The sequence below is a fragment of the Tachypleus tridentatus genome, chromosome 3, assembly GCF_004210375.1.
Source record: "Tachypleus tridentatus isolate NWPU-2018 chromosome 3, ASM421037v1, whole genome shotgun sequence".
NCBI classification, from domain to species: Eukaryota; Metazoa; Arthropoda; class Merostomata; order Xiphosura; family Limulidae; genus Tachypleus; species Tachypleus tridentatus.
The window spans coordinates 97751221-97876428 of record NC_134827.1 but is presented as its reverse complement, the minus strand read 5'-3'; the positions used below and the strand labels follow the sequence as shown (position 1 = coordinate 97876428).

General features: G+C 33.4%; 6 protein-coding genes and 1 long non-coding RNA gene across 9 annotated transcripts in view; 4 read left to right on the top strand and 3 right to left on the bottom strand.

Annotated features, from left to right (window-relative positions):
* The first annotated feature begins 23627 nt into the window (after positions 1-23627).
* On the top strand, positions 23628-30670 carry LOC143247552 (cytochrome P450 3A41-like). Of its 3 annotated transcripts, XM_076495827.1 has the most exons (7): positions 26957-27033; positions 28235-28278; positions 28408-28517; positions 29302-29410; positions 29617-29705; positions 30238-30369; positions 30500-30670. In XM_076495827.1, the coding sequence occupies exons 3-7, from the start codon at positions 28450-28452 to the stop codon at positions 30555-30557; spliced, it is 456 nt and encodes a 151-aa protein (XP_076351942.1). In that variant the 5' UTR covers positions 26957-27033; positions 28235-28278; positions 28408-28449; the 3' UTR covers positions 30558-30670. The 3 variants fall into 3 exon arrangements, 2 of the variants coding, with proteins under 2 accessions (XP_076351943.1, XP_076351942.1); XR_013026608.1 differs by lacking the exons at positions 28235-28278; positions 29617-29705; positions 30238-30369; positions 30500-30670 and adding exons at positions 23628-23744; positions 25499-25595; positions 26282-26334 and having other exon boundaries at positions 26937-27033; positions 29302-29402; XM_076495828.1 differs by lacking the exons at positions 29302-29410; positions 29617-29705; positions 30238-30369; positions 30500-30670 and adding exons at positions 23628-23744; positions 25499-25595; positions 26282-26334 and having other exon boundaries at positions 26937-27033; positions 28408-28501.
* A 6974-nt stretch (positions 30671-37644) lies between these two features.
* Positions 37645-53049, top strand: LOC143247542 (cytochrome P450 3A14-like). Its single transcript, XM_076495814.1, has 14 exons — positions 37645-37799; positions 40700-40796; positions 41845-41897; positions 42575-42671; positions 43049-43177; positions 44299-44536; positions 47948-48090; positions 48665-48797; positions 50540-50624; positions 51289-51397; positions 51596-51684; positions 52090-52230; positions 52383-52548; positions 52778-53049. Exons 1-14 carry the CDS (start codon positions 37747-37749, stop codon positions 52853-52855), a joined length of 1611 nt encoding a protein of 536 aa, XP_076351929.1. The 5' UTR covers positions 37645-37746; the 3' UTR covers positions 52856-53049.
* Positions 53050-65796: 12747 nt separating this feature from the next.
* LOC143246142 (uncharacterized) lies at positions 65797-68356 on the bottom strand. Its single transcript, XR_013025816.1, has 3 exons — positions 68196-68356; positions 67631-67727; positions 65797-66423 (listed from the first exon to the last, which is right to left on the bottom strand). It is a non-coding gene; the product is annotated as an uncharacterized LOC143246142 (long non-coding RNA).
* Positions 68357-79660: 11304 nt separating this feature from the next.
* On the bottom strand, positions 79661-96010 carry LOC143247541 (cytochrome P450 3A11-like). The gene is made up of 14 exons (XM_076495813.1): positions 95861-96010; positions 94205-94301; positions 93483-93535; positions 92784-92880; positions 91154-91282; positions 88756-88993; positions 87569-87711; positions 86540-86672; positions 82354-82438; positions 81448-81556; positions 81153-81241; positions 80480-80620; positions 80163-80328; positions 79661-79931 (listed from the first exon to the last, which is right to left on the bottom strand). The coding sequence occupies exons 1-14, from the start codon at positions 95911-95913 to the stop codon at positions 79854-79856; spliced, it is 1611 nt and encodes a 536-aa protein (XP_076351928.1). The 5' UTR covers positions 95914-96010; the 3' UTR covers positions 79661-79853.
* Positions 96011-104741: 8731 nt separating this feature from the next.
* LOC143245923 (FMRFamide receptor-like) lies at positions 104742-109017 on the bottom strand. Its single transcript, XM_076492176.1, has 2 exons — positions 108303-109017; positions 104742-104995 (listed from the first exon to the last, which is right to left on the bottom strand). Exons 1-2 carry the CDS (start codon positions 109015-109017, stop codon positions 104742-104744), a joined length of 969 nt encoding a protein of 322 aa, XP_076348291.1.
* LOC143245922 (cytochrome P450 3A19-like) lies at positions 109016-111819 on the top strand. Its single transcript, XM_076492175.1, has 4 exons — positions 109016-109026; positions 110873-111007; positions 111160-111325; positions 111555-111819. The coding sequence occupies exons 1-4, from the start codon at positions 109016-109018 to the stop codon at positions 111630-111632; spliced, it is 390 nt and encodes a 129-aa protein (XP_076348290.1). The 3' UTR covers positions 111633-111819.
* An 11509-nt stretch (positions 111820-123328) lies between these two features.
* The window catches only part of LOC143247545 (cytochrome P450 3A11-like), a 16161-nt gene continuing 14281 nt past the window's right edge, over positions 123329-125208 (top strand). The window contains exons 1-2 of the mRNA XM_076495817.1: positions 123329-123408; positions 124919-125015. Of these exons, the coding sequence (XP_076351932.1) occupies positions 123356-123408; positions 124919-125015 (150 nt within the window). The 5' untranslated portion in view covers positions 123329-123355. The remainder of the gene's footprint in view (positions 123409-124918; positions 125016-125208) is intronic.

The window sequence follows — 125208 nt, the reverse complement described above, 5'->3', positions numbered from 1 at the left end:
AAACAATGGAGAGAATAAGGAGAAATACCTGGAGCACCAAAATAATATAAAAACAGATGTTTAAAAAAACAAAATATTCGTGCATAGAAACTTAGTATGTAACAAAAGTAAACAGACAAGACAAGAGAGAAAGGTCGCAGATTATGTGAATGAGAAAAATATTAATAGAAAAATTAAACAAAGAGAGAGAGAGAAAACCAAGAAAGAGGAATTTGGGTTTAAAAGAGAACGTAGTTCTTAAATAATAATTAAAAATAATGAATATAATTAAAGATCAGTCAAACTATTGTAGATGTGTGGAAGGATTATAATGATATGAATAAATATTGCTGTATTAAAAAGTAGCCTAACAGTTGGCGGTGTGTGGTGATGACTAGCTGTATTCCTCCAAGTCTTAAACTGCTAAATTAGGGACGGCTAACGCAAATAACACTCGTTTAGCTTTGCGCAAAATTGAAAAACCGGACAAACAAACAATATTTGGGCAGGGTCCCAGAAAGTGTTCCTTTCAAGATCAAATGACACCAAAATAAAAGAAACAAATATTTTTATTTCTTACATTTGAAGTTTATATGTCACGTCCTGCTGTGTTATAGCCTATAGAGAGCATAATTATTCTCTTGGTTCATGGTACGTGCATGTTTTACTGACGTCATGACAGTACGAATAGAAAGGTTAAGGGAGCCCTGGAAAGGTTGATGAGCTTCCAGATGAAAAATGCTTGTACACAGCCACCTGTTTTCAGAAACATAACGTGATTAGCCCCAACCAGATAAGTCGAATTAAAACAAGGTAAATGTATGGAAACCTAAAATTCAATGTGTGTAACCGTTTCTTTTAAATTGCACGGTAAAATCGACTAGAAATGTGTAATTTCGTTTGAAATAAAAGTTGGGTTAAAATGTGATGTTAATAACCTTTATGGTTAGTTCCAACGAGCTACTATCAATAGAAGTGACTTTAGTTATTCACACAGAATTGAGCAACTACGTTGGTTTCAAATAACTTAATAATTCTTCAGTACATCTACCTTACAATATCTTTAGAACTTGTAAGAGCAGCTGACGTCGTCATATTTAAAGTCATGAAATGTTCGGTCCTTAATTTACCCATCCTATGTCATATTACAAATATACCTATATTGTTTAAAATAATCCATTGAAAGAATAAATTTTAAGCAAAGACCTTTCTAGAATTTTTTATTTAAGGATCATAAGAGACAAATAACTAGTGTAGAAAAAGTAAATATTTCATATTAACTGGAGTCATAACAAAGCGTAAATGATTGAGGTCTCACTGTATACATGACTTGTGACCAATTATCTTGTTCAAAGTTGGTGACGTCATAAAAATTGACAACACGATTATGAGCACTTTTAAAACGACTTTTAATTATAATGTTACAGAAGTGTAGGCTTTTAAGTAAACCAGTTTTAATCAATTGTATTTATTTCGAAACGCACGTCAATGTGTATAGCTGAAAACAGGTCTTATCTATACAAATTAAAATATATTCTCGGATACGAAGATAACATCATAAAACTAGATGTACTTCCTCATGGTTACTTAGGAACAGCGTTCCTTTTAAGGTTAAATAAAACCAAAATCAAGAGTAACAAATATGTTTATGTCTTACTTTTAAGTTATTAAGCTATTTCATGCTGGGTTTTTTTAGCTTACAGAATGCATAATTCTTCTCTGACGTCACAAAAGTATGAATAACAATGCTGATGTGCTTTATAAATATTGATAAACTTCCAGATAAATATTGTTTCCACACAGCCAGCTGTTGCCACAAACAGAACGTGATGATCCCCAATGAGGTAAGTCGAATTAAAACAAAGTAAATGTAGGGAAACTTACAATTCAATATGCTTAAAAGTCTCTTTAAAATTGTACCACAAAATACACTAGAAATGTATAATTTAGTTGAAATAAAAGTTGAAATGTGAATTTTCTGGTTAGTTCCAACGTGTTATTACCTAACCTATGACTTTACTTATTCAGACACTATTAAGCAGCTATATATTTATTATTCAGTATATCTACATTACAAAACATTTAGAACTTGTAAGAACAATGTGTCCATGCCATAGGATTTTTTACCTGAGGGCTATGAGAGACAAAAGACTGGAGTAAAAAAATTAAAAGATTCATATTAACTGAAGTCACAAGGATTATAAAAATAAGATTGAAGAAAGCATACTGGCAAAATTGAATATTTACAATAAATTAAGTGTAGAAAGACATAATCATGCAAAGAAAGATAATAGCAACAACATGATTAACGAGCAATACATTTAAATCAGGAAATAAAACATCTGGACAGTAAAGATAAAATCAGACACATTTATTTTTTGCAGCTACTTAAGAATTAACCTAAAATATCGGTTATTTTGAAATATTCCATAGGAGAACCTATTTAATAAACGTGTGTTACCACTACTGCTCTACTGCCGATAATGGGAAGAGAACATATCAGACGCTTGAAATGTTCATATTATGAAAAAACAAACAAGTTATTCATAAAGTTCTCCCTTTAAAAAACGATCGATTTTAATAATATTAAACACTTTCCAAGTTGAGAACCCTAACTTATCAAGCATTATTAGCTGTCTTATCCAATAGGTTTGAAGTCACAAACTTCAAGGAATTATTCAAAGAAATGTCCACGAACAAAGCGAGGAGGAAATAGTCCTAATCCAAGGTGTCTGAAATATTTGAAATGCTCGACCAATTATTGTACCTCGTGAAGAAGAGGTCTGATATTTACATATGTAGTATTTATAATAAGTTAAACAATTTACAAAATGAAGTGTTGTAAATAGAATCGAATCAAAATGCATATCTATTTTCCACGTCAAGTATTAAGAGTAGATAAAGTACAAAAGTTCTAGCGTTACAAAGATCACATCAACATTATTCACTTTATTTTAGTTGTATAATAACATTTCTCTTTAACAATACATAAACTAACAACCACACTTTCATTCAATTCCTGATTAATGTCATATTCCCTTTATGAATGGCATCTAGCTACCAGACTAGAAAATATGTTTGGGATGTCTGAACGTTGAAAATAGTTCTAGTTCCGGCTAGAGAGAGTTCTTTGATTCTGATGGAAGTTTGACTGAATTACAAACACAGTGAAAGTGCTGCCTTTTCTCCATACATCTCGCATGAATCGAAGTTTTCTTCACTTTGGACTATTTTTACTAATTTGTTTCAATAATGAATTTAAGGACTTTTTTCATGATCGGATTCATCTGAAGTAACAATGACCATGTGGCCATTTTAAAATGTTTCCACAAAACAAAGACTAAAGTAAGTATATTATATGGATATTTCAGAACAAACAGACGTATACGTATCCAAGTTTATCTGTGTCAATGGCTAAATTGCATAATCCATAAGATTCTTTAAAATACGCTCAAACCAGAGTCACTAACCATGAAACTTTTGCTTTTAGAAATAAGAGCAAATCTTATTTACCAAGACAATATTTTCTTTTCTAAATAATTTAAAGTATAATTTGATAAACTTATGACGATATGATCGGGAAATAGTGAAAATCGTTTATTTATTTCTTTTTCTCATAAACTTGAGAATTGATTATTTTTTATGTTATTCATATTTTTAACAAATCATTGTTATTATTATTTCTTGTAATTTCATTAATTGAGAAAAAAATTAAACACGATTTTTGTATTATTTCAGGTTTAGTTTCAAAACAGGTGTTCAAAACTTATAAATGTTAATCTTAGTACATTGCACTTATTCCAAAATATGTAAACTCAGTGTAAGTGTGTTAAACATAAAAATAACAAGAAAAATTCAAGACTTCATTGTGTTTCGTTTATGACCAAGTAGAATTTCGAATCGTCCTTAAACTTATCCTCAGAATAATAAACTACATCGTGTTTTCAGCTAAAATAAGTAAATCAAATCCCTCCAACGTCACTACGTGAGTAAATAATATTAATGTTTTAGGACACATATAGAATATACTACAAGAATACTGGTAGATAAACTGGCAGAATTTAACAAGGTTTGCGAAAGTGTCGACTATTCTTGAGCATGTTTGTTTGTTTTTGAATTTCGCACAAAGCTACTCGATAGCTATCTGTGCTAGCCGTCCCTAATTTAGCAGTGTAAGACTAGAGGGAAGGCAGCTAGTCATAACCACCCACCGCCAACTCTTGGGCTACTCTTTTACCAACGAATAGTGGGATTGACCGTCACATAATACACCCCCACGGTTGGGAGGGCGAGCATGTTTAGCGCGACGCGGGCGCGAACCCGCGACCCTCGGATTACGAGTCGCACGCCTTACGCGCTCGGCCATTCCTTCTTGAGCATGTAATATAAACATATTTATATTTATTTAGTTATATTAAAATAATCTGCTGGCCAATATCTTAAGGCCAATGAACATAAAGACAAAAATATGCATTTTGCGTTGTTATACTAAACCACTTATTTGAGTAAAGTTTCGAAAGATGAAAATAAGAAAAGGGAAAATAAATATAAAAAAACGTTTTTTATATTTGATAAGGAAAATGTGAACACTATGAAATTAGCCTGAATACTAGCTGGTCAAAGGTTTGAGACAATACCAAAATGAAGTCCTTAACAGGGTAAGAAATGCCCAGCAAGATGTCTTAGTATTGATTTTCACGGTCGTCATTGCGAATCACTGCAAATGTTCGCTGTGGCATAGTCGATATAAGCGTTTGCAGAAGGCTGGCTGGAAGGTTATTCCAAGTGGTGAAGATGGTTTCACGAAGATCATGCAATGTTTGGAATTGACGTCCATTTCTATAGACTTCCCTTGCCATCCACTCCCAAACATTTTCAATGGGTTTCAGTTCCGGCAAAAACGATGGATGGTCCAAAAGAATCATATTATTTGCCATAAAAAGTCCTTTTTCCTGCGGGCATTGTGGATTGCAGCGTTGTCCTGCTGAAAGATCCAGTCATTTCCACACAAGCGAGGGCCTTCAGTCAATAAGGATGCTCTCTCCAACATGCCAAAGGTGCCAGCAGCTGTTTGACGCCCCTGTATAACATGAAGCTCCATTGTTCCATGGAAAAAGAAAGCCCTCCAGATCATGATGGAACCTCCTCCACTGTGTCGTGTAGAAAATGTGTCCGATGGGATATTCTTATCGTACCAGTAACGTTGGAAACCATCTGGACCATCCATGTTAATTTTTTTCTCATCAGAGAACAAAACCTTCTTCCACTTTTGTACGTCCCATGTTTGGTGCTTCTTAGCAAAGTTTAACAGAGCTGTTTCGTGGTATGGCCTATGAAAACGTTTACGGTTTTTAAAGCTTTTCTTTCGTAGATGCCGTCTTCTTGTTCTTGAGCTGCATTCTGCGTCCGTAAAGGCCTTTATCTGGTTCGACGATAGGCTGGTGTCTTGCCGGACAACTCGTCGAAACCTCCTTCAATGCCGGCGAAATATTCTTGGGCCGACCACATGCAATTCTCGTTCCGTATCCCTCAGGGTCTTTTCAGAAATTTGCAACAGCAGTTTTACAACCCTAATCTCACCAGCGACAGCACGTTGATAGAGACCTTTCTTTTGCAGCTCTAAAATTCTGCCACGTTCAAACTCTATCAACTTTTTAGCCTTTGCCATGTTTTTACCCTATGTAACACAGGAGATGTTGACAACGCTAATGCTTGAACACAAATGACTAAATTTCGTTACATGTCTACCAATTAACGCTTCGTTTCAGTATGGTCTTAAACTTTTGACAGCTGGTATTAAGGCTAATTTCATAATGTTTACATTTTCCATATTAAATGCTAAATTTTTATTTATTTTTATTTTCCCTTTTCTTATTTTCATCTTTCAAAGCTCTACTCAAATAAGTGGTTGAGTCTAACAACGTAAAATGCATATTTATTCTTTATGTTCATTGGCCTTTAGATTGTGGCCAGCACTTTATATATGTAAATGTATATACAGTCATTTCAACTGACTTAGATAGTAGTTTGGAATCTATTTTAATTTAAATTTCTCTAATTCTCTTAAATTTTCCTTTCTATAGAATTTGAATTTTAGTTTGTTTAAAATAGTATCGTATAATAAAAGGAGCTATTGTAGGGGTCAGATTATTGAAATTTTTTAGAATTTTTCTTTTCTTAGATCAGGCAACGTGTTTTCTTAACAGTGAAAATGCAAACCTTCAAATTTAAAGAAAACGAAAGTTACAAATGCGTTCATCCTCAATGTTCAGAACTCTGTTACTGTAAACGTAAACATAAGTTCTATTGTTGTTAGTAAGGATAAAAATGATAAAGTCTAGTCACTAATCAGTAAGCAATGTGACAAAATGTATCGAAACCTATATTTAGAAAAATACCAATATCTTAAAGATTCACTTGAAAACAATAACGTACATCTACTACTGAAGAATCCAACAATGAAATACATAAAGAATTTCAGAAGGAACAAGAAATTGTGTAGAAGTTATTATTCCAATCACATCAAAGGTTCCACAAGTATGCATTCTGTATGTTTTAGTTTTCTTTCTCATATAAATAATATTATATTAATTAAAATGATAAATTACTTCAATACTCTATCACGAGCTGGCCAATGTGCACGTGTCACGACGTTTTAGAGATTTCATATTTAATTAGACCATTCTATTGTAAATGAAACATTAGAATTTCGATGCACAAATTCCACATTATTACAAGATTAGGAATCAAAGGATACATTTAGAGAATCACCAAGTCTTTAGAAAAACTAAAAGTAACGTATCACATCTACTATTTAAAGTATACACATGATAAAAATAAAGGACTGCAATGTTTAAGTTATTTCTAAATAACAATATGCCATCTTAGATATATCTAACAATTATTGATTTGTTTATTAAGTCGTTCTTCTGTGTAAGTTATCTGCAATTTTATAAAAAAAACCAAATATTTAATGTTATCTACAATAAATAGGAAGAACTGTTCTTCAAACAAGTGAAAATTTTCTATTTAATATACAGCTCAATTATCCATTTGATAGAGTAAAGGATAAATCATAAAAAATATTTTAAAAAATTGTTTTACTTCCTAATTCTAACAATAATATTGTAAATAAAGCACTTTGGAGAAATCTGACACAGTCAGAAACTTCAGTATGACATACGTGTAGTCATTGTATGTAGTTTTCTCAGGAATAGATGAAAACCATATTTTACACATCCAATTTACATCAAAGATTTCAGACAGCATGTTATAACTGATATTACTTTGTTACAATACATAGTTAAACTTGAAGTAAACAAAAAAATTGGACATGAAAGTAAACACTGGTGACAGTGAACTCCAATGTTATGTTTCTCCACTCATATATGTTTAATATATGCTGCATACTTTTCTTTGCACTGATCGATACAGATGTTAAAAGATTTAACTGAAACGGTTTTCTGATAGAACCTTTAAATAATATCGTTTTTTAAATATTGTCTAAAGTAATCATTGAGAAATTATTATGTTTCTGAAATAAAAAGTGGCTTATATCCTTCTTTAATTATTAACAACGTTATTATTCTGATCTTTTACTAGATACAAATTTGTATAATATAATCTAAATAGGTAACCGATATATAGTCAAAAAAGTTGAATTTATCATTTCTATTTATGATAATCGATAATTTCTTTTATTAAAAGTAATTGTTCTTTTGTACACGACCTGGCAGTACATTTTACGTGATGAATTGAGGGTCTTTTTTTACATACGAATAAAATATTTACAGTTAGACTTTAATGAACGAAATAAAAAACTTACATTTCTTTGTATTAAATACCCCGATTCTTTTAATAATTGGTGGCTTTGTGAAATAGAAATTTGTGTGTGAATTTATCAAACTCTACTTTCTTATTTTATAGCAAACCTTATCTCAATAACGTTCCTTTTCTTTAGTGGATCCGAGTTTGGTAGCTGTGTGAACATGTGTGGTACCATAATTCACGGCCTAGAATTCGTATTGTGTCCTCCCTATTAATTGTCAACGACCTGGGTCAGTGATACATATGTCTGATTGTATGAAGAAAGCGTGAGTTCTATAAGTGTCCTCTTAACGTTGGTCCATTGCTCAGGGGTACATGCATCATCTAGGAGGAACGAGTCCATCTTCAATTGTCTCCATGTTAATCTGAAAATAGAATTAAAATATTCATTTTAATTCTTAGTGGTATTTTTGCAGGTATAAAAAACATCAAGACAGGTTTGGTTAGAAATACAAATTTTAATGCTTTTTATATCTGTCAATAGGTGGCAATCAAATTAGTTGCGCTATCTTTGGTAAATTAAAATGTTGTGGCTGGAATTTAATTTTTCAAAACCATTGTTATTGTAAGATGTGGCGCAAGATGCAAATAAAATCAATGTAAATGTTCGGTCCAAAATAATGTGATAATCATGTGTTATTTGTGTTTCTAGTTAAAGCTGGAGTATCACATATATTAGTTTGTAAGCAGTGTATTTCATTTTAATAGGTGGACTATCGTGGGTAGTTAAGGTTGAGAATAGAAAACCTGACCTTGTTTAACACAGTGAAAGTTACAATCTTTATTATTAGATACAGCTGACTAGTTCAAGAACACAAGTTATGATAACCAGGGTTTTTATCTAATATACACATACTATGCACATACTATGTGCATCAAAACAAATTAACGTGTGTAATCCTCAAATAATTGGTTTACTTTATAATAAAAATGCATTGAGTAACTTTCAAATAAAAATACTTTGTTAACTTTAATATAAAAATACGGTGGGTAATTTTCAAATCAAAATATACTTAGGTTAACTTTAAACCTTATTTCGCTTACTTTGTGTTTACGTATAAATATTTTAGTTGTAAATGATTTATAGATGTAGTTTTTGCTATCAAAAACTATAGTCTTATGATAAAAAAACCAACAAAATGCTGTTAAGCTTCATAGGAAAGAAGTAGAATTAAGTTAATAAAATCCTAAATGTCACTCTATTCGTTAAATGTATTTTCACCACCCAGGGAGAACCATTTCATGTACTCAGATTGGGTTCTTGTTTTATTATTAACCAGTTCTCTTATATGTAATCGCCAGGTGGGTTAAGGCGTTCGACTCGTAATCTGAGAGTCGCGGGTTCGAATCCCCGTCGCGCCAAACATGCTCGCCCTGTCAGCCGTGGGGGCGTCATAATGTGGCGGTCAATTCCACTATTGGTTGGTAAAAGAGTATCCCAAGAGTTGGTGGGCGGTGATTACTAATTGCTTTCTCTTTAGTCTTACACTGCTAAAGTAGGGACGGCTAGCGTAGATAGCCCTCGTGCAGCTTTGCGCGAAATTCAAACAACACTTTAAAATCTCTAGGTGTTATTCCAAGTAATTAAGTGTATGAAATTTACTAGTATAGTTTTGTAGTTTATTAACGTAGAGTTTTGAAATCTGATATTGTACTGTTCGCCAGTATCAGTTGTGTCTTGTTATGTTAAGAGACTAAAATGTTTCTATGAAAAACCACATAACACAATTTGAAATGAAGAACACATCATTTTGTGTTTAGTACCCAACTTTTTGTGTTGTGTTAATAAGGTTAATACACTGTAGACAGGCCCCAACTTTTTGTGTTGTGTTAATAAGGTTAATACACTGTAGACAGGCTACACAGAAAAGTGTTAACTATTTGATTTATTATGTGAAAGAAAAAATGCTGTAATTTCACTGCATTATTTACAGAGTTTATTAATAAAGAACAATATAATATTAATAGGTTAATAATAATGGGTGCTTGGTGTGGTCTTCTGGTTTAAGCGCCCTGCTCGTAATATGTGCAGATGGATCGTATGTTCGAAACCTGTCACCAAATGTACTTGATCTTTATAACTTGGAGTCGTTACAACGTGATGTATAGTTATATCAAACTAACACATTGTAAATCTAGACACACAACATTTCCGGGTTTTAAGTTTGTTGTCTTTAAAATTGAAGTATTTTAAACGCTAGTAACAAAGTAACATTTCATTTTTGTAAATGTTCACAGTGTAGAATACTTGTTTGAAACAACCTCTTAACATCAGCATTTCAATTCTACCTGTACTTTATATAAACTATAGAACTTATATATTTTATTAACAGGTTCTCAACTATCTATACAATTTAAATCATTTTTACCTTTAACATATTTCAATGCCTTATCGCAGTTAGCAAATTTTTCACGATTCTCGTAAAAAAACAAACAAACAGAAAGATGTTTGGTAAAGAATATGAAACCCACAGTTTAAACATATATCACTGTTAAACAGCAATAAGTAAACAAATAACGCAAATTTTTGCTCTTTAATTGTCATTTCTAAGCAAAAATCCCATCTACTTTTTTGTAGAGTATTTACATAAATACTTGAGTGAAGAAACCAACTTATTCCCTGATTACCTTTCTGAAACTTAAAATTTACCCACGTTTTATACGCAGTATTACGAAAGAGTAAATAATCGCATTACAAACAAAATTGAGAATATCAAACCTGTGATTCCGGTGTATTACAAATCAACCAACTATTCGTAACATCATTCAATTTATTTTACTTGTATTATTACACTTCAAGTTAACAACACAGAAACTCACTTTCAGTCAGAAATTATTATTCACAAGAATAGAGTTAATAATATCGATGTGTTTATATCAGCTGATAACTTTGTGTAATTAAGACACTGTTATTGATATGAATATTTCATTTCACAAGAGGCCACCACTAGACAGGCACTACTTTCACGTGAATGCCATGTACTGGACCAATGGTTAGGAACTTAACGTTATATTGTATATCTCCCTGAAAGACAAGAACAAGTTTCAATGACTAACAAATAAAAATATCTCTGAAAACTGATCAGAAATAATGTATATTGTTTATACTTATTTTATATTAATTTATACAGTTGTGATTTTATCTTAATTTTCTCTTTTCATCATTTGTAAGAAAAATTATAATTTACATATAACTATGTTTGTGAATATACTTGTGCTTTTCACTCGAGAATATTTTAAACGTGAAACTTACGATTTCCGTCTTCTCAGAAGGAACTATCTTGTATGCGCGCAGGAATCTGGCCAAAACTAGTTTCACTTCCAATTGAGCCATTCTCATGCCAACACAGTTTCGCGGTCCAGATTCAAACGTTTGATAGGCCATAGGGTGGATATCCTTCTTATTTTCGGGCAGAAACCTGCAAATCATGACATTATAACACTTAAATTTCAAATTATACATGCTCTTAGATCTTGACGTGTGATCCTACGTAACTCGGTTGTAATTTCTTTAGTGGACTGGTACAATATTTACTTTTGAGACAGAAGTTGGCAGAAAAACTATGGCGTTAATTTTTTGTTAGATATAATTATATATATGAATAATTAAAGATTAGTAAAACTATTGTAGATATGTGAAGGGGTTAGAATGATATGACTGAATAATATCATAATGTGTTGATATACATGTGTAGATATTGTTTTGCCCTTTCAGTAAGATGTCTGGTTTGTTGATGGCAGTTTTATACATTGTATTTTTATATGTATATATATTTTCATTTTTTGTTTTATTTTTATTATTTTATTTATTTATTTATTTTTCTGTTTAAAATATATATTGATCGGGGAGAGATGTTTAGGACTAGCTTCATAATGTATGAGGTTCCTGTTTAGTTCGCATAGCATTTTATTTGTCATCCAATTTTCATCGATGTACGTTATTGTATTATGTAGGAGTGTATCTGGTATGGTCGGTTTGTTTGTTTGTTTCGGAATTTCGCACAAAGCTACTCGAAGGATATCTCTGCTAGCCGTCCCTAATTTAGCAGTGTAAGACTAAATGGAAGACAGGTAGTCATCATCACCTATCGCCAACTCTTGGGCTTCTCTTTTACCAACGACTAGTGGGATTGACCGTCACATATAACGCTCCCACGGCTGACAGGGCAAGCATGTTTGGCGCGACCAGGATGAGTATGGTCGTTATGTTAGAATATTTGTGTGTAAATTGATATGATGTTGCTCTAGGAACTCTATATGTTGTTGTGAAGAGTGTGTTTTGTATTGTTTGTAGTTTGGTTTTCGTTACTTACAATATCCATGTTGTAATGGCAAAATTGAAGTGTGTTTGTTTTGAATTTCTGCGCTAGCCGTCCCTAATTTAGCATTGTAAGACGAGAGGGAAGGCAGCTAGTCATCACCACCCACAGCCAACTTTTGGGTTACTCTTTAACCAATGAATAATGGGATTGTCCGCCACTTTTAACGCCGCCACGGCTGAAAGGGCGAGTACTTTTGGTGCATCGGAGATTCGAGCTCGTAACCCTCAGATTACGACTCGAGATCCCTAACCACCTGGTCATTCCCGACCATTCAAGTATGGAAATCCATTATGACATGAAGAAAGATAGTAGTAATAAGTAATGAACTTAAATTAAAAAATAAAACATTTCTTGTGAAGTCGTTGGTGTTATTTGATGAATTAAATTTCTAATAGTGCCTGTGGTAAAAGGGTTATAATGTTATTTACAACGACAGAAACTCCACTTGGTACGTCTAGAATCATTTCTAATACATCCAACTATCAATCTATACTAATGTATACTATGTATACTATATATACATAGGAATGTAACCTCACGAAACGAGACTTACTTCAGCAGGGCCAGGCTTGGCCAGGAGGTTAAGGCGCTCGACCCGTAATCTGACGGTCGCGGGCTCAAATCCCTGTCGCACCAAACATGCTCGCCCTTTTAGGCATGGGGAGCTATATAGTGATGGTCAGTCCCACTATTCGTTGGTAAAAGAGTAGCCTAACAGTTGGCGGTGTGTGGTGATAACTACCTACCTTCCCTATAATTTTATACTGCTGAATTAGGAATGGCTAGCGCAGATAGCCTTCGTGTAGCTTTTCGCAAAACTCAAAACAAAGAAACAACTTTACTGCGCGGATTCGAGTCTCCGCTTCACCAAACATGCGCGTTCTTTCAGCCATGGGTGTTATAAAGTTACGGTCAATCTTAATAGTCATTGGTAAAATAGTAGCCCAAGCGCTGGTTGTGGGCAGTGACGAGTCGCTACCTTCCTCTAGTCTTTTATTGTTAAATTAGATTTACATGAAAGTCAACACCCAAATCTTCTTTTGTCTGACCTTTCCTGGTCCAGACATTGGATGGAATCCCACTGAAGATGACCTCTTTCATAAAGAAGGTTGACCCATGCAGAATCAATATAAATACGTACAATGTTAGTTCAGAAAGCACTTCATGTCAATAACAACTTTATAAATAACATCAGCGTCATGGAAATTATTATATTATTTATAATTATTTTAATGAGTAATCCCATGATCTTAGAGATCTGTACAAAGTTTTCAAATATATTTTCAGACATGTATTTTATAGTCTTGAACCTTCAGTAACACATTTCCATATATTGGTAAAACAATTATAGAGTATTTACATCTAAAAACGTTTCTTAACCTGAAGATGATCGAGGAAGGTCGGAACACTGTTCTCTTCTTATCAATAAAAGTGTTAATATCCATACCAGCTGTTCTGATATACAAACTTTCTTTCATTCTTATATTTACATGCATGTATACATGAGAAGTATTATTATCAAATATATTTTCAAAAAAATATTTTTTTCCAGAAATTGCCCTTCTTTTGCCCCGATTGTTTTTACTACAAAATTAGAAAGCTATTTTGTATATATATACGAGGGCTGTTCAAAAAATACGCGGACTGTTTGAATTGCGCGGCTCCAGTTGGTTCCAGGGGAATCCGCTTGGTGTGCTAGGTTCGCACAGATCAGCTGATTACGACGCCATTTCCCGATTGCAGATATCTTCTATGTGTATTAGCTACGCGGTTTTAAGTGAAGTGCGATTTTTTCGTTTGGCGGTTTTGAGAATGAATGACCTGAAGGAGCAACGACTTGCTGTGAAATTTTGTGTTAAACTTGGAAAATCTGCGACTGAAACTTTTGCTATGCTTAACATGGCTTACGGTAATGTTGCTATGAAGCGTACGGCATATTTCAAGTGGCATGAACGTTTTAAGGATGGTCGACAGTCCATTGAAGATGATGAGCGTCCTGGACGTCCTTCCACCTCAACTGACGACCCACACGTCGACAAAATCAACACCCTGGTGCGGACAAATCGACGTCTGACTGTCAGGGAGCTTGCTGAAGAGTGTGGGATGTCAGTTGGATCTTGTTACGAGATTTTGACCGAAAAATTGAAGATGCACCGCGTTGCTACGAAATTCAGCCCTCAGAACTCGTGCATTTTTGGCCAAACACTCGATCACTGTTCTTTCCCCTACTCACCTGACCTTGCTCCTTGCGATTTTTCTTTGTTCCACAAACTCAAAAGACCCTTGAAAGGAAGAAGATTTGAGACGATTCCCGAGATTAAGGCAAATGCGACGAAGGAGCTGGAGGACATTACAAAAGAAGCGTACCAGGACTGTTTCAACAAGTGGAAACACCGTTGGGAAAAATGTGTGCGTTGGGGAGGAGAGTACTTTGAAGGGGTCCCAGACCTGTAACTTCTAAATAAAGTACATTTTGTTTTATGACGTCAGTTTGCGTATTTTTTGAACAGACCTCGTATACGTATATACGTTTAAGCGTCTCAGTTTGTTATTCTACCGGGTGAACTTATATAAAATTTCCATTTTATATAAATATTGTTGTGACGGTATTTACGATATTTTAGTTTTAAATGTTTTTTTTTTGTTTTGGAATTTCGCACAAAGCTACTCGAGGGCTATCTGTGCTAGCCATCCCTAATTTAGCAGTGTAAGACTAGAGGGAAGGCAGCTAGTCATCACCACTCACCGCCAACTCTTGGGCTACTATTTTACCAACGAATAGTGGGATTGACCATCACATTATATACCCCCACAGTTGGGAGGGTGAGCATGTTTATCGCGACGCGGGCGCGAACCCGCGCCCCTCGGATTACGAGTCGCACGCCTTACGCGCTTGGCCATGCCAGTAGTGTTAAATAATCCTTATTGTTGTTTTTCTGAGAGGATTCACGATGTATGCAAGCGTTAAAACCATTTTTATTGTTGTTGTGACAGAATTTATGATATATTTGAAAGTTGAAATAATCCTTTTTGTTGTTGTTATGTAATATTTAAAAACACCATAATAATTTTATTTATTTTTCACGAGTATATACTATTCTCAGTAAACATTATTTATGTAATTCAAAAATAATATCTGATACACGTTTCTTAAAACCGCACAACACGAATACTTCTAGTAGTATGTTGGTTGATCCAGATTCGGTTTTAAGGTTCCCTGTACTATGTTAATCATATATAGTCCTGAATACATAGGACTTTTCACTCTTAGCCTTTTACCTGTGTAAAGATTTTACTTTGTAAATAAAACTATGATTGTAAGTCCATTGAAAAAGTTATTACAATATTTCTTTGATTGTTTGTTTGTTTTTGTTAAGTTCAAAATTTCACGAGGAGCTATCTTAGCTCTGGTCACCGCAAGATTAAAACCTCAATTTACACATTATAAAGCGTCATATATGTATACCTCTGAGTGTAAAAATGTTATATAGACTTCAATTCTAATTCTAGATCTGTTTGTTTGTTTCTTATGAATTTCGTGCAAAACTTCCCGAGGTCTATCAGCGTTAGCCATCCCTAAAAGGAAGGCAGTTAGTTATCACCACTCGCTCTTGGGCTACTCTTTAACCAACGAATAGTGGGACTAACCGTCCCATTATAATGCAACCACGGCTGAAAGTGCAAGCATGTTTGGTGCGACGGCGATTCGAACCCGCGACCTTCGAATCGAACACCATAACAACCTGGCGATGCCGTGCCGTGTTATATGTGAGAGAAACTCATATAAAATAGATATTTATATCTGGTAAACTTGTAAGTACAATTTATTAGACAATACTAATATTATTTATGGGTGTAAGCTGCATAAGGGTCACACTTTAATAATTCAATATTTTACAACCTACACTGTGCCTTAAGAGATATATGGAAAGTACAGTGTACCATAATTTCTAACTAAGACATATTAGTTCCATTGCTTTGCCACATTTCGCATTATATTAATCCAATTAAATATTTCGTACTGTATGTGAAATAGCACTTAGGAAAACATCTGGCTGTTATTATGTTATTTCTTTCGCTTTTAATAAGTTACGAAAATTCAAGTTTTTGCTAAAGATCCATCAACAAACACACGAGGGCAGAAAAAGAAAAAAAGACCAGTTACCAAGGCACTAAATCTGAACGAACAGTGGATATTCTCAACCATATGAAGTACAAAGATTTGCACTCTTTCCTAAAGAGGGCACCACATATCAGAAATTTGAATTTAATAATTTTTTATATTATTTGGTAGCCTGGCATGTCAAGGTGGTTAAGGCACTTGACTAGTATTCCAAGAGTCGCATTTTCAAATCCCTGTCACACCAAACATGCTCACCATTTTAGACGTGAAGGCGTGATAATGTGACGGTCATTCCCACTATTCGCTGGTAAAAAGAGTAGCCCAAGAGTTGGCGGTGGGTGGTGTTGACTAGCTACCTTTTCTCTAGCCTTACACTGCTAAATTAGGGAGGGCTAGCGCAGATAGCCATTGTGTAGCTTTTTGCAAAATTCAAACCAAACCAAACTACTAGAATGTTCTTTTTATTGCTGCTCTCAAACGCCCTATTTACTCACCTATGGTTTTCACTTTCATGGTTCCATAGATGCAGTGACAAGGACCACAATAATAATAAAGTGTTATAGATCGTTGAGGTGCAATATATACAGAAACTTAACACTCATCAGGATATGTTAGTTTCAATACTGGATGTATTTGAACAATTGAAACCATTTGGTTTAATATTTAATATAAAACTTAGTTTACGTTATTTTTGTTCAAAATGTTTAGCCTACTACTATTCATACCATCAGTTTCCCCCGAGAAAGATGGTGACAGAATATCCATTCTACTCACCTTATTCTACTGTTTCTGTAAAGTCTAGAATGTTAGTTCCACTAAAAACTTCTTTCTTACAACACATCAAAACTTTGTTAGCTTCCATGGACAAACAGGAGGATCAACTAACATACACCTCAATCTTCTTCGTGGTACCAGTAATGACTTCTAGGATGACAAACTGTCGGAAATACAATCATTCAGCCAGTAATGACACTTTGAGTCTCTATCCATTGAATATATTGAAAAGAAGACCGTCATCAGAGTGGAGCTGTGTCCAGATGACAAGCGATTTGGGACAAGCAATAACATCACAAGCTTTTCCACATCAAGGTTAAAATAGAGGATTGACCAGCTCGAATACGCAGAGATAATGGACAGAAAGTTCTTGTAGCAAGGATCCGGAACGGCTACAGTTTTATTACACATAATTTGATCTAGCACGTGAGTAACCAGCCAATATGTGAACAAGTTAACACTCAAGTCACTATCATTTTACTTTAGTGTTCTTCGGAAGCAATCATTTCTAAGACACCTTTAAATTCATGTTGTGTCATGGACATTGGGAATTACCGTGAGAAATGATGACACCGTTCAAACTGACAATGTTTTTTGGTTATTTGCAGGCGATAAACCTTTTGAATATTTTTTAACTCAAATTCGTAAGTTCCTTCTTTTGTCCGTTTATTTAATTAGCTATTTTAACACTGTATGAAAATCACTTAAAATGTCTAGGGGTGAGATTCCCAAAAAAGGATTTCCGATAATCTCCTACATATATATATATATATATTTCTACTCTGAATAATACTGAAAACGAAAGATTTATCTAAAACACAAATTTATCTCTTGCTTATTTCAAATCTGTAACGGTGTGATTTAAAACAATCTAAATTAAAACAATATAAAACTACACCTTTGCTCCATTTCCACAAGAAAAGTTACTTGGAGTGTTGTTGTTAAGTTTTGAATTTGGTTTGGAAAAGTTTTTAACCTCATTGTACTCGTCTTCAATCGATTTTAATCAAAACTGTAAATTTCAGTATCTCTAAATACTTCATAATATATACACTTGAACAGAAAACAATGAATTTTTGAGAGATCAGTAGCTCTTATCAAATCTTGTTCACAGTTGCACTAGTAAAGTACGACAACAGCTGTATCGTAAACACCCAAATCACATGAGCTCTCCTAAAGTACGATAACGTATGGATAGTTTAGTCGTAAACAATTTTTTTATTTTAATGAAGAACAGGAAATTATCTTCATGACGATATAGAGTAAAACTTTTGCAATATCCAGAAAAGAAATCCAATAGTAAACTGGGATTTAGCTAACCAGCATGTTAATATTAACACGGTGCCGCTACGAAAATTGTATCTTTTTCTAATAGAGGGCACCACATAAGATATTTTAAACTGCTTTTAAATTTTTATTGCTCAAGTTTCGCTCAGCTTGTGCGTGCTTCATTAGATGTAATTATTCTAGTGCAAAGCCACATTGAGCTATCCATCACAGGAAATCGAACCCTGAATCTAAGGGTAAAGTTACTACCGTGCTTCACCACGAATGACACAAGTTTTAGAAGGAATAAACACTGGTGAACGTACCGGCCTTCACATCTTGCTGAGCCATGCCACTAGTGGTGCACATTATAAATACCTTATCCTTTTACCATATATGGTACCATATCGTGATGCAACTGGTTCATCGTGTGAGTGGTAATAAATCCATTAAGAACGAAGTATTCACTAAATGGAGGGGTGGTGGGCTTTAATATTCATCGAACTTCAGTCACATTACGTTGGTCCAGCATGGCTAGGTGGTTAAGGCACTCGACTCGTAATTCGTGAGACACGGGTTCGAATCTCCCGTCACACCAAGTGTGCTCGTCCTTTCAGCCGTGGGGTCGTTATTACGTGAGGGAGAGTTAATCTCACTATTCGTTGGTAAAAAGGTAGCTCAAGAGTTGGCAATGGGTGGTAATGAGTTGCTACCTTCTCTCTTGTCTTACACAACTGAATTAGGGGCGGTTAGCACAGATAGCCCCTCGAGTAGCTTTGTGCAAAATTAAAAAAACATACAAACAAACAAACTACAAGGAAGTGATGCAGCTTCTACCAAAAGTTAAATAACGAGAGTAGAATGAATTACCAATAATACGTGTGTCAGATAGCCCTCGTGTAAGTTTGTGCAAAATACAAACGAGCAAACAGACACCTGATTCTCGTAAAAGTAAACTGATATTACTTGATGACGAGAAACCCACTTGAAATAAAAATGTATCTCAGAGTGGCTTATCAATAAAAGTGTAAATACCCATACCAGCCGTTCTGAGATACATGAACTGATATTAGTTTACAACGATGTATGAAATCAAACTTGTACGAAATGGCCAATAACAGAAATGATTAATTTTTGACTATGAAAATTTTCTACTCGTGGAAAAAAAAAAACAGTGTTGAGGTTTATTAGAATAGGCGTAGCTATTCCAACTGTTAAAAAAAGAGAAGGATTACAAAGAGCATTTTAACAAAGTGATTTTAATACCCTGGCGGTGCCGGAAGAAACCAAAAACAACACGAAAATGTTGTGCGATAAAATGATGGTCTGGTGAACTTCGAATAGTTAAGTAAGATCTTGATAAATAGAAAATATATCACACTTATTACTTTCACTGTCACACTTATAGATAAACAGTTCTGAAGAGATAGGCTAATATTTAGATACACAATAAAGAGAGTGAAGATGCATATTACTTTCCCAGTATGTAACTAAAGGCTGCCTGGAAGGGTCAACTGTTTTATACACTGGTACCACTGGACAGTGGAGTGTTGTCTAGCATTTTAGCCTTATTTATCTGAAACAGGTAAACATTAGAAAGTATGAGGGAAGGTATACTTGAAAGAAGGTGATTTAGAGTAAACTACTGAAAATAAATCACCACATGAAACTTGCTTTCCTTGATCGAAAATCTCTTTGAAAAATATATCTTTGCATAATACAAGTGTATTGTTAACATGAACAAGAGTTTAGTTAAAGTAGCGTGATGCCGTAACTGTAGACCAGAGTTACGACCGATGTTCTCGAACAGTAATGAAATAGACGCATGACACATTCCTCTCTAAGCCACGAGGTTTTGCACTCTATTATTTTAGTGCAACTGACAGAGAACGGAAGTTGTTATCACTAGTAACACATGAATACTGCGACATTTACACTTAACGTTTGTCGATAACTGAGGACATTCAATGCTAATAATCACGACACGTAAGAGGTAAGCAAATATTTAGCATGACCTACATACTGATACAATTGCTGTGGGTAGTCGTGTTTTTATATCATCGCTATAACAATGTTTCGTTTTTGAATTTCGCGCAAAGCTATCTGCGCTAGCCGGTTCTAATTTAGCAGTGTAAGACTAGTAACTTTTGGGCTACTCTTTTACCAACGAATAGTGGAATTAACTGTCACATTAAACGTCTCCACGCCTGAAAGGGCAAGCATGTTTGGCGCGACTGGAATTCGAACCCGCGACCCTCAGATGACGAGTCGAACTACTTAACCCACCTGGCCATGCCGGGCCCATTAAGTAGGAATGGCGGGATTTCTTTTGACTACTTGCCCGTCCTCTAGTGTTGTAGAACAGCATTAATAATGACAAGGTGTAAATAGCCTGAGTGGAGATTTTCGCAAAAGTTTGAAACAAAAGATTAATCATGTAACTGATAATTGCACCATGCTACAAAGAACAGATTTCTGTCAGTATGAAACTGTTTCTGAAAACGTTGACGATGCTGATTCTAGAAATCAAGTTGGAAAGTATCGATCACCCCTAGTTTTCTAGTTCTGATAGATTTATTCAAAATGTTATTATATGCTGTATAAATAACTTTTTTCTTTGATAACTTTATCTATTCCTTTAAAATTGCACTTAAGAATGTCCAAAAGCCATACATAACAATAATACCATTTTATAATTCAATTGACATAATAAGATAAGATACTGAAAATACATTCAGGTTGTGTTCAAAATTGTCGTCATAGTGTTATTTTTTGTTATAACATGGCTGCTTGACTTGTTGTGCCGTTTGTATATGTTTTCAGTTTCAAGCTGCAAGAATCAACAATAATCTCCCCTCATCGCAGGACTCCATTATCCTTGATATCCATTGTAGAAATATCTTAGTGGAAGCGCTCATCATGCTCATCACTTACTGCACATATATCGTTTAGTTCATTTGTTTATTTGCAGTTAAGCACAGAGCTTTACAATGGACTATCTATGCTCTGCCAACTAAGCATACTGAAACCTACTTTCCAGCAGGCAAAGGCAAACCAGACAAAAGTAAACCAAAACAAAAGTTGATAAATCCCATTGGTGTAAATAGTAGCCAATACGTTTCCCACATTGGTTTGATAGAGACAAGCCACGAATCAGATCCTTTAGTTCTACTTGTGTGATCAGATGAAACAGCTTGTGTTGAGGTACCACGAGAATAGAATTAGTGGGTGAAGAGAATGAAGATGGTTCATTGTCTCCTTCACAGGATAATGTTTCTGTTTCCAACTTCACTGATGGATGTGGCACTGGAAGACCATCCTCATGAAGTTATGGTTTCATTTAAGATGTAATATCTGGATGCTTAGTGTACTGATTTGTTTTGTGTGAATATCCAGAAACGTTAGACATAAAAAAAATAAGAGTTAATTAAATGATCTTTGGAATAACGCCATATCATGGAAACTGCAAATGGCATATTTGATTTTTTATTATTATTACTTAGCCAATGTGTCAAGCCAGATGGTCAAACTCTAAAACCCACACGTGGATTTCAATGTATGTCTCGGTTACCAATTTTAAACCTAATGAAACTGTAATAAGTTTTCCACAAATGTAGTAGAAACTGTATATATGGTTTTTGTACATTCATACTTTACTTAAACTGAAAGTAGCCAGAATTTTAAATACTTTTAACAAAAATAACAAGAATTCGTGTTTACAAAACTAGAGTTTATAAGATGTTAATAACAGAGTTTTACCGAAGTTTAATATACCGCGGGTATATAATCTAACATAAGTCACGGTCCTAATGCCTTCAGTATGTGCATATCCTTTTGTTACAAGTTCTATGATTACAGCATTAATTAGTAATTTTTAATTAAAACCGAAACATAATTCACAACTCTAATGTCTTCATCATGTTCATATCCATTTGCTACAGTACATAAATGACTACTTGAAGATGTAATATTTCATGAAAGGTGCCATTAATTTTGTTTTTTATAGAAACAATTTGATAAATAACTAAGTCTAACGTTTCAGAAAACAATGTGCATTTCCTCTTATCATTCGTGTCTACTTGTGCTTTCTTGGTCTGTGATAACGCTGTCCTCGAACTCTGGCCTATCACCAGAATATTACTCATGTATTATAAGGAATCACTTCTCATCGGGTCGAATGTTGTAATCAAACACCCTTTACTGATTTCTTGCTTTAAACCGTCTTTATCATAAGATAGCTCTTGTAAATGTACTAATAATGCTAAGTGAAAATTTTGTATGCTTGAGGGTAACTATTTATACGGCCAATGGTAGTGTATTTTTTGGAGCGTACGTCTACTATACAGTGTTATTCTTTTATAAATATATATACACATTTGCACACACACACACGTACATACGTACATCCACACAAACAGAGAAACTGAGGACTTTATGATAAAACAATTTTAAAGCACCATCATCACATCATTATAATCCATGCCACCATCTCCTATCATGTTGTATCTGATAACCATACATCTTGTATATTCTCTTGAACAGAGTTATGTGTTAATGTCTTTTTTTCAGCATAACGCTAAGTTCAGTGATTAATACATTTAAACCAAACAAAAAAAAAATATTTTGTGCAACCTAGTTTCAATAGCAAAAAGGTTCCGTTGTATGGTTGTCATGCTCAAAACACGCTACACCTTCCTGTAGACTTTCCATAACACAGCTCGCGTGACATGACATACTACCAATTCTTAATCTATTCATTGTACAGACGGAGTAACAATAACATAAACATACATAAAGACGAAAGACTAACCCACGAAGTGTATCACTATCCATTAGAAGAGAAGTATATGTCATATTAAAATATGATGGAAAATATTATTTAAAAAATACAATTGAAATAAAATAAATGTTGTAATTTATTGGGCAAAACAAAGAAATAAGAAAACAAAGCTCCTTCACGTGGAAAGAAAATAATATACTTCAAATTGTAGTCAGATGGTAAATATAGTGAAGTGGAGATAAAAGTGGAAAATGTCGACAAGATATGATTATAGTTATGAAGAATAAAAAGGAATTTGCATTATTTAATATACATAAAACCAACCAATCAAAACCAGAATAAAAACAAATGATAAGCTAAACCTAGTGGCGTTTTCAATAGTTATGTACTGAATACGCTCGAGAAGTGCAAATTGATGTATATACACATATATAATACGTGCATATTAGGGATGAAAGATAAAAGAAATTAGATTAGTAAGCTATAAAATTATCATAAACTAGTTAAGGTCATTCGTACTAACAGATTCCTACCGCTAGGTGCCGTAATTAAATGTTACAAAAGATGGTAAAGAAGCTAAACCTAATCTCATTTGCTTAAGTCTGAAGTGAAAAGCAAACATGCTTTGGCTGGTCCTTACAGTTGTATTGTTATTAACAGTTACGTGGTTCAGGTAGGTGATTGTTTTCAAAGACAGTTGTTTAATACAGTTTTGTTTGAAGTCATGTAGATGAAATCACTAAGAAATCAGCAACCTAATTATTACTATGAAACAAGAATGATTTTCATGCTTGTTTTAAGTAAAGGAAATTGGGTAATCTGTTAATTTCGTCCATCTCGGATGGATGCTCGGATTTTAGAGTTTCATGTTGCTTGATCTATCGTTGTCCTAACAGATGACAGTAACAATAACCTTACAGTAAGCAAAATAAGACGAGATTGGTAGATCCATATACCAATGAAGAGACCTTGTTTTTGTAGGTTAAACAGGTGTCATGTATATTTGAGAAACTTTTAAAATATTTTAAAAGCCCTGGTTATCTAACTGTAAGTATAGTACTTGTTCTTAATATTAGTATTTGAAGAGCTTTAATTTCGTAATTTTACGACGCTTAATATAGTCTGAATTGTCAAATCTGAAAAGTTCCAATACATATTCCAAATCTTCTATTTAAATTTTTGAATTTCTTTAACAGAAGTAACAAAACATATTTCAAGTCTTATAATTGACTGTTTAAATTTCATAACTACAAGTAACAAAATATATTATAAATTTTATATTTGTTGCTTCGTAATTTTATAACTACGACAAACAAACCGTATTTGACAGTTTCTGATTTTATAATTAAAAACAACCAGAATGTATTTCTAATGTTATAACTGACGAGTTGTGCTTTTATAACATCTAGGAACAAGTAAAACGTTCCGAGCCAAAAACAAATAATCAATTTAAATATAGATTTCAAAAGACCTTGAATATAGAGGTTTGAAAAGTGTTGGGTGATATATGTAAATAAAATGTATACATTACACGAGCAAGAAGCGCTTCTCGATTTGGTCGTTGAAGCTGACGAATCCCAATTGGATAATACAGTGTGCAACTAAAGTATGAAGACACGTACTAAGTTCAAAGTAACAAAGTCACCAGTATGTATAAAAAAATGAAACAGGTCACCTATTAGACAAAAACCCTACAATAATTATAGATTTAATTAAAACAATGTGGAATATTTATATAAATGTTCCTAATTTAAGCCTATAACCTTTGAAAGTGTAATATATTATAGAACTGTTTGTGTGAATCAGTGTTTCCACACAAAAGTATATGTAAGTTACATATAAACATTACCTGGAATAAGTTTGGTTTACTCTGGTCCTCGTGTATCATATATAAATACATATAACAGAAGTGTGCATCAATATAAATGGTCAATGAAACTGACCCTCCCGGAACTTTATACCCAGCAAGAAAGAAAGCGATAATGAAAATAATTATTTACGTCTAGATAACAATATTAACATACATATTTTTAAATATGCAAAGTGAGGATATAGCTTACTTAAGAGGGTAAAAACACTTGGTTTCAGAGAACAAACAATAACAATACGATTAGTTAACAACAAGAGCTAGAAATATTCTAACCAAATAAGGTTTAACTATTACTTTTTCAATACGAAGACGGCCTGGCGTGATTTCATACCTTCATTCTGGAAGCTCTGCTTCCAACATTCCTTCTACCCATATGAGATACAATCTTTTTAAGACTTTTTAAAATGTTTTACACTGTGAATCTCACTACCAATAAATTGTTAACAAATACCTTTCAGTGGATTGTTTCAAATGTGAATGTCTGTACTATTTCTTTGATTTCTTATTTTATTAAACGAGAGAGAACATGTTACCAGTTCTGTCTTGTTTCTTTCCAGGTGGCGACAGAAGAAGTTATCTTTCTTTCAAAACCTTGGCATCCCAGGACCAAAACCAAACTTCATCTTTGGAAGCCTGAGAGAGTTTCAAACCAAGGTTTCGAGAAGTTTATTTGGACTCTAATATTTAAAAAAATGGAAAACTTGCAGATTATAACCATTTTAAAGTGTAAATAAATTAAAACATTCGATATAACTGCATTATCATATCAGATTCACAATCTATTAAAAACCTTTGAAGTCAATGTTCCTGAAATTTCAACTAATTTTCAATGTGCGATAGATAAGAAATTTAAACAGCAAAATTTAAAATTTTAGTTAAAGTTGTTTAAGTTGAGATACATTTGTTTTATGATATTTCTACTCATGATAAAATGCTACATGACTGAACTTACAGAATTGACTGAAGAATCTAGGGAATGAAATTTGTAGAAAAACAAACATTAGTAAGAGATATAAAAAATAAATATATCCATGAATATAACGAAGTCATTATGAAGAATAACGTTATAATGGATCAACTTATTATGCTTAACGTTAAAACGTATTCTTAAATATCTATTGTAAATATCTTATTGATGAAAATCAGTAGAAGTAGTCAATAAAATTGAAAGTTTTCAACGTAATAGGCTTAAGTTGAAACGAGGCTTAGGTTGAAACGAGGTTTAAGTAATTCTCACAAGTAAATTGAAAAGGCAATCAAAATTTATCATAAATGGTTTTGATGGATTACAGTGTTTAGTTTTATAAATAATTAATGGACGTTTTGTTCTATTCTTAAAGGGTGCCATTAAATGTCGAGAAGAATGGATAAAAAAATATGGCAACATTTGTGGGTAAGTTTCTCTCATAGATTGTTGTATATGGTAATACATATATTTGTACAATTGAATTTTGATATTTTTGCCACCTGTTAAACGAAAGTTTAAATTTTTCACTTTGCTGCTTCTAGAATATACAAAAATAGAAATATTAAATATGGTTTTTATTTTATCTCTAGAACGATAATTATTGCTTCTTTCTTTCAAACTTACAAACGAACAATTGCAAACAGAAATTTAGATATTTTAATTGATATAGTTATAAGTTTTTATTCTTAGAAATTGAATAAACGTAAAGTAAAAAAAATATTATTTTATTATTAAATTAACAAAGTAATTATGTTCATCATATTTAGCATTAGATCATTCTAGATAGATAAAATCTTATTTATTAAACTATAATCCTCCTATATCTGCTTGTAAGATTTTTCTTCAATACTCGACCAATAAGATATCGTTTTATATAAATATATTTCAAGTAAAGATCGTCATCGTAAACACACCAATATTAAACGTTTTTACACAATTGGTTTAAAAGTGGAATCTACAGTACAAAATGATTAAAAGGTGTGGCTGTGTTAACTATTTTGAAGATTAATTTATGATTTATTTTCTAGATTCTATTACGGACGTTTATCAATCATTATCGTAGCGGATTTGGACCTCTTGAAACAAATACAAATTAAAGATTTCCACAAATTTACGGGAAGACCGGTAAGAAAGAAAAACATCTAAAAAGAAATTTGAAAACAATAAGTTTAATTAGTAAAACAATGTCATAAAAAATTTTAAACAAGTAAAATGATTAAGGTGGATAACTTACATAAGGAAGTAATATATTCAAATTACACTTTTACTCCAAAAGGTTTGGAATAAATACGTATTTTAATTGATACTTGAACAGTAGCACTGAAATAACTAAAATTATAACTTTCTATAACTACTTTCCAACATACTTGCAGTAACGTGTAGTTATGCATTTCTTTAGGAATATTTACGCAGGTGTTCTGCCATCTCAAGCAATGAAACAAATACTTGTACAAGTTGGTACGAGTTGGAGTCCTCTCACTTGAATATGTTATTTGTAATAGGTTGGGGCATAACGAACCCATGGATTATGAAATAGCATCTTTGGTTTCTTTGTATGGTGTGAAAATTCAATATAAAATAACTATGTTTTTACCTTATGTAGACATTTGAAAAACATTTCAAACAGTGACTTTTGTGAAATAAGATTTTGTTTCTCTAGTCTCTTATTTATGCTTATTTTTCCTTTCGTATACATTTTCCTTCACTTTAATTTACAAAGGCTTACAATCACAATATGTTTTCTTTTTTCCTATAAAAGATATAAATGTACATTTGTGGTATATTGTTCCACATATTCTACATGATTTCTCCCCATTACAAATACACAATTTAGTTAATTTTGTTTGATCAACTTTTAACCTTTTCAGTCTTAGCATTAGCATTTACAACCTAAAAAAAAACTCATATCTCGACTTTCTTGAAGAAAAGCCATGATTATGAATATTCCATCTACCTGTTTACTAGAATATTTTGTTCACCATATTTTTTGTGTGCACGGATCATTGTCGAATGGGATGTTCTACAGAGGGAAGAGAGTATTAGGGAATAATGTGTATACAGTAAAAGTGCCATCAACATTGTGTAGAACCCCAACACTGTTGGTTAAACTGCAGCATCAAACTTGAAGTGACCTTTAACCATACTTCATTATAGATGTAATTTGTTTCTGATACCTTTCTGCTCTCTACATGTACACAAACTGTTGTTTGTATTAGCTAAACATTTGAAACTTCGATTTATTAACAAATATCACATGTTTACATCTTTACTTATTCCACTGATCGTGAACCAATACTCTTTTAAACATTTTGTTTTGTTTCCTTAGTCTTAGCAGCGGTTCTCGAGCAGTAACAAGTCCATCCAGACCAGGTAATTTCAAATTGTATTTCACCTGTATTTAATTATTGTCACTGTTTAAATGTATAACAAAAAGATACAGAACTAGTCAAATCTCTATTTGGTTACGTTGTATACACGTTTGTCCATTTATTTGACCAGAAACTTCGAAGGAAGGGAAGAAACAGATGAAGTTTATTACAAATGTGGAAATTAAAGCAAATTCTATCCTTTTCTTATTGGCTGGGAAAGTCTCATGTCCACGTGCTGTAGTAAGTACAATATTTATATAAACTTACTGTACTTACACTATATAGTATTTGTGTGGTTAACTACATTATAAAGGAAGCAGTTGAAGTGATGTCTTTTGTTTCTGTATGTGAACAATTTCTTTCAGCTATTCATGTATTGAATATTTGTTTAATTATGGCATACCACAGTTAACAATATTAACATTCTCACATATTGCGCGATGAAGTTCACACATCAACTGTGAAAACAAGTATTAATTAAAGGAAACATTATTATGGATTGATTTCTGTTACTCAAGTGTCTTAGTTATTTCATTGTGCTCTGAAATGATTGGCTGATGGAAAGTGAAAACCAGTTTGTTTGTTTTCCTACTTTCTGTCTGTATGTGTGGAAGGATGAGGAAACATATTGCTATTTAAGTTTTAACAAAATTATCTGTTTTTATGTCTTCTTTAAGGTTATGATTCTACAGTGACTACATGTCATATATATACGATCCTTTTGTTTGATTAATAACTGTATGAAATTAAACTCATTCAATTTACATACTAGTGTTTACCAGTCTTCTGTTGGTATTTTTCATATTTTATAAATCGTACACAAACTGTACTTACTCGTTTCTAGAATATTTTTGTATTAAATTAAATTATTACATTAAATGTTTTATTAAAACATAGAAAGATGTCATGAAGGTATTAGATATTATTATTGTTGGAATATTCAAAATGTTCATGCTGCTTTTCTACTTATTACATAATTATCATAGATAGAGAAACAGTATATCAGTCTTGTTTATTTGAACAGTTATGAAACAACAAGTACAGCCCTTGGCTTCACAACCTATATATTGGTGAACCCACAAGATGCCCAGGAAAAGATTCGTGAAGAAATGAACGATTTCTTAGGACAAGATGTAAGACCTGAGTTTTCTTTGTATCTTAAATATAAACTAGAATTCTGGACTAAAATCTTCAATAATTTCAGTTTTAAAACCTTTTCAATAGATTGTTACTCTCAGGTGTTTGAGAAAGTTTATACTAAATTTATTGTAAATATATTTTCATCCGATTTCTAATCAAAACATTAAATATTTATTTTCATTCTTAATAATCTTTATAGGGTGTCTTAGATTACAACACAGTAAACAAACTTCGATATTTAGACCAAGTTTTCTCGGAATCTCTGCGGGTGTATCCGCCAGTTATCACGTGAGTTTGTTCTTCTTTCAATTCAAAATGGCGCCTTTTACCAAAATCAACATCTTCGATGTAAACTACACAAATCACTCACTCCCAAACACTGGTTTGTTTATAAATAACTTAATTTACTTGACACCGAAATTAACATACTCTTTGAGTAGAAGAAACTGCCGTTTACAGCAGAGAATATAAACAATAAAAGAAAACATTAAATCTCCACCACACAGGTTCTCTTATCTTTGATGAGAAAGAAAAGACATATGGAACAATGATATATAATCATTTGATTTTTGTGAAATTAACTTTTTCTGTAAACAGAGGCAAAAATTACATATTTCATCAATTTGTAAGACCTTCACGTGAATTAAAGATGTCATAATTATTTATCAATGCTTTTACCAGGGAAAACATGTGAGAATTTCCTCGATTCAATTTGAAAGAGATGCTATTTTATTGGATAGTGGTAATTATCTTCCACTACCTCCTGACGATGCTAAACGAGCAATGAGACAAGAAATACATGTATTTTTATTTTTTATAGGTTTGTAAACAGATTTTCTGACCAGCTAGATGATTTCAAAATTCCCAAAGACACTACCATACAGGTGCCTGTTTGGCATTTCCATCACGATCCAAAGATCTGGTCTGAGCCATACGAGTTTAAGCCTGAGAGGTAAACACTAAATAGCTAATACATACTTATAACTTTGTGTTATTTTTACAGATTTATTAATATTTTTCTTCGAAAATATTTCTTTTAATTTGGAGAAATAACGATGAACATTTTTAATTTGAAACGTAAGTGCCACCACATGGCCTATCAACCGTTTGGATCTGGGCCACGAAACTGTGTTGGCATGAGAATGGCGCAATTGGAAGCTAAATTTGCTTTGGCCAGAATCTTACGCGCATACAAGATAGTTCTTTCTGAAAAGACGGAAATCGTAAGTTTCATGTTTAAAATATTTTGGAATGAAAAAACCAGTTTATTCACAAACATAGTTATATGAAAATTATAATTTTCTTGCAAATAATGCAATAAGTACATAAAGATAAATCACAAAGTAAATACTAAAAAAGTTTCATGTTTAAAATATTTTGGAATGAAAAACACCAGTTTATTCACAAACATAGTTATATGAAAATTATAATTTTCTGCAAATAATGCAATAAGTACATAAAGATAAATCACAAAGTAAATACTAAGTTATGTATAAAATATTTTGCATGAAAACACCATCAGATTTAAACATGTTATATGAAAATTATAATTTTCCTACAAATAATGCAATTAGTCATAAAGATAAATCACAAAGTAAATACTAAGTTATGTATAAAAATAGGCATTATCTCTCATCAGATTTAAACTGTGTAGCAGAGATATTTTTATTTGTTAGTCATTGGTCCAGTACATGGTGTTCATGTGAAAGTAGTTCCTGTAGTGGTGGCCTCTAGTGGAAAGAAATATTCATTTAAATAAACGTTATTTAATTACCAACATAAATACATTAGTTAAAATTGATTTTATTAACTCTGTTCTTGTAGATTATAGTTTGAATCATAATATGTTTGTTAAGTTCTGTATTCTTAAACACAAGTGTAATTACAGAACCAAAATAAACTGGAAGATCTTACGAACTGTTCTTGTTATCAATTCATGTTCGTATATTTTTAATACACTGTACACATAGGTTTGAAAAAGTCAGAATTGTTTTTACAGTTTTTTGTAGCAAACCACACTGGGCTATCTGCTTTGTTCACCGAATGGAATCGAACTCCTGATTTTAGTGTTATAAATACGAAAACTTACTGCTGTCCCAACAGCATTGGTTATAATGCGATTATTTACACCTTCATGTTGCTGTGTATGAAATGTAGGTAGTATTTAAACGTTTCTGAAAGGTATTCAGTAAATACGTTGACGTTTACTCATAATTCATAAATAAACGTTGTGAGTTAGTTGAGATTGTGAGGAATTACAGGATGTTTTGTTTAGAAATGTCAATTAAAGTGCAGAAAGTTTTCCATTTGCTATACGACTGTTTCTTGAGTTTGTGGATTGTGTTGTTTTATATTTTCACGTGAAGTTTAATACGTGTGTTTTTATGAACAGACGATGTTTTTCAATAACGAGCCTGCTGAACAAATAACTTCCATGATCCCTGTATAACCAAGTAGTTAAGACGCTCGACTCGTAATCCGAGGGTCGCGGGTTCTAATCCCCATCACATCAAACATGCTAGCCCTTTCAACCGTGAGGGCGTTATAACGTGATTGTCAATCTCACTATTCGTTGCTAAATAAATAGTCTAAGATTGGGCGGTGATGACCAGCTGCCTTCCCTCTAGTCTTACACTGCTAAGTTAGAGACGGATAGAGCAGATAATCCTCGGGTAGCTTTGCGCGAAATTCAAAACAAACCAAAACTTCCATGATGTTTAAAACACAGCTTTCAATAGTGGCAAAATCGGAGTCATCAGTGGATGTATCTAGAAATATTTTGTTTATTTTAATTTTGAATTTTAACTAATCTGTTTAAGTGATGTTGTCAAGTTATTTGCCTGCCAGGAAGTAGTTTTATGAGAAATGCTAAAGAAAATGAGAATCGGGTGGCCTCCTATGTTTTGATGAAATTTGAAGTCGATAGTTGATACATGAAGCAGTTACTATTTATAGCTTAGTCTGATGTATCTTGTGAGCAGTTAGGACGTGTTGTTGAGGTGTTCTCTTTGATGAGATAATTAATCTCTCAAATGTCCACTACTTGTGTTTGTTGACGTACAGTTAAGATGTGTGCATATGGCTGAGTAGATCAAAGCCCAAACGTTTATCTTCTTATGACCCAAGTGTGTTCTCCTTCTTCTTCATAAAATATTGTCCAACACTACTAGTTTGAGAGTTTAATAATTTTGGTAAGAACAAAATAGAATATATTTGTTTCTCATGGACTGACACTTTATGTGCACCGTCCACAATCCTCAAAATGTCACCTAACACCATCTTCCCTCACCCCAAAGTCTTGCCTAAAAATGCTTAAAATGTGCCCTTTTTGCCACTGAGTCCCTACTTTATTAATGTCCCTGCACATTAGTGACAGTTAGAAACATTATGTTTAGGGTTAGTCCTCTACTATCTTTAGCATGAACCGTGTATACGGTTTTGATGTAAGCTATATATATGTATTGACAAATGTGTTATAATAAGATTGTTTCGGATGTCAATGATACTCAGAATATGTTAGTTAATCCAGTCGTTATTGTGTACTTAGAAAAACAATTCTGATGTCTTTTATAGAATAGGATGGTACCCCCCTCCTCTGACGTTTTTCATTTATAATGAATATTGTAACCTGGGAGACTGAAAGTGGAATATTCATAGAGTAATGTTTTGTTAATTGTTATTATATCGATACTCTGGTTTTTTGTATGTGCCAAAAAAAGTTCAAAGTTATTATTATTTAAGTCCTGCCTAGAACTTGCTATTTTTTGTCTGCGCATTCGTTTGAGATTACCGTTTCAGAATCATTTACGGTAAGAGGATAAACATGTCTTTTTCATCAGTTGTGGTCTGGTAGTGATGCTTTCTGGCATCTGCTACTTTAGAATGTGCTTGTAGAGTCTTTGTGGTTGTCTGTAGTTGTTACTGTCAGTGTATACATAAGACTTACTTTGTGTTGGCTGTAGTGATGTACTCTTAACGAAGCTGTTGCCCTGTTCGGTCTGCGAGTTGTGTTATTATGCTGTTTCCTAGAGAGCAGTTGAGGTGAAGTTGTCGTATAGCTATGCTGGTCTAATCTTCTTGATGGTTCAGCAAAATAAAGAAAGTTTGGACATTGCAATAGAACACTGTTTATGGTCCATTGTACTTGCTGTAACATGCTTTCTCACGTGGTTTCTGTTCCACTGACTTTAAACAGATTGTTACCACATGCTTGTTTGTTTCTGTGGGAAATAAACACGAAATATGAAATAAGATCTATTTACGTCACAACGTAAGTTATTCTAAAATATTTACTTATGTCTAACACTAACTAGTTAATACTGGTTTTATTAAAACACCGCAGTCCTCCCATCATGAAACTTCATCACTGAGATGGTCAATCGGTAAGTTTGTCTGCGAGAGATGACCGAAATATTAGCTTTCCATATCAGTCTGAAAGACTTGAAAGAGAAAAAACGTTCCTCGATATCACACGATGTCTTTCTCAGATATCGTTGTTTTATATATAAAAACTGTTTCTCTGCATCTATGAGGATTCAATACGACACATGATCATGTCTTACTTTTAGCCTATGAACCAGAAAAAAAGCAGCTAGTCAGCTGTATCCACCGCCAACTCGTCGTTTCATTATCACTCATACAGTATAGCGTTTAGGCCCGACATTGCCAAGCGTGTTAAGACGTTCGACTCGTAATCCGAACATATATTTACATGTGCATGTCCATACGTGTGTGCGTAAAGTATTTTGTTTGTCTCTTTGAACGTTTTAAACTTTAAATCAAAGCCACAGTGAGCTGACTGCTGTGTCCACTGTATCCTGGGGGGGGGGTAGTATGGATAATAATAGTTTGTTTGTTTTGAATTTCGCACAAAGCTATACGAGGGTTATCTAAGCTAGCCGTCCCTAATTTAGCAGTGTAAGGCTAGAGGGAAAGCAGCTAGTCATCACCGCTCACCGCCAACTCTTGAGCTACTCTTTTACCAATAAATAGCGGGATTGACTGTAACTTGATAATGCCCCACGGCTGAAAGGACAAGTAGGTTTCGTGTGACAAGGATTCGAACCAGCGACCTTTGGAGTTCAGCTCCTTAACCAACTGGCCAGACTGGGGCCTGAATAATAACAGAATACGTTTTTAAACGTCGAATCTTGCTGCGGCCCACATTATTTTACTTACTGTTTTATAACAGCTGCATCACGACATCTAGAAGAATTGGTAAACTAAGTTTAAAAGTACTTATCAAAGTAGAACTCTGTAGCTGCACTGTTTGTGTTGTTGTATTTAAAATAATTATCTATTTTTATTACAACATTTCAGAATAAGCCCAAGTTAAATCATCTAAACAGTTTGATATAGAGTGGTTCTTGTAACTCTAAACATATTACAACATAATATACCAGGTTTAGTACAGATTATGGAGTTCATAAAGAGACGAAAGAAAATGTTGGTAAGAAATGGATGTGGAACATGTAACGATTATTTTCGGCTCTTAAAAGTATAATCACATTTCAGACATACAAAGCATGATATACAAAATAGGAATGTACTTTTACATGTTAATAATACCCGAACGAAAATACTCAGTACGGAATAGATTAAACAAGGTCAAACGTTGCGGGTATTACTTACACAAGTGTCAACACCACGACATCACCGGCCACTTTGTGTGTATGCATTTCAACAGATCTACTCTGACGAAATCAGAGCTCAAAGTTTTGCTGGGACTAATTGCTATCCAATGTTGACAAACCCGGACTTTATTAACCATAACACTGTTTTTAAAGTTGAATAACTTTAAGAAATACATAACTAAGTTGAGTGTCTTCTATGCTACACTTTTATTATCTCATTATATCAATTATTTTACAGAACTTCAGTATTTGTTGCCAAAACTGAAAGACGGAACGCTTTTGATAAGTCTGTTCAGTTTTCATTCATTTATCGTATAGACGACTGTTTGTTTGTTTTGAATTTCGCACAAACCTACTCGAGGGCTATCTGTGCTAGCTGTCCCTAATTTAGCAGTGTAAGATTAGAGGAAAGGTAGCTTGTCATCACCACCTACCGCCAACTCTTGGGCTACTCTTTTACCAACGAATAGTGAGATTGACCGTCATATTATATCACCCCCACGGCTGAAAGGGCGAGCATGTTTGGCGCAAAGGGGATGCGAACCCGCGACCCTCAGATTAGGAATCGCACGCCTTAACACGCTTGGCCATGCCGGGCCTGACCTTCGTCTACACGAAGTAACAATAACATGCATATACACGAACGACGTACTAACACAACAAATTACAAAGCAGTATAGATGAACCAAATGTCTTATTCAAATAAGGTGAAGAATATTTTTAACGAGTAATAATCTGAAATAAAACAGTTGTAGAATAAAAAAACAGAGTTACTTCACATGGAAGTAAAATACTTCAAATTGAAGTGAGGTAATAACTGCAGTAAATACAGTAAAGTGGAAACATAAGTAATTAGTATAGGTTAAAAAAAGAAAGTTTCACTGGTTGATGTACATGAAACCAACCAATCAAAACAATAATAAAACTAAGTCAAACCTGGTGGTGCTTTTAGTAATTATTCACTAAATGCGCTCGAGAAATGCACATCCATGTATAAAATACTCTTCAAAACAAGAAACGCAAAAGGGATATTTTTTTTATTTTAAAGAGAAATATATGTAATAATGTTACAAGCTCAGAGTATGTGATGTTACACGTGTTAAGGCACTGATTGTCAGACCAAAATGACAATAAAAGTTGTGCACTTTGAAAACGGAGGAAACATCGGATTTTTCGCCAAAACGCATTCGTGTCCAATAAATTTGTTTGAGAGATCTGCATGTTCTGCAAGTGCAACATGTGCAAAATCCCTATAAAAGTGACGGATTCTCGGTTTCCATAGCTCAGTGTTCAGCCACCGACACGCAATACAGTTACGCCAAGACTGACTGAAGCACAATGCAACAACGCCATTGGTCTCTTGGAAGCACGCGAATCTTGATCAGATGTTGCCAGAGCTGTGAATGTCCATCCAAGCACCATCACAAGGCTATGGAATCGTCACCAACAACATGGATCAACTCGTGACCGTCCACGATCTGGCAGACCTCGTGTGACCATGCCCGCACAAGATCGCTACATCCGGTTAGTCACCTTCGGGATAGGACCACCACTGCGACGTCTACTGCCTCAACCATATCAGGGCTGCGTAGGATTTCCGATCAGACCGTACGCAACCGTCTACGAGATGCAGGAATCCGACGTCGACGTCCAGTCAGAGGCGTCATCTTCACCCAGCAAAATCGTCAAGCACGGCTGCAGTGGTGCTCGGGCACATCGGGTATGGCCTCATCGACGATGGAAGCATGTTTGTTTCAGCGATGAATCACGTTTTATGCTTTGTAGGCAGGATGGAAGGACCCGTGTTTACCGTCGCCGAGGTGAACGTTTTGCAGCAAACTTGTGCAGGAAGTTGACAGGTTTGGTGGTGGCAGCGTCATGATGTGGGCTGCCATCGCCTACAATGCCAGAACAGACCTTTTACACATTTGAGGGAATCTTACGGCTCAACGATACGTCGACGAGATTCTTAGGCCCCATGTGCAACCCATCATGATAAACGTCAACGATGTTTTTCAACATGACAACGCCGTCCTCACACAGCCCGACTCACCACTGTCTTCTTGAGACACCACAACATCAACGTTCTTCCCTGGCCCACCCGATCACCAGATTTAAACCCCATCGAACATCTTTGGGACGAGTTGGACCGACGTCTGCGACGGCGACAACCTCAACCGCAGACTCTACCTCAGCTTGCAGCAGCTTTGCAAGCTGAGTGAACAGCCATTCCACAGGATGTGATTCGTCATCTCATCGCTTCCATGGGCAGGAGATGCCAAGCAGTTATTGATGCTCACGGGGCATACTCGTTATTGACGTTGAGTGACGTTAAACTTCACCTAGTAAGCGTGGACTTCGCCTTTGCAGACTTTGGATGTTCAGCAGTGAATGTGCAAAGTTTCACACATGTCATACAGAACTACCCGGAATAAACTTGTTAAAAATTTGTCTCAAATTTTGCCTTTTGCGTTTCTTTTTTTGAAGAGTATATATATATATATATCGCGTAGATGTTACGGATGAAAGATAAGTGAAATTAGACCGATAAGTTAGATTTATCATACTTGAAGCAAAATCATATCTATACATAGATTTTTACCGCCAGATGTCCTTATCATACGCTACAAAATATAGTAAGAACGCTGAAAAACCAAACCATAATCATTTGCTCAAGACTGAAGCGAGCAGTAGACATGTTTTTACCGGTCATAACAGTTCTAGTGTTACTGGTGGTAACGTGGTTCAGGTAGGTGAGAATTATCTAAACAGTATGATTAATACAGTTTTGTTCGAAAAATCAAATCCACCAGAATAATTTTTAAAGTACGATTAACCACACAGTGAGTAAAAAGAGACGAGACAGATAGATCCACATATCTATGAAGAGATCGCGTTTAGCTAGGTTAAAACTGTACCATGTCGATTTTGAAACTTGTAAAACATTAGGTTAAACAGATACCTTTAGACTATGAAAGTTGTAAAATATCATGTTAAACAAGTACCATGTAGATTATGAAACTTGTAAAATATTATGATAAACAAGTACCATGTAGATTATGAAACTTGTAAAATATCATGATAAACAAGTACCATGTAGATTATGAAACTTGTAAAATATAATGTTAAACAAGTACCATGTAGATTATGAAACTTGTAAAATATTATGATAAACAAGTACCACGTAGATTATGAAACTTGTAAAATATAAGGTTAATCCGGTATCGTGTAGATTATGATTATTCCAAATCTTATAATTTATGTTTCCTAATTTTGAAACAACAACTACTAAAGTATTTTCCAAATCTAATTTTGAAACTAAAACTACCAAAACATATTCCAAATCAAATAACTGATTAGTTGTACTTATATCATTTCTAGAACCAAAAGCATTTCGATTCAAAGACAAATGTGTAATCTAAATATCGTATATTTCTAAAGACCCACAAACTCCAGTTATTTCGAATGAATAACTGTTCTTTTTAAGGAGTACAAAGGTGAATTGGTTGACTGATGTTGTGTGACGTGTATGAAAAAATATACACATCACGTGAGCAGTAAATGTTAGTTGATGTAGTCGCGAAAGCTGACCAATCCCTATTGAATCGGAGAGCGTGTACCTGAAATATGTGAGCGCGTGCTTAGATCAAAGTCACAAAGTATTGAATACTGTACTAGTGAAGATAGTTACGTAATTATACAGGACAATAACATTAATATATATATACTGAAATATATAAATAGAGGATTTAGTTTATTCAAGAAAGTGAAAATAAGATAAAAAATAAAACGTGAAAACTAAGAATCTTCTTATTACTTTCTGAAGGTAAGGCAGTTTGTGAAGAACAACTAAAAGTACGAGGGCTGCTCTAATCACGTAGGATTTAACCATTACTCCTATAACGCACCCACGGCTCAAAGTTGGTAATGCAATTTTTTCTTGTGGTATGAGAAATAGAAACTGTTATGTTTTATAAAAACCCTTTTGTTTTTTTAAACAGATTTCAAATTGCTAAATTTATATAAAAAAAGGCATAACACATACCGAAAGTTCCTGAAAACTGTTATACTACGAAATAAGTCATCTGTTATAACCCTATAATCTGTTATGAATGTTTGAATTTTACTGAAGTATCAGTCACTACTGTTTTTCTTTCACTAATCCCAAACACTCAAATAGAACATCACATTTTTTAAATCATTGTTAAAGAAGTAATGATTTATTATCTATTGTGTTTCATTTTTAATAATCAAAGGAGAAATGTGATGCTATTGTAGATTTTTTAAAACCTGAACAGTATGAGTAATACGTAAACGGATTGTAAATAATGAAGGAGCAAAATATATTTCCGAGTGAGCTTAGCAATAAGTATAGGGAATTAGAACTCTAAAATATAGAGTTTAATTTTCCGCAATGAGCAGATCACAGATAGCCCTTTGTGTCATTTTGAAATAAACACCTACCAAACAAAGAAATAGTAAAATTGCGCTAAGGGAAAATAAACATGTGGTCAACGTTTCAGCGAAACGACCTTTATCATGTCCGTTGGTGCGTAGTTTGAGACCAACATGTTGACCACGTGTTTATTATTAATCTCACACTGCTTTTGACAAGTCACTTCTGAGCACATTTCCAACTGTTTTCACACAAAACTTCCAAACTAGAATGAGTTTAGTTTATGTTTCATTTACTTCGCTGATTCCACACCAGTGTTTAGTTCCGAATGAACAAATACAATTTAGTAAAACCGGTTTCTTCTCACTGCTGTAGCATTACGTATGGAATTCGCCATTAGAAGGTATTTATGCGCGTATGGTCTCTTTCTGTGACGTCACTAACTTTTACGCTGATAATTTATCACAACTAATTCATACAGTGAGCACGTCATGATTTGATTGTTGTTTTATCGGCTCTTCTTTTATCTGATTGTTTTAAAGTTCACATAACTATTTGTAGAACAACATATTTATTTCTAAACTGGACAACTTATATTCAGGAACATGTCCTTCATGGGTAGCATGGATAACGGTAGAGCCACCATTTGAGATTCTGATTAGTTAATAAAGGAAGCAACGCGTGATGTTGGAGATACAACCTGAGCATGCGTACATTGAGAATCTAACACGTCATGACTGTATATATTGGAATGTTAGCTGCTCCTACAAGTTCCAACGATTTTGCAAGATGGATGTATCGAATAATTATTAAGTTATTTAAAACCAGCGTAGCTGCTTAATTCTGTCTGAGTGGGTAAAGTGTCATTGGCATTAGTAACAACACCTTCGAGTTTAACAGGGAAATTGTTTATATAATATTTCAATTCATTCTTTATGGAATGATGAGCTGAAAGGTGCTTAGCTGAGGCCTATTCATATTTGGTAAAAAATTTTTATGGTAAAAAAGTGTTGATAATTATTCTTTTAAGAAAAATAAAATTAATAAATAATTTTTTATTATACTGAATTAAAAATAAGGGATTAAAATATTTGTATTTCAGTTTATGAATAAAGAAATTCTCTTAAAAATATGAAAACGTATGATGTTATGAAATGATTATGAATTGTTAGATTATAAAACAACTTTCTGTTTAATATATTTTTCGTAAATTAGGGAGAGTACGTTACTAGTTCTGTATTGTTTCGTTCCAGGTGGCGACAGAAGAAGTTATCTTTCTTTCAAGACCTTGGCATCCCAGGACCAAAACCAAACTTTTTCTTTGGAAACCTGAAAGAGTTTCAAACCAAGGTTTAGAGAAATTTATTTAACTCTAATAATGAAAAAAAGAATGACGAACTTGTGAATGAAAATTATAATAAAATTTTTTTTTTTTTTTGCAATGATACAGACATATTAGCGTTAAAGCTGAAGCCTTACAATCGTAAATGAGAATTTTAAGCTGGAAGATCTAAATCTCTGGTTAAAATATTTTCTTTATAAAGTGAAAAATATGCAGTTAAGACAATTGTGTTATGATTTTTTTCCTACCCAACTAGAAGAGACACAAGACTAAATTTACAGCATTAACATTTCGGTGAACAACTGATCAACTCTGTATAAATAACTACTACAACGAAAGACCAAACAAAACACACAACTACGTCCAAGATTCTGTTGCAACAAAAGGCCAAACTAAACACAACTCTTTACCAACTTCTGCTGCAACTGCAGATAAAAAACAACAACTCTGCAAGACCTTCTGTTACAATAACATGTCGAAAAAAACAGCAATACCATAAAAGGAACTGCTGCAATAACAGACTACAAAAATCAACATATTAGTAGGCTAATCGTGCTTTATATCAACTTCTTACAATATTGTCCATAACTTCTCTTGTTTTATAATTACTTACATAAGACGAGTTAACTCGAAATTCTATGTTAAATATTTACTGTCAATATTGTTTTAATGAAGGTTAATAAAATTAGTTAATAAACTTTAAACTCTCTAATCTGAGTATTTCTTGAAACTAAATTGTAACAAGGCCTAGGTATTTTTTCAAAAGTGGATTATAACAAGACTTGCGAAATTTTCAAAACTGAATTGTAAAAAAGGCTTAAGTAATTATCAAAACTGAATTGTAACAAGACTTAATTAATTTTTAAAAGTGGATTTTAACAAGGCTTAAGCAATTTTCATATCTGAATTGCAACAAAGTTTAAGTAATTTTCAAAAGTGCATTGTAAAGTTGTCAAAATTTATCGTAAGTATTTCATTATCGATTAAACTGTTGGCTAAAATTTTATTTTATACTCGGAATAAATAATTAATGAATGTTTCGTTCTGTTTTTAAAGGGTGCTATTAAATGTCACAAAGAATGGATAAAAAAATATGGCAACATTTGTGGGTAAGTTTCTTTCATAGATTGTAGTACATGGTAATACACAGTTTTGTACAATTGAATATTGATATATCTTTCACTTATTGCCGCCTGTTGAAAGCAGTGTAAGCTTTTCAATAAACTTCATTCTTTTACTATTAGAATCCAGACAGAAAATAGAAATATTACAGATGGTTTAAATTTCACCTCTCGATTTATGACTATTACTTCTGTTTTTTTGCAAGTAACAAGTTCGAAGAAGAATTGAGATTTTTTTAGTCCTAATGTGTTTAAGACATTAAATTAACTTATACAGTAAATTAAACGTCTGGACAAAAAAGTGATTTCTAAGTTTTCTCAGCAGCCGGAATTTAATTGTAGAAAAGTAAAATAGTCTTCTCACATTTAGAGCTGAAACTCCGAGAAGTAGAAACATATAGTTTTCCTAGAAAGGTATCTTTAAGTATATCTCAGTTTTGAAGTGAAACCAGCGTAAATAAAACTCTCAGCGTTTGTTAAAAAATGTGCATTAGCTGCTGAAATAGCGTAGATGTTGAAACTCTAAACGTAAGTTTTCACCATCATAAAATTTAACATTAGATTATCCTGGATAAATAAGTATAATATTTAATATACTAATACCCATTTAAAAGGTGTGTCTATGTTAAATGTTTTGAAAATTAATTATATGATTTATTTTCTAGATTCTATTACGGACGATTACCAATCATTATCGTAGCGGATTTGGACCTCTTGAAACAAATACAAATTAAAGATTTCCACAAATTTACGGGAAGACCGGTAAGAATAAAAATCATCTGCATAGAAATTTGAAAACAATTATTTTAATTAGTAAAACAATGTCACACATGGAAATTTTTTAAACAAGTGAAATGTTCAATGTGGATAACTTACATTAAGAAGCAATATATTCAAATGACAATTTGACTGAAAAATATTTGGAATAGATACATATTTTAATCGATAGTTGAATATAAGCACTAAAATAATTTATAATTTATCTTTTTATTCCATCTTTTCCTTTGTATATGTATTTAGGTTATTAGGAGAATAATTAGTGTAAACCATAGGACATCATATTGTAGAAGTTCTCATGAAACTGTAACTTTTATAGTAAACGTATCTTAGTCAGTAGTTAAACGTGTATATTTCTACAGATGTTCATCCCTGGAGGCGCGCAGCCAGTCAATGAATTAAAATCACAATTGACTTTGCAACGAGGAGAACATTGGAAGGAAGTTCGTAGTCTCCTCACTCCTACCTTCAGTTCCAGTAAAATGAGACAGGTCAGTATTGTATTTGTCTATAACTTAAGCATTATTTTAATGTGGTCTGACAACAGTAACTATCGTCAGAAACTTCTTTTATAAATCTACGTTATCAGCTTTACCAATTTAATCACTGCTTTAGAGATTAGTAAAAACTCATCACCGAACAGAAATATTCTATTCATATAGAAGATACGAAGTATATCTACTGTCTTTCTGTATACTCGTCCGTCTGTAGCTTTGTTTTTCTATGTATCTGTGTGTATAGACAGGTATAAATAATAAGGAATATTGTTTTAATTATTATGTTCTAGATTTGCGGTTTTCTTACGAATATTTTATTTTCCTGCCACGTTTCGTAAACAGAACAAAACTCATACGTTGTTATTATATTATTCATATCATTTCTATTCCAGTAGATGTTGAAGATAACGCTAAAGACTGGGATTCAAAACTTGTTTGGTTAAAGCATGGATGATCCATTGTGTAGCTTTTATTTAACAATAAACAAAGGGCGTTAATGAATGATAGCTCTCAAAACATTGTTAAATACATATTGTCTGTGATAGTGTTTAAATAAAATTGTTAAACAACATTTAAATCAGTAACAATATTTACAAGTAGATTTGATAACTACAGTAATTATTATTAAATCTTCAATATAGAAATATTTACATAATTATTGGGTCCATAATCTATATTTTCATACAGGAGATAAACCTAGATTTTATAGCGTAATGTCACTATTTAAAGAATCGATGGGATGACAAGTTCAAATTATGTTAAACAATTCATTGGCAAATATTGTTAAAATGTGTCATGTTATTTGTTGCAGTCTTTAACAATTAATAATATTAAAGGCTTTTCAAGATAATTTTGTATGTAATTGGTAACCCATTAGCATTGCGTAGTATGTGCGTCAGACATAGTAAAGAGTGCCGTAAAGCTATTCATAATACAAATAAAGAAATGTAATTCGAAAAACTGTAGCTTTATAAATAATTAAAAATCAATATTACTACATCATAATAATTATAATATTTATTAATAGTTAATATTCTGGTGATAATTCTATATGTTTTTTTTTCGATTTATTATGTTGTATTACACAATCTGCAAAAAGATAATTTGTGTTTCAGATGACACCAATCATGCAGAAAGCTGTCGGGATCCTTATGGAAAAAATTGCTGAGAAAGCCCAGACAGAAGAGGATTTTGATATATACGAGATGTACCAAGAACTGACAACTGATGTCATTGGTCAAACTGCATTTGGTATCCAGACAAATGTCCAACAGAATCCAGACGATCCCTTTCTAACCAATTCCAGAGCTATTTTCAACACTCAAACTTCAGAATTTCTCATATTTTTATTAAGTATGTTTGAATTTTGTTTAATTTGATGTCAAAAGTTAATTCTGATTCTTTTTTACTCACCAGTCGTTTATTTTTGTCGGTTATTTATTTTTTAATATAAAATACACTGCTGGCCAAAATCTTGAGGCCAATGAACATAAAAAAATATATACATTTTACGTTGTTAGACTCAACCACTTATTTGACTAGAGCTTCAAAAAATGAAAATAAAAAAGGGAAAATAAAAATAAAAAACTGCTTTAGCATTTAATAGGTAATATATAAACATTATGAAATTAGCCTAAATACTAGCTGGTCAAAAGTTTAAGACCTTACAGAAACGAAGAGTTAATTAGTAAACACGTAACGAAATTTAGTCATTTGTATTCAAGCATTAGCGTTGTCAACATCTCCTACTGACATCTCCTGTGTTACATTTAGTAAAAACATGGCAAAGGCGAAAAAGTTGACAGAGTTTGAACGTGGCAGAATTTTCGAGCTGCAAAAGAAATGTCTCTATCAACGTGCCATCGCTGGTGAGATTGGGTAGTAAAACTGCTGTTGCAAATTTCTGAAAAGACCCTGAGTGATACGGAACGAGAATGTGGTCCGCCCAAGAAAATTTCGCCGTCGTTGAGCAGGAGGTTTCGACGAGTTGTCCGGCAAGACACCAGCCGATCGTCGAACAAGATTAAGGCCTTTACAGACGCATAATGCAGCTTAAGAACAATAAGACGGCATCTACGAGGAAAAGGCTTTAAAAACCGTAACCGTCTTCAGGGGCCACGCCTTTTCCTACCACGAAACACCTCGGTTAAACTTTGCTGAAAAGCACAAAACATGGGACGTACAAAAATGGAAGAAGGTTTTGTTCTCTGATGAGAAAAAAGTTAACATGGATGGTCCAGATGGTTTCCAACGTTAGTAGTACGATAAGGATATCCCATCGGACACATTTTCTACACGACACAGTGGAAGAAGCTCCATCACAATTTGTGGAGCTTTTACCTTCCATGAAACAATAGAACTTCAGGTTATACAGAGGCGTCAAACAGCAGCTGGTTACATTGACATGTTGAAGAGAGCATCCTTATTGACTGAAGGCCCTCGCTTGTGTGGAAATGACTGGATCTTTCAGCAGAACAACGCTGCAATCCACAATGCCCGCAGGAAAAAGGACTTTTTATGACAAATAATATGATTCTTTTGGACCATCCATCGTTTTTGCCGGAACTGAAACCCATTGAAAATGTTTGGGAGTGGATGGCAATGGAAGTCTATAGAAATGGACGTCAATTCCAAACATTGCATGATCTTCGTGAAGCCATCTTCACCACTTGGAATAACCTTCCAGCCAGTCTTCTGCAAACGCTTATATCGACTATGCCAAAGCGAATGTTTGCAGTTATTCGCAATGACGGCCGTGAAAATCACAACTCAGACATCTTGCTGGCCATTTCTTACCCTGTTAAGGACTTCATTTTGGTATGGTCTCAAACCTTTGATCAGCTAGTATTTAGGCTAATTTCATAGTGTTCACATTTTACCTATTAAATGCTAAAAATGTTTTTTATTTTTATTTTCCCTTTTATTATTTTCATCTTTCGAAACTTTACTCAAATAAGTGGTTTAGTATAACAACGCAAAATGCATATTTTTGTCATGTTGAAGAGAGCATCCTTATTGACTGAAGGTCCTCGCTTGTGTGGAAATGATTTTAGCAGGACAACACTGCAATCTAAAATGCCCGCAGACTTTTTTGGCAAATAACCCGATTCTTTTGGACCACTCAACGAGTTCGCAAGTTATTCGAAATGACGGTCGTGCAAATCACTAATGAGACCTCTTGTTGGGCATTTTCTACTCTGTTTAGAACTTCTTTTTGGTATGGTCTTAAACTTTTGACCAGCTAGTAATTAGGCTAATTTAAAATTTTCCCTAGTAGATGTAAAAAAGTTTTTTATTTTTATTTTCCCTTTTCTTATTTTCATCCTTCGAAGCTCTACCCATATAAGTGGTTCAGTCTAACAACGCAAAATGCATGTTTTTTTCTTTATGTTCATTAGCCTTAAGATTTTGGCCAGCAGTGTGTATCCAAGAGATCAAAGCTTGTAGTATCACATACACGTGGCTCGGCAGATAGCCTTTTTGCACATTTGCGTCAAATTAAAACAAAAAACAGAGATTAGAAAGTGGCTCTACTCCAGTACATACCAATATGTGATATTGGTGTGTAACACAAAATCAGTATCTAGGTACTCTATAATGACACTCCTTATGTTAATACATTATATATACAGACTATGTATATATAAAGTGACATAAAATGTCATAGTTTTAGTACATAGACTAACAACAATCTTGGGTTACACTTTTGTTATGATAAAGTATTCTAATATGACATAAAATCCGTTATTGGAATGCATTGTTACCAAAGCATACCGGCTTTTCCGTATATTAGATGTTGTTAGCCTGCCTAATTAAAAAGATGCGCCTGAGTATGTACATGGATAAAATAAGCAATAATGCCCAGGTGCTCACGCTCAGGGTCCACTTAGTACTGGTGCAAAATTTTAAGTTTTTAGATACTTTCCTCTTGAGGCTATGATGTTCAAACGTAAACAAATACGCACGTGCGTGTCTGTCTGTCTATGATTTTATTTCTATTATATGGTTTTTCGATAGTCTTCCTAATTAAAAAAATGCACACGCGAGCGAGCACGTGGATAAGATAAGTAATAATACAGGTGGACGTGCTCAGGATCTTCTCAGTATTGGTGCTTTCTACTTTGTCTCTTTAAAGATATGAGCACGCGTGTATGCACAAATATAAGTAATAATATACAGGTTATTATTATTATTGTGTGATTCTTTTTTATCATGTTGTTACAATGGAATTCCAGTTTCAACTCACGATGTTCAATCCTTTCGATTGATGTATTTGTCCACGCCCAAGGTTCCATAGATTACTTTATACTAATCCTACCCAAAATCTAAAGGTTGACTGGTAGAAATTATGGTAGCGATTCTACTAAAAGATGCATGTTTGAGATATAAATATATATTGTGATATATTTAGTAGAATGGCTAGCATAATTTATTCTTACACTCACTCTCTTCAGAAGATAATATAAAATGCTTATACTATTAGGGAGTCGAGAAAAGTTTTCAAAATCTATATATAAAATATACCTAATATAATTAAATATTTCAAAGGTTACTCGCTAGTCTTCAACTTTGATCTGATCTTAGGATATTCGGTTTTAGAAAATATAGGCCATCTGGAGTAAAAATATGTTAACATTTGAAGTTTTAAACAAAGAAAAACTACTTATGACAAAAGTCACAGCTGACCAGAGCATAATTTGAATGTAGACAGTGTTTAATTCAGATATATATAGAGATTTACTGAGAAACGGCCTTGATTTTTAGTGTGCTTTCCTGAGCTTTACAGCATCCTTTATCCAATTCGAAAACTGGTGGATTTCATATGGCATCAGATATTCTCAACACCAGGAAGATCCTTAATCGAAGGAATTACGAAAGTAATAGAGGAAAGACGAGGAAATCCAGCTGTAAGAAAATTTTCTGTCTTTCATCATGTAGATAATTACTGTTACTTTTACTAAATAATCGGGAGGAAACAATCCCAAAATATCCTGTGAATTAGTGATAAACAATTCTGGCTCTGAAGTGGTTTTTGAAGTAATTTCATTTAAAGAACAGAATTTCTCATCAGAAACACCTGTGGTTTAGGTATAGCTATCTCTAATTATTAGTTTTATAAATGGCTCACATTTGAAAATAAGAAGTAATTTTATAAGCATCAAATCTCTAATGTTGGATGATTCGATCTGCATCCTGACACATTAACTGTAAAGTCAGGCCTAACCAAAATATGTTTGTGTGTGAATTAATCTAATGTAATCTTGAAAATACCAGATATTAAACATCTCTGAAAATTGAGTACATATAAATATATATATGCCATACAATATTGGTATTGTATTCTGATCAGTAATAAAAATAAATCAGGTAGACGTACGTACGTCCCACGAAAATATAGTTGAATAAAAAAGGAAAAAATTTCTAACACTGCCTATAATAGTATCAAGAGCTACGGCTAATGAACATTCCCTCTTGTTTTAGCTTCGAAGATCTGATCTTCTTCAGATGATGTTGGATGCTCGTATGGCAAGAGAAGACATTCAAAATGTGACTGCTAAACAGTTAACAGCTGGTGAAGACGAGCCAACAGAAAATGATTCTGCTGATAGAAAAGGTAAACATAAACATGACGTATTTTAAAGATTAAAAACAAAATACAATCTTAAAGTATCTACAATAATGACCGAGATACAGGTGTCTGTGAAACTGTTTTAAATTATCAACTGAGTTTAATTTTATAGGCTAGTAGCGATAAATAATGTTCTATGTGTTTTTCAGGTTATTGTTTCACTATATATGTGGGTTTATTGCATGGTAAAACATTACCTTAGTGTGGGATTCTTTTGGGATCATCATGTATCTGTAACGCTTCATGACCTTTTGATCATTTCTGTAATTGGTCGGTCTAAGGTAAACCGACATAGTAGCTTTGACGATGTTAAAGTTATTTGTTTCAAATCTGGGTGTGTCGGTATTCGCTGAGGAACTTTTGTCAACTTTTTTCCCAAGTTGAAATACTGTTCCTTGTGTATATTGAACTTGCGGCCAGACAGTATTTTTATATTCTCCTAACGGAATCTTGTCTCTTTCATTTAACCACCAACAAGTCTCACGTGCTAGACCCTCGAGCTTCTAGTTGTCACAGCGATCATGTGACTGAGTGAGTTCTCTTACACAACGTGTACAAACTTATGCAATACGCTATACTTGTACATCCAGGAGTCACCTACAGTGAACAGTGGAAACTGGACGGCGAAGTCGTTATTACTAGAAAACGGTCACAGAAACAGGAAAAAAAATTAAAGCAAATATCACGTGATAAGCACTGATGTCCTGTTCGCCATCCTTTGGTTTACATCGATCATACGCTTCATCAGTTTAATATATTTGTGGTTTACGTCATCATAGTTGCTCTTCATAAGATATGATGACACAAGTAGCGTCTCAGCCACTATTGCATCAGTTGTTTCTGCTGAGCCTCATTCTAAGGTGAAAGGCCGTACTGGTGCTGGATAAAACATACCTAATGTGGTTGACATACACTTGCTCGTTCTTCCTTTCTTCCACTCGTCCGTTTTTATAATTAAACCGGGTTTTCCAATTGTCGTATGGTTTATCAGTGTACGATCATATTGCTTAAATATGAATACCAGCCCTTTAAGTATTGTTGCTGAGGGAATTCTGTGATGGAGACAAAAATGTACACACAATTGGTTTTTAGCAGTAATTGGCGTCGTGGGTTCATTTATACCGTCGGTTGAGATGAAGCCCTAAGATGTTACTTAACCTCAAATATGCCTTCAGTGTAAGTGTTGTAAACTGACCATGGTACCAAATTATCGGACAATTCGAACTTGGATTGCTTTGTAACGAGAACGTGTTTCCAGTTTTTGTCACTCCATTAATTGTGGTCCAGTGCTCGTTTCAACCTTTCGTAGGTCCGGCATGGCCAGGTGGTTGAGGCACTCGACTCGTAATCTGAGGATAGCGGGTTCGAATCCCCGTCACACCAAACACACTCGCCATTTCAGCTGTGTGGACGTTATAAAGTAACGGTCAATCCCACTATTCGTTAGCAAAAGAGTAGTCAAAGAGTTGGCGGGGGCTGGTAATGACTAGCTGCCTTCCCTTTAATCTTACATTAGGGACGGCTAGCGAAGATAGCCCTCGTGCAGGTTTGCGCCGAAATTAAAAACAATCAACCTTTCGTTTTTGCTTACCTAATTCGGCAGCTGTTTCTGAGAAGATTTCAATCCGCGTTAATGCGTATCTTTCACTAATTGATAAGATTTGTAGACACAGATATTCAATTTGGTGTCAACCTTTCTACTTTTTCTTTCTCTTTTATTTCATCAGAAAGTTTCAAGGACGGAAAGAAACAGATGAAGTTTATCACAGATATGGAAATTAAAGCAAATTCTATCCTATTCTTATTGGCTGGGTAAGTCTAGCTTCCACCTATTATAGAAGAAAGTAGAATATTTTATATAAGAGTACCGTACTCACACTGCGTCATATTTTTATCTTTATATTAGAAGAAGAAAATATCTTTGAAATATTCGTGAAATGTTGTTCTCGTTGTGCAATGGATTTCAAAATAGCGCGAAATTACGGAGGTGTATGTATGTACGCATATATATATATATATACATACGATAAACCTCACAGACCAACTGAGAAAATACAATATTGTAATGATTGTTTCTATGATATGATTGGCCTGTGGGAAATAACCTCCTTTCTTTTTCTTTTTTATCTGTATGCTGATTGGATGAAACAATGAACATATGTATTTACGTTTCTAGCAAATGTTAGTTTCACTCTTTTCTATTAAGCCTAATATTTGAAGTGGATGAATTCTGTATTCACATAATCCTATGTTTACTAGTTACGAAGTCTACGAAATTGTGCTCAGTGATTTTATTTACCAGTTTACGTTTGCAGTTGTTGAGAGCTTAGATGGAAAGTGTATTTCTGTATTTTGCGAACATTTTGGTATTGCTCTAAAATTGGTATATGTATGACATTTTCGTATAGCGTACAAACGTAAGCATATCAAGAGTAGAAAAATAAACAGAAACTTCAACATTTATTTATTTGAACAGTTATGAAACAACAAGTACAGCCCTCGGTTTCACAACCCATATACTGGTCAACCGACAAGATGTCCAGGAAAGAATTCGTGAAGAAATAAACGATGTCATAGGACAAGATGTAAGACCTGTGCTTTATTTGTATGTAAAATATAAACTGGACTAAATTCTTCAATATTTTCTGTTTTAAAACCTTTTAATAGATTGTTAATCTCAGGTGTTTGAAAAAAGTTGAAAGTCAGTTTATTGTAAATATATTTTCAATACTATTTCAAATCAAATCTAAATGTTTATTTTCATTCTTAATACTCTATTCCAGGGTGTCTTAGATTACAACACAGTAAACAAACTTCGATATTTAGACCACGTTTTCTCAGAATCTCTGCGAGTGTACCCGCCAGTTGTCACGTGAGTACGATTTTCATTCAATTGCAAGTGGCGTCATTTATCAAAAACGTCATTTTATCGTATAAATCATACAAAGCAGTCTTTAGCAATGATTTTATCTGTTTTAGTTTAATTCGCGTAAATCATTTATTGTAATGAGAATTTCTCGGGTCAGTTAGGAACAGATTTGGTATTGCAATGTCTCTTAATGATGCTAAAACAGTAATGTTTCAGGTTAATTAACAGAATTACTTATGTCAAAATTATTTATTGATACCTTTACCAGTGAAAACATGTGAGGATTTCCTCGATTCAATTTGAAAGAGATGCTATTCTATTGGATAGTGATAATTATCTTCCACTACCTCCTGACGATGCTAAACGAGCAATGAGACAAGGAGTACATGTCTTTTTATTTTTTTATAGGTTTATCAACAGAGTTTCCGACGAGGATTACCAACTAGGTAGTTTTAAAATCCCCAAAGACACTGTCATACAGATCCCTGTTTGGCACCTCCATCACGATCCAGAGATCTGGTCTGAGCCATACGATTTTAAGCCTGAGAGGTAAACACTAAATAGCTAATACCTATAACTTTGTGCTACTTTTACAGATTTATTAATATTTTATTCAAAAAAACATATTTGTTTTAATCTGCAAAAAGAACTATGAACATGTATAATTTGACACGTAAGTGTTATAATGTCATGATTTGCAGGTTTCTGCCCGAAAATAAAAAGGACATTCACCCCATGGCCTATCAACCGTTTGGATCTGGACCGCGAAACTGTATTGGCATGAGAATGGCGCAATTGGAAGCCAAACTAGCTTTGGCCAGAATCTTGCGCGCATACAAAATAGTTCCTTCTGAGAAGACGGAAATCGTGAGTTTCACGTTGTGAAATATTTTCGAGTGAAAAACACAAGTTTATTCACAACCATAGTTATATGTAAATTATAATTTTTCTTACAAATGATGAAAAGAGAAAATTAAGATAAAATCACAACTGTATAAATTAATATAAAATAAGTATAAACAATATACATTATTTCTGATCAGTTTTCAGAGATATTTTTATTTGTTAGTCATTGAAACTTGTTCTTGTCTTTCAGGGAGATATACAATATAACGTTAAGTTCCTAACCATTGGTCCAGTACATGGCATTCACGTGAAAGTAGTTCCAGTGTAGTGTTGACCTCTTGTGAAATGAAATATTCATATAAATAACAGTGTCTTAATCACACAAGTTTATCAGCTGATTTAAACACATTGATATTATTAACTCTATTCTTCTGAATAATAATTTCTGACTGAAAGTGAGTTTCTGTGTCGTTAACTTGAAGTGTAATAATACAAGTAAAATAAATTGAATGATGTTACGAATAGTTGGTTGATTTGTTATACACCGGAATCACAGGTTTGAAATACTCAACTTTGTTTGTAATGCGATTATTTACTCTTTTGTAATACCGCGTATAAAACGTGGGAAGATTTTAAAAGTTTCAGAAAGATATTGAGTAAAGAAACCAATTTATGTAAAAAGTAGATAGGATTTTTGTTTAGAAATGACAATTAAAGGGCAAAATTTTCGTTATTTTGTGTTGCTGTTTAACAGTGATATGTGTTTAAACTTTCATTTTCTTTTCCGAACATTTTTTGTTGTTGTTGAGAGAATCGTGAAAAATTTGCTAACTGCGATAAGGCACTGAAATTTTTTAAAGATAAAAATGATTCAAATTGTATAGATAGCTGAGAACCTGTTAATAAAAATATATAAGTTCTATAGTTTATATAAAGTACAGGTAGAATTGAAATGCTGATGTTAAGAGGTTGTTTCAAACAAGTATTCTACACTGTGAACATTTACAAAAATGAAATGTTACTTTGTTACTAGCATTTAAAATACTTCAATTTTAAAGACAACAAACTTAAAACCCGGAAATGTTGTGTGTCTAGATTTATAATGTGTTAGTTTGATTTACTGAATTTTGCACAAATCAACTCGAGGTCTGTCTGCACTACCCGTACCATTAGCTTCTCAACCATTTTCACTTCCAACGAACAGAAGAACGAAACATCACGTTATAATGACTCCAAGTTATAAAGATCAAGTACATTTGGTGACAGGTTTTAATCATACGATCCATCTGCACATATTACGAGCAGAGCGCTTAAACCAGAAGACCACACCAATCACCCATTATTATTAACCTATTAATATTATATTGTTCCTTATTAATAAACTTTGTAAACAATGCAGTGAAATTACAGCATTTTTTTATTTTACATAGCAAATCAAATAGTTATCACTTTTTCATGTAGCCTGTCTACAGCATATTAACCTTATTAACACAACACAAAAAGTTGGGGTCTGTCTACAGCATATTAACCTTTATTAACACAACACAAAAACTTCGACACTAAACACAAAATGATGTGCTTTTCATCTGAAGTTTTGTTATGTGGTTTTCATAGAAACATTTTCATTCCATATTTAACAAAACTGGACACAACAGATACTGGCGAACAGTACAGTAGTAGATATCAAAAGTGTACGTTAGTGAACGACAAAACTATTCTAGTAAACTTGATACGCTCAATTACCTGGAATAAAAACGAGATATTTTAGATGTGTTGTTTGAATTTCTCGCAGAGCTACACGAGGGCTATCTACGCTAGCCGTCCCTAATTTAGCAGTGTAAGACTAGAGGGAAGGAAACTATTGTATGGCATATATTTTTTTTTTTTGTATAGATTAGATTAGATTAGTTCACACACAAACATATTTGGTTAGGCCTGAATTCACAGTTAATGTGTCAGAATGCGGATCGAATCATCCAACATCAGAGATTTGATGCTTATAAAATTACTTCTTATTTTCAAATGCGAGTCATTTATAAAACTGAATAATTACAGATAGCTATACCTAAACCACAGGGTCTTCCGAACTTGGGACGTAATTAACATGAACATAAGGCAACGACCCGGTAGGAGATTATTTTATCAGTTTTCAGATCTACTTAATAAAAGTCCAGTGTTATCATACACAATAGATAATGATATCTGATGTTGATGAGAAATTCTGTTTTTTTAAATGAAATTACTTCAAAAACCACTTTTTGAAAACAAAAAACAAAGTTTGAATAAAATAATGGCCATGTTCTGTACTTTTACAACATAAGTAATTAAGAAATAACCCATTCTATCCAGGAACAAAATTTATGTTACATAGTTTTATTGGCAGTTTATGTCTGCTTTCTACAACGTACCAATCGTGATGGAGAAGGAATGAGGTGTTAAGGTTGTGTTGGTTATGTTTCGTATTTTAGTCAGGCTATAAGATTACTCAGTGTTATCAGCTGCAAAAATAAGCTTTATTAACACACGTTAACGATTTAGTTGTTGTTGTTTTGAATTAAGCACAAAGCTACACAATGGGCTATCTGTGCTCTGCCCACCACGGGTATCGAAACCCGGATTTTAGCATGTAAGTCCGCAGACATACCGCTGAGCCACTGGGGGGCTGACGATTTAGTAAAATTCAATTAATTAAACATTCTTTCAATTAAACATATTTTAATAAACACAATTAAATCATATAAGTAATGCTTCCATGAATATAAAACAAAATTAAGATATAAATATTCATGAGTATGAACATAAGAATGGTAAGATTACACTGCTCCAAAGAAATAACAAAAATTTAAATTTGGAAATTTCGTCCGAAAGTATATGTTTTTTTAGATACTTATGTTGAATGAAATACACACACACACACACACAAGACTTACTTAGATACTAAACCAGCAAGTTACGTGACATCCTTTAGAAAACATGTATCACGACTACATGTTCACATTGCTTAAGCATTTTTCGCTGTTTGAAAGAATATGTAACATCCTTTTCAGACACAAAATATTCATATACTCATATATAATATCATATGAACTATTGGCTTTATAGAGGTTTCATGGAATGAGAATTTCTTATCCAAGTAGCCTGCTTGTAACGCGTTGGCAATACAGTTGTCTGTAATTTTGTTCCATGAGTTTGTCACCCAAGTCACAATCTCTTGTAACCCGGGCTAGAGTGAAAATGACTAAAAAAATTATATTCTATTTAATGTTGCAAACTATTAAACTAACCATTTAGCGTATACTAGAGTTAATTTTCTTTTACAAACAAACGCTTGAAATGCCCTACTTGGAACTCAGTTGACACTGTTCGCTTTGGTTTGTCAATTGTATTCGGATTCGCGATACCAGTGTCCTTGGATCGCTTACTGTATGCTTGCATTTTTGATCAATAGGTGCTGCTGGAAGGTAGTGTGGGATTTTTCTCACAGGAAATTTCCTGCATAACGCCTGGCATGCATGAGGAGCTGTTTTAAATAACTGTACCGTAGAGTTGGTTAATTACGGTACAATTGGCAGACGTCATCAGCAAGTCACGTGAAATTATATTATAATATAATAATATTTAATTATAAATTATATTACATTCTTATACCAATGGTACTAGTTCACTAAGTAATTTTAATTCACATATACAATGCATATAAGAACAGAGTAACAACATGAAAAAGCAAACAGTGTCCTTTAACTATCTCCATTTAACTGGATTTTTTAGGCATGGCATAAGAGCTTTAAAATAATTCCCAAAACTTCTCAATCTAAGCACTGCAAGAAAAACTTTCAAAACTGAAGTCAAAATAGGTAATATAATCTGTACTTCAAACAATGTGTCATTATGTAACATTTGATAGATTAGAACTTCATCTTTCTGTTGGTAATGAATTGAATTAACAAAACTGAATTAACAGACCTGCGGACTAACAAATTCACTAAAACAACATCTAATCCTTCAGCGTAAAAGACTCACCAATTATTCAACAATATTGTTTCATATCATTTTTCTAAACCTTCATGATAGGTCTTATATTCCAAACCAAATACATATAAACCAAACACACATTTGTTCATATATTCGAGATCTCCACTCAGCACACACGATCATGGAAGATGTAGTTTTTGAATTAGTAGATATTTTGTATTGCCTATCCAGCTTTTTCACATATTTGCATGTGTGTGTGTGTATGTAGCAATTTATGTTTGCTTTGAGTTAACCATAAAGCTACACAATAGGATATCTGTGCTCTACCTACCAAACCGCCAACTCTTTGACTACTCTTTTGCTAACGAATAGTGGGATTGACCGTTACTTTATAACGTCCACACAGCTGAAAGGGCGAGTGTGTTTGGTGTGACGGGGATTCGAACCCGCTATCCTCAGATTACGAATCGAGTGCCTCAACCACCTGGCCATGCCGGACCTACGAAAGGTTGAAACGAGCACTGGACCACAATTAATGGAGTGACAAAAACTGGAAACACGTTCTCGTTACAAAGCAATCCAAGTTCGAATTGTCCGATAATTTGGTACCATGGTCAGTTTACAACACTTACACTGAAGGCATATTTGAGGTTAAGTAACATCTTAGGGCTTCATCTCAACCGACGGTATAAATGAACCCACGACACCAACTACTGCTAAAAACCAATTGTGTGTACATTTTTGTCTCCATCACAGAATTCCCTCAGCAACAATACTTAACGGGCTGGTATTCATATTTAAGCAATACGATCGTACACTGATAAACCTTACGACAATTCGAAAACCCGGTTTAATTATAAAAACGGACGAGTGGAAGAAAGGAAGAACGAGCAAGTGTATGTCAACCACATTAGGTATGTTTTATCCAGCACCAGTACGGCCTTTCACCTTAGAATGAGGCTCAGCAGAAACAACTGATGCAATAGTGGCTGAGACGCTACTTGTGTCATCATATCTTATGAAGAGCAACTATGATGACGTAAACCACAAATATATTAAACTGATGAAGCGTATGATCGATGTAAACCAAAGGATGGCGAACAGGACATCAGTGCTTATCACGTGATATTTGCTTTAATTTTTTTTCCTGATTCTATGACCGTTTTCTAGTAATAACAACTTCGCCGTCCAGTTTCCACTGTTTACAGTTGGTGACTCCTGGATGTACACGTATAGTGTATTGCATAAGTTTGTACACGTTGTGTAAGAGAACTCACTCAGTCACATGATCGCTGTGACAACTAGAAGCTCGAGGGTCTAGCACGTGAGACTTGTTGGTGGTTAAATGAAAGAGACAAGATTCCGTTAGGAGAATATAAAAATACTGTTTGGCCGCAAGTTCAATATACACAAGGAACAGTATTTCAACTTGAAAAAAAAGTTGACAAAAGTTCCTCAGCGAATACCGACACACCCAGATTTGAAACAAATAACTTTAACATCGTCAAAGCTACTATGTCGGTTTACCTTAGACCGACCAATTACAGAAATGATCAAAAGGTCATGAAGCGTTACAGATCCATGATGATCCCAAAAGAATCCCACACTAAGGTAATGTTTTACCATGCATTAAACCCACATATATACATATATAGTGAAACAATAACCTGAAAAACACATAGAACATTATTTATCGTTACTAGCCTATAAAATTAAACTCAGTTGATAATTTAAAACAGTTTCACAGACACCTGTATCTCGGTCATTATTGTAGATACTTTAAGATTGTATTTTGTTTTTAATCTTTAAAATACGTCATGTTTATGTTTACCTTTTCTATCAGCAGAATCATTTTCTGTTGGCTCGTCTTCACCAGCTGTTAACTGTTTAGCAGTCACATTTTGAATGTCTTCTCTTGCCATACGAGCATCCAACATCATCTGAAGAAGATCAGATCTTCGAAGCTAAAACAAGAGGGAATGTTCATTAGCCGTAGCTCTTGATACTATTATAGGCAGTGTTAGAAATGTTTTCCTTTTTTTATTCAACTATATTTTCGTGGGACGTACGTACGTCTACCTGATTTATTTTTATTACTGATCAGAATACAATACCAATATTGTATGGCATATATATATTTATATATACTCAATTTTCAGAGATGTTTAATATCTGGTATTTTTAAGATTACATTAGATTAATTCACACACAAACATATTTTGGTTAGACCTGACTTTACAGTTAATGTGTCAGGATGCAGATCGAATCATCCAACATTAGAGATTTGATGCTTATAAAATTACTTCTTATTTTCAAATGTGAGCCATTTATAAAACTAATAATTAGAGATAGCTATACCTAAACCACAGGTGTTTCTGATGAGAAATTCTGTTCTTTAAATGAAATTACTTCAAAAACCACTTCAGAGCCAGAATTGTTTATCACTAATTCACAGGATATTTTGGGATTGTTTCCTCCCGATTATTTAGTAAAAGTAACAGTTATTATCTATATGATGAAAGACAGAAAAATTTCTTACAGCTGGATTTCCTCGTCTTTCCTCTATTACTTTCGTAATTCCTTCGATTAAGGATCTTCCTGGTGTTGAGAATACCTGATGGCATATGATGTCCACCAGTTTTCGAATTGGATAAAAGATGTTGTAAACTCAGGAAAGCACACTAAAAATCAAGGCCGTTTCTCAGTAAATCTCTATATATATCTGAATTAAACACTTTCTACATTCAAATACAAGATAATTCAAATCATGCTCTGGTCAGCTGTGTCTTTTGTCATAAGTAGTTTTTTCTTCGTTTAAAACTTCAAATGTTAACATATTTTTACTCCAGATGGCCTATATTTTCTAAAGCCGAATATTCTAAGATCAGATCAAAGTTGAAGACTACCGAGTAACCTTTGAAATATTTAATTATATTAGGTATATTTTATATATAGATTTTGAAAACTTTTCTCGACTCCCTAATAGTGTAAGCATTATATATTATATTCTGAAGAGAGTAAGTGTAAGAATAAATTATGCTAGCCATTCTACTAAATATATCACAATATATATTTATATCTCAAATATGCACCTTTTAGTAGAATCGCTAGTATAATTTCTACCAGTCAACCTTCAGATTTTAGGTTGGAGTAGAATAAAGTAATCTATGGGACCTTGGGCGTGGACAAATACATCAATCGAAAGGATTGAACATCGTGAGTTGAAACTAGAATTCCATTGTAACAACATGATAAAAAAGAATCACACAATAATAATAATAACCTGTATATTATTACTTATATTTGTGCATACACGCGTGCTCATATCTTTAAAGAGACAAAGTAGAAAGCACCAATACTGAGGAGATCCTGAGCATGTCCACCTGTATTATTACTTATCTTATCCACGTGCTCGCTCGCGTGTGCATTTTTTTTAATTAGGAAGACTATCGAAAAACCATATAATAGAAATAAAATCATAGACAGACAGACACGCACTTGCGTATTTGTTTACGTTTGAACATCATAGCCTCAAGAGGAAAGTATCTAAAAACATAAAATTTTGCACCAGTACTAAGTGGACCCTGTAACCCAAGATTGTTATTAGTCTATGTACAGTTACGACAGAAAGTGTTCGTACACCTGGGTTGTGAGTAGTTTTCTCATTATAGCTTAAAAAGTATCACGATTAGGATAATGACAGCAGAGTATATTATAAATATTATACTAACACACATGTACATAAATTTTTATGTAAATTGCACGACAAATAAACTGTTTATAAACAAATAACCAAACATAGGAGGTGCAGAAAGTGTTCGTACGTCTACTTTAATGGTCGTTTGACAGTACTCGACTGGCATTTTCTTCCATTCATCTTTACAGAAGGCCTCCAACTCTTGCAAGTTTTTCAAATGACGCTGATTAACCCTGGTCTTAAACTCATGCCAAACGTTTTCAATTGCGTTGAGATCGGGTGACTGTGATGGCCACTCCAGAACGCTTATATGGTTCCTCTGCAACCATGGTTGCACATATTTCGATGTGTGTTTAGGGTCATTGTCGTGCTGGAAGATCCAACGACGCCCAAACCGCACGTTCCGACCATCATTCTTGATACAAGTGCCTAATATATCAACGTACCCTTCTTTTTTCATGATTCCGTTGACGCGGTGAAGGCTGCCTACACCAGAAGAGATGAAGGAACCCCATAGCATGATCGAGCCACCTCCGTGTGTAACTGTAGGGACGGTGTTCTTTGGAAGATTTCGTTCTCCCTTCTTACGGAAAATATAGTGAACATCATTGTGGCCGAAAAGCTCTATTTTAGTCTCGTCTAACCAGAGAATACTCTTCTAATAGGTAAAGGGTTTATCTACATGCTTTCTTGCATACCTCAATTGTGCTTCTAAATGAACAGGCTTTAAATATGAAGTTCTACAAAGACGGAATGCTTTGAACCGAGAAGAGCGTAACTGTAGAGATGCTTACTTCAGTCCCACTTTCTCTTATTAGTTTCTGTATGTCATTACGTGTTAAACGAGGATTCCTACTAACTGCTTTTAGAACCTTCCTCTTGGTTCTCTCTGGAATTTTGTGGGCGTCCGAAACGAGGGAGGTCAGCAGTTGATCCAGTAAGCTTAAAATTGGCAATGATGCTTTGAACAGTAGATTTTGGCACATTAAGTTCTGTAGCAATACCGGAAAGAGACACACGAGACTTGTATTTTACAATAATTCGTTTTTTTAAATCACTGGAAGTTGTTTCCTGTTCGCTATAATGACCAACAGATAATGACAGAAACGGCGCTAAATGTACATTTTTTTGCTGGCTAAATTCCAATAATCATGAACCCAGTGTCTAGTTCTGGAATGGTATAATGTAGTTTATTTGCCAAACTAAATAAATTTTTACGGGAATAACAGTTTTTTTTCACACGTTCAGAACTGTACGAACACTTTCTGCTCCTCCTATTTTTGGTTATTTGTTTATAAACAGTTTATTTGTAGTTTAATTTACATAAAAATGTATGTAGATGTGTGTTAGTATAATATTTATAATATACTATACTTCTATTAGCCTACTCGTGATATTTTTTTAGTTATGAGCAAAAAACCACTCGGGACGAAAGTGTACGAACACTTTCTGTCGTAAATGTGCCAAACGTATAACATTTTATGTAACTTTATATATATGTAGTCTGTGTGTGTGATGTATCAACATAAGAGTATTATTATAAAGTATCTCACGTGTATGTGATACTACAAGCTTTTATTTCCTGGATATACACTGCTGGCCAAAATCATAAAGCCAATGAACATAAAGAAAAAATATGCATTGTATGATGTTAGAGTCAATCACATATTTGAGTAGAGCTTCAAAAGATGAAAATAAGAAAAGGGAAATAAAAATAAAACCTTTTTAGCATTTAATAGGGAAAATGTGAACATTTGAAATGTGAAATGGGAAAATTAGCCTAAATACTAGCTGGTCAAAAGTTTGAGACAATACCAGAAAGAAGTCCTAAACAGGGTAGGAAATTCCCAGCAAAATGTCTTAGTAGTGAGTTGCACGGCCGTCATTGCGAATCACTGCAAACGTTCGCTGTGGCATAGTTAATATAAGCGTTTGCAGAAGGCTGGCCGGAATGTTATTCCAAGTGGTGAAGATGGCTTCACGAAGATTATGCACTGTTTGGAATTGACGTCCATTTCTATACACTTTCCCTTGCCATCCACCCCCAGACATTTTCAATGGGGTTCAGTTCGGGCGAACACACTGGATGGTTCAAAAGAATCACGTTATTTGCCATGAAAAAGTCCTTTGTTCTGCGCGCATTGTGGATTGCAGCGTTGTCCTGCTGAAAGAACAGTCATTTCCACACAAGCGAGGGTCTTCAGTCAATAAGGATGTTCTCTCCGACATTCCAATGTAGTCAGCTGGTGTTTGACGCCCTTGTATAACCTGAAGCTCCATTGTTCCATGGAAGGAGAAAGCACCCTAGATCATGATGGAACCTTCTCCACTGTGTCGTGGTGTGGTAGGGCGTTGGCCTTTGAAGACGTTTACCGTTTTTAAAGCCTGTTACTCGTAAATGCTCCCTTATTGTTGAGCTGCTTTCTGTATTTGTAAGGGCCTTAATCTGGTTCGACGATCGGATGGTGTCTTGCCGAACAACCCGTGGAATCCTCCTCCTCAACGCCGGCGAAATTTTCTTGGCCCGACTACATTCTCGTTCCGTATTCCTCAGCTTCTTTTAAGAAACTTGCAACAGCTGTTTTGTTACGCCCAATCTCACCAGCGATGGCATGTTGAAAGAGATCTTGCTTTTGCAGCTCGATAATTCATCCATGTTCAAACTCTGTTAACTTTTTAACCTCTGCCATGTTACCCAGGGTAAAATAGGAAATGTTAGTGGGAAATGTTGACAACGCTAATGCTTGAAACAAATGGCTAAATTTCGTTACGTGTTTACCAATTAACGATTCGTTTCAGTATGGTCTCAAGCTTTTGACCAGCTAGTAGTATTTAGGCTAATTTCATATTGTTCACATTTTTACTATTAAATGTTAAAAAGAGTTTTTTTAATTTTATTTTCCCTTTTCTTATTTTAATTTTCGAAGTTTTACTGAAATAAGTGGTTGAGTCATACGATTTTGTTTGTTTGTTTTTGAATTTCGCACAAAGCTACTCGAGGGCTATCTGTGCTAGTCGTCCCTAATTTAGCAGTATAAGACTAGAGGGAAGGTAGCTAGTCATCACCACTCACCGCCAACTCTTGGGCTACCCATACGATTTTGAGCAGCATTGTATCTAACATTAAAAAAATAAACGACTGGTGAGGAAAAAAAGAATCAAAATTAACTTTTGACATCAAATTAAACCTAATTCAAAATATACTTAATAAAAAGATGAGAAATTCGGATGTCTGAATGTTGAAAATAGCTCTGGAATTAATTAGAAAAGGATCTTCTGGATTCTGTTGGACATTTGTCTGGATTCCAAAAGCAGTTTGACCAATGACATTGGTTGTCAGCCCATTTTACATCTCGTATATATCAAAATTCTGTCTGGGGTTTTCCAGCAATTTTTACCATAAGGACTCCAACAGATTTCTGCATGAATTAGCTTATTGCAGATTGTGTAATACAACATAATAAATCGAAAAATAAACATATAGAATTATCACCAGAATATTAACTATTAATAAATATTATAATTATGATGATGTAGTAATGTTGATTTTTAATTATTTATAAAGCTACAGTTTTTCGAATTACATTTCTTTATTTGTATTATGAATAGCTTTACGGCACTCTTTACTATGTCTGACGCACATACTACGCAATGCTAATGGGTTACCAATTACATACAAAATTATCTTGAAAAGCCTTTAATATTATTAATTGTTAAAGACTACAACAAATAACATGACACATTTTAACCATATTTGCCAATGAATTGTTTTATATAATATGAATTTGTCATCCCATTGATTCTTTAGATAGTGACATTACGCTATAAAATCTATGTTTATCTCCTGTATGAAAATATAGATTATGGACCCAATAATTATGTAAATATTTCTATACTGAAGATTTAATAATAATTACTGTAGTTATCAAATCTACTTGTAAATATTGTTACTGATTTAAATATTGTTTAACAATGTTATTTAAACACTATCACAGACAATATGTATTTAACAATGTTTTGAGAGCTATCAATCATTAACGCCCTTTGTTTATTGTTAAATAAAAGCTACACAATGGATCATCCATGCTTTAACCAAACAAGTTTTGAATCCCAGTCTTTAGCGTTATCTTCAACATCTACTGGAATAGAAATGATATGAATAATATAATAACAACGTATGAGTTTTGTTCTGTTTACGAAACGTGGCAGGAAAATAAAATATTCGTAAGAAAACCGCAAATCTAGAACATAATAATTAAAACAATATTCCTTATTATTTATACCTGTCTATACAAACAGATACATAGAAAACAAAGCTACAGACGGACGAGTATACAGAAAGACAGTAGATATACTTCGTATCTTCTATATGAATAGAATATTTCTGTTCGGTGATGAGTTTTTACTAATCTCTAAAGCAGTGATTAAATTGGTAAAACTGATAACGTAGATTTATAAAAGAAGTTTCTGACGATAGTTACTGTTGTCAGACCACATTAAAATAATGCTTAAGTTATAGACAAATACAATACTGACCTGTCTCATTTTACTGGAACTGAAGGTAGGAGTGAGGAGACTACGAACTTCCTTCCAATGTTCTCCTCGTTGCAAAGTCAATTGTGATTTTAATTCATTGACTGGCTGCGCGCCTCCAGGGATGAACATCTGTAGAAATATACACGTTTAACTACTGACTAAGATACGTTTACTATAAAAGTTACAGTTTCATGAGAACTTCTACAATATGATGTCCTATGGTTTACACTAATTATTCTCCTAATAACCTGGCCCGGCATGGCCAAGCGTGCGACTCGTAATCTGAAGGTCGCGTGATCGCATCCCGGTCGCGCCAAACGTGCTCGCCCCCTTCAGCCGTAGGGGCGTTATAATGTCACGGTCTATCCCACTATTAGTTGGAAAAAAATTAAATTAGGGACGGCTAGTACAGATAGCCCTCGAGTAGCTTTGTGCGAAATTCAAAAACAAACAAACATACCTAAATACATATACAAAGAAAAAGATGGAAGGAAAAGAGAAATTATAAATTATTTTAGTGCTAATATTCAACTATCGATTAAAATATGTATCTATTCCAAATATTTTTCAGTCAAAGTGTCATTTGAATATATTGCTTCTTAATGTAAGTTATCCACACTGAACATTTCACTTTTGTATAAAATTTTCTATGACATTATTTTACTAATTAAAATAATTGTTTTCAAATTTCTATGCAGATGATTTTTATTCTTACCGGTCTACCCGTAAATTTGTGGAAATCTTTAATTTGTATTTGTTTCAAGAGGTCCAAATCCGCGAGGATAATAATTGGTAAACGTCCATTATAGAATCAAGAAAATAAATCATAAATTAATCTTCAAAACAGTTAACACAGACACACCTTTTAATCATTTCGTACTGTAGATTCCACTTTTTAACCAATTGTGTAAAAACGTTCAATATTGGTGTGTGTACGATGACAATCTTTACCTGAAATATATTTATATAAAACGTCACCTTATTGGTCAAGTATCAAAAAAAAATTTGATAACCATGTTAAATGGATATTAGTATATTAAATATTATACTTATTTATCCAGGATAAGCTTATGTTAAATTTTATGATGGTGGGAACTTATGATAAGAGTTTTCAACGTCCACGCTATTTCAGCAGCTAATGCACATTTTTTAACAAACGCTGAGAGTTTTATTTACGCTGATTTCACTTCAAAACTGAGATATACTTAAAGATACCTTTCTAGGAAAACTATATGTTTCTACTGCTCGGAGTTTCAGCTCTAAATGTGAGAAGACTATTTTACTTTTCTACAATTAAATTCCGGCTGCTGAGAAAACTTAGAAATCACTTTTTTTCCAGACGTTTACTTTACTGTATAAGTTAATTTAATGTCTTAAACACATTAGGACTAAAAAAATCTCGATTCCTCTTCGTACTTGTTGCTTGCAAAAAACAGAAGTAATAGTCATAAATCGAGAGGTAAAATTTAAACCATCTGTAATATTTCTATTTTATGTTTGGATTCTAATAGTAAAAGAATGAAGTTTATTGAAAAGCTTTCACTGCTTTCAACAGGCGGCAATAAGTGAAAGATATATCAATATTCAATTGTACAAAACTGTGTATTACTATGTACTTCAATCTGTGAAAGAAACTTACCCACAAATTTTGCCATATTTTTTATCCATTCTTCGTGACATTTAATAGCACCCTTTAAAAACAGAACCAAACATCCATTAATTATTTATTCCGAGTACAAAATAAAATGTTAGACAACAGTTTAATCGATAATGAAATACTTACGATAAATTTTGACGACTTTACAATACACTTTTGAAAATTACTTAAACTTTTTTGCAATTCATATATAAAAATTACTTAAACTTTGTTGCAATTCACATATGAAAATTACTTAAGCCTGATAAAAATCCACTTTTGAAAATTAATTAACCCTTGTTACAATTCAGTTTTGATAATTACTTAAGCCTTTTTTACAATTCACTTTTGAAAATTTCGCAAGTGTTGTTACAATCCACTTTCGAAAATTACCTAGGCCTTGTTACAATTCAGGTTGAGAATTTCTCATGCCTTGCTACAATCCACTTTTAAAAAAATACTTAGGCTTTGATACAATTCAGTTTCGAGAAATACACAGGTTGCAGAATTAAACAATTTTAAAGATTATTAATTATTTCTGTTAACCTTCATTAAAACAATATTGACAGTAAATATTTAACATAGAATTTCGAGTTAACTCGTCTTATGTAAGTAATTATAAAACAAGAGAAGTTATGGACAATATTGTAAGAAGTTGATATAAAGCACGATTAGCCTACTAATATGTTGATTTTCGTAGTCTGTCATTGCAGCAGTTCCTTTTATGGTATTGCTGTTTCTTTTGACATGTTATTGTAACAGAAGGTCTTGCAGAGTTGTTTTTTTTTTATCTGCAGTTGCAGCAGAAGTTGGTAAAGAGTTGTGTTTAGTTTGGCCTTTTGTTGCAACAGAATTTTGGACGTAGTTTTGTGTTTTGTTTGGTCTTTCGTTGTAGTAGTAATTTGTACAGAGTTGATCAGTTGTTCACCGAAATGTTAATCCTGTAAATTTAGTCCTGTGCCTATTCCAGCTGGGTGGGAAAAAAACTCATAACACAATTGTCTTAACTGCACATTTTTCACTTTAAAAAGAGAAAGATTTTAACCAGAGATTTAGATCTTCCAGCTTAAAATTCCCATTTAGTAGTCCTTACTTTCGAAGATTTTAATAATCTATGACTGCTGTGAAATGATTGTTAGGCTTTAGCATTAATGCTTATTTGTCTGTATCATAGCAAAAAAGATAAAATTTTAATTATAATTTTCATTCACAAGTACGTCATTCTTTTTTTCATTATTAGAGTTAAATAAATTTCTCTAAACCTTGGTTTGAAACTCTTTCAGGTTTCCAAAGAAAAAGTTTGGTTTTGGTCCTGGGATGCCAAGGTCTTGAAAGAAAGATAACTTCTTCTGTCGCCACCTGGAACGAAACAATACAGAACTAGTAACGTACTCTCCCTAATTTACTAAAAATATATTAAACAGAAAGTTGTTTTATAATCTAACAATTCATAATAATTTCATAACATCATACGTTTTCATATTTTTTAAGAGAATTTCTTTATTCATAAACTGAAATACAAATATTTTATTCCCTTATCTTTAATTCAGTATAATAAAAATATTTATTAATTTTATTTTTCTTAAAAGAACAATTATCAACACTTTTTTACCATAAAATTTTTTTATCAAATATGAATAGGCCTCAGCTAAGCACCTTTCAGCTCATCATTCCATAAAGATCGAATTGAAATATTATATAAACAATTTCCCTGTTAAACTCGAAGGTGTTGTTACTAATGCCAATGACACTTTACCCACTCAGACAGAATTAAGCAGCTACGCTGGTTTTAAATAACTTAATAATTATTCGATACATCCATCTTACAAAATCTTTGGAACTTGTAGGAGCAGCTAACATTCTTATATATACAGTCATGATGTGTTAGATTCTCGGTGTACGCATGCTCAGGTTGTATCTCCAACATCACGCGTTGCTTCCTTTATTAACTAATCAGAATCTCAAATGGTGGCTCTACCGTTATCCATGCTACCCATGAAGGACATGTTCCTGAATATAAGTTGTCCAGTTTAGAAATAAATATGTTGTTCTACAAATAGTTATGTGTACTTTAAAACAATCAGATAAAAGAAGAGCCGATAAAATAACAATCAAATCATGACGTGCTCACTGTATGAATTAGTTGTGATAAATTATCAGCGTAAAAGTTAGTGACGTCACAGAAAGAGACCATACGCCCATAAATACCTTCTAATGGCGAATTCCATACGTAATGCTACAGCAGTGAGAAGAAACCGGTTTTACTAAATTGTATTTGTTCATTCGGAACTAAACACTGGTGTGGAATCAGCGAAGTAAATGAAACATAAACTAAACTCATTCTAGTTTGGAAGTTTTGTGTGAAAACAGTTGGAAATGTGCTCAGAAGTGACTTGTCAAAAGCAGTGTGAGGTTAATAATAATCACGTGGTCAACATGTTGGCCTCAAAACATGCACCAACGGACATGATAAAGGTCGTTTCGCTGAAACGTTGACCACATGTTTATTTTCCCTTAGCGCAATTTTACTATTTCTTTGTTTGGTAGGTGTTTATTTCAAAATGACACAAAGGGCTATCTGTGATCTGCTCATTGCGGAAAATTAAACTCTATATTTTAGAGTTCTAATTCCCTATACTTATTGCTAAGCCCACTCGGAAATATATTTTGCTCCTTCATTATTTAAAATCCGTTTACGTATTACTCATACTGTTCAGGTTTTAAAAAATCTACAATAGCATCACATTTCTCATTTGATTATTAAAAATAAAACACAAAAGATAATAAATCATTACTTCTTTAACAATGATATAAAAAATGTGATGTTCTCTTTGAGTGTTTGGGATTAGTGAAAGAAAAACAGTAGTGACTGATACTTCAGTAAAATTCAAACATTCATAACAGATTATAGGGTTATAACAGATGACTTATTTCGTAGTATAACAGTTTTCAGGAACTTTCGGTATGTGTTATGCCTTTTTTTATATAAATTTAGCAATTTGAAATCTGTTTAAAAAAACAAAAGTGTTTTTATAAAACATAACAGTTTCTATTTCTCATACCACAAGAAAAAATTGCATTACCCACTTTGAGCCGTGGGTGCGTTATAGGAGTAACGGTTATATCCTACGTGATTAGAGCAGCCCTCGTGCTTCTAGTTGTTCTTCACGAACTGCCTTACCTTCAGAAAGTTATAAGAACATTCTTAGTTTGACGTTTTATTTTTTATCATATTTTCACTTTCTTGAATAAACTAAACCCTCTATTTGTATATTTCAGTATATATATATTAATGTTATTGTCCTGTATAATTACGTAACTATCTTCACTAGTACAGTATTCAATACTTTGTTACTTTGAACTAAGCACACGCCTTCATATTTCAGGTACACGCTCTCCGATTCAATTGGGATTGGTCAGCTTTCGCGACCACATCGACTAACATTTCCTGCTCACGTGATGTATATATCCTTTTTCATAATCGTCACACAACATCAGTCAACCTAAAAAGAACAGTTATTTATTCGAAATAACTCGAGTTTGTGGGTCTTTTGAAATATACTATACTTAAATTAAACATTTGTTTTTGAATCAAAATGCTTTTGGTTCTAGAAATGATATAAGTACAGGGGTGTGCAACATTTTTCGTCGGTGGGCCATATAACCAACTTCATCAATCAAGCGGGGCCACTTAAAAAACAATCTTATTCGTGTACATGCACAATAAATTTAAAAAAATTCTCAAAATGCAAGCAATAATATTTTATATTTTTGCATGAGTGATCATTTTAGTGCGACACTTGAAATTTAGAGTCCTTGCAGAGCTTGTCAATATCAGCTTTGACAGAAGTGGTTGCCACTCTTAACTGACTGGTCAAATGTTCATCAGTCAGCTGACTTCTACATTTGGTTTTGATGAGCTTCATTTTGGAGAAAAATTGCTCACAGCAGTAGGTGCTACCAAAAAAGGGAGGCAATTCTTTGTGCATGACGGGACAAATTGGGAAACTTTTCACGTACACAGAGTTTGTAAAACTCTAGCAAACTGTTTTCAGAGAATTTCCTTTTAGTGTCCATGTCAGCCTGCAGTTCAATGAGTTCCATTTGGCAATCATCAGGACTGTCTTCCACTGCCAAATCAAAGGTTGAGCGAACAATTTCAATCTAATTTCAGTTTGTCTGAAATCTGGAAATCTGTTTGCAAACTCATCACGCAGCTTTTGTACACTGGTTCCATATTTGGTGCAATCCAGATTAGGAAATTCCAGTTTCCTGGTTGCAAGACATGTAAAATGGGTCAATATGGCTCTTCTCAACTGAACCTGGAAAAGTTCCAATTTCTTCTCAAAAGCACAAATATGCTCAAACAACTTATTCACAAGTTGACTTTTCCCTTGTAGTTTTAAGTTTAAATCAGACAGATGCTGTGTAATGTCTGTGAGGAATGCTAAGTCATTCAGCCAGTTCTCATTGCTCAAGAAGTCCACATTCTGACGTTTGCTCTCCATGAAGAACTTAATCTCCTCTCGCAGATTCCAGAATCTCTTCAAAGTAGCAGCTCTACTAAGCCAACGTACAGCAGAGAAGTACAAAACATCTGAATACTCACTGTCCAGCTCATCTAAAAAGTTTTAAATTGTCGATGATTTAATCCTCGTGTTCGAATATAATTTACGCATTGGACGACATTTTTCATGACTTCTGCAAAATCCAGAACTTTGGTGCACAAGCTCTCTTGGTGAATAATGCAATGGCTTACAACTACGTCTTGTGCTCCAATTGCAGTTAGAAATTTCTTGGTGAATCCATTTGTCCTACCTGTCATGGAAGGAGCACCATCTGTTGTAACACCACATAATTTATAAGGATTCAGTTCAAACTTTTCTACAACCTTAAGCACTTGTTCACAAATATCCTGTCCTGTGGTTGTGGAGGAAAGGCTTGCCATATCTAAAACCCTTCGAAAACATCAAAGCCTGCAGTAACAGCTCTGATGAAAATGACAAGTTGGGATGTGTCATTGATATCAGTGCTTTCATCCAAAGCCAGACTGAAAGCTTCACACGAATTCAATCTCTCTTCAAAGTTTCTTTGATGTCCTCTGAAAGATCTTTTGTCCTGCGTGAGACAGTAAAGCGGAAAGGCTAGTTTGCTCCACCAAATATTTTTTCTCTGGACATGCATATTCTGTGAATATTGTTAAACAATTTTAATAAATTCTCCATCACTGAAAGGCTTTCCCTTTTCTGCCATACATTCACAAAGCTTAAAACTCAGTTTTGTCACCAGTTCTGAATTTTTCTTGAAAGTGGTAAAACACCTTGTTGCTTTTCAATGGATGTTTTAAATGTTCAATTTTGTCCTTTCGTGCCTGACCAACAATTTCATCAAACTGGGAGGAGTGCTTAGTTGCGTAATGTCGCTTAATATTGTACTCTTTCATGACTGCAATTGTAGTTTGACAGACGAGGCAAACAACACCTTGATTATGTGGGACAACAAGATATTTTGTGCACCATTCACTGTTGAATAACCTTCCCTCATCATCAATTTTTCGTTTCTTAACTGCTGACATTTTACTAGCCCTGAAATCAAAACAAAAATTATTTTCACGAAAATAGCAAAGTAGAAAAAACATAGAATTTATTTACACATGGAACCTCTTATGGACAGAAACACATGTTTCTAAATTGGCATCCCGATCATAGCCTTCCGGTACTTAAATTAATTGAGAATAGCAAAATACAGTGTGACCTCGCCTATTCGCGGTTCGCCATTCGCGGCCCCGCATATTCGCGGGTTATGCGCGAACTGCGTTTTGTAGGTCACAGAGACTGAAAGGGCTTTTCGAGGAGATTTCTGTTGTATTTACTCAATCAAGCCGTTTTATCAATTGTCGTCTTCACCAAACAAGATTGACTGCTATTGGCTGACTGCCTCAGCTTCCCCAACAACGCAAACGGCAAAGCACAGCCCGGTAACGCACGGTACAATTTAGTGAAATACATAACAGTATGCAATATTGCTACATTATTACTGCATCAATGAGTATAAGTATCATTAGTGTTTGGGAAGCATTTCATATAGTATATAATCGCATACATATACGTTTTAAAACTGCGTCCAATATTCGCGGTTTTCGCTATTCGCGGGAGGGTGAAGAACGTAACCCCGCGAATAACGAGGTCACACTGTACATAGAATCAGATGCATCTGAAAGCAAAAATTTTAATAAATTCAGTAAAGTCACAACAATATGCTAAATAATAATCAATTTACCTTCAATCTCTTGTAGTAACTGTAAAAGGTAATAAAATTTTCACCAATAATGAATGACGGACAGCAGAGGTTAGGGAAAATTGTCGCCAGCGGGCGAAGGCGAGGTTCAGGACATGACGTTGAGTCGTAGACAATAGTGCTAGTGCACGTCACCTATTCATGCCCTAAGGAGGCCGACCAATCGAATTCGGCCTGCTCCTCTCTAGCAAAGATAATTTTAGAAGTTTGTCGAGTCGAAGCCTGGGAATCCCGTAGGATCGATGCTTTTAAAAATATTCCATTTGCGTTGGATTACAGATCAGGCCACATGGTTAGATTACAACAACTAGGGCCACACTAAATGGCTTGGCGGGCCGGGTTGTGGCCCGCGGGCCGCCTGTTGCACACCCCTGATATAAGTACAACTAATCAGTTATTAGACTTGGAATATGTTTTGGCATTTTTAGTTTCAAAATTAGATTTGGAAAATATTTTAATAGTTGTTGTTATAAAATTAGGAAACATAAATTATAAGATTTGGAATAATCATAATCTACACGATACCGGATTAACCTTATATTTTACAAGTTTCATAATCTACATGATACCTGTTTAACCTAACAAAACGCGATCTCTTCACTAGAACTGTTATGACCGGTAATAACAAATCTACTGCGCGCCTCAGTCTACAGCAAATGATTATAGTTTGGTTTATCAGCGTCCTTACTATCACCCAGCCGTGGGGGTGTATAATGTGACGGTCAATCCCACTATTCGTTGGTAAAGAGTAGCCCAAGAGTTGGCGGTGGGTGGTGATGACTAGCTGCCTTCCTCTAGTCTTACACTGCTAAATTAGATAGCCCTCGAGTAGCTTTGTGCGAAATTTCCAAACAAACAAACAAACAAACCTTACTATCTATTGTCGCGTATGCTAAGGACATCTGGCGGTAAGAATCTACGTTTACATATGACTTTGCATCGCTTACCGATCTAATTTCACTTATGTTTCATTCTTAGCAGTTACGCGTTGTATATATACACGGATGTGCATTTCTCGAGCGCATTTAGTGAATAATTACTAAAAGCACCACCAGGTTTGACTTAGTTTTATTATTGTTTTGATTGGTTGGTTTCATGTACATCAACCAGTGAAACTTTCTTTTTTTAACCTATACTAATTACTTATGTTTCCACTTCACTGTATTTACTGCAGTTATTACCTCACTTCAATTTGAAGTATTTTACTTCCATGTGAAGTAACTCTGTTTTTTTTTATTCTACAACTGTTTTATTTCAGTTTATTACTCGTTAAAAATATTCTTCACCTTATTTGAATAAGACATTTGGTTCACTTATACTGCTTTGTAATTTGTTGTGTTAGTACGTCGTTCATGTATATGCATGTTATTGTTACTTCATCTGTATGATGAATAAATGCAAACTGAGTAGACTTATCAAAAGCGTTCCGTCTTTCAGCTTTGGCAACAAATACTGAAGTTCTGTAAAATAATTGATATAATAGAGATAATAAAAGTGTAGCATAGAAGACACTCAACTTAGTTATGTATTTCTTAAAGTTATTCAACTTTAAAAACAGTGTTATGTTTTAAACAAGTCCTGGTTTATCTACATTGAATAGTCATAAGTCTCAGCAAAACTTTGAGCTCTGGTCTCGTCAGAGTAGATCTGTTGAAATGCATATACACAAAGTGGCCGGTAATGTCGTGGTGTTGACACTTGTGTAAGTAATACCCGCAACGTTTGACCTTGTTTAATCTATTCCGTACTGAGTAGTTTCGTTCGGGTATTATTAGCATGTAAAAGTACATTCCTATTTTGTATATCATGCTTTGTATATCTGAAATGTGATTATACTTTTAAGAGCCGAAAATAATCGTTACATGTTCCACATCCATTTCTTACCAACATTTTCTTTAGTCTCTTTATGAACTCCATAATCTGTACTAAACCTGGTATATTATGTTGTAATATGTTTAGAGTTACAAGAACCACTCTATATCAAACTGTTTAAATGATTTAACTTGGGCTTATTCTGAAATGTTGTAATAAAAATAGATAATTATTATAAATACAACAATACAAACAGTGCAGCTACAGAGTTCTACTTTGATAAGTACTTTTAAACTTAGTTTATCAGTTCTTCTACATGTCGTGATGCAGCTGTTATAAAACAGTAAGTAAAATAATGTGGGCCGCAGCAAGATTCGACGTTTAAAAACATATTCTGTTATTATTCAGGCCCCAGTCTGGCAAGGTGGTCAAGGAGCTCGACTCGTAATCCAAGGGTTGCGGTTTCGAATCCCCGTCACACCAAAAATGCTCGCCCTTTCAGCCGTTCGGGCGTTATAATTTTACAGTCAATCCCACTATTTATTGGTCAAAGAGTTGGCGATGAGTGGTGATGACTAGCTGCTTTCCCTCTAGCCTTACACTGCTAAATCAGGGACGGCTAGCGCAGATAGCCCTCGTATAGCTTTGTGCGAAATTCAAAAACAAACAAACTGTTGTTATTCAGACTACCCCCGCCAGGATTCAGTGGACACGGCAGTCACCTCATTGTGGCTTTGCTTTAAAGTTTAAAACGTTCAAAGAGGCAAACAGAATACTTCACGCACGTAATTTTACAAATTTACAATAAATATTTTGATTCACAGTTCAAGCACACCAGTTATTGGGTTAAGCCTTTTGTCATATTGTAAATTATATTTACAGGGTTATGTATCTCCGAACGGCTGGTATGGTTATTAACACTTTTTATTGATAAGCAGAGAACAACGTTTCGACCCTCCTAGTTCTTCTTCAGGTTAAGGAAGAGAAAGTTTGAATGTGCCTGTTGAATATGTCTTAGACACGAGAGTATAAACAGGTACTGTATTGTAGGGGGCGTTGAAATTGGATGTTCGGTTATTAATTACTATAGGTATAAAGGTGTTTCTTTATATTGGTTTAATTTCGGTTTTAATTACTGTATATGTAGAGCTTCATTTATTTTGCATTTCTTTATATCTGTTTCTCTTCTTAATATCTGAGTGTTTTCTGTGGTTATGTTGTGTTTATTTGACTTGCAGTGTTGAAAAATGTGTGAGAGTGTTTTTATTTCTGTTCTTCGAATCTAGTTTCCGTTTTTCTACTTGTTTCTCCAACATAGAAGTCGTGGCAGTTGTTGCATTGTGTTTTATAAATTATGTCGGTGTTGTGTTTGTTAGTGTAGTTATCAGAAAGCTTGGATTTTAGTTTTAAACCTGTTTTTTGAATAAATTTGATGTTTACTGGAATATTTTAATATCTTGGTTTATATTTGTTTGTGATGACGTAATGACAATGCAACACCTAGAAGCTTAACATACTATGTAGAAATAAGAGTACAGTATAAAATCGAATACCAGAATGATTAAGTTAATTATTACTTTAATCAGTTCATTATTATATCACGAATGAGAGAGTTATCACTTACATTTATATAATAATAAACTCATAGATGAGTAAGCGTATCTTTTGTTGTTCGGTAAGTGAAGATATTCAGTAAATAAATTTATTTGTGACTTAGGAGTTTATTGGTCTCAGCATGTATGCAGAAACCTTGTTTGTCAAGTTAGGCCTTCGCCTCGAAATAACATATGGTCAACCATTGCGGGATACTACATGTCTTCAAATAATAATGTGAAAACTGATAGGCCTAACTAAAATATTCAATCGCATAAGAGAACTAGCCACCACGGGTAAACCAGACGTTTGCAATTTAGTAAGAAACGGGAGTTTCTAAACATTCATGCTCGAGCTTTTAGGCGGGTTTGTTGACTAGAAAACATGTTAAATGAAGAAAGCCAGTTGATCAGCTCAAAACAGAAACGCTACACTATTAGAGTGATAATGAAATGAAAATAACTGAAGAGATGGCGGTGAATATAGCTGACCAACTGCTTTCCTTTTGGTTCAACAGCTAAAAGTAAGACATGGCCACGTGCGAAATTCTAAAACAAGTAAATGAACTGATGTTATAAATGAACATTTTATGTATTCGTGTGTGTGTGTGTGTGTGTACACGCGCAAGTCAGGCCCTGAGGGATTACCTGTAGAATTCTATAAGCTATAATATAATGTAACAGGAATAAATTTCATCGATATGATGAATTCATGTTCACATGATACTACATTGCAAATTTTACCTAGAGAAGAAATAATAACATGAAACTGTTGAAAATAATGTGAATAATAAGGATCTCTACAAAAATAATTGTATGATGTACCGGATCAGTCTTCTATGTGTCGTTTTGAATCCTTATAGATGTAGAGGAACAGTCTTTCTATACAAAAAAGGACCTCTGAGAAAGACATCGAGAGATCTGGAAAGGGTCTCTGCAAAGAAGATGATGTTATATGAAAGACCAGTTTGTTTGTTTTTGTCTATATAATTGTACCTTTGTTCACAAGTTGCATAACATAACTAGACGCAGTGTAACGGTACCTTTGTCTAAAGTTACTTGTAATGTTCGAGGTAACTGCAGTACTATATAAACAACACACGTGTCTTCCATTATTATTTATCTGGAGAGCCAATAATTCGGTCATCTCTCGCCAAACAAACTTACCGATTGACCATCTCAGCGATGCAGCTTCGTGATGGGAGGACTGAGGTGTTTTAATAAAACCAGTATTAATAATAACCAGTATTATTAGTGTTAGACATAAGTAAATATTTGTAGAATAACTTACGTTGTAACGTAAATAGATCTAAACAGCCAAAAGCCACGTGAGAAAGCATGTTACAGCAAGTACAATGGACCATAAACAGTGTTCTATTGCAATGTCCAAACTTTCTTTATTTCGCTGAAGCATCAAGAAGATTAGACCAGTATAGTTACACGACAGCATCACCTCAACTGGTAAAGTGCAACAGTTCTCCAGAAAACAGCATTATAACAAAACTCGTAGACCGAACAGGGCAACCGCTTCGTTAAGAGTACATCACAACAGCAACAACAAAGTAAGTCTTATGTATACGCTGACAGTAACAACTACAGACAACCACAAAGACTCTACCAGCACAATCGAATGTAGAAGATGCCAGAAAGCATCACCACCAGAACACAACTGATGAAAACGATATGTTCATCCTCTTGACATAAATCATCATGAAACGGTAATCTCAGACGAATACGTAGACAAAAAAATAGCAAGTTCTAGGTAGGACTTAAATAATAATAAATTTGAACTTTTTTTGGCATATACAAAAACCAGAGTATCGATATAATAACAATTAACAAAACATTACTCAATGAATATTCCACTTTCAGTCTCCCAGGTTACAATATTCATTATAAATGAAAAACATCAGAGGAGGGGGGTACCATCCTATTCTATAAAAGACATCAGAATTGTTTTTCTAAGTACACAATAACGACTGGATTAACTAACATATTCTGAGTATCATTGACATCCGAAACAATCTTATTATAACACATTTGTCAATACATATATATAGCTTACATCAAAACCGTATACACGGTTCATGCTAAAGATAGTAGAGGTCTATCCCTAAACATAATGTTTCTAACTGTCACTAATGTGCAGGGACATTAATAAGATAGGGACTCAGTGGCAAAAAGGGCACATTTCAAGCATTTTAAGGCAAGACTTTGGGCAAGAAGATGGTGTTAGGTGACATTTTGAGGATTGTGGACGGTGCACATAAAGTGTCAGTCCATGAGAAACAAATATATTCTATTTTGTTCTTACCAAAATTATTAAACTCTCAAACTAGTAGTGTTGGACAATATTTTATGAAGAAGAAGGAGAACACACTTGGGTCATAAGAAGATAAACGTTTGGGCTTTGATATACTCAGCCATATGCACACATCTTAAATGTACGTCAACAAACACAAGTAGTGGACATTTGAAGAGATTAATTATCTCATCAAAGAGAACATCTCAACAACACGTCCTAACTGCTCACAAGATACATCAGACTAAGCTATAAATAGTAACTGCTTCATGTATCAACTATCGACTTCAAATTTCATCAAAACATAGGAGGCCACCCGATTCTCATTTTCTTTAGCATTTCTCATAAAACTACTTCCTGGCAGGCAAGTAACTTGACAACATCACTTAAACAGATTAGTTAAAATTCAAAATTAAAATAAACAAAATATTTCTAGATACATCGACTGATGACTCTGATTTTGCCACTATTAAAAGCTGTATTTTAAACATCATGGAAGTTTTGGTTTGTTTTGAATTTCTCGTAAAGCTACCCGAGGACTATCTGCTCTATCCGTCCCTAACTTAGCAGTGTAAGGCTAGAGAGAAGGCAGCTGGTCATCACCGCCCAATCTTAGACTATTTATTTAGCAACGAATAGTGAGACTGACAATCACGTTATAACGCCCTCACGGTTGAAAGGGCTAGCATGTTTGATGTGATGGGGATTAGAACCCGCGACCCTCGGATTACGAGTCGAGCGTCTTAACTACTTGGTTATACAGGGATCATGGAAGTTATTTGTTCAGCAGGCTCGTTATTGAAAAACATCGTCTGTTCATAAAAACACACGTATTAAACTTCACGTGAAAATATAAAACAACACAATCCACAAACTCAAGAAACAGTCGTATAGCAAATGGAAAACTTTCTGCACTTTAATTGACATTTCTAAACAAAACATCCTGTAATTCTTCACAATCTCAACTAACTCACAACGTTTATTTATGAATTATGAGTAAACGTCAACGTATTTACTGAATACCTTTCAGAAACGTTTAAATACTACCTACATTTCATACACAGCAACAGAAGGTGTAAATAATCGCATTATAACCAATGCTGTTGGGACAGCAGTAAGTTTTCGTATTTATAACACTAAAATCAGGAGTTCGATTCCACTCGGTGACAAAGCAGATAGCCTAGTGTGGTTTGCTACAAAAAACTGTAAAAACAATTCTGATTTTTTCAAACCTATGTGTACAGCGTATTAAAAATCTACGAACATGAAGTGATAACAAGAACAGTTCGTAAGATCTTCCAGTTTATCTTGGTTTTGTAATTACACCTGTGTTTAAGGATACAGAACTTAACAAACATATTGTGATTCAAAACTATAATCTACAAGAACAGAGTTAATAAAATCAATTTTAACTAATGTATTTACGTTGTTAATTAAAGAACTTTTATTTAAATGAATATTTCTTTCCACTAGAGGCCACCACTACACAGGAACTACTTTCACATGAACACCATGTACTGGACCAATGGTTACAAGCTTGATCATATATTGGATATCTCCCTGAAAGACAAGAAGTAAGCTTTAATGACTAACAAATAAAAATATCTCTGCTACACAGTTTAAATCTGATGAGAGATAATGCCTATTTTTATACATAACTTAGTATTTACTTTGTGATTTATCTTTAGGTACTTATTGCATTATTTGTAGGAAAATTATAATTTTCATATAACTATGTTTGTGAATAAACTGGTGTTTTTCATTCCAAAATATTTTAAACATGAAACTTACGATTTCCGTCTTCTCAGAAGGAACTATCTTGTATGCGCGTAAGATTCTGGCCAAAGCTAGTTTAGCTTCCAATTGCGCCATTCTCATGCCAACACAGTTTCGCGGTCCGGATCCAAACGGTTGATAGGCCATGGGGTGGATATCCTTCTTATTTTCTGGCAGAAACCTGCAAATCATAACATTATAACACTTATGTTTCACACTTCACATGTTCATAATTCTTTCTCCAAATTAAAATAAATATTTCCGAAGAAAAATATTAATAAATCTGTAAAAATAATGAAACTATAGGAATGTATTAGCTATTTAGTGTTTACCTCTCAGGCTTAAACTCGTATGGCTCAGACCAGATCTCTGGATTATGGTGGAGGTGCCAAATAGGGACTTGTATGGTAGTGTCTTTGGGAATTTTAAAATTACCTAGCTGGTAGTCCTCATCAGAAACTCTGTTTACAAACCTATAAAAAATAAAAAGACATGTACTCCTTGTCTCATTGCTCGTTTAGCATCATCAGGAGGTAGTGGAAGATAATTACCACTATCCAATACAATAGCATCTGTTCCAAATTGAATCGAGGAAATCCTCACATGTTTTCACTGGTAAAAGTATTGATAAATAATTATGACATCTTTAATTCAGGTGAAGGTTTAACAAATTGATGAAATATGTAATTTTTGCCTCTATTTACAGAAAAAGTTAATTTCACAAAAATCAAATGATTATATATCATTGTTCCATATGTCTTTTCTTTCTCATCAAAGATAAGAGAACCTGTGTGGTGGAGATTTAATGTTTTCTTTCATTGTTTATATTCTCTGCTGTAAACGGCAGTTTCTTCTACTCAAAGAGTATGTTAATTTCGGTGTCAAGTAAATTAAGTTATTTATAAACATACCAGTGTTTGGGAGTGAGTGATTTGTGTAGTTTACATCGAAGATGTTGATTTTGGTAAAAGGCGCCATTTTGAATTGAAAGAAGAACAAACTCACGTGATAACTGGCGGATACACCCGCAGAGATTCCGAGAAAACTTGGTCTAAATATCGAAGTTTGTTTACTGTGTTGTAATCTAAGACACCCTAAAAAGATTATTAAGAAAGAAATGAAATAAATAATATATCGGTTGAAAATCACGTTAAAATATATTTACAATAAATTGGCTACAAACTTTTTCAAACACTTGAGAAGAACAATCTATTGAAAAGGTTTTAAAACTGAAATTATTGAATATTTTAGTCCAAAATTCTAGTTTATATTTTAGATACAAATAAAACTCAGGTTTTACATCTTGTCCTATGACATCGTTCATTTCTTCACGAATCTTTTCCTGGACATCTTGTCGGTTCACCAATATATGGGTTGTGAAACCGAGGGCTGTACTTGTTGTTTCATAACTGTTCAAATAAACAAGACTGACATACTGTTTCTGTATCTATGATAATTATGTAATAAGTAGAAAAGCAGCATGAACATTTTGAATATTCCAACAATAATAATATCTAATACCTTTATGACATCTTTCTATGTTTTAATAAAACATTTAATGTAATAATTTTATTTACTACAAAAATGTTCTCGAAACGAGTAAGTACAGTTTGTGTACGTTTTATAAAATATGAAAAATACCAATAGAAGACTGGTAAACACTAGTATGTAAATTGAATGAGTTTAATTTCATACAGTTATTAATCAAACAAAAGGATCGTATATATATGACATGTAGTCACCGTAGAATCATAACCTTAAAGAAGACATACAAACAGATACTTTTTTATTAAATATCAATATGTTTCCTTTATCCTTCCGAACATACAGACAGAAAGTAAGAACCAAACAAACATGTTTTCACTTTCCAACAGCCAATCATATGAGAGCACAATGAAGTAACTAAGACACTTGAGTAACAGAAATCAATCCATAATAAAGTTCCCTTTAATTAATACTTGTTTTCACAGTTCATCTGTGAACTTCATCGCGTCAATATGAGAGAATGTTAATATTGTTAACTGTGGTTTGCCATCATTAAACAAATATTCAATACATGAATAGTTGAAAGAAATTGTTCACATACAGAGACAAAATACATCACTTCAACTGCTTCCTTTATAATAGTTAACCACACATACTCAATTGTGTACAGTAATTTTACATAAATATTGTACTTCTTACAGCACGTGGACACGAGACTTACCCAGCCAATAAGAAAAGGATAGAATTTGCTTTAATTTCTACATCTGTAATAAACTTCATCTGTTTCTTCCCTTCCTTCGAAGTTTCTGGTCAAATAAATATACGAACGTGTATACAACGTAACCAAATAGAAATATGGGCATTCTCCAAATATGTAACATCAGCCAGCTCATTCATCAAAGACTCTTTTAATTTCAAGTTTAATCTAAATCAACTTAATCATAAAGCCTTAATGGCCAGTTTCGATGTTATATCCCTCTTTACAGAAGTTCCAACCACTGAAGCCTGCAAGATACCCTTAGAACTCTATATCCGAGAGCCTAACCCATCTATAGACATTCCCAGCAACCAATTAGCAACCCTCATAGAATTCACCACGATGAAAACAAACTTCATGTTCAACAACCACAACTATATACAAACAAATGACCTAAGCATGGGCAACCCAGTATCACCAGTTCTAGCCAATATTTTTATGACACAAGTTGAAACACAAGCAATTAACACAGCATTACATCCACCACTATGTGGATGACACGGTTGCGGGATTCAGATCTACAGAACACACACTTAATTTTTTCAATCACATTGACTCTATACATCCCAACATTAACTTCACATGTGAACAGGAAGAAAGCAATCAAATACCATTTCTTAACCTCAAAATTACAAGAACCGACACACAATTCAAAACAGAAATCCACCGAAAAATCACCCATACTGGACTGTACATTCCTTGGGACTCAGCACATGAAACTAAACAAAAACTCAACATGCTAAGAAACCAAATAAACACAGCCATAAAACTATACTCACCAGATAAAATTAACGATGAATTAGACAAAATAAAACAATACTTCACCAACAACAATAAGTTTCCTCTACAAACCGTAGAAAACATTATACGCACACACCTAGACAGAAAGCAAAATCAACCAACAAAAGTAAATATATCTCACGAATAAAAAAGTCACGAAACCACATACTGCTGCATACCATATATTCCCGACATCAGCAGACAAATAACCAACATTTGGCAAAAATTAGTAACAAAATATGACATTCCAATTAATACCAAATTTATTCAAAAACCAGGCACAAAACTGAGGTCTATAATATGTAAAAACTACACTGACAAACACCACACCAACATTACTTATAAAATGCAATGTGATAACTGCCACGAATTCTATATTGGAGAAACAAGTAGAAAAATGGAAACCAGATTCAAAGAACATAAAAAGTCACCTTCACACGTTTTCGAACACTGCAAGTCAAATAAACACAACATAACCATAGAAAACACTCAAATACTAAATAAAGAAACAAACATAAACAAACGCAAAATTAAAGAAGCCTTACTTATACAACAACTCAAGCTAAAAATAAACCAATACAAAGGAACACCTTTATAGCTATATTAAATATAATAAAATAAATAATATAAAGTTATATATTCAAACATCTAACACCGCCTTCTACATTCCGACACTCAGTTACACAACCCCTTCCAAACATGTGGTCAGCTTCCGGTCAGTTACCTCTTTCTTTCTTTGTGAACCTGACGATGACCTAAGAAGGTCGAAACGTTGTTCGCTCTTCTACGTAAAATATTTTCTCAACCCAAACGAGCCGTTTTTGCATATATAGAAATATGACTTGTTCTGTATCTTTTTTTCACGCATTTAATCAGTGACCATAATTAAATACAGGTGAAATATAATTTGAAATGACCTGGTCTGGATGGACTTGTTACTGTTCGAGAACCGCTGCTAAGACGAAGGAAACAAAGCAAATTGTTTAAAAGAGTATTGGTTCACGATCAGTGAAATAAGTAAAGATGTAAACATGTGATATTTGTTAATAAATCGAAGTTTCAAATGTTTAGCTAATACAAACAACAGTTTGTGTACATGTAGAGACCAGAAGGGTATCAGAATCAAATTACATCTATAATGAAGTATGGTTAATGGTCACTACAAGTTTGATGCTGCAGTTTGACCAACAGTGTTGGGGTTCTACATAATGTTGATGGTACTTTTTCTGTATACACATTATTCCCTAATACTCTCTTCCCTCTGTAGAACATCCCATTCGACAATGATCCGTGCACACAACAAATATGGTGAACAACATATTCTAGTAAACAGGTCGATGGAATATTCATAATCATGGCTTTTCTTCAAGAAAGTCGAGATTTGAGCTTTTTTTAGGTTGTAAATGCTAATGCTAAGACTGAAAATGTTAAAACTTGATCAAACAAAATTAACTAAATTGTGTATTTGTAATGGGAAGAAATCATGTAGAATATGTGGAAAAATATACCACAAATGTACATTTATATCTTTTATAGGAAAAAAGAAAACATATTGTGATTGTAAGCCTTTGTAAATTAAAGTGAAGGAAAATGTATACGAATAAACCAACTACATTAAATATGCTTTGTCCAACGCTATTGAAGCGTTTCCCCATAATTAGGGTTCAGAAAGATGGCCGAGATACAACAAATGCAATAATAGTTGAGACGCTTTATCTATTATCAAACTACGTGAACAAGTTTGGACTAAATCAAATCTGTTAAGTAGATGGTGTGTGAAAAGCAAAAGTCCTACATAAAAACTATCAGTGCTTTCCACAAATAACTGACGTTTTGTTTTCAGTTATAATCAGTTCTTGAAGTGGAGAAAAGCAGATTACGATGGTTTGTGAACTTTTCAAGTTGATTACTTTTTTATTGCTTTTCTTACGTACTAGTTTACAAAATTAACTGAAATTTCAAAAAACCTGGGAATGTAGTCGATTAGATAAGGCTGTATTAGGGTAAGATAATAAAAATATTAATAACAAAAGCTTTTCATAATGTGTACTCGTGAGTTACATGATTCGATGTGGTAATATATGCTGCACATTCGTTGAGTGATAGTCAAATCCTGAGGCAGGATTATTATTTAGATATTTTAATATAGAAGAAAAGAACAATACAATTAGATAAAAACATATGAATGCAGTTACGAATGATAATATAAATGACGTTTACTTTATGGTTATGAACTCGGTCACATAGACCGAGTCTGTAGAAAAAGGCTTCATTACTTTATTCGTGTACAATTACAACTTAGTAACATTCTTGCTTTGCTCTTAAAAGACATTTTAAGAAAATATGTCGTTCATCGTTTTGTAAATATTAAATGCGTCATCTTTTGAATATTTCTCCTCTAAGAAGTTTACAACCTGCTGGAAGGTAAATGGATTGTCTTGGGCTCTTCTGAAAACTCATAGAATTACGTTCCGCCTCATCGTGTTCCACTTCAAGCACTGGTTATAATGTTAGGTACTAATCATAAACTTAACCGCGTAGTTGTCATAATTCGTTCTACCTGCTCTCAATATTCCAAACTATTGTGTGTTGGCATTAATTTGTATATATTTGTATTTCAAGACTTGTAAGAACCAAAACACAAAATTAGATAGCCATCGTAGCACTAAGTGGTGTGAAGCTGACTGAATGAAAGAGAAACAATTCGTTGGAAAGATCACAAAAAAAGAAAACACTTTATAATTGAACGTTATATTGAAAATAGTGGCCAGTGTGGGATGTAAAAGTTTAAAATCTACACATACACAAAACAATATTTCTATGTGAAGAATAAACTGACAAAAATTCATCAGCAAACGCTGGCCATCCTGAGTTGAAACGGATAGTTTCAAAATAGCTAAATTACTACCTTAGTTTTTCTATGGCCAACCGATTACAGAACTGATAAAAGGATCTTGAAATGTCACTGCTTTATGACGATCCTGAAAGAATCTGCAACTAAAGTAATGTTGGATAGAATACAAATTACATCATGAAACATTAACTGTATTATCTTTTAACAATTCTTCATACAACCAGGATGGAATACGCCTATGACCTACATCAAATTTATAAGGTTCTGAACTGGAACTCAAGAGAATTATGTATACATTAAACTGATGTTTATGTATTCAACCAAGGACCTGAAATATAGTGATAACTTTATGTCCCCATTTAACAATTCAAAATAATTATGTTACTAGACTGTAACATTAAATGTAGTTGGTTCATGAAAATAATGTCACCGGCATCTGTATCTTGATTACTATTGTAGACAATATAAAAGTGTAGTTTCCTTTTAATTCTTGAAATAGGTTAGGTTTATGTTTACCTTTTTTATCATTAGAAACACCTTCTATTGGCTCGTCTTCACCAGCAGTCAATTGTTTAGCAGTCACATTTTGAATGTCTTCTTTTGCCATTCGAGCATCCAACATCATCTGAAGAAGATCAATTCTTCGTAGCTAAAAAAACAGAAGAAAAGTCAAAACTTTCCACGTGTATAGAATGATGATTGATGAATAAAAAATTACAGTAAAATTTCCACGTTATTCAAAGGAGTAAAACTGACTTTGTAAAAATAATATCAACGTTTATTTTATTTATATTCCTGTAATGTTGAAAATAATTTTAAGCTTCAGAATTTAAAAAAAACAAGAACTTTCTTATTCATATATCGAGGTGTTATACTCCACTTCTAATTACAATAATAATTTACATTTTTCATCAAAATAAATAAAAACATTTAAATATCAAACAGTAGTATTTTATTGATTATATTCTTAATAATCCAATTTTATCGATTAATTAAATAAACATACATGAATATCCCATAACTCTTTCGCATCGGATCATTTTATTATTCGACCAGTTTTCAGAGATGTTTGATATTTTAAAGACTGGATTATATTAAATCACACTCAAACCAATTTTGTCCAAGCCTGGTCTTGTGGTTGTTGAAACATCTAACATTAGAGGTTTGATGCTTATAAAAACACTTCCTATTTTCAAATGTGAGCCATTTATAAAACTGAATAATTAGAGATAGCTATACCTAAACCATAGGGTCTTCCGAATTTGGGACGTAATCAACATGAACATAAGGCAACGACCCGGTAGGAGATTATTTTATCAGTTTTCAGATCTACTTAATAAAAGTCCAGTGCTATCATATACAATAGATAATGATATCTGATGCTGATGAGAAACTCTGTTTTTTAAATTAAATTACTTTAAAAACCACTTCAGAGCCACAATTGTTTAAGGCTATTCCATGGGATAATTTGGAATTGTCTCTTCCTGAATATCTAATAAAAGTAACAGTTATTATCCATATAATAAAAGACAGAAAAATTCTTACAGCGGGATTTCCTCGTCTTTCCTCTATCACTTTCGTAATTCCTTCGATTAAGGATCTTCCTGGAATTGAGAATATCTGATGCCATATGATGTCCACCAGTTTTCGTATTGGATAAAAGATGTTGTAAAGCTCAGGAAAGCATACTAAAAATCAAGGCCATTTTTAGTCCCCATGACAAATTTCTACATTTAAATACTAAATAATTCAACTAAAGTTCTCGTCAACTGTATCTTCATTCCAAAGTAGTTTGTTTTTGTTCAAAACTTTAAATATTTAGAAGTCTTTAGAAAACGTTTTTTTTTTTGTTATTACAAGATCCCCATTCACTATGTAAATTCAGTCCCTTTTGTGTACTAATCTGGAGAAAAGATCTACGCAATAAGAGTTATGGAATATTTATTATTTATTAATGTGCACTTTGCTATTGGAAAATCTATGATTTAAAAATAATTCTGACCCCTTTTTCGTTCAGACCAAATTATAGATTACGATGTAATTTATGAATTATTCAGTTATATTAACTACAGTTATATTAACTACATTTATATTGATTTTTACAATGAATATTTGATATTGTCTTCTGAAGAGACTGAACGTAAGTATAAATTATGTTAACTCTCAATAGAAGTTATGAGACATGTACACAGTTAAACATAGCTTTTTATCGAAAATAAAACTTAACGAAATATTAGACAAGCTTTAATATTTAAGCCTAAAGAAATAAAAACAAATTAAATGGTATGATATTTAGATTAACATCTGATATTGAGAACTGTATAATCTCTCATTATATGTGTTTATGTGTATATATGTGTGTATAGGATGTATGAACACCGCGAGTGTTGTTACAGATGTAACGAAAACTGGTCTAAGTATCTTTGTTGATTATATGTAGAATTTTTATGGTTTGTTATGCAGACTAGAAGAGTCTTTTGTAGATGAATACAAATAACAAAATTCAAATATAACGTATCGTTTTTATACTGATTTTTGTAACATACTGAGGGTGTATTGCAGTAAAGCTATTTTATAATCTTTATGTCACAATATGGATGTAACACCACAAGATTTTGTTTCTTGGAGATATTTAACATTTAAAATAAATAAATAACAAAAATAAACGACTGGTGAGAAAAAAAAAATCAAAATTAACTTTTGACATCAAATTAAACAAAATTCAAACATACTTGATAAAAATATGAGAAACTCGGAAGTTTGAATATTGAAAATAGCTCTGGAATTGTTTAGAAAGGGATCTTCTGGATTCTGTTGGACATTTGTCTGGATACCAAAAGCAGTTTGACCAATGACATCAGTTGTCAGTCCTTGGTACATCTCGTATATATCAAAATCCTCTTCTGTCTGGGCTTTCTCAGCAATTTTTTCCATAAGTATCCCGACAGCTTTCTGCATGATTGGTGTCATCTGAAACACAAATTAGCTTATTGCAGATTGTGTGTTACAACATAATAAATCGAAAAATAAACGTATAGAACTATCACTAGTATATTAGCTATTGATAAATATTGTAGTTATAAATTTCATATATAACCATGTAGAAATATTAATTTATAACTGTCTATAGAGCTACAATTTTCTGTACTACTTTTATTTATTTGTATTATAATTAGTATACAACACACTTGAATTATCTTGCGTCTATCGCAGATCCTGTGGATTATTAATGGTTTTACGGCCAAAAACACTACTTCGAGTAAATATGTATCTCAAGACGGCTGGTGTGGGTATTAAACTTTAATTAAAATAAAGTAAAGAACAACGTTTCGGCCTTATTAGGATATATTTAGATTAACCATGAAAATACATTTTTACTTCAAGATGGGTTATCTTCATCACGAATGTTTCGAATGAAGTTGCATAATTGACACAATAAGGTGAATTGTTATATAATACACAGTGTCTATCTGCGAATGACAATTAGGTCTTGTATGAAGTAATAAATATCTTGCTAAACCTTTAATATTATTAAACCTAAACGACTACACGTAACTTGATACATTTTGACACCATTTGTTGTTAATAATATGATTTGTTATTGTACCTATTATTGAGACACTAACACATACGCCATATAACCAATGCTTATCATTTATTATGATAGAAATTGTGTTTAGCTACCATGTTTATAATATTAATATTTTCATACATGAGATTTAATAATAATTTAATATTAACAGTCATATTATTGTTTTACTAGGGAAGTCTGTATGTAAATATTGTTCTGATTTAAATGTTGTTTAACAATGGTATTTAAACATAATCACAAAATTAAAAATACTGAACAATTTCTTTTGTGAATTACTGGCCATTTTAACACTGTTGAATAGAATTACTGACAAAATAATATGCCAATACTAGATGTGTTTTGTTTCTATATCCGATAAATGAAATTACAATAAAACATTTACAAGAAAACTGAAAATGTATAACAGGATAATTAAAATATTATTTGTCATCATTTATACCTATCGATATATACAGATATTGAAAGACAGAGAAGTGGATGTATGGACAGAATATAATGATACAGTATGCATACGTATTAATTTTTCTTTCTACATGTATTCATCTACAGTTATGACAGAAAGTGTTCGTACTCCTGCGTCGTGAGTAGTTTTTTCCTCATAACAAACAAAGTATCACGATTATGATAATAAAACTATAGTATATTATAATTATTATACTAACACACATGTACATGTCATTACGTGTTAAACGAGGGTTCCTACTAACTTCTTTGAGAACCTTCCTTTTGGTTCTCTCTGGAATTTTGGTGGGACGTCCGGAACGAGGGAGGTTAGCAGTTAATCCTGTAAGCTTAAACTTGGCAATTATGCTTTGAACAGTATATTTAGACACATTAAGTTGTGTAGCAATACCGGAAAGAGACACACGAGACTTGTATTTTACAATAATTCGGTTTTTTAAATCACTGGACAGTTGTTTCCTGTTCACCATGATGACCAACAGATAATGACGGAGACGGCGCTAAATTGCTGGAAGTACATTTTTTGCTGGCTAAATTCCAATAATTATGAACCAGTGTCTAATTGTGGAATGTATAATGTAGTTTATTCGCCAAACTAAACAACATTTTTACGGGAATATTAGTTTTTTCACACGTTCTGAAATGTACGAACACTTTCTGCTCCTCCTATTTTAAGTTATTTGCTTATAAACAGTTTATTCGTCCTTTAATTTACATAACAATTTATGTAGATGTGTGTTAGTATAATATTTATAATACACATATACTTCTATTAGCCTAATCTTGATACTTTTTACGTTATGAGCAAAAAACCACTCGGGATGCAGGTGTACGAACATTTTCTGTCGTAACTGTAGATGAATACATATTGAAAGAAAATACGTATGCATACTTGACATTCTCTATATGAATGACATCTTCATGTTCGATCATGAAATTTTTACTCATTTCTAAAGCAGTGTTTAAATTAGTAAAAGTTGATGATGTAGATTCATATAATAAGTGTCTGACGATAGTTACTGTTGTGAGACTACATTAAAATAATGTTAAAGTTGTAGACTAAATACAGTACTTACCTGTCTCATCTTACTGGAACTGAAAGATGGAGTGAGGAGACTACGAACTTCCTTCCAATGATCTCCACGCTGCATAGTCAGTTGTGAATTGAACTCCATGCTTGGCTGCAGGCCTCCAGGGATGATCAGCTATGGAAAAAGCAACATATTAAAGGTTTGGACTGTAGACAAGACACGCTTATTATAGAGGTAGCTTAGTTTCATCTTATCTTAGTTTCACCGTAAGGTTTCAGAGACTTATGTAGCTAATAATTTAAAAACAAAAGATGAAATTGAAATTGTGAAATTCAAAAATAACGCTTTCAGGGAAAAAAAACCCATAAACGTAAGTATAATTAAGTTATAACCACTGAGGCTATTAATTTATATTTGTAAATAATATATACAGACTTAATACTTCTTAGTTGTGGTAACTTATTCTAATTTTAAAACGCCATAAACTAATATACTGACTGAGTTGATAAAACAGTAATTTTTCTTAAGGAATATTTGGTATTGTGCGAACACATTGGATCTTCGTAGTAACATATCAAACAGCTCATTAGTACAAAGTGTAGCAGGTACATTCAGTATTAAATTCAGAGACATAGGAAATTCAGGCAATTCAGGCATAACCTTCTGTAATTTTCAGCTGCCGATCATTGTTTGCTTATTTCTTTCGCTTAAATAACTCAGAATAAGTTAATTTTGTTCACTCATGTGTTTTTTTAATTTCGTGCAAAGCTACACGAGGGCTATCTGCGCTAGCCGTCCCTAATTTTGCAGTGTGAGACAAGAGCTAGTCACCACCACCTACCGTGATTTGATGGGCTACTTTTTTAGCAACGAATAGTGGGATTGACCGTAACGTTATAACGCCTCTACGGCTGAAAGGGCAAGCATGTTTGATGTGACGGGAATTGAACATATGACCCTCAGATTACGAGTCGAGGCCCCAAACCAACTAGTCATGTCAGGCCTGGCAAGTTTGAACCTCGTTGTGTTGTGGTATTCAGATAACCAAAAGTTTCCACAGTACAACAGGTTATGGAAATGTTTTGCAGTGAATAAACCAAGCTCATTCTACAAAGAAAAAATTAGCATAAGCAAGAGACTAGAGAAACAAAATCTTATTTCACAAAAGTCACTGTTTGAAATGTTTTTCAAATGTCTACATTAGGTAAAAACATAGATAGTTATTTTATATTGAATTTTCACACCATACGAAGGGACAAAAGATGCTATTCCATAATCCATGGGTTAGTTATGCCACAAGATATTACAAATAACATATTCAAGTGAGAGAACTCCAACTCGTACCAACTTGTACAAGTGTTTGTTCCATTACTTGAGATGGCAGAACATCTGCAGAAATATTCCGAAAGAATTGCATAACTACACGTTACTGCAAGTGTATTCGAAAATAGTTATAGAAAGGAATAATATTAGTTATTTCAGTGCTACTGTTCAGGTATCAATTAAAATACTATTTATTCCAAACCTTGTGTAGTAAAAGTGTAATTTGAATATATTGCTTCTTTATGTAAGTTATCCACCTTGGACATTTTACTATTTTAAAATTTTCTATGATATTGTTTTACTAATTAAACTTATTGTTTTTGAATTTCTTTTTAGATGTTTTTTTTCTTACCGGTCTTCCCGTAAATTTGTGGAAATCTTTAATTTGTATTTGTTTCAAGAGGTCCAAATCCGCTACGATAATGATTGGTAAACGTCCATAATAGAATCTAGAAAATAAATCATATAATTAATCTTCAAAACAGTTAACACAGCCACACCTTTTAATCATTTCGTACTGTGGATTCCACTTTTTAACCAATTGTGTAAAAACGTTTAATATTGGTGTGTGTACGATGACAATCTTCACCTAAAATATATTTATGAAAAACGACATCTTATTGGTCGAGTATTGAAGAAAATTCTTACAAGCAGATATAGGAGGATTATAGTTTAATAAATATGATTTTATCTATCTAGAATGATCTAATGCTAAATATGATGAACATAATTACTTTGTTAATTTAATAATAAAATAATATTTTTTTACTTTACGTTTATTCAATTTCTAAGAATAAAAACTTATAACTATATCAATTAAAATATCTAAATTTCTGTTTGTTATTGTTCGTTTGTAAGTTTGAAAGAAAGAAGCAATAATTATCGTCCAAGAGGTAAAATAAAAACCATATTTAATATTTCTATTTTTGTATATTCTAGAAGCAGCAGAGTGAAAAGTTTAAACTTTCGTTCAACAGGTGGCAAAAATATCAAAATTCAATTACACAAAACTATTTATTGCCATATACAACAATCTATAAAAGAAACTTACCCACAAATTTTGCCATATTTTTTTATCCATTCTTCTCGACATTTAATGGCACCCTTTAAGAAAAGAACGAAACATCCATTAATTATTCATAAAACAAAACATTGTAATCCATCAAAACCACTTATGATAAATTTTAATCGCCTTTTCAATTAACTTGTGAGAATTACTTAAGCCTCGTTTCAACTAAAGCCTATTACGTTGAAAACTTTCAATTTTATTCACTACTTTTACTGATTTTCATCAATAAGATATTTACAATAGATATTTAAGAATACGTTTTAACGTTAAGCATAATAAGTTGATCCATTATAACGTTATTCTTCATAATGACTTCGTTATATTCATGGATATATTTATTTTTTATCTCTCTTACTAATGTTTGTTTTTCTACAAATTTCATTCCCTAGATTCTTCAGTCAGTTCTGTAAGTTCAGTCATGTAGCTTTTTATCATGAGTAGAAATATCATAAAACAAATGTATCTCAACTTAAACAACTTTAACTAAAATTTTAGATTTTGCTGCTTAAATTTCTTATCTATCGCACATTGAAAATTAGTTGAAATTTCAGGAACATTGACTTCAAAGGTTTTTAATAGATTGTGAATCTGATATGATAATGCAGTTATATCGAATGTTTTAATTTATTTACACTTTAAAATGGTTATAATTTACAAGTTTTCCAATTTTTTAAATATTAGAGTCCAAATAAACTTCTCGAAACCTTGGTTTGAAACTCTCTCAGGTTTCCAAAGAAGAAGTTTGGTTTTGGTCCTGGGATGCCAAGGTCTTGAAAGAAAGATAACTTCTTCTGTCGCCACCTAGAAAGAAACAAGACAGAACTGGTAACATGTTCTCCCTAGTTTAATAAAATAAAAAATCAAAGAAATAGTACAGACATTCACATTTGAAACAATCCACTGAAAGGTATTTGTTAACAATTTATTGGTAGTGAGATTCACAGTGTAAAACATTTTAAAAAGTCTTAAAAAGATTGTATCTCATACAGGTAGAAGGGATGTTGGAAGCAGAGCTTCCAGAATGAAGGTATGAAATCACGCTAGGCCGTCCTCGTATTGAAAAAGTAATAGTTAAACCTTATTTGGTTAGAATATTTCTAGCTCTTGTTGTTAACTAATCGTATTGTTATTGTTTGTTCTCTGAAACAAAGTGTTTTTACCCTCTTAAGTAAGCTATATCCTCACTTTGCATATTTAAAAATATGTATGTTAATATTGTTATCTAGACGTAAACAATTATTTTCATTATCGCTTTCTTTCTTGCTGGGTATAAAGTTCCGGGAGGGTCAGTTTCATTGACCATTTATATTGATGCACACTTCTGTTATATGTATTTATATATGATACACGAGGACCAGAGTAAACCAAACTTATTCCAGGTAATGTTTATATATAACTTACATATACTTTTGTGTGGAAACACTGATTCACACAAACAGTTCTATAATATATTACACTTTCAAAGGTTATAGGCTTAAATTAGGAACATTTATATAAATATTCCACATTGTTTTTAATTAAATCTATAATTATTGTAGGGTTTTTGTCTAATAGGTGACCTGTTTCATTTTTTTATACATACTGCTGACTTTGTTACTTTGAACTTAGTACGTGTCTTCATACTTTAGTTGCACACTGTATTATCCAATTGAGATTCGTCAGCTTCAACGACCAAATCGAGAAGCGCTTCTTGCTCGTGTAATGTATACATTTTATTTACATATATCACCCAACACTTTTCAAACCTCTATATTCAAGGTCTTTTGAAATCTATATTTAAATTGATTATTTGTTTTTGGCTCGGAACGTTTTGCTTGTTCCTAGATGTTATAAAAGCACAACTCGTCAGTTATAACATTAGAAATACATTCTGGTTGTTTTTAATTATAAAATCAGAAACTGTCAAATACGCTTTGGTTGTCGTAGTTATAAAATTACGAAGCAACAAATATAAAATTTATAATATATTTTGTTACTTGTAGTTATGAAATTTAAACAGTCAATTATAAGACTTGAAATATGTTTTGTTATTTCTGTTAAAGAAATTCAAAAATATTTAATATAAGATTTAAAATATGTATTGGAACTCCTCAGATTTGACAATTCAGATTATATTAAGCGTCGTAATATTACGAAATTAAAGCTCTTCAAACACTAATATTAAGGACAAGTAATATACTTACAGTTAGAAAACCAGGGCTCATGAAATATTTTAAAAGTTTCTTAAATATACATGACACCTGTTTAACCTACAAAAACAAGGTAATAATTAGGTTAGGTTGCTGATTTCTCAGTGATTTCATCTACATGACTTCAAACAAAACTGTATTAATCAACTGTCTTTGAAAACAATCACCTACCTGAACCACGTAACTGTTAATAACAATAAAACTGTAAGGACCAGCCAAAGCATGTTTGCTTTTCACTTCAGACTTAAGCAAATGAGATTAGGTTTAGCTTCTTTACCATCTTTTGTAACATTTAATTACGGCACCTAGCGGTAGGAATCTGTTAGTACGAATGACCTTAACTAGTTTATGATAATTTTTTGCTCGCTAATCTAATTTCATTTATCTTTTATCCTTAGTACGTACGTACGTGTTGTATATGTGTATATACATCAATTTGCACTTCTCGAGCGTATTCAGTACATAACTATTGAAAACGCCACTAGGTTTAGCTTATCATTTGTTTTTATTCTGGTTTTGATTGGTTGGTTTTATGTATATTAAATAATGCAAATTCCTTTTTATTCTTCATAACTATAATCATATCTTGTCGACATTTTCCACTTTTATCTCCACTTCACTATATTTACCATCTGACTTCAATTAGAAGTATATTATTTTCTTTCTACGTGAAGGAGCTTTGTTTTCTTATTTCGTTGTTTTGCCCAATAAACTACAACATTTATTTTATTTCGATTGTATTTTTTAAATAATATTTTCCATCATATTTTAATATGACATATACTTCTCTTCTACTGGATAGTGATACACTTCGTGGGTTAGTCTTTCGTCTTTATGTATGTTTATGTTATTGTTACTCCGTCTGTACAATGAATAGATTAAGAATTGGTAGTATGTCATGTCACGCGAGCTGTGTTATGGAAAGTCTACAGGAAGGTGTAGCGTGTTTTGAGCATGACAACCATACAACGGAACCTTTTGCTATTGAAACTAGGTGGCACAAAATATTTTTTTTGTTTGGTTTAAATGTATTAATCACTGAACTTAGCGTTATGCTCAAGAAAAGACATTAACACATAACTCTGTTCAAGAGAATATACAAGATGTATGGTTATCAGATACAACATGATAGGAGATGGTGGCATGGATTATAATGATGTGATGATGGTGCTTTAAAATTGTTTTATCATAAAGTCCTCAGTTTCTCTGTTTGTGTGGATGTACGTATGTACGTGTGTGTGTGTGCAAATGTGTATATATATTTATAAAAGAATAACAACTGTATAGTAGACGTACGCTCCAAAAAATACACTACCATTGGCCGTATAAATAGTTACCCTCAAGCATACAAAATTTTCACTTAGCACTATTAGTACATTTACAAGAGCTATCTTATGATAAAGACGGTTTAAAGCAAGGAATCAGTAAAGGGTGTTTGATTACAACATTCGACCCGATGAGAAGTGATTCCTTATAATACATGAGTAATATTCTGGTGATAGGCCAGAGTTCGAGGACAGCGTTATCACAGACCAAGACAGCACAAGTAGACACGAAAGATAGCTGGAACGTTAACGAATACTCATTGTTTTCTGAAACATTAGGCTTAGTTATTTATCAAATTGTTTCTATAAAAAACAAAATTAATGGCGCTTCTCATGACATATTACATCATCAGGTAGTCATTTATGTACTGTAGCAAATGGATATGAACATGATGAAAACATTAGGGTTGTGAATTATGTTTCGGTTTTAATTAAAAATTAGTAATTATTGCTGTAATCATAGAGCCTGTAATAAAAGGATATGGACATACTGAAGGCATTATGACTGTGACTTACGTCTCGGTCTTAAAAAGAAACTGCTTATAACTACTCTGATCATAAAACTTGTTTTACTAATGATTCTTAAGACTTTAGGCACCAATCACCAACTCGTTGCCTTCATAAATTGTTGCAAATTTTTAAAATGCAAGTGCAGTAAAGGATCTGCAAGCTTCCTGATTCCTATATGAACATTATGTTAGATTATATGTCCGCGGTATAATCATATTCGGTAAAATTTGTTTATTAAAATATTATAAACTCTAGTTTTGTAAAAACGAATTCTTTTTATTTTTGTTAAAACTATTTGAAATTCTGGCTGCCTCTAGTTTAAGTAAAGTCTGAAAGTACAAAAATCATATAATTAGTTTCTACTACATTTGTGGAAAACTTATTACAGTTTCATGAAGGAAAAACAACACACACAAGATTAAGGTATTTTTTACCACAATTTTAGGTTTAACATTGGTAACCGAGACATACATTGGGATCTACGTGTGGGTTTTAGAGTTTAACCATCTGGCTTGACACATTGGCTAAGTAATAATAAGAAGAAATCAAGTATGCCATTTGCAGTTTCCATGATATGGCGTTATTCTAAAGATTATCTAGCTAACTGTTATTTTTTATGTCTAACGTTTCTGGATATTCAAAAAAAAACAAATCAATACATTAAGCATCCAGATATTACATCTTAAATGAAACCATAACCTCATGAGGATGGACTTCCAGTGGCACATCCATCAGTGAAGTTGGAAACAGAAAAGTTATCCTGTGAAGAAGACAATGAATCGTCTTCATTCATTTTGAAGACCCACTAATTCTGTTCTCGTAGCACCTCAAAATAAAGTGTTTCATCTGATCAATGTGGGGAACGTATTGGCTACTATTTACACCAATGGAATTTATCAACTTTTGATTTGGTTTGTTTTGCCTGCAGACTTACAGTGCTGGAAAGTGGGTTTCAGTATGCGTAGTGAGCAGAGCACAGATAGTCTATCATGAAGCTCTGTGCTTTACTTCAAACAAACAAATAAACTAAAAGATATATGTGCAGTTAGTGATGAGCATGATGAGAGCTTCCACCAAGATGTTTCTACAAAGGATGATTTAGTCCTGCGATGACGGGAGATTATTGTTGATTCTTGCAGCTTGAAACTGAGAACATATATATTTTTAGTATCTAATTTATTATGTCCTTTGATTTTTTTAAATGACATTACTGTAAATAACAACTTTCTTCTTTGATAACTTTATTTATGCATTTCAAATTGCATTTATACTGCATATAAGAATATTTTGAATAAATCTATCAAAACTAGAAAACTAGTAATGATCGATACTTTCCAACTTGATTTCTAGAATCAGCATCGTCAACGTTTTTAGAAACAGTTGCATATTTCATACTGACAGAAATCTGTTCTTTGTAGTCTGGTGCAATTATCAGTTACATGATTAATATTTTGTTTCAAACTTTCGCGCAAATCTCCACACAGGCTATTTACACCTTGTCATTATTAATGCTGTACTGCTAAACTAGAGGACAGGCAACTAGCCAAAAAAAATTCATCCACTTCCGATTTAATGTAACAATTGAATTGGGTCGTCAAATGTTATAATGCACCCACTTGTAACACATTTTTTGCTTCAATGAGCCGCCAGCTTTTGACCTGCGAATTAACGTTTCAATTATATAAAAAAATTTGGCTACGACTGAACTTACGTTGAGTAAAAACGCCTAGTTGAAAGTGAAATACTGGGAATACTAATGACTATGTGATAAAAACATGACTATTCACAGCAATTGTGTCATTATGCAGGTCATACAAATTTTTTTTTGCTGCTCTCACACGTGTCGTCGTTACTAACATACAATGTCCTCAATTATCGACAAACGTTAGGTGTAAATGTCGCGAGTATTCATGTGTTACTAGTGATAACAACTTCCGTTCTCTGTCAGTTGCACTAAAATAATAGAGTGCAAAACCTCGTGGCTTAGAGAGGAATGTGTCATGCGTCTGTTTCATTACTGTTCGAGAACATCGGTCGTAACCCTGGTCTACAGTTACAGCATCACGCTACTTTAACTAAACTCTTGATCATGTTAACAATACACTTGTATTATGCAAAGATATATTTTTCAAAGAGATTTTCGATCAAGGAAAGCAAGTTTCATGTGGTGATTTATTTTCAGTAGTTTACTCTAAATCACCTTCTTTCAAGTATACCTTCCTTCACACTTCCTAATGTTTACCTGTTTCATATAAATAATACTAAAATGCTAGATGTACTTCCGTGGGGTCCCCGAAAGGGTTCTGTTTCAAGAGTAAATAAAACCAAAATTTTGAGTCACAAATATCTTTTGCTTTTTTGTTTTGTTTGCTGTTGTTTTTTTTAATTTCGCACAAAGCTACTCGAGGGCCATCTGCCTCGCTGACCCTAATTTAGCAGTGTAAGAATAGAAGGAATGCAGCTAGTCATCACCTCCCACCGCCAACTCTTGGGTTACTCTTTTACCAACGAATATTGGGATTGACCGTCACATTATAACGCCAGCACGGCTGAGAGGGTGAGCATGTTTGGTGTGACGGGGATTCGAACCCGCGACCGTCAGATTAGGAGTCTCACGCCTTTACCCACCTGGCCATTTTGCTTTTGAAGTTCAGATATTATGCTTGTTGTAGCCTACAATGTGTATAATTCTTTTCGTGACTATTGACGTCACAACTGTACAATATGGATCTTTAAGCGCCACTAATGTAATACCAATTTAGTGTCTACTAATTGACAAACAGATAACACTTCACTATCCAGTGGCACGAGTATAGAAAACAGTTGACCCCGCAGTAAAAGGACAAGTATGTTTGGTGTGACGCGGTTTCGAACCCGCGACCCTTAGATTACGAGTCGAGCGTCCTAACTTCCTCGCCATGCGGGACCGGCGTTATAGGATTGCAGTCCGCTGAGTTTTAAAACCCTCCACCCATCCATTTAGTGAGCACTTCGTTCTCAACAGATTTATTGAGAGTTTAGCATTGTCACTCACACGATGCACCAATTGAATCACGATATGGTACCATATATGGTAAAAAGGATAAGGTATTTATATTGTGCACTACTCGTCCACCAGTGTTTATTTTTTCCAAAACTTGTATCAGTCGTAGTAAAGAACAGTAGTAAGTCTACGCTAAGATTCAGGGTTCGCTTTCCTGTGATGGATAACCCAATGTGGCTTTGCACTACAATAACTACATCTAATAAAGCATGCACAAGCTGATCCAAACTTGAGTAATAAAAATTTAAAAGTCGTTTAAAATATTTTATGTAGTGCCCTCTATTAGAAAAAAGATACAATTTTCGTAGGGGCACGAGGTACGAGTTGATATCAACATGCTGATTAGCTAAATGCTAGTTTACTATTCTAATCACTTAAAGGTAATATCATCGTATTTACGTACCCGTTCATATATGAATACGTTCCTAAGGAAGTTAAGGAAATAATTCGTTAAAAATATGCAACGTTTCTTTCAGATAACCCAATCTATTCTTAACATATTAATCGTAAAATTTTTTTTCCTGTAGTATTACTGATGTCAGTCAAATTTCAGGATAAAAATCATTTAAGAATGAACTTTCTGGTCCATGAGATGTTGAGTCATCTCGATCTTCTATTATCAGACGCTTGAAAAATCTACACATTTAGCAATGTTAACATGGGATTTCTTTTCCGAAAAATGCAAAAGTTTTACTCTATATCGTCATGAAGATAATTTCCTCTTCTTCATTAAAATAAAAAAAATTGTTTTCGACTAAACTATCCATACGTTATCGTACTTTAGGAGAGCTCATGTGATTTGGGTGTTTACGATACAGCTGTTGTCGTACTTTACTAGTGCAACTGTGAACAAGATTTGATAAGAGCTACTGATCTCTCAAAAATTCATTGTTTTCTGTTCAAGTGTATATATTATGAAGTATTTAGAGATACTGAAATTTACAGTTTTGATTAAAATCGATTGAAGACGAGTACAATGAGGTTAAAAAACTTTTCCAAACCAAATTCAAAACATAACAACAACACTCCAAGTACCTTTTCTTGTGGAAATGGAGGAAAGGTGTAGTTTTATATTGTTTTAATTTAGATTGTTTTAAATCACACCGTTACAGATTTGAAATAAGCAAGAGATAAATTTGTGTTTTAGATAAATCTTTCGTTTACCATATATAAGTCAGTGTTATTAGAGTAGATATATATATATGTAGGAGATTATCGTAAATCCTTTTTTTGGAAATCTCACCCCTAGACATTTTAAGTGATTTTCAAACAGTGTTAAAATAGCTAATTAAATAAACGGGCAAAAGAAGGAATTTATCGCCTGTAAATAACCAAAAACATTGTCAGTTTGAACGGTGTCATCATTTCTCACGGTAATCTCCAATGTCCATGACACAACATGAATTTAAAGGTGTCTTAGAAATTATTGCTTCCGAAGAACACTAAAGTAAAATGATAGTGACTTGAGTGTTAACTTGTTCACATATTGGCTGGTTACTCACGTGCTAGATCAAATTATGTGTAATAAAACTGTAGCCGTTCCGGATCCTTGCTACAAGAACTTTCTGTCCATTATCTCTGCGTATTCGAGCTGGTCAATCCTCTATCTTAACCTTGATGTGGAAAAGCTTGTGATATTATTGCTTGTCCCAAATCGCTTGTCATCTGAACACAGCTTCACTCTGAAGACGGTCTGAAAGTGTCATTACTAGCTGAATAATTGTATTTCCGACAGTTTGTCACCCTAGAAGTCATTACTGGTACCACGAAGAAGATTGAGGTGTATGTTAGTTGATCCTCCTGTTTGTCCATGGAAGATAACAAAGTTTTGGTGTGTTGTAAGAAAGAAGTTTTTAGTGGAACTAACATTCTAGACTTTACAGAAACAGTAGAATAAGGTGGGTAGAATGGATATTCTGTCACCATCTTTCTCGGGGAAACTGATGGTATGAATAGTAGTAGGCTAAACATTTTAAACAAAAATAACGTAAACTAAGTTTTATATTAAATATTAAACCAAATGGTTTCAATTGTTCTAATACATCCAGTATTGAAACTAACATATCCTGAAGAGTGTTAGGTTTCTGTATATCTATAATACTTTATTATTATTGTGGTCCTTGTCACTGCATCTATGGAACCATGAAAGTGAAAACAATAGGTGACTAAATAGGGCGTTTGAGAGCAGCAACAAAAAGAACATTCTAGTGGTTTGGTTTGGTTTGAATTTTGCAAAAAGCTACACAATGGCTATCTGCGCTAGCCTTCCCTAATTTAGCAGTGTAAGGCTAGAGAGAAGGTAGCTAGTCAACACTACCCACCGCCAACTCTTGGGCTACTCTTTCAACCAGTGAATAGTGGTAATGACCGTCACATTATAACGCCTTCACGTCTGAAAGGATGAACATGTTTTGTGCAACAGGATTTGAAAATGCGACTCTTGTAATACGAGTCAAGTGCCTTAACCACCTTGACATGCCAGGCTACCAAATAATATAAAAAATTATTAAATTCAATTTTCTGATATGTGGTGCCCTCTTTAGGAAAGAGTGCAAATCTTTGTACTTCATATGGTTGAGAATATCCACTGTTCGTTCAGATTTAGTGCCTTAGTAACTCGTCTTTTTTTTCTTTTCTGCCCACGTGTGTTTGTTGATTATGTCTGAACTGATATACTTTTCCCCACTATTAACAGTTCACGCTCATACGATCGAAAAGAAACTAAGAAACTTAAACCGAAGAATTAACACTTTTATACCTACATTAATAAATATAATCAAACATCTAAGCACGCCCTCTACATTCCTATACTCAGTTACACAACCCCCTTCAAACATGTGGTCAGCTATCGGTCAGTTACCTCTTTTCTTCTTTGTGAAGCTGATAATGACCGAAGAAGGTCAAAACGTTGTTCGCTCCTTTACATAAACATTTTTTCAACCCAATCCAGCCGTTTTACATATATATTTCTCTTAAAGTGGGCTTTCTCATCGTCACTGACATTAACAGCCACAAGTTTTTCTAAATGCTATTTCACATACAGTACGAAATATTTAATTGGATTATTATAATGCGAAATGTGGCAAAGCAATGGAACTAATATGTCTTAGTTAGAAATTATAGTAGACTGTACTTTCCATATATCTCTAAAGGCACAGTTTAGGTTGTAAAATATTGAATGGTGAAAGAGTGACCTTTATAAAGCTTACACCCATAAATAATATTAGTATTTTCTTATAAACTGTACTAAGAAGTTTACCAGATATAAATATCCATTTTATGTGAGTTTCTCTCACATATAACATGGTACGACATGGCCAGGTGGTTAAGTCACTCGACTCGTTATGGTCGCGGGTTCGAATCCCCGTCACACCAAACATGCTTGCCCTTTCAATCTCACTATTTGTTGGTAAAAGTGTAGCCCATAAGTTGGCGGTGGGTGGTCGTGACGAGCTGTCTTCCCTCCAGTCTTACACTGCAAAATTGGAGACGGCTAGCGCAAATAGCCATTGTGTAGCTTTGGATGAATTTCAAAAATCAAAACAAACAGATATAATATGAATGGCTGAGGGTAGCACAGGTTTGCTCACAGAACACACCCGCTCTTTCAAGCTGTAGTGGCATCATAATGTAACGGCTTATCTCTCTAATTGGATTATTATATCCCAAGAGCGGGCGATGAGTGGTGCTGACAAAGCGCCTTCCATTTAATCTGTTTCCTGTTATTTCAACATGAAGATGGTTCTTCAAGCTAGCATGCACACAATACTCTCGCTTATTTGGAAACACACTTCTTGGAGAGTTTGTTGTAGGGTTTTCATGCCTGGCTGTACAAGGAGTTATTTGCCTATAGCTAGCTAGTTGTCATTATTTCTCGGATCATTCAACAACATTCACATATAGCAAACCCCGCATCGGACTGTCTGCTGTATCCATTGAGAGGAATCGAACCTTTGATTTTAGCGTTGTAAATACGAAGACTAATTGCTGTCCTACCAGGAGAATGCAGAGAAAGTGAAATCTGTAATATTTATATAATCAGTAAACGGATGATCCAGTAAGTAATATCAAATAATGAATCAGACACATCCATAACATTATTCAGGTACATCAATTAATTTAATCTACTCTATGGTAATTTATAAAAAGACTCAAACGTCCGTAAACATTACCATTATAAGAGGCCTAGCTGTGTTTCTTTGGTTGACTGACCTAAACCATGCTGAAGAGCCTTGAATAAACGAAACTCCAGTCCACAGAAAAGAGTGTGGTCAATCAAGGTAGTGATGGTGTGGTCAATCAAGGTAGTGATGGTGTGGTCAATCAAAGTAGTGATGGTGTGGTCAATCAAGATAGTGATGGTGTGGTCAATCAAGGTAGTGATGGTGTGGTCAATGAAAGTAATAAAGATTCTCTTTCCGTTTTTATCTTTGGTAAAAAAAAAGACAACAAATGTGCAAACTATATTTATATAATCATTAAACAGTTGTAAGAGTTATTCGTTCCTCAGGCAACTCATTGGTAACATTAAGGTTTTATAATGCTAAAATACAGGGTTCGATCTCTGTGCCAGCCCATTATGCATCTTTGCTCTTAACATAATTAATGGTTATAAAACAGCTCACGTTAAAGTCGAAAGTGCACGTTTTGAGTCTTAATTAATTTTGTGATAAGACTTTAAACTTCGTTAACTGTTAGTTTATAAACAAGACACGATAACTAAATAAACAGAGATAATGGCAGATAGATACACAAAGAGATGGATGAAGAAAATACTTCATGACGAAAATAACAAATGAGCTATCCGTTATCTCCGGCAAAATGTCAGACCATAAGTGCTGTACATACTTGTACGATTTAATTACCTTTAGTATTAACCCAGCACGATATGAAGCGTTAAGGTAAATACTTCACTGAAAATGGATATACGTGAAAGTAGCTACTCCTACTGCTGGAAGTTCTCTAAAATTCGAACGCAACTTAATATTCCTTGCAATATTATTCAAATATTTCACTTCGCGCGTTCTTATAGAACGAAAACTAATTTTTATTGTAAACAGTTGGTAAGGACGTTCGACTCGTAATCTGAGGGTCATGGGTTCGAATTCCCGTCACACTAAACATGCTCGTTAAGGCCGTAAGGGCATTATAATATGGCAGTCAATCCCACTATTCGTTAGTAGTAGAGTAGCCCAAGAGTTGGTGATGACTAGCAGCCTTTAATCTAGCCTTACACTGCTAAATTTGGAACGGCTAGCGCAGATAGCCCTCGGTAGCTTTGCGCAAAATTCAAAACAAACAAACGGATCTAGAATTAGAATTGATGTATGAAGTCTATATAACATTTTTCCACTCAGAGGTATATATATATATATATATATATATATATGATGCTTCATAATGTGTATAATTGAAATTTTGATCTTGCGGTGACCAGAGCTAAGATAGCTCTTCGTGAAATTTTGAACTTAACAAAAACAAACAAACAAAGAAATATTGTAATAACTTTTTCAATGGACTTACAATCATAGTTTTATTTACAAAGTAAAATCTTTACACAGGTAAAAGGCTAAGAGTGAAAAGTCCTATGTATCCAGGACTATATATGATTAACATAGTACAGGGAACCTTAAAACCGAATCTGTATCAACCAACATACTACTAGAAGTATTCGTGTTGTGCGGTTTTAAGAAACGTGTATCAGATATTATTTTTGAATTACATAAATAATGTTTACTGGGAATAGTATATACTCGTGAAAAATAAATAAAATTATTATGGTGTTCTTAAATATTACATAACATAAACAGAGATGGTATTAACACTAAAATGTAACAAATACTGTCACAAAAACAGTCACATAAAATGGAATTCAGTTCACCCGGTAAAATAACAAACTGAGACACTCAGACATATATACAAGATAGCTTTTCATAACGATTGGTATGGGTATCAACACTTTTATTGATAAGGAGAGAACAGTGTTACGACCTTTCTAGGTCATTTTCAAGTTACGAAACGTTTATAGATGTAAATAACTCAATAATTGTTTTACCAATATATGGAAATGTGTTACTGAAGGTTCAAGACTATAAAATACGTGTCTGAAACTATATTTAAAAACTTTGTACAGATCCCTAAGATCATGGGATTACTCATTAAAATAATTATAAATAATATAATAATTTCCGTGACGCTGATGTTATTTATAAAGTTGTTATTGAAATGAAGTGATTTCTGAACTAACATTGTACGTATTTATATTGATTCTGCATGGGTCAACCTTCTTCACGAACGAGGTCATCTTCAGTGGGATTCCATCGAATGTCTGGACCAGGAAAGGTCAGACAAAAGAAGATTTGGGTGTTGACTTTCATGCAAAGCTAATTTAACAATAAAAGACTAGAGGAAGGTAGCGACTCGTCACTGCCCACAACCAGCGCTTGGGCTACTATTTTACCAATTTTACTTTGCGGGAAGCTACACGAGGGCTATCTGCGCTAGCCATTCCTAATTCAGCATTGTAAGACAAGAGGGAAGACAAGTAGCCATTGCCACTCATCGCCAACTCTTGGGCTACTCTTTTCCTAATGAATAATGGGATTAACCCTGACATAATAATGCCGAACATGTTTGGTGTGACGGATATTCAAACTCTCGACCCTCAGATTACGAGTCGAGCGCCCTAACCACCTGGCCATGCCGGTTCCTGCGAAAGAAGGGCACGAGGCGAAGATTCGTCTAAGACACATCACATTGATGTACATAAAACATGGCTGAAAAGAGAAGACACGATCGTATTTACTAGACAAACAAAACGGAACATTTTTTAATCTTTAGTGGATTTTTTTTTAAATGAAAACAGTATTACCAATCAAAATAAAAAAATTGGCCTAGAAACCTAACCTCATACAGAAAACCTCAGCTGTAGTTTAGTCGACAAATTTACGAGTTGTCATCATGATTTAACTGACCAATCAGAAGAAAGGGTGATGAATAACGCGAGAGTCATTCAGGCCCAGGATAGTATTCAAGAAATATCCTAAAGACTCATTTTGTAAACCTAAAGATGACCTAAGAAGGTCGAAACTATGTTTTGTACCTTATTTTAATTAAACTTTTAATTCACATAACAACCGTCTTTGGAATACATTTTTACTTCAAGTGCGTTTCTCGTCAACGTGATTAAGGAACTCTTTTTGTTTAGCTGACTTTCTCAAATGAAAACAACTAGTAGAACATGGTAGAATTAATGACAGAATAGTTTGCTACACTTTTTTTCTTTCCATTGTATTACCAACAAATACGTGGTGTCCGAAAAGTACGGAAACATGGTGGTTTGAAGTTTTTCATTTTTTAACTGGGTGTTTCAAATGAAAACCACTAGAAACGTAAAACGTTAAGGGTAGAACTTTCCAGCTTTTCTTCATTTAAGACACGTGACTAATTATCTTGTCAAAACACGAGAAGTTCGAATTAGTTCTGCTGTTAATCCAAATTTGTTTCGAATTCAAGGACAGCACGTTGAACACCTTCTGTAAAAATTCCTTGAAGTGTCTATGGTTCCAGATCTTGGATTTTTTTTAAGGTCATTGCATACGCCTATTGTTTGGGTTAGCTTTTTTTTTTTTACAGTAAATATATTGATCTTTTTTCCAATGCACTAATTGACTTTTTTTTTACCAGAAAGACTCAATTATAACAGTGAAAAACCATTAACATCAGTCATACATACTCGGTGTATAGCTACGGGAGCTTCCAGAAATCCGATATACCGTCTCGTGCACTTTTCTTGAAACTGACCACTGTCGACGAACTTTAGAAGAGCAAAAGGTTTTCAAAAAATGGTAACGAAAGTTCTTTCCGTAAATGAAATACACAATAAAATTGGACGAGGAATTGACAGTGACGAGTAGGTTCGACACAGTTGTTAATGACAACACGTCAATATGGAACAGTTCGAGAACGTTAACCAGAAGAGGAAATATTTTGCAGGAAAAGAATATGGCAACAATGCAGAAGAGCATGGTGGCCAACGTGAACTCTCTTTCTTGGCTTCGGGCAAGTCGTTCTCGCATCTTCCGAGCTCTTCGGACTGCAAACGCGACGAATGTGTTTAGGATGGCAAGAGTTAGAAATGGTAAAACGTACATGATTACCAGATAAGTCCAGATGTAGTAGGCCTTATAGAAAACCCGATTATTTCTCAAGTCAGATGGTCTCGCTTCTTTACCAATGGCACCACTTGAACAAAAAACAAAGGTGATAACCTCTGTTTCCAAGAAACGAGGAATATTGTAGCTCACGCAGAACAGGATAACACCTACTACGTAAAGGCGAGTGTGGCTGTAAGTAAAGAGGACTCGAGCTTTAAGAGGATAGCAGATGGCCACGTATCGTTCGACCGTCAGCAAGACCGTGGTCCAAACGGAACCCGTCTGAGCTGTCATGGCTATGGGGTAAACTAAAGGAGTTATGGTAGGTAACACTTTCCACACGTAATCACTCAAAGTGTTTGTTGCACGGGCTAAGGCAGACAAGCCAAAGAGTAGAAATGAAGAAACTAGCATGATACCATCGAATATTGCCATCCATATCATTCCGTAGTGAATGGGCGAACGCGTTGGAAAGCGCGAAAATACGACGAGACAAAGAATGTTAGCAACGCTTCCAACGATGCAGACCGCGTTAAGTAACGCGGCTGTCATCACAACCTGGAAGGTGGACAGTGTCTCCGCAACTTCAGTACAGTTTTCGCTTCGGTTGGAGCTCTGAAATGTCTGCTGATCTTCCATCAGTTTTGTGATACTGTCAGTTGAAAGTTATAAATTTAGAAAAAAAAAATATTCGCGCAAATTCGCGAGCACTGAAGGATACAAATACGCTTCTGAACAGGGAAAAGGGTAATGCAAAAAGAACCAAACAAAAGTACGTAACTGAAATCTTCCGCAAATGTTACATTTTGCATTCTGCAAACGCTTATATATTGTAATTACCGTATTATTCACTAACCTCATAAAAACAAAGGATTGCAGCTAACAAAACACTACTCCAGCAACTGAGTTTTTCGTTTCCAGTGAGTCCATAAAGGACATCAGATTGTAGAGGCGCCACCTACGTTTACATCCTAAAGCACGAACCAATGTACACGGACGTCATTACAAGCTGATATTCACATAATTACATACAACATATAAGTATATTTACTTTTCTGGCAGCGCAAAGACTTAGTCCCACAGTAAAATGTTATCTTAGAGTTTATCACACGATGCAAAAGGTATTAAGTTTGAGGCTTGTTCGCTGGTACTTCATAACAATCTGATACTTTTGTCAAGTACAAGGACAGGGAAAACACGCACAGTAAAAAAAACATAGTTTTTACATTCTTTTTGGCATCAGGTTTTCACACGTCTGCCGATTTTCTGTTGAAATAGAGTAAGTCTAGTTTTTATAATTCAACTCAGAACTACGAAAAGCTACTGCAATTACAATAAAAACAACAACTTTGTATATTTATTTATTTTTGTTTTAGCCATTTTACTTTATCTTAAAATAAAATGTTACACATAAAAAATTTCACCAGTCTAGTAAAAAAAACATTAAAACTGAGATAAATATTTTATAGGTTAATAAAGTTCTTGACAAGAATTACCAGTTAGATGATTTTAAAATCCCAAAACACATACAGAGCCCGGCATACCCAGATGGTTAAGGCACTCAAATCGTAATCTGAGGGTCGCAGGTTCGAGTCCCCATCGCACCAAACACACTCGACCTTTCAGCCGTGGTGGCCTTACGATATGATGGTCAATCCTCCTAAAGTATAGCCCAAGAGTTGGCGGTGGGTGGTGATGACTAGCTGCCTTCCCTCTAGTCTTACACTGCTAAATTAAAGACGGCTAGCAAAGATAGCCCTCGTGTAGCTTTGCGCGAAGTTCAAACCAAACTTCATTTAATTTATAGTGGCGCCATATTCCAAAAGCAAAATTTTATAATATAAATCAGTTACTGCCACACAACGGCAGCTGTGTTTATATAATTAATCTAAATTCTTCTGTACTGAAATTAGTGTACTCTCTTTTTAAGTCGAACAAAATCGCTCATTTCCCAAAACAATCTGCAAGTTTAAGATCCAACAAAAAAAACTTAATACCATAGTTTTTCTGACAACTTCTGTCTCAAAATAAGAAAGTAAATATTGTACCAGTGCAGTAAATAAATTACAACCTAGTTAGATAGGAACAGATGTCATCATTCTTGTTCTGCCTTCTGATGATGTTAAAAGAATACGTATCTTTATTTCAGCAATAGAGATACTGACGAGGACTACCAGCGAGATGACTTTAAAATCCCCAAAGACACAGTCATACAGATCCCTGTTTGGCACCTCCATCACGATCCAGAGATCTGGTCTGAGCCATACGAGTTTAAGCCTGAGAGGTAAACACTAAATAGCTAATACATACCCATAACTTTGTGTTATTTTTACAGATTTATTAAATGTTTCTTCCGAAATATTTGTTTTACTCTGCACAAAGAACTATGAACATGTGTAATGTGAAACGAAAGTGTTATAATGTCATGATTTGCAGGTTTCTGCCCGAAAATAAGAAGGATATCCACCCTATGGCCTATCAACCGTTTGGATCTGGACCGCGAAACTGTGTTGGCATGAGAATGGCGCAATTGGAAGCCAAACTAGTTTTGGCCAGATTCCTGCGCGCATACAAGATAGTTCCTTCTGAGAAGACGGAAATCGTGAGTTTAACGTTGTGAAATATTCTCGAGTGAAAGACAAAAGTTTATTCACAACCATAGTTATATGTAAATTATAATTTTTCTTACAAATGATGAAAAGAGAAAATTAAGATAAAATCCCAACTGTATAAATTAATATAAAATAAGTATAAACAATATACATTATTTCTGATCAGTTTTCAGAGATATTTTTATTTGTTAGTCATTGAAACTTGTTCTTGTCTTTCAGGGAGATATACAATATAACGTTAAGTTCCTAACCATTGGTCCAGTACATGGCATTCACGTGAAAGTAGTGCCTGTCTAGTGGTGGCCTCTTGTGAAATGAAATATTCATATAAATAATAGTGTCTTAATTACACAAATTTATCAGCTGATTTAAACACATTGATATTATTAACTCTATTCTTGTGAATAATAAATTCTGACTGAAAGTGAGTTTCTGTGTTGTTAACTTGAAGTGTAATAATACAAGTAAAATAAATTGAATGATGTTACGAATGTTCTTGTTTTAATAGTTGGTTGATTTGTAATACACTGGAAACACAGGTTTGATATTCTCAACTTTGTTTGTAATGCGATTATTTACTCTTTCGTAATACTGCGTATAAAACGTGGGTAAATTTTAAAAGTTTCAGAAAGGTATTCAGCGAATAAGTTGGTTTCTTCACTCAAGTATTTATGTAATTACTCTAAAAAAAGTAGATGGGATTTTTGCTTAGAAATGACAATTAAAGAGCAAAATTTGCGTTATTTGTTTACTTATTGCTGTTTAACAGTGATATATGTTTAAACTGTGGGTTTCATATTCTTTACCAAACATCTTTCTGTTTGTTTGTTTTTTTACGAGAATCGTGGAAAAATTTGCTAACTGCGATAAGACACTGGAATTTTTTAAAGATAAAAATGATTCAAATTGTATAGATAGTTGAGAACCTGTTAATAAAAATATATAAGTTCTATAGTTTATATAAAGTACAGGTAGAATTGAAATGCTGATGTTAAGAGGTTGTTTCAAACAAGTATTCTACACTGCGAACATTTACAAAAATGAAATGTTACTTTGTTAATAGCATTTAAAATACTTGAATTTTAAAGACAACAATCCTAAAACCTGGAAATGTTGTCTGTCTAGATTTACAATGTGTTAGTTTGATTTACTGAATTTTGCACAAATCAACTCGAGGTCTGTCTGCGCTACCCGTACCATTAGCTTCTCAACCATTTTCACTTCCAACGAACAGAAGAACGAAACATCACGTTATAACGACTCCAAGTTATAAAGATCAAGTACATTTGGTGACAGGTTTCGAACATACGATCCATCTGCACATATTACGAGCAGAGCGCTTAAACCAGAAGACTACACCAAGCACCCATTATTATTAACCTATTAATATTATATTGTTCTTTATTAATAAACTCTGTAAATAATGCAGTGAAATTACAGCACTTTTTCTTTCACATAATAAATCAAATAGTTATCACTTTTCTGTGTAGCCTTTTCTACAGTGTATTAACCTTATTAACACAACACAAAAAGTTGGGTACAAAACACAAAATGATGTGTTCTTCATTTCAAATTGTGTTATGTGGTTTTTTATAGAAACATTTTATTAACATATCAAGACACAATTGATACTGGCGAACAGTACAGTATTAGATTTTAAAACTCTACGTTAATAAACTACAAAACTATACTAGTAAATTTCATACACTTAATTACTTGGAATAACACCTAGAGATTTAAAGTGTTGTTTGAATTTCGCGCAAAGCTGCACGAGGGCTATCTACGCTAGCCGTCCCTACTTTAGCAGTGTAAGACTAAAGAGGAAGCAATTAGTAATCACCGCCCACCACCAACTCTTGGGATACTCTTTTACCAACCAATAGTGGAATTGACCGCCACATTATGACGCCCCCACGGCTGACAGGGCGAGCATGTTTGGCGCGACGGGGATTCGAACCCGCGACTTTCAGATTACCAGTCGAACGCCTTAACCCACGTGACGAATACATATAAGATAACTGGTTAATAATAAACCAAGAACCCAATCTGAGTACATGAAATGGTTCTCCCTGGGTGGCAAAAATACATTCAACGAATAAAGTGACATTTAGGATTTTATTAACTTAATTCTGCTTCTTTCCTATGAAGCTTAACAGCGTTTTGTTGGTTTATCATAAGACTATTTGTATTTTCACATTTGGCGTTAAATTAGATGGAGGAAAACTTAGTTTTATAAAAAATATATAGCGCCCCCTGAAAAATAAAATTACAACCTTACATTGTTTTGTTCTTGTAATGTTGAAAATAAAATTGGATTATCTAATTACATCAGTGTATGTGTTACCAGTGGATAATATTCATTAGCTACTTTCCATTTAGTATGTTCGATTCTCTTCGGTGAATTCAGCAGATAGCCCGATGTGGCTTTGTTATAAGAAACACACACACACACCTTCTAGTGTGTCACAGTAAAGTCATGGTGGACTGTCGTGGATAGTTATGTTATCAAAACACGAGAAGGTCCAATTAGTTTTGCTGTTAATCCAAATTTGTTTCGAATTCAAGGACAGCACGTGGAACACCTTCTGTAAAAATTCCTTGAAGTGTCTATGGTTCCAGACCTTGTATTTTTTTCAACACCCTATCCTGTTATCAAATATTATAAGATTGAATTTAAAGGTCATTGCATACGTTTCATGTTTGGGTTAGCTTTTTTTTACAGTAAATATATTGATCTTTTTTCCAATGCACTCATTAACGTCTTTTTACTAGAAAGACTCAATTATAACAGTGAAAAACCATTAACATCAGTCATATATATGAAAATTATCAAAATCAAGTCACGTAAAGCAATGTGTCCACATGATGGTTCCCCCTGTAATCACTTATACAAAATATTTTATGTATGTTTTATCTACTTTTTAGTATAAAAACTCTACCTTTCACTAGATTTATCGTCAAGTGGGTACTGTTCAATGATGAAACGAAACATTTAACGTATTGTAATACCAAGTGGATACTAAATCTTAATATAATATTTAACGTATTGTAATACCAAGTGCATACTAAATCTTAATATAATATTTAACGTATTGTAATACCAAGTGGATACTAAATCTTAACATAATATTTAACGTATTGTAATACCAAGTGGATACTGAATCTTAATATAATATTTAACGTATTGTAATACCAAGTGGATACTAAATCTTAATATAATAAACCAAATTAAATTAAATAGGAGAAAATACTTTAATTTGCAGGATACAAAATCTTTCTATAATCAAACTTTAGAAAACCTATCAAAAATAAAACTTGACTGTTGTTGATAACCAAAACTACATCTATAAATCATTTACAACTAAAATATTTATACGTAAACACAAAGTAAGCGAAATAAGGTTTAAAGTTAGCCTAAGTATATTTTTATTTGGAAATTACCCACCGTATTTTTACATTAAAGTTAACAAAGTATTTTTATTCGAAAGTTAACCAATGTATTTTTGATTTAAAGTTAGTCAATGCATTTTTATTATAAAGTTAGCATGTTATTAGAGGATAACACACGTTAATTTGTTTTGATGCACATAGTATGTGTATATTATGTGTATATTAGATAAAAACCCTGGTTATCATAACTTGTGTTCTTGAACTAGTCATCTGTATCTAATATTAAAAATTGTAACTTTCACTGTGTTAAACAAGATCAGGTTTTCTATTCTCAACCTTAACTACCCACGATAGTCCACCTATTAAAATCAAGTACACTGCTTACAAACTAATATATGTGATACTCCAGTTTTAACTAGAAACACAAATAACACATGATTATCACATAATTTTGAACCAAATATTTACATTGATTTTATTTGCATCTTGCGGCACATCTTACAATAACAATGGTTTTGAAAAATTAAATTCCAGCCACGACATTTTAATTTACCAAAGATAGCGCTAATTTGATTGCCACCTATTGACAGATATAAAAAGCATTAAAATTTGTATTTCTAACCAAACCAAAACAATGGTTTTGAAAAATTAAATTCCAGCCACGACATTTTAATTTACCAAAGATAGCGAACTAATTTGATTGCCACCTATTGACAGATATAAAAAGCATTAAAATTTGTATTTCTAACCAAACCTGTCTTGATGTTTTTTCTACCTGCAAAAATACCACTAAGAATTAAAATGAATATTTTAATTCTATTTTCAGATTAACATGGAGACAATTGAAGATGGACTCGTTCCTCCTAGATGATGCATGTACCCCTGAGCAATGGACCAACGTTAAGAGGACACTTATAGAACTCACGCTTTCTTCATACAATCAGACATATGTATCACTGACCCAGGTCGTTGACAATTAATAGGGAGGACACAATACGAATTCTAGGCCGTGAATTATGGTACCACACATGTTCACACAGCTACCAAACTCGGATTCAGTAAAGAAAAGGAACGTTATTGAGATAAGGTTTGCTATAAAATAAGAAAGTAGAGTTAGATAAATTCACACACAAATTTCTATTTCACAAAGCCACCAATTATTAAAAGAATCGGGGTATTTAATACAAAGAAATGTAAGTTTTTTATTTCGTTCATTAAAGTCTAACTGTAAATATTTTATTCGTATGTAAAAAAAGACCCTCAATTCATCACGTAAAATGTACTGCCAGGTCGTGTAGAAAAGAACAATTACTTTTAATAAAAGAAATTATCGATTATCATAAATAGAAATGATAAATTCAACTTTTTTGACTATATATCGGTTACTTATTTAGATTATATTATACAAATTTGTATCTAGTAAAAGATCAGAATAATAACGTTGTTAATAATTAAAGAAGGATATAAGCCACTTTTTATTTCAGAAACATAATAATTTCTCAATGATTACTTTAGACAATATTTAAAAAACGATATTATTTAAAGGCTCTATCAGAAAACCGTTTCAGTTCAATCTTTTAACATCTGTATCGATCAGTGCAAAGAAAAATATGCAGCATATATTAAACATATATGAGTGGAGAAACATAACATTGGTTCACTGTTATCAGTGTTTACTTTCATGTCACTTCAGTTTAACTATGTCAAAGTCAGTTATAACATGCTGTCTGAAATCTTTGATGTAAATTGGATGTGTAAAATATGGTTTTCATCTATTCCTGAGAAAACTACATACAATGACTACACGTATGTCATACTGAAGTTTCTGACTGTGTTAGATTTCTTCAAAGTACTTTATTTACAATATTATTGTTAGAATTAGGAAGTAAAACAATTTTTTTATATTTTTTCATGATTTATCCTTCACTCTATCAAATGGATAATTGAGCTGTATATTAAATAGAAAATTTTCACTTGTTTGAAGAACAGTTCTTCCTATTTATTGTAGATAACATTAAATATTCACTCTATTCTGACAGCCATGTTTTTGGTTTTTTTTTTATACAATAGCAGATAACTTATACAGAAGAACGACTTAATAAACAAATCAATAATTGTTAGATATATTTAAGTTGGCATATTGTTATCTAGAAATAACTTAAACATTGCAGTCCTTTATTTTTATCATGTGTATACTTTAAATAGTAGATGTGATACGTTACTTTTAGTTTTTCTAAAGACTTGGTGATTCTCTAAATGTATCCTTTGATTCCTAATCTTGTATTAATGTGGGATTTGTGCATCGAAATTCTAATATGTTTCATTTACAATAGAATGGTCTAATTAAATATGAAATCTGTAAAACGTCGTGACACGTGCACATTGACCAGCTCGTGATAGAGTATTGAAGTAATTTATCATTTTAATTAATATAATATTATTTATATGAGAAAGAAAACTAAAACATACAGAATGCATACTTGTGGAACCTTTGATGTGATAGAAATAATAACTTCTACACAATTTCTTGTTCCTTCTGAAATTCTTTATGTATTTCATTGTTGGATTCTTCAGTAGTAGATGTACGTTATTGTTTTCAAGTGAGTCTTTAAGATATTGGTATTTTTCTAAATACAGGTTTCGATACATTTTGTCACATTGCTTACTGATTAGTGACTAGACTTTACCATTTTTATCCTTACTAACAACAATAGAACTCATGTTTACGTTTACAGTAACAGAGTTCTGAACACTGAGGATGAACGCATTTGTAACTTTCGTTTTCCTTAAATTTGAAGGTTTGCATTTTCACTGTTAAGAAAACACGTTGCCTGATCTAAGAAAAGGAAAATTCTAAAAATTTTCAATAAACTGACCCCTACAATAGCTCCTTTTATTATACGATACTATTTTAAACCAACTAAAATTCAAATTCTATAGAGAGGAAAATTTAAGACAATTAATAAAATTTAAATTAAAATAGATTCCAAACTGCTATCTAAGTCAGTTGAAATGACTGTATATACATTTACATATATAAAGTGCTGGCCAAAATCTTAAGGCCAATGAACATAAAGAAAAGATATGCATTTTACGTTGTTAGACTGAACCACTTATATAGGTAGAGCTTTGAAAAAGGAAAATAAAAAAACTTTTAGCATTTAATAGTGAAAATGTGAACATTATGAAATTAGCCTAAATACCAGCTGGTCAAAAGCTTGAGACAATACTGAAACGAAGCGTTAATTGGTAAACACGTAACGAAATTTAGTCATTTGTGTTCAAGCATTAGCGTTGTCAACATCACCCACTGACATCTCCAGTGTTACATTTAGTAAAAACATGGCAAAGGCGAAAAAGTTGACAGAGTTTTAACGTGGCAGAATTGTCGAGCTGCAAAAGAAATGTCTCTATCATCGTGCCATCGCTGGTGAGATTGGGCGAAGTAAAACTCCGGTTGCAAATTTCTGAAAACACTAAAGTGGTTGACCCAAGAAAATTTCGCCAGCGTTGAGCAGAAGGTTTCGACGAGTTGTCGGGCAAGACATCAGCCGATCGTTAAACCATATTTAGGCCTTTACAGACGCAAAATGCAGCTTAAGAACAATAAGACGGCATCTACGAGGGAAAGGCTTTAAAAACCGTAACCATCTTCAAAGGCCACGTCTCCTTCCACACCACAAAACACCTCGGTTATATTTTGCTGAGAAGCACCAAACATGGGACATAGAAAAGTGGACGAAGGTTTTGTTCTCTGATGAGAAAAAAGTTAACCTGGAACGTCCAGATGGCTTTCAACGTTACTTGCACAATAAGGATATTCCACCGGAGACATTTTCTACACGTCACAGTGGAGGAGGTTCCATCATGATCTGGGGGACTTTCTCCTTCCATGGAACAATGGAGCTTTAGGTTATACATGAGCGTCAAACAGCGGCTAGCTAGCTACATTGGCATGTTGGAGAGAGCATCCATTGACTGAAAGCCCTCGCTCGTGTGGAAATGACAGGATCTTTCAGCAGGACAACACTGCAATTTACAATGCCCGCAAGACAAAGGACTTTTCATGGCGAATAACGTGATTCTTTTGGACTATCCAGCGTGTTCGCCGGAACTGAAACCCATTGAAAATGTTTGGGGGTGGATGGCAAGGAAAGTCTATAAAAATGGACGTCAATTCCAAACATTGCATGATCTTTGTGAAGCCATCTTCATCACTTGAAATAATATTGCAGCCAGCCTTCTGCAAACGCTTATATCGACCATGCCAAAGCGAATGTTTGCAGTTATTTGCAATGACGGCCGTGCAAATCACAACTCAGACATCTTGCTGGGCATTTTCTACCCTGTTTAGGACTTCTTTTTGGTATAGTCTCAAACCTTTGACCAGCTAGTATTTAGGCTAATTTCATAGTGTTCACATTTTACCTATTAAATGCTAAAAATGTTTTTTATTTTTATTTTCCCTTTTATTATTTTCATCTTTCAAGCTCTACTCAAATAAGTAGTTGAGTCTAACAACGCAAAATGCATATTTTTTCTTTATGTTTATTGTCCTCAAGATATTGGCCAGTGGTGTATCTTAATATAACTAAATAAATATAAATATATTTATATTACATGCTCAAGAATAGTCGACACTTTCGCAAACCTTGTTAAATTCTGCCAGTTTATCTACCAATATTCTTGTAGTATATTCTATATGTGTCCTAAAACATTAATATTATTTACTCACGTAGTGACGTTGGAGGGGATTTGATTTACTTATTTTAGCTGAAAACACGATGTAGTTTATTATTCTGATGATAAGTTTAAGGACGATTCGAAATTCTACTTGGTCATAAACGAAACACAATGAAGTCTTGAATTTTTGTTGTTATTTTTATGTTTAACACACTTACACTGAGTTTACATATTTTGGAATAAGTGCAATGTACTAAGATTAACATTTATAAGTTTTGAACACCTGTTTTTGAAACTAAACCTGAAATAATACAAAAATCGTGTTTAATTTTTTTCTCAATTAATGAAATTACAAGAAATAATAATAACAATGATTTGTTAAAAATATGAATAACATAAAAAAATAATCAATTCTCAAGTTTATGAGAAAAAGAAATAAATAAACGATTTTCACTATTTCCCGATCATATCGTCATAAGTTTATCAAATTATACTTTAAATTATTTAGAAAAGAAAATATTGTCTTGGTAAATAAGATTTGCTCTTATTTCTAAAGGCGAAAGTTTCATGGTTAGTGACTCTGGTTTGAGCGTATTTTAAAGAATCTTATGGATTATGAAATTTAGCCATTGACACAGATAAACTTTTCATAATATGAACATTTCAAGCGTCTGATATGTCTCTTATGTTCTCTTCCCATTATCGGCAGTAGAGCAGTAGTGGTAACACACGTTTATTAAATAGGTTCTCCTATGGAATATTTCAAAATAACCGATATTTTAGGTTAATTCTTAAGTAGCTGCAAAAAATAAATGTGTCTGATTTTATCTTTACTGTCCAGATGTTTTATTTCCTGATTTAAATGTATTGCTCGTTAAATGTGTCGTTTCTATTATCTTTCTTTGCATGATTATGTCTTTCTACACTTAATTTATTGTAAATATTCAATTTTGCCAGTATGCTTTCTTCAATCTTATTTTTATAATCCTTGTGACTTCAGTTAATATGAATCTTTTAAATTTTTTACTCTAGTCTTTTGTCTCTTATAGCCCTCAGGTAAAAAATCCTATGGCATGGACACATTGTTCTTACAAGTTCTAAATGTTTTGTAATGTAGATATACTGAATAATAGATATATAGCTGCTTAATAGTGTCTGAATAAGTAAAGTCATAGGTTAGATAATAACACGTTGGAACTAACCAGAAAATTCACATTTTAACTCAACTTTTATTTCAACTGAATTATACATTTCTAGTGCATTTTGTGGTACAATTTTAAAGAGACTTTTAAGCATATTGAATTGTAAGTTTCCCTACATTTACTTTGTTTTAATTCGACTTACCTCATTGGGGATCATCACGTTTTGTTCGTGGCTACAGCTGGCTGTGTGGAAACAATATTTATCTGGAAGTTTATCAATATTTATAAACCACATCAGCATTGTTATTCATACTTTTGTGACGTCAGAGAAGATTTATGCATTCTGTAAGCTAAAAAAAACCCAGCATGAAATAACTCAATAACTTCAAAGTAAGACATAAACATATTTGTTATTCTTGATTTTGGTTTTATTTAATCTTAAAAGGAACGCTGTTCCTAAGTAACCATGAAGAAGTACATCTAGTTTCATGATGTAATCTTGGTATCCGAGAATTTATTTTAATTTGTATAGATAAGAACTGTTTCCAGCTGTACACACTGACGTGCGTTTCGAAATAAATACAATTGATTAAAACTGGTTTACTTAAAAGCGTTCACTTCTGTAACATTATAATTAAAAGTCCTTTTAAAAGTGCTCATAATGGTGTTGTCAATTTTTATGACGTCACCAACTTTGAATAAGATAATTGGTCACAAGTCATGTATACAGTGAGACCTCAATCATTTACACTTTGTTATGACTCCAGTTAATATGAAATATTTACTTTTTCTACCCTAGTTATTTGTCTCTTATGATCCTTAAATAAAAAATTCTAGAAAGGTCTTTGCTTAAAATTTATTCTTTCAATGGATTATTTTAAACAATATAGGTATATTTGTAATATGACATAGGATGGGTAAATTAAGGACCTAACATTTCATGACTTCAAATATGAAGACGTCAGCTGCTCTTACAAGTTCTAAAGATATTGTAAGATAGATGTACTGAAGAATTATTAAGTTATTTGAAACCAACGTAGTTGCTGAATTCTGTGTGAATAACTAAAGTCACTTCTATTCATAGTAGCTCGTTGGAACTAACCATAAAGGTTATTAACATCACATTTTAACCCAACTTTTATTTCAACCGAAATTACACATTTCTAGTCGATTTTACCGTGCAATTTAAAAGAAACGTTTACACACATTGAATTTTAGGCTTCCATACATTTACCTTGTTTTAATTCGACTTATCTGGTTGGGGCTCATCACGTTATGTTTCTGACAACAGCTGGCTGTGTACAAGCATTTTTCATCTGGAAGCTCATCAACCTTTCCAAGGCTCCCTTAACTTTTCTATTCGTACTGTCATGACGTCAGTAAAACGTGCACATACCATGAATCACGAGAATAATTATGCTCTTTATAGGCTATAACACAGCAGGACGGGACACATAAACTTCAAATGTAAGAAATAAAAATATTTGTTTCTTTTATTTTGGTCTCATTTGATCTTGAAAGAGAACACTTTCTGGGACCCTGCCCAAATATTGTTTGTTTGTCCGGTTTTTCAATCTTGCGCAATGCTACACGAGTGTTATTTGCGTTAGCCGTCCCTAATTTAGCAGTTTAAGACTTGGAGGAATACAGCTAGTCATCACCACACACCGCCAACTGTTAGGCTACTTTTTAATACAGCAATATTTATTCATATCATTATAATCATTCCACATATCTACAATAGTTTTACTGATCTTTAATTATAATCATTATTTTTAATTATTATTTAAGAACTACGTTCTCTTTTAAACCCAAATTCCTCTTTCTTGGTTTTCTCTCTCTCTTTTAGGTTCTCTCTTTGTTTAATTTTTCTATTAATATTTTTCTCATTCACATAATCTGCGACCTTTCTCTCTTGTCTTGTCTGTTTACTTTTGTTACGTACAAAGTTTCTATGTACGAATATTTTGTTCTTTTAAACATCTGTTTTTATATTATTTTGGTGTTCCAGGTCTTTCTCCTTATTCTCTCCATTGTTTCATATCGATGCACTAATTGTTATATTGAACTGTAGTCTAAAGTGAAACTTTTCTTCACAAAATGTTTACACTACTGACACCACTAATATAACATTGGGTGTGTTCTACTGGGTTAATGAAACTATTGTGAATTACAGTACACGTAATAATAATGAATTAATTTATTTTTTCAATAACGTTTGCTGTATTCTAGATGTAGCAGCTGTCGCTGTAAATCACTGACCAACACTGAACTCAATGAATCATAAACTCAAGTATTCTTTCAATCTACACAGTATAGTAATGTTCTGAAAGTTACGTCTTCATTCATAAAAATAAGCTTACAAAAATAACAACGTGGGCCAGGTTTGGCCTATTATAAAGTAGTAGTACAACTGAATTAAGTCTTAGTTGTAGAATGAGAAAACAAAGATACTTCAGGTGAAAGTGTTTCAAGTTAAAGTCGGATGATAAATGAATAAATTATAGAAAAGTAAAGATAAAGATGGGTAATGTAAATGGCTTATAGTGATAGGTAAAATGTAATACATAACAAAACAAGCAAATTTACAATGAATAAAAGAAACGCTAATTAATACCTAGAGGTACTTTGAATACCTGTGTATTAAATACGCTCGATACATTCACGACTGTATGTGTATATGATATCAACACATGCACCTTTGTAAACAACAAAATTACAAAAAACACTCTAACCGCCAGGTGTCGCAGTCATATATTATAAAAAATATAGTGAAGAAACTACACCAAATAATAACCAGTAAAGATGATGTTGTTGGTCGTTACTGTTCTGTTGTTATTGGTGGTGACGTGGTTCAGGTAGGTGGTTTTACAGACAACTAGATAGAAACTGTTTTGTTAACAAAACCAAACTAAGGTGATGACACAATAGGAAAACATTAACCTAATTAGTGATTAAGTAGAAATTACTACCTGGTGAGATGAATGAAATAGATGGATCTATCGAGAATCAGAGGTTTCCTGGTTTATGTAGGTATTACATTGATTTTACAACAAATGTAAAAACGTATTTAGAATGTGAAACTTGAAGGGTTTTAATTATGAAACTAATACAGAAGTGAGATTTAAATATATTGATTTTTAATTTTCTAATTACATCTAGAAATATTAAAACACAATTTGAATGTTTCACTTGAAAGGCTCTACTTTAGCACATTTAAACATCACATAATTATTTTATCCTTAAAGTTTTTATTGTGATTCCAGTTAATACGAATGTTTTAATTTTTTACACCAGTTATTTGTTCCTTACGCCCCTCAAATAAATAATCCAAGAAAAACATCGTAATAACTTAAAAGTAAGACATAAACATATTTGTTACTCTTAATTTTGGTTTTATTTAAAGAGAACACTGTTGATGTGAGAACGTGAGGAAGTACACTAGTTTTATGAGGTTATCTTCGTACCCGAGGGTTTATTTTACTTTGTATGAATAAGAACTGTTTCCAACATTACCCATTAGTGTGCGTTTTGAAACAAATACAGCTGACTAAAACTGGTTTACTTGAAAGCTTTAACTTCTATAACATTATAATTAAAATTTCTATGACGTCACCAATTTTGAACAAGAAAATTTGTCACAAGTCATGTATACAGTGAGACCTCAATCATTTCCACTTTGTTGTGACTGCAGTTAATATTAAAGTCATAATTTGTTTACCCTAGTTATCTAACTATTCGTTGGCAAAAGAGTAGCCCAAGACTTGGCGGTGGGTGGTGAGGACTAGCTGCCTTCCCTCTATTCTTACACTGCTTTACGGGAAATTCAAAACCCAAAAAAACATATCGCGCTAAATAAAAAATTCTAGAAAGGCCTCTGCTTGTAATTTAGCATTTCAATGGATTATTTCAAACAATATACGAATATTTGCAACATGACATAGGATGGATAAATTGAGGACCTTCCATTTCATGATTGCAAATATGGCGACGTTTATTGTTCTTTCAAGCAAAAAGATACTGTAAGGTAGATGTACTGGCGAATTATTCAGTAGTTAGAAACCATTGTAGCTGATTAATTTAGTCTGAGTAAGTAAAGTAATTGGTTTTCGTAATTACTCTTTGGGACCAACCAAGAATATTATTTATTTGATATTTTAACTCAGCACTTTTTTATGTTGCCATGTTAGTTTAAAAGTAGAATATAGGCACATTGAATTGTAAGTTTCCATACATTTAACTTGTTTTAATTCGACTTATCTGGTTGAGAATCATCACGTTATGTTTGTAATAACAGCTGGATGTGTGCAAGTATTTGTTATTAAACTAGTAAGAGTGACGTAACAGTTTTGTCTTGTTCTACCACAGGTGGCGACAGAAGAAGTTGTCTTTCTTTCAAGACCTTGGCATTCCAGGACCAAAACCAAACCTTTTCTTTGGAAACTTGAGAGAATTTCAAACCAAGGTTTCGAAACAATATACTTAAATTCTAATATTTGAAACAAAATTCGAGAAAATCTATTATTCTAAATTTAAATGAAGTTTCTTAGAAGTTCAAAAAAGTTTAAAAAATCAACGAATTGGGAGTTTTGAGCTATCACATGAACATGTTTGGTTTCAGTTTTGTTTAAATATGAAATACAACAATTAAACCATTT

Excerpts from the sequence above, each read along its gene's own strand:
- LOC143247552 (XM_076495827.1), top strand. The coding sequence starts at position 28,450 with ATGTGGAAATTAAAGCAAATTCTATCCTTTTCTTATTGGCTGGGAAAG. Across the intron at positions 29,411-29,616 it reads ACGATTTCTTAGGACAAGAT|GGTGTCTTAGATTACAACAC; the intron begins GTAAGACCTGAG and ends TAATCTTTATAG. Across the intron at positions 30,370-30,499 it reads TACGAGTTTAAGCCTGAGAG|TGCCACCACATGGCCTATCA; the intron begins GTAAACACTAAA and ends TTGAAACGTAAG.
- LOC143247542 (XM_076495814.1), top strand. The coding sequence starts at position 37,747 with ATGTTTTTACCGGTCATAACAGTTCTAGTGTTACTGGTGGTAACGTGG. Across the intron at positions 42,672-43,048 it reads ACAAATTTACGGGAAGACCG|ATGTTCATCCCTGGAGGCGC; the intron begins GTAAGAATAAAA and ends ATATTTCTACAG. Across the intron at positions 48,798-50,539 it reads TGATTCTGCTGATAGAAAAG|AAAGTTTCAAGGACGGAAAG; the intron begins GTAAACATAAAC and ends TTATTTCATCAG.
- LOC143247541 (XM_076495813.1), bottom strand. The coding sequence starts at position 95,913 with ATGCTTTGGCTGGTCCTTACAGTTTTATTGTTATTAACAGTTACGTGG. Across the intron at positions 91,283-92,783 it reads ACAAATTTACGGGAAGACCG|CTGATCATCCCTGGAGGCCT; the intron begins GTAAGAAAAAAA and ends CTTTTTCCATAG. Across the intron at positions 88,994-91,153 it reads GTTCCAGTAAGATGAGACAG|ATGACACCAATCATGCAGAA; the intron begins GTAAGTACTGTA and ends TTTGTGTTTCAG.
- LOC143245922 (XM_076492175.1), top strand. Across the intron at positions 111,008-111,159 it reads TACGAGTTTAAGCCTGAGAG|GTTTCTGCCCGAAAATAAGA; the intron begins GTAAACACTAAA and ends CATGATTTGCAG. Across the intron at positions 111,326-111,554 it reads CTTCTGAGAAGACGGAAATC|GGAGATATACAATATAACGT; the intron begins GTGAGTTTAACG and ends CTTGTCTTTCAG.
- LOC143245923 (XM_076492176.1), bottom strand. The coding sequence starts at position 109,017 with ATGACAGCTCAGACGGGTTCCGTTTGGACCACGGTCTTGCTGACGGTC. Across the intron at positions 104,996-108,302 it reads CTCCCGTAGCTATACACCGA|ATAAAAACGGAAAGAGAATC; the intron begins GTATGTATGACT and ends TTTTTACCAAAG.